General features: G+C 47.3%; 1 protein-coding gene and 1 long non-coding RNA gene across 9 annotated transcripts; one reads left to right on the top strand and one right to left on the bottom strand.

Moving 5' to 3' along the window:
- Positions 1 to 31413: 31413 nt before the first annotated feature.
- Positions 31414 to 107494, bottom strand: PTCH1 (patched 1). Of its 8 annotated transcripts, none has more exons than XM_025360340.1 (24): positions 98590 to 98978; positions 96812 to 97004; positions 76427 to 76616; positions 72863 to 72932; positions 72677 to 72768; positions 71129 to 71327; positions 70707 to 70828; positions 69741 to 69888; positions 68489 to 68620; positions 67979 to 68134; positions 67202 to 67300; positions 66483 to 66608; positions 58351 to 58469; positions 57305 to 57707; positions 55655 to 55964; positions 50393 to 50535; positions 48157 to 48340; positions 46572 to 46852; positions 44918 to 45055; positions 42138 to 42280; positions 38191 to 38290; positions 37427 to 37681; positions 35273 to 35822; positions 31414 to 34756 (listed from the first exon to the last, which is right to left on the bottom strand). In XM_025360340.1, exons 1-23 carry the CDS (start codon positions 98794 to 98796, stop codon positions 35274 to 35276), a joined length of 4359 nt encoding a protein of 1452 aa, XP_025216125.1. In that variant the 5' UTR covers positions 98797 to 98978; the 3' UTR covers positions 31414 to 34756; position 35273. The 8 variants fall into 8 exon arrangements, with proteins under 8 accessions (XP_025216125.1, XP_025216130.1, XP_025216131.1 ...); XM_025360345.1 differs by lacking the exon at positions 98590 to 98978 and adding an exon at positions 98364 to 98464; XM_025360346.1 differs by lacking the exon at positions 98590 to 98978 and adding an exon at positions 98381 to 98464.
- LOC112608439 lies at positions 52025 to 60462 on the top strand. The gene is made up of 5 exons (XR_003115994.1): positions 52025 to 52336; positions 55467 to 55759; positions 55871 to 55985; positions 57213 to 58523; positions 60433 to 60462. It is a non-coding gene; the product is annotated as an uncharacterized LOC112608439 (long non-coding RNA).
- Positions 107495 to 144179: the final 36685 nt, after the last annotated feature.

Below are 144179 nucleotides of genomic sequence, written 5' to 3'. Positions count from 1 at the left end.
ATATAGTTGCATTCTTCTTCTTATTATTATTATTTATTTTTTGAATACTTTTGACCTGAGGTTTGTTGAATCCGTGTATGTGGAACCCTTGGACGTGGAGGGCCAAATGTCATGACAAATTGTGGTACCTGTGGTGTGTGACTCCAGGGCCACTTCAATTAATAAACTACATTAGTAAACAGCTTTGGGTCTTTTCAAACTGCCCTAGGAACCTCCTTTGAGGGTTCAACTTTGTTACTGGAAAAGACAAATGTGGCCTAGTAGATAGAATTTAAAGTCCACATAATTTTTAAGCAATTTTTTTTCCTGGCATTCACATGTTCATGATTGTAAGTAATGTGTGCACCCTGACCTCTTCTGATTCATCCGTTTTAACTACTAACTTCACATGATGGTCAAGGAGCCCTCCCTCAGCAGCCCTTCAATAGAATTAGGTTACAAATTGTAGGATTAAATAACATATAGCGTTTACATTATCCTGCCTACATACATATTACTCCCAACTGAGCACTGTAGGGCACTGTGACCATGCCTCTGTCCTTACTGCCTCTGGCCCCTGTGTTCATGATTGCTTTTCTTTTCTTTTTCCTTAGTTTTCTTTCTCACACCGTTTAATAACCTCCTGGTACAACTTCCCACAAGGAACATCCTCCAGCTTCCTCATGAAGTCATCCATCTCGGCCACTATTTTCTTGCAGATGTCCCCACGGGAGCCCGCCACTCTCCTTCTCGGTCATTCTAGGACTTCTTTTGTGGCCACCCTTGGGACTGCCTTCCTTTCTCTGGGACTGCATTCTCTACTTCCTAGATCTTCTATCTTCTTAGGACAGGAATGGAAAGGGGGTAGGGCGAAGAACAGATACATACACACACACACACGTGTATATACACACACACACATATATATCACATATCCCATTTACTGAGGTTTCATTTACATACAGTGAAATGCACAGGTCTTAATTGTAGAGTTCCATGGGGTTTGACAAATGAATATCCTGAGGATGATACAGAGTACGTCCATCCCGTAGAAAGTTTCCCTGTACCCCTTCCCGGTGACTCCCGCCCCACACCCCCAAAGCAGCCATTGATCTGATCTCAATCACATACATTAGATTTGTCCTGCCAATTATAGAACTTCATAGAAATGGAATTACGTAGAGGATATGTTGGGGGAGGGTCTGGCATTTTTCACTCAGCACAACATTTTTTAACACCCACCCTTATTGCTGCATATAATTTGTTCCTTTTAGTGCCAGAGCAACTGTGTTTTATAAATGCCTGTCTTAGTCAGTGCAAGGTGATATAAAAGGAATACCATAGACTGGGTGGTCTAAACAGCGAACATCCGTTTCCTCATCATATCAGAAACTAGGGTCATCACATGAGAATTTTAGGGAGACACATAAGTTCAGTCCATAGCATTCTACCCCTGGCCCCCAAAATTCATGTCCTTCTCATATGCCAAATACATATGGTCCTCAACATATGACGGTTCAACTTACAATTTTTAAATTTTGAGATGGGTCTATCAGGAAATCAATGACCCCACTGTAAGTTGAAAAGCATCTTCTGATTTTTTGACTTTACCATGGGTTTATCAGGGTCCTGAATGCATTTTTACTTATGATCTTTTTTACTTACAGTGGGTTTATTGGGACATAACCCCGTTCTAAGTCAAGGAGCATCTGTACATTCATTCCATCCCCCAAAGTCTTAACTCATTCTGGCAACAACTCTAACGTCTAAAGTCCAAAGTCTTTTCTAAATACCATCTAAATTAGGTACGGTGAGACTCGAGATATGATTCATCCTGGGGCAGAATTCCTCTCCAGCTGCAAATCTGTGAAACCAAAGAAGCCGCATGCTTCCAAAATACATTGGTGGGACAGGCGTAGGTAGGCATTCCCATTCCAAAAGCAAGAAACAGAGAAGGAAGGGGTGACCCAGTCCCAAGCAAGGCCAAACTCCAAGGCAAACTCCATGAAATCTTAAGGCTTGGGAGTAGCCCTCCTTGGTTTGGTGCCTTCCGGAGCCACTAGGGTAAAGGTCCTACCCCAGCAGCTCTCCTGGCCAGAAGTTTCACTCCTAACTTCTCTGCCAGGCAAAGATCGTGCCCCCATGTCTTTGGCGGGAGGTTGTCTGGACTATTGAAACCAAGGCAGTGGTCCTCCAAATTGGAGGCAGAGGACCTCCAAATTGCCTCAGGGTCCTTCATCCCTTTTCCTAGAGGACAGCACAAATTCACGGCCTTCCTTCATTCCATCCCATGTTCTGTTTTTTTCTTCAGTCCCAGCTAGCAGTGTCTCTGCAGGCGTAATCCCATCTGTATTCTTGGCCTCTGTTGAAATGGCTGATTAAGTTCATGGTACACAGCCACACTCATCTCTTTATGAAAAGGTTGGTCCACCACACCCTTAGTGTTCTCTTCAGTACCCACTTTCTCATTTTTTGTGATATGAACAGACTGAGAATTTTCCAAATTTTTAAACTCTGGTTCCTTTTTGCTTAACAATTCCTTTTTCAATTCATTTCCCTCTTCTTGCATTTTACTACAAGCAACTGGGAAGAACCAAGTCACTTCTTCATCACTTTGCTTAGAAATCTCCTCAGCAAAATATCCAGTTAATCCCTTGCAAGTCCTACCTTCCACAAAACACTAGGACACAAACACAATTCAGTCAAGTTATTTGCCACTGTAAAATAAGGATAGCCGTTCCCCCGTCACCCAATAACACTCCTCATTTACGTCTGAGACTACATCAGAAAGGCTTTTACCTCCATATTTCTATCAACAGTCTGTTCATAATTACTTATGTATTCTTTAAGAGCCAGTTCATAATGATATAAGGCTAGATTCACAATAAAAATAAATTTAAATTTGTATGTACCTAATAGTATAACCTCAATATAATTGACACCTAAAATAAGAAATAGATAAACCCACAATCACAGGAGGAAATTTTAGAACACTTTGCTCAGTAGTTGAAAGAAAAACTGTTGATGTAGAAGTCTGAAAATCAACAATTCAAATTTCCATCTCAATAACTGGAAAAAGAAACAGCAAAATAAACATAAAGAGGATAGAAATAAAGTAATAAATATAGGAGCAGAAGTTAGTGAAATACAAAGTAAACATATAAAATGAGGACCAACAAGGTCAAAAGTTGGTTCTTTAAAGATATTAATAATTGACAAACTTCTAGTATGACTGATCAAGAAAAAGAGAGAAACCACAAATAACCCAAACTGGAAATTTTATAAAAAGGGAGACACCACTACAAATGCTATAGACATTTTAAAAGATCATAATATATTATTATGAACAACTTTATGCTAATACATTTGAAAGATTAGACAAAATGGAAAATTTTGTAGGAGAAAAAGTAATGTACCAATTTTGACTTAAGAAGAAATAAAAAAATCAGATTGTTCTAGAATAGCACTGGCCAAGAGAAATACAACCTGAGCCAAAGATGTAAGCCATTATGCATTTTTTTTTTTTTTTCAGATGGAGTCTCGCTCTGTCACCCAGTCTGGAGTACAGTGGCACCACCTCGGCTCACTGTAAGCTCCGCCTCCCAGGTTCACGCCATTCTCCTGCCTCAGCCTCCCGAGTAGCTCAGAGTACAGGTGCCTGCCACCACCCCCAGCTAATTTTTTGTATGTTTTAGTACAGACGGGGTTTCATTGTGTTAGCCAGGATGGTCTTGATCTCCTGACCTCGTGATCTGCCCACCTCGGCCTCCCAAAGTGCTGGGATTACAGGTGTGAGCCACTGTGCCTGGCGCCATTATGCAATTTTTAAATTTTCTAGTAGGTACACTTTAAAAAGTAAAAGGAAATTACTGTAATTAATTTTAATAACATATTTTACTTAACCCAGGACACTCAAAATATCATTTCAACATGTAATCAATATAAAAATTATCAGTAAATATTCTTTTTTGGTACTAAACTTTCAAAATCTGATGTGTATTTTCCATTTACAACATGTCTCAATTTGAACTAGCTGCACTCTGCACTTCCAGGGCTCAATAAACACATGTAGAGAGTATCCACCATATTGGATAGTGTAGATTTAGACCAAGGTTGGAGAAGCTGCCTTACCAGATATCAAGGTTTATTATTTTTAAAAAATTGTAATGTAAAAACAAGGTAGGTTTTATGCAGAGCTAGACAAAAACACCAATGGCTGTCTCATTAATAATCAGAAAATGCAACTTAACGCCACTCTGGATAACACTATATGCCCACTGGATTTCCAGAATTGGAAATTTCTGATAATGCCAACTGTTGGTAAGAATACAGAACAGTGTTTTATTTATTTGCCTGGGAGGCAAATGTTGGATGTTTAGTTTATTGTTAAAACAAACAAACAAACAGGTAAACTGTTCATTATTACAGAAACAATATTGTGACAGTGAAGAAAATTTCAAAATATAGACAAGCAAAGCAAAACAAACCAACAAAACAAATCATATTTCTGCTAGCCAGAGCTTGCCACTGTGAGGTGTGAGTATTTGCATGTATATGTGTATGGCTGTGGTGTGTGTGTGTATGTGTTTTGGGGAGAAAGAAAAATAGGTTTGCTTTTCGGAAGCCTCAAAGATGCAGAGTGAATAGTCAGAAATGTTGAAAATACTTAAACAGTCAAGAAAGCTGCAAGATTTCAAACTAAATGTTAACATGTATCAAGAAGCAATACCTGGAGTAGTGTGTGAAAACAATGGGAATCTAGATGCTAAGAGATCAGAATTTTTGTTGTTGTTGTTGAGACAGTCTCGCTCTGTCACCCAGGCTGGAGTGCAGTGGCTCCATCTCACCTCACTGCAAGCTCCGCCTCCTGGGTTCACGCCATTCTTCTGCTCAGCCTCCCGAGTAGCTGGGACTACAGGCGCCCACCACCACGGCTGGCTAATTTTTTGTATTTTTTTTTTAGTAGAGACAGGGTTTCACCGTGTTAGCCAGGATGGTCTCGATCTCCTGACCTCGTGATCCACCCGCCTCGGCCTCCTAAAGTGCTGGGATTACAGGCATGAGCCACCGAGCCCAGCCGAGATCAGAATTTTAAAGACTGCTACATAATGCTTATTAACTTCCATAAAGAAAATCCTTTCTTTCTGGTAGTTCCCAGGTTATTTTGTGTATATAATTTGTTTCTTTGAGAAAAATAGTATTTGGAAAATGCATAAAAATATAAAGAATATAAAAGCCACTCCAAGTCCCATAACCGTATCATTTTGGTATATTTGCTTTTATGTGTGTGTGTTTAAAATTGTGTGCTTAAAATAATTTTGGAAACAGTAGCACACATGCACTGAAAAAATATTGAAAAGTATAGAGAAACATTTTAAAAATAAAAGTCATCCATAATCTCAATGACCAGTGGAGCCACCCCAGCTTTAATCATGTTTCTTTATAAACTTTTTTTTGAGATGGAGTCTTGCTCTGTCGCCCAGGCTGGTTTTTTGTATTTTTTAGTGGAGACGGGGTTTCACCATGTTAACCAGGATGGTCTCGATCTCCTGACTTCGTGATCCGCCCGTCTTGGCCTCCCAAAGTGCTGGGATTACAGGCTTGAGCCACCGCGCCCGGCCCTCTTTATAAACTTTTGTATCACCCAAGCAAGGCCCCTTTGTAACTGTACATTGAAGATGAGCGGTAGTGAAGTGTTTCTCCCCTTCAGTGAAGCCAGGAGATCACACAGGGTCTCCCTCACCCAGCCAGCGAAGGAAGCGGGAGGCGCATAGCACGAGTCTGCAGTGGGATGTATAATTCAGGGGGATGTTGGTAAATGTATCACGGGTAAAGAAAAATTACAAGATCTACGGAGCCAAGCATGATGGATTGCTTCAAAGCCGGTTGCTTACCGAGAGCAGCCTGTATCATGCTGTGCATGACAATCGCTGTAAGAAAATCACATGTTGATAATCCAGAGGCTGTATTTACATGCACACACACATCTTCAATCCCTTGGATGAACATCTGATTTGTGTTACTCTCTTTCAGTTTCAGAATTTCCATCTGGAATGTTACCTCACCAAACCAAACCACCCTAGGTCTAGTGAGTTTGAAGTCTGATTTTTTTTTCCATTAACAGAAGGCAATGGAATAAAGTCTTTAAAAATACTGTAGTCTTTCTGAAGATGTATTTATCTCTTTCCATCAAAACAACATACTAAAGTTTACAATACATTCTTAAAAAGAAATGAAGAGATGAACTTCAAAACTCTATCAGTGTTTATGTACTCTATGGAAAGTGTTCCATTTTAAGTCAATTAGAAAGCAGAATTTTTTTTCCAGGTCTATGAAACCGTGGTTGTGCCTATGATGTGTTAAAACAGAGAAATGAAAATGGAAATGAAATCCAATGTAGGTGCTTTACCATAGCGATGGCAGTGGTACATAAAAATCACAAATTGCTTCAATGTCAGCAAAAAATTAAAGTTATAGACAAAATACATAGATGCAAACAATAAATTGGATTTTCAAATTTTCATTCAATTGCTTAAGTGATTACAGAATTAAAACAGAAATTGGAGGCAGAAAGGAACGGAGATTCCAGCTACCTCAGAGCAGGATCTGTGTCAGATTCATTTTCTCTCTCTCTTTTTTTTTTTTTTTTTTTTTGATGAAGTTTCGCTCTTGTTGCCCTGTCTAGAGGGCAATGGCACGATCTTGGCTCACCACAACCTCTGCCTCCCGGGTTCAAGCGATTCTCCTGCCTCAGCCTCCTGCGTAGCTGGGATTACAGGCATGTGCCACCACACCCGGCCAGATTCATTTTCTTATTACCGTATTCCTCAAAACAGTCCCTGGAGCTCCTGCTCAAAATGTTTGCTGACTGACTGAATGAATGACCTAGTGTATGAGCATGTGGAGTTGTAGCCTCTGTGTGCGTTGCTGAGTCAATGATTTTACTATGTTGGTTCTCAAAAAAAAAAAAAAAAAAAGGCTTTACAATATAAAATCAAAGTAAAATAAAATTAATAAATCAACAACTTTACTCATGGATCTCTGCTAGGCACTGTGGTAAGCAGAAAGATGAATAAGTCTTTAATAAGTGGGACACTTTGGGATGGGATGAAGTAACAATTGAAGATTAAATGCATTTGTGAATACTGAGGCCACAGGAACACAGAATAGCTTTCAATTGAGGACTTGTCCTATTCTATTGTGCACCAAAATTAAAAACAGCTTCAGAACGCTCTTATTTTGACACATGCCCCCCCTCTCCTTCTGTCACTGCCTTTGTTGGTATATGTTGAGGTCAGTCTGGCAGGAGCAGGTGGATGAAACTTGACCTGAAGTTTTGGTTGGATCGATTCACCAACCCCACTGACCCAGAGTCGTAGGGATGGCATTTACCACTCACCATATTAATCAATCTGACTGGATATTAAAACCATGCTTTACTCACCGGGACACACAGACTTAGACTAAGGGGCTGGATCTCACTGGAAGTGGTGTAGAGTGAAAAGCTCCCATCCTGGGTCAACATGAAACTGAAACAATCAATGAATTTGACAGTAAAAAGTAAAACTAGGAGAGTTTTGATGGCTGGGAGATACTGGTGGCTGCCTAAATCCAAATCTCTCTTCTACATCCACCCTCAAAATATAAAATCGCCAATGAGTGTCAATAAAACCACACATGGGCTGAACTGGGAGGACTGCTTGAGGCCAAGGGTTCAAGATTAGCATGGGCAACATATTGAGATCCCATTTCTAAAAAAAGAAAGAAAGAAAATTAGCTGGGTGTGGTGGCATGCACCTTTATTCCCAGCTACTTGGGAGGCTGAGGAAGAATTGCTTGAGCCCAGGAGTTCGAGGCTGTAGTGAGCTATGATTGCACCACTGTATTCCAGCCTGGGTGACAGAGTGAGACTCTGGCTCTTAAAAAAACAAAAACAAAAAGACCCCCAAAACTACACATGACTCATGCTGTTAGCATGATTAGTAGGCAGAGAATACCATGATCTTCATATTACTTGTAAATAGAGAAATAAATACCAAATCCCAGGACAGTTGCATCACCACTACAAGCCTGTGGATGCTGAGTACGGAGAAGGGGCTTTCAGAGGCCCATAAAAAATGAGACGGGGACGTGGAAGATACTGATGAAGCACAGGCAAATTCACCCCAGAAAAGCCCAACAGCAAGTGTCTAAGTACTGAACACACGTCTGGGACATAGTAGTGGAGAGCCACAGCTACAGGAGCGGGGCTTGCAGTGAACAGCACTGGAAACCATGGCCATGAAGAAGCAGTGCTGCTGGGAAAGAACCACAGAAGGGACACGCCCTTGAAGACGCTGCCAGGACAGAGAAGGAAGTGAGACGGGCGAATTAAAGAGAAATAAAATGTGCGGTAAACACAACGGCTCCCGAGGACTGATCATTATCATCTCTTCCCAGCTCTGTGTTCGGTGACACCCCATTGGTAGGTTAAAATCAGCTGTAGTGGGAGTACACGTGGCACAGCAAATGCAACCAATCAGGCCACTTTTTCTTGGAGATCTGGCTGTTAAACATTTACCATCTGACGACTGCATCAATCAGTCCCCTTTCTTTACCACCATCACCACCACAACTGCCAACAATATCTTCTATTAAATAAAGTGCACTTCAGTTAAACTATTTTAAGATGACACTCAACTAGGAACCCTCTCGACAAAACACCCAGAAACAGAAAAAAATCAAATTGACTTCCTATAAAGCAAATGTAAGAAGAAAACAGAAAGTGTTAATTGTAATGTTTGACTGATGAAAATGTTTTCTAAAAAAACCATTCATATCCTGGGCAACATAGTGAGACCCCCATCTCTACAAAAAATTTAAAAAATTAGCCAGGCATGGCCGGGCGCGGTGGCTCATACCTGTAATCCCAGCACTTTGGGAGGCCAAGGCGGGCGAATCACAAGGTCAGGAGATTGAGACCATCCTGGCTAACACGGTGAAACCCTGTCTCTACTAGAAATACAAAAAATTAGCCAGGCATGGTGGCGGGCACCTGTAGTCCCAATTACTAGAGGAGGCTGAGGCAGGAGAATGGCATGAACCCGGGAGGCGGAGCTTGCAGTCAGCTGAGATCAGGCCACTGCACTCCAGCCTGGGTGACGGAGCCAGACTCCGTCTCAAAAAAAAAAAAAAAATTAGCCAGGCATGGTGGTGCACACTTATGGTCCCAGTTACTTGGGAGGCTGAAGTAGGAGAATTGTGTGAGTCTGAGGGGTTGAGGCTGCAGTGAGCCATGTTTGTGCCACTACACTCCAGCCTGGGTGAGAGTAAGACCCTGCCTCAAAAAAAAAATTCAGAAAGTAGAATAAAACTTTACACAACTCTCCAAACTCAATTAAACATCTAAACCAAATACATTTAGATGGATTTTTTTAAATGTTAGAATCACAATTTTAAAAAAATCAAGAATAGAAATGGACATAAAACAGGAAGAAATACAATACAAACTGACTGATCTCAAAAAAGATATCAAAAGAAAAAGACAATTATTTCAGAACAAATTATAAGAACAAATTATAAGTCCCAATGGAAAATAGAATTCAACAAAAATTTAATAAGGGATACTGACGAAAAGTAGGCAAACGACCAAGAGATTTAAAATGAGGTGAAAAAGGTAAAAGGATCAGAGAGAAAGTGGTTGAAATGGAAGGCAGACAGAGAAGGTCCAACATATGAATAACTGTGCTCTCTAAAGAGGAAAGCAAAATATTGCAACAGCGCTAATATTCAAATTTATATTCCAAGAGAACTTTCTGGAAATAAAAAAAATTCATTCTGCATATAGAGAAAGCCTACTGTGTAAATGAGAAAATTGACAACAGACAATTAACCCTAAGACATATCCTGGTAAAATGATTAGACTTTAAAGACAAAAGAAAGAAGTCATCAGAGCCTCTAGGCAAAAAGATCCAGTTACTTACAGGAAAGAAAATCAGGCAGGGCATCAGGCTTCTCACAGCCACACAAAAGGTCAGGCAAGAGGGAAGCAGCATTTTCATGGACTCAAGGAAAGAAAGTGCCAGTCACAGATTTAATATCCATCCAAGCTAACCGTGGAACACTGTGCTAACGCCCTTCCTGAAGAATACACTGGAAAGTAGACTTCATCCAACTAAGTGATCATAGAGGAAACTTCAGCAAAATAACCAAGAGTGAGTACTTAATATGTTTAATTGCAGAGCCAGGAGTAAAACAAGGGAGAGAACATGGGTGGAAAATATATAATGATGATAGGTTCTGGCAGAGAGGAAGAATACCAGTAAAAGTGGGAGGAGCCAGGAACCGGAGAAGGGGGAAGGCTGAATAAGATCACTGCCAGTTGTAATATGTGGGAATCAGAAGACACCACTGACAGGTTAGATCATAAAAGATTAAAGGAAAAAAAGGAGTTAGGGAAACCATAACATAAAATATATGAATACAAAGGTAATAACCTAGAACAAAAATATTCTTAAATACCAAAAGAAACTTTAAAAATTAACATTAATGGCTGGGTGTGGTGGCTCATGCCTGTAATCCCAGCACTTTGGGAGGCCGAGGCAGCTGGATCACCTGAGGTCAGGAGTTCGAGACCAGCCTGGCCAACATACCGAAACCCCGTCTCTACTAAAAATTCAAAAAAAAAATTAGCCGGCTCTGGTGGTGTGTGCCTGTAGTCCCAGTTACTTGGGAGGCTGAGGCAGGAGAATCACTTGAACCCGGGAGGCAGAGGTTGCAGTGAGCTGAGATGGCACCAATACACTCCAGCCTGGGCAACAGAGCAAGACTCTGTCTCAAAAAAAATTAATATGAATGACATACTAAATAGAGAAAGAAGCACAATAAATAGTATAAAATATACACCAAACTATAACATGAAGTGATATGAGTCGAGATTAAACATGTCATATTAAATGTGCATAGACTTAATTGACCTATTATGATAAGATTCTCAAATTGGTTCATATAGGGTCAGGGGCGGTGGCTCATGCCTGTAATCCCAACACTTTGGGAGGCTGAGGTAGATGGATCACTTGAAGTCAGGAGTTTGAGACCAGCCTGGTCAACATGTTGAAACCCTGTCTCCACTAAAAATACAAAAATTAGCTGGGTGTGGTGGCACACGCCTGCAATCCTAGCTACTCAGGAGGCTGAGGCCCAAGAATCGCTTGAACCCGGGAGGCAAAATTTTCTGTGACGCCACTGCACTTCAGCCTGGGCAACAGAGCGAGACTCTGTCTCAACAAAACAAAACAATTGGCTCATACAGCAAAACCAAAGTCTATGTTGTGATCAAAAGACACACCTGAAACACAGTGATTCAAAACGAGTAAAAAATAAGGAACAAAAACAAAAATTTACCAGGCTAATAGAAAAAATAAGAATTCAGGGATTGTTATGATAATTTAAGACAAAGTAGGATTTAAGCCAAAAGCATTAAACAAGATGAAAGAGATTTAGTAAAGCTGAAACCATAGTTTGCAAAGGACTGGAACTTGTATTGGAGGAAAACGTGATAAAGAAAATTACTGGGGCAGTTGTCCAAAATTGGAACATGGACAGAAGTTTAAATAAAACGGTTATATCAAAATCAAATTTTCCAAATCAGAGAACAGCCTTGTCCTTAGAAAATGCAGAATTATTAAGAAATAAAGGTATATAATGTATGTGACTTCCTTGCAACTTGTTAAAAAAGTGGGAATCTGGGTAAAGAGCAAACAAGGGATCTGTGGACTGCGCTTGCAACTTTTTGGCAAGTACAAAATTACTTCAAATTAAAAGTAAAAAGAAAAAGCAAACTGTATGCATTGTGAAAACTCATCAAAGTTCCGCTTATTCATGCATTCTACTGTATGTGCGCTTTACCTTAAAAAATCCACGAGTGATAAACGAAGATGGAACTCTAGCTGTCTAACTAGGGTTAGATAACTAACATGCTGAAGTGTTTATGACTGAAGAATACTGATGTTGGCAACTTGAAATTCTTAAAAAGACGACGACTTGGTGGACAGGTAAAAGGGGGACAGAGAGGTGGTCATACGCCTGATAAAAGCAAATATAGCAAAATATTAATTACAGAAAGTAGGTGGTGGGTATATGGGTATTAATTGCATAATTCTTTCAACTTTTTCCGTTTGTTCAAAATAATAAGATGTTGGGGGGAAGAAGAGGTAAGTCAGTGGTTTGATGCTGTGCCGCGTTTATATTAATAAACAGCTGAGTGTCTGGCTAGATCTTCCACCTTCCAGCACTGTCTCTTTTTACTTGGCCTCGGTTAAACTTTAACAACCGGTCCTGTCCCAGGAAGAAGTTCTGGCAGCAGCAGGCCCACCCCTGCATCTCACCCTGGGGGCCTGAGGCTCTGCGGGTGAGCACATTTGTTACCCAGCAGAACTGGCCCTCACAAATCTAGCTCCATGTCCCCATTTCTCTAAACTGGGAGTACATTAGTCCAGGGCCCTCCACACTTTGACTTCTTCCTTGGAAACGCAGGCGGCCCTGCTTGCACACACCTGTCCCGTCCCCGAGGCGGCCCGCCGAGCCCCCACTGCCACGGGGAGGTCTGCTTCGGGTTTATGTTTTAGGGTAAGAAAAAGGCCATTAAACTTCTCTCCGATGGTTGAGTCCCTGCTTGTGGGGGAGGGGGAGACGGAGCCAAGGGGAAGACATTTGCTGGTAAGCAAAGCCCCACTTAAAAATTTTCCCTTTCTTTCTTTTTGTTTCTTCTTTTTTCCCCCTTGAAGCGGCTCTCCCCGGAGTCAAAGCATTTTACAAACACAAACCACTCCAGAGCTTTCAAGTCTGGGGAAAGCTCAGCAAAGTCAATTAACATGAAGGTTCTCACAAAAGTTAATTAACATGAAGGGACTCACAAAAGCTGTCTGCTGGCATCTGCTCGCCTGCCTGCCATGTGCAGCGGCCCCTTTGTGCCCGCGCACCCGGCCCGGCCCGGCCCGGCCCTGCCTGCGCGGCGGCTGCGGCTCTGGCTCTGGGCGGCCCCGGCTCCCGGCGGCCTCTCCCGCGGCGGGGCGGGGCGGGGCGCGGACACCTGGTTCCTGCGGGCTCCTGTCCTGGTTCCTGCCCCGGCTGCTGCCCCGGCTCCTGTCCCGGTTCCTGCCCCGGTTCCTGCCCCGGCTCCTGCCCCGGTTCCTGTCCCGGCCCCTGCCCCGGTTCCTGTCCCGGTTCCTGTCCCGGCTCCTGCCCGCTGTGGCCCGCGGCGAGAGGGCGCAGCCGGCACAAGGCACCGCGGGGAGAAGGACTAGACCCACCGAGAGGCGCCGGGTCAAAGGGCAGCCAGGAGCCAGACGAGGAGGGAAAGGAAGAAAGAACAATCAGGAAATCTCTTTAACGTGTGTCTCGGGCAGATGAAGGGTGTTTTTGACAGACTTACCTAAAAATACTGATACACGGCTCTGTGATACACGCGTGGTGGCTCAGCCTGTAATCCCAGCACTTTGGGAGGCCGAGGCGGACGGATCACTTGAGGTCAGGAGTTCGAGACCAGCCTGGCCAACATGGTGAAACCCCGTCTCTACTAAAAATACAAAAATCAGCCGGGCGTGGTGGCGCATGCCTGTAATCCCAGCTACCAGGGAAGCTGAGGCAGGAGAATCGCTTGAACCTGGAAGGCGGAGGTTACAGTGAGCCCAGATCGTACCATTGCACTTCAGCCTGGGTGACAGTGAAATTCCCTCTCAAAAAACAAATAAATAAACAGAAAATACTGATACATGCAAAGTATAAATCCCTCAAAACAGTCATATCAGAACTGGGGGTTATTGTGTTAAGTGAAAAAAGCCAGGCACAGGAAGACAAACATCACATGTTCTCACTCATTAGTGGAATCTAGAAATCAAATCAGTTGAACTCGTGGACGCAGAGAGTAGAAGGATGGTTACCAGAGGCTGGGAAGGCAAGCGCCGGGCTGGGGGGAGGTGCGGATGGTTAGTACAAAACGTAAGAAAGAATGAATAAGACTCACTATTTGACAGCACAATAGGGTGACTATAGTTAATAATAACTTAATTGTACATTTAAAAATTACTTAAAGAGTGTTAATTGGATTGTTTGCAACTCAAAGTATAAACGTTGAGGGGATGGATAGCCCATTCCTCATGGTGTACTTAGTTCACATTGCATGCCTGTATCAAAACACCCAATACACCCCATAAATCTATACACCTACTATGTAGCCACAACCAACAACAAATTTTAAAAGTAATTTAAAACAATTTTTAAAAATAATATAAGGAAATAATACAGTGAATAATATATGACATATTAAGTAATAATTATAATTATTCAATAATATAGTTAATATCAATAATCAATATTAAATTTCATCTGTACGACTACTATAATAATAAAATAAAAATGTACATTTTCTGGTTTTTTTTTTTGATACAGAGTCTTGCTGTGTCACCTAGGCTGGAGTACAGTCTCACCATCTCAGCTCACTGCCATCTCTGCCTCCCAGGTTCAGGCAATTCTCCTGCCTCAGCCTCCCAAGTAGCTGGGACTGCAGGTGCGTGCCACCACACCCAGCTAATTTTTGTATTTTTAGTAGAGACAGGGTTTCACTATGTTGGCCAGGCTGGTCTCAAAGACCTGACCTCAAGTGATCCACCTGTCTAGGCCTCCCAAAATGCTGGGATTATGGGCATGAGCCACCATGCCGGGCCTGCCTCTACTCTTATATAAAGATACATTTTTTTTTTTTTCAGAAACAGGATTATAATGTGCCTACTTTTTTGGGTAATCCACATTTTCATTGATAATAGGTCATGAACATTTTTCAGTATCAGTAGATATATGGTCTCTGCAGACCCACAAGGATTTTTCTAAACTTCCAGATAAATTGTCACAAATAAATATGTACACAGGTTTTGCTATGCCACCCTTAGATGTATACAGCTGAATACAAATGTGCAGTGTTTACACAATGAGCCACCTGAAGAAAGGCTATTTCCCTTAAACAAAGGTTTACCGTGCAAATGCTTCCCTGCAAAGGATTTGTACAATTGTGTTGGAAAAATCCATTTGTTTGGGTTTATAAATTTTGGAGTCCTGCACCATGTACCTGAAACTTGGCTATTAGGGACTGATGTGGTTTGGATCTGTGTCCCTGCCCAAATCTCATGTTGAATTGTAATCCCGCATGTTGGAGGAAGGGCCTGGGGGGAGGTGATTGGATCATGGGGGCAGATTTCTCCCTTGCCGTTTTCAAGATAGTGGGTTCTCACGAGATCTAGTTGTTTAAAGTATGTGGCACTTTCCCCTTTGCTTTCTTTCTTCTTCTCCAGCCATGTGAAGACGTGCCTCCCCTTCCGCCATGATCGTAAGTTTCCTGAGGCTCCCCAGCCATGCCTCCTGTTAAGGCTGTGGAACCATGAGTTAATTAAACCTCTTTCTTCATAAATTACCCGGTCTCAGGTAGTTCCTTACAGCAGTGTGAGAACTGACTAATACAGGGATATTTGTCCGGAATGTGAATTTGATTCCCTCGAGAGCCTTTAAACTGTTTATTTCCAGGGTCTTTCCGCTGTGAATGAGCATCACTGACTCGTGCAGGTCTTTCTGTCTGTCTTCATTCAGGAACTGTCCCTCCATGGCTGACACAGCTCCTTTGAGAACGTCGTGCTGCCGCACTCATGTGCCTGCCCAGAAGCTGCCCAGGTTTGTTCACTGGGGCTTATTTAGGAATTGTGGGGTGTGGGACTGATAGACTAGGACACAAAGAGAAGACCCGAGGAAGGCAGGGCTTTCACTACAGATACTTTCTATTATCATGGCCGTAGATTGTGTTTTGTTTTTTTCCAAGTGCCTCCTACCTTTCCAGGGGTCCCTGAGACCACTGGACTGAATTGCCCAGTAACTGCTTTGGTGACGTCCATAAACAGAAGCATTTTGACATGACTGGCTTGGGAAGAAAAGGGGATTGTACACACTGCAGCCTTCCCAATCCTGAGGCGATGCAGATGGGCTGGAGACACAACTGATCGTTTTCATTTCCTCCCGTATGGACTATTCCAGAATATTCTGCAGCTGATGACAAGAATGGAAACTGTGGATATAGTCAGTAAATGTCAACTTAGTAGAGACCAGAAATACTTGCAAGAAAGAGGCCTGCTATGATGTGAGTTGTGTCCCCACAGGTCACATGTTAAGCCTAATCACCAGTGTGATGGTATTGGGAGGCAAGACCTTTGGGAGGGCCTCATGAATGAGACTAGTGCCCTTATAAAAGAGGACCTGAAGAGCTGCCTTGCCCCATCCGCCTTACAAAGGTACATTGAGAGGGGGCCATCTGTGAGTCAGAAAGCAGGCCCTCACCAGACACTGAACCTGCCGGCACCTTGATCTGGACTTCTGAGCCTCCAGAACCGTGAGAAACGAATGTCTTTGTTTAGAAGCTACCCAGTTCGTGGTATTTTGTTATAGCAGTGCGAACAGACTGAGAGAAGCCCCCATTATGGCAAGGGAAGAAAGGCCATTCCAGATCATGGGATGAAGTGCACTCTGGGGGTCAAGAGCATGACCTGGGTTTGAATCCCGACTTTGCTCCTTCATGGCAGAAGGATCTTGAGTATATTACGGCAGTGGATTGGTACTCTATGTCCATTCAACTTGTATCTCAGAGACGAGAAACTGAAAACATTTCCCAGACTCCCTTGCAGCTAGGGGTTAGGACCTGGTGTTTAGGTCCTACCCATTTGGTACAGTCAGAGAAAGCGGAAAGCAGAAATGAGTACGAGGCTGTTTCCGTGTTGTTCCTGGTATTTCTCCTGGGAAGCATGGTTTTTGGTGGCTTGGTTCAGGAGCTGTCAAGGACTTTCCAGTTTGACTGGTGGCTCTTGGTGGTCTGCTTCTGTGGTATTGGCTTTGCTTCTGAAAGCTCATCCCACAGTTTTCCCTCCAGCCGTCTCAATAATTCTGTAAACCATTCATTACCTTGTAATAAATATTTTTTTAAACTAGGGAGAGTGAAATCTGTTCCCTGTAATGGAATCCTGACCAACAGGGTTCTTTAACCTCTCTGTGATATGTGGTGGTGACAGCTTCTGTTACGTTACCTGGGATAGGCTCAGCTACAGACCCCAACACTCTCTTTTGAGTATGTTTCTGGTTAGGGTGGGCTGCAAGAGATTTCCTTTTGGGAGAATTGGAGGATAGAAGGGAAGCAGTGGCCATTTTGTAGCATGCATGCACCTTCTCCCAGGTATTCCCTCAAACGCTAATGTGGGTGCTGCTGTGAAGGTATTTTACAGATGTGATTAAAGTCCTTGATCGATCCCCTTTAAGCTGATCAAAAAGGAGGTTATTATAGGTGAGCCTGACCTAATCAGTTTGAAGACCTTTAAAAGAAGGTATAGGCTTTCCTGTGTTTAGAGATTCTCTATGAATAAGAGGCTTCAGCTCATGCCTATGGGTCTCCAGCCTGCTCATGATCTCCCCTTTCTGACTGTCTGTCCTGAGGACAACCCAGACTTGCATAAGCAAATGTTTTTGGTAACAAATAAATCTATCTATCTATCTGTCTATCTATCATCTATCATCTATCTGCTGTCTATCAATCATCTATCAGTCTATCATCTATCAATCATCTATTATGTATCATCTATCAATCATCATCTATTGTCTATCAATCATCTATCATCTATCTATCATGTATCAGTCTATCATGTATCAATCATCTATTATCTGTCATCTATCAATCTTCTATCATCTGTTATCTATCTATCTATCTATCTATCTATCTATCTATCTATCTATCTATCATCTATATGTCTGTCTGTCTATTTCTCATGTCTTCTATTGGCTCTGCTTCTCTGGTTGAACCCTAACTGATACGCTCTCTGAGCCTCAGCTTCTTTGACTGCAAATTGGCACTTCATGTCTGGCACACAGGCCTGCTCTAAAGGTTACATAGAGAATAAATGTAAAGCACAGAGAATAAGTGTAAAGTCCTTGGCAAAGACGTCAGATCTATTTTGGACACCATCTCTGCTTTCATCCTCTCCTAGACTTTCATTCTTAGGGTGGCAGGTGACTACAGCCCTGCCAAAAAGGTCATCTCAGAACCCAGCACCTCCCACCACAGAAATATCAAAATGGCCCTGCCTGCCCACAGTGATCCTTCCTGCCTCTGAATTTCTAGGCTCTGCTTACCCCTTCCCGAAGCCTGCCCCTGATCTGCCTGGTAGTATTATTTAATCATCTGCGACACAGCATCATGCATCATCTGTTTTCTTCAAGTCCCAAGAAGACTTTGGCATATACTGGTTGAGTCCAACTCAAATTTTGGCATAAGGTGCATAATAAGCTTTGGAAGCAAAATGTGTGTGTTAATTGGGATAAAGGACCCCTCCTGCTCCTTCCTTCCTCACCCCAACCCCCAGAACAGGTGGCGGCGATGGGCGGGGGTAGAATGTGGGGTGGACTGAATCCATGGCCACTTCGAGAACCAAATGGAGAGTATCTCTGCACTGCTGAAGTGGAAGGTCGAGGGTAGGGTCATTCCCTAGGATGGTAAGTGCTTGGCTTTATTCTTACCCTGTGCCTTCAGACGCCAAACACTCCTATTCTCCCTGTGTGCTTCTCCTCTTTCAGAGCTGGGCGTTCCCAAGGGACTACCCTGGTTTGCCCCCCTGAGCTCACTTCCCCATGTGGGATGTGTGTGTGTGTGTCTCTTTGTGTGTGAGTTTAATGTCAGCATGGGCAAGAAATTCAGTCTAATCTACAAGGAACCCAAAAAATCACATTGGGATGCTATTTCATCCCTATTAGGATGGCTAGAATAAACATTCAGATGGCCAGGCACGGTGGCTCACGCCTGTAATCCCAGCACTTTGGGAGGCCGAGGTGGGCGGATCACAAGGTCAGGAGATAGAGACCATCCTGGCGAACCCAGTGAAACCCCGCCTCTACTAAAACTACAAAAGAAAAAAAAAATTAGCCGGGCATGGTGGCGGACACCTGTAGTCCCAGCTACTCGAGAGGCTGAGGCAGGAGAATGGCGTGAACCCAGGAAGCGGAGCTTGCAGTGAGCCAAGATCGTGCCACAGCACTCCAGCCTGGGCGACAGAGCAAGACTCCGTGTCAAAAAAAAAAAAAAAAAAAAAAAAATTCCATTAAAAAGAAAATTCAGGTAACCACACATGTTGGTGAGGAGGTGGGGAAATGGGAACACTCTTCCACTGCTAGTGGGAATATAAACTGGTGCAACCACTGCAGAAAAGAGTTTGGTGGCTCCTCAAAAAGCCAAACAGAGACCCAGCAACTCTACTCCTAGGTGTACACCTAAGAAAATGGAAAACAAGCGTTTGACAAAACCTGTGCACAAATGTTCACAGCAGCATTATTCCTAATAGTCAAAAGGCAGACATGATCCACACATTCATCACCTGATGAAAGACACACAAAATGTGGATAGTCATACAATGGAATATTATTTGGACATAAAAAGGAATGAAGTGTTGGTTTATGTTATCACATAGATGAAACTGGAAAAAACATTATGCTAAGTGAAAGAAGCCAGCCACGAGATTGCATACTGTAAGACTGTGTTCATAGGAAACATCCAGAGCAGGCAGAAAGTAGATTCATGTTGCCTAGGGTTGCACAGGTGGACAGGCACCTGTTGTGGCGGACAGTGGGGAAGTGAGTGCCGAAGGGTATGGAGTTGCTTTTGAAGGTGACAAAATTGTCCTAAGATTGACTATGGTGATGGTTCCACAACGCTGTGAATATAAAAACTACTGAATTATAATATACTTTACATGGGTGAATTGTATGGTACGTGAATGATATCCCAATAAAGCTGTTAAAAGAACAGGAATGAGGAGAGTGGGGACACAATTCTTCAGCAAACACACAAACTCCTTTTCAATGACTTTAAAAATACCTACCTTACACGCAGAGTGCAGATGCTTCCCTAAGTTAACTGCTAATTTAACTTCCTAATTTAACTCCTCATCAGCAGATGACCTCACCCCACTCACTGGCCATCACCTCCTTTGTTTCCTATGAAGAAACAATACAAGCTAAGAATGTAGAACAACGTTCCATGGTAAATACTGTTCGGCACACAGTCAAGAGTCTATAAGCGTTTACTATTTACATTGTTATCATCTGTGTCTGCTACCTCTTTAGCTACTCCTTTCCTCCCCTTCATAGGCTCCAAATTTCTTTTCTTTTCTTTTCTTTTCCTTTCCTTTCCTCTTTTCTTTTCTTTTCTTTTGCTCTTTCCTTCCTTTTTTTTTTTTTGACGGAGTCTTGCTCTGTCACCCAGGCTGGAGTGAGTGGGGCGATCTCGGCTCACTGCAAGCTCCGCCTCCCGGGTTTACGCCATTCTCCTGCCTCAGCCTCCCGAGTAGCTGGGACTACAGGCGTCCGCTACCACGTCCGGCTAATTTTTTGTATTTTCAGTAGAGACGGGGTTTCACTGTGTAAGCCAGGATGGTCTCGATCTCCTGACCTCGTGATCTGCCCGCCTCGGCCTCCCAAAGTGCTGGGATTACAGGTTGAGCCACCGCGCCAGCCCTACGGGCTCCAGAGTTTCTTCCCTCCGCTCCCTGAGCTCCGAGCTCCCCACTCTCTCTGTCTGCGCTCTCTTCGGGCCAGGGTTCATCAACCGTGGTTTCTATTCCCAAGATCGACACCTTCTCCAGCGTTTAAATGCCGCCAGCTCAGAACGAAATCTGTCCTCTCTCTGATGCCGTCTGCTCCTCCCACTTCCTCATTCCAGCTGCAGGGCTCAGTGTTCTCACGCTGCTCACCGCGCTGGGAACCTCCCTGTCCTGAGCGCCGCCACTCCGCCCACACCCTGACTCGGCACTGTGTCCCACTCCGCCCACACCCTGACTCAGCACTGTGTCCCCCGTCCGCCCACACCCTGACTCAGCACTGTGACCCACTCCGCCCACACCCTGACTCAGCACTGAGTCCCCCGTCCGCCCACACCCTGACTCAGCACTGTGTCCCCCGCTGCAGGGGTGCGCTGGCCGGTGGCTCAGCTGAGTCCTTCCTTGAGACTGTACGGAAGAGAGACCCACGACCTGGCCCAAGATCACGTCTCCTGGTGGCCGCCTGCATCCAATGACGGTCAGTGTGAGGGCATGAGGCTCTGACCTCCTTGCCCTAACTTGAGCCAACTCCAAAGGGCATCTCAGCTGCTCATAGGCTCAGCTGCATGGCAATTTGACTTCCCCCAGGGCGCAGTGCTGCTTCTTCACTCCCCCATAGGCGCTGACCCGGGACCACCCCCCGGTGCTCTCCCCGCACACAAGGCTCCCTCTCACAGCCTGCTTCTCATGGAATCCATCCTGCAACACTGTCAATTGCCCGTGACTTTCCCTCTCGTCTCTGAATCATAGTCCAAAGCCTGCCAACATCTTATGAATCTGTGACTCCTTTATCTGAAGTCCAGAGCCGTGACTGAGTTTGGGTCAATCAAGACAAAAAATCTCATTCCAATTGCCCTGAGCACAAAGGCCCGTTAGAAAGGAAAGTTTAGCGGAAATAGATTTAGCTTTAGGTACAGCTTGACCCAGGGTTCAAGTGATGTGATCAGAGTTGACTTCTCTCTCTTCCTTCATTGAATCTGTTTTCTGCTGTATTTGTTCCTTTCTCGGAAAAGGCCCCCATCCTGAATTCCCTTAAGAAAGCTAAAGATTTTTAGATTAAAGACCCATGGAAAAGCACATTCTGTGTTTCAGACAAAGCGTCACAACATGTAACACATTCTGATTGGTCCATGCTTTTATCCTTAAACCAATAAAGTTGGCCAAGAGAATGTGATACTCTTGTTGGACAGTCCGAGTCCCATGAACAACCCTGGACCCTGCGAGGAAGGCAGCACTGTCTGAACCAAACAGACTGACAGTGGGAAATGGGATGGTTCCTCTAGAAGGAAATTAGGTTATGGGGACCCGAATAGTGAATGGATGTTGGGAAACACGTTTATGATGAACAACAGGTTGCTTCTTTGTTTCCATTTTGCAACCAATAGAAAAGGTTCCTATGATGTTCCCACTTCAAGGTTCTCTTTCTGCACCTCTCATCCATCTGGCGGAGCTCTAAATCACAGGTACGATCACGTATCTGTTCAACAGTCTTCGAGAAGGTGTCACTGCTTTGCAATCAGATAATGGCCATTGTCTTCAGTTTAGCTTTCAACGTCACCTTCTTCCAGTGCACCTTACATGGAGCACTTATTAACTTTCAGAAGATTAAGAATCCCCTGGAAGGCTAATTGAAACCCAGATTTCTGGGCCTCCAACCCAGAAATTCCGACTTAGTGGGGCTGGGACGGGGCCGATGTGTTTGCATGCCTAGCAGTTTCTCACTTGGCACTGAAACTACCAGTCCTAGAACCACACTCAGAACCACAGCTCATGGGTGGCAACTGCTCCTGCAAAATGGGCTGTTTGTTTTTCAGATGCACCGCTACTTTATTTTATTTTATTTGAGACAAAAATCTCTCTCTGTCACTCAGGCTGGAGTGCAGTGGTACGATCTCGGCTCACTGCAATCTCCACCTCCCAGGTTCAAGCAATTCTCCTGTCTCAGCCTACCGAGTAGCAGGGATTACAGGTGCCCGCCACCACACCTGGCTAATTTTTGTATTTTTCGTAGAGACAGGGTTTCACCGTGTTGATCAGGCTGGTCTCAAACTCCTGACCTTAGGTGATCCACCTGCCTCGGTCTCCCAGAGTGCTGGGATTACAGGAGCAAGCCACTGCGCCCGGCCACCTCTAGTTTCTTATCCTCTGGGACTTAGCTCAAGCTCTTCCTTCCCTTTGATAATGCTCTTCCCACGATTTCTGTCTGCTGAAATCCTAGCTTTCAAGGCCAAATTCAAATGCCACATCTTCCAGGACATCTTTTCCATCCCTTTGAGCTCATTGTACCTAATATACTCCTTCTTAAAAATCATGCATCATAGACTGGGCATGGTGGCTCACTCCTGTAATCCCAACACTTTGGGAGGCTGAGGCAGGAGGATCACTTGAGCCCAGGAGTTTGACACCAGCCTGAGCAACATGGTGAGACCAGCATCTCTATAAAAAACAAATAAAATAAAATAATGCACCATATTATATATTATAACTTAGTTGTGCATTTACCTTACTTTATCTTACACATTTCTTCATAACATAACAAATTATAGCTTTTTTGTTTGTTTGTTTCAAAACAAAACAAGACAGGTTTATTATAGAAATATTCACATCAGCTGGGCATGGTAGATCATTCCTGTAGTCACTGCACTTTGGGAGGTCAGGGCAGGCAGATGACTTGAGGCCAGGAGTTCGAGACGAGCCTGGCCAACATAGCAAAACCCCATCTCTACTAAAAATACAAAAATTAGCCAGGTGTGGTGGCGGGCGCCTGTAATCCCTGCTACTTGGTAGGCTGAGACAGGAGAATTGCTTGAACCTGGGAGGTGGAGGTTGCAGTGAGCCAAGATCGTACCACTGCACTCCAGCCTGTGTGACAGAGTGAGACTCTATCTCAAAAATAAATATTCACATCAAAAAATAGAAGAAAATAAATACACACACAAAGACATCTTTGGGACAATTGGGGGAAATTTCAGTGTGAATTAGATATGACTTGATGTGAAGGAATTCTTGTTAATTCTGTTTGCTGTAATAATAGTGGGTAATTAGGTTTTTAAAAAGTTCTCAGTTTTGGGATATATACTGAAATAACTGCAGGTGAAGTGATGTGCTGTCTGGAATTTGCATTAAAATATTCCAGCAAATAGCCAAAAATTCAAGGGAGACAGATAAAACAGAATTATTGTTACTAATTGTCAGAACTGGGTGGTGGATACAGGGACTTTGTTATTCTATGCTGTTTGTGTGTTTACAATTTTTTCATAATAAAAAATAAAGCACACTAAAATAAGAATGCACATATGTGTCCTTATGTTTTATAGATGATGTATATTTCTAGAGATAGAAAGAGGTAGATTTTAAGGTTCTTTTTGTCAGGAACTGTCATATGCATGTTTTTATCCTGCACAGAACCTAGCGTGGTGCCTGGGTCTAGGGAGGGTGCTATGCTCTGAGCTAGCTTCAGCGTGAGCAAGCAGTGGAAGCAACCAGTAGCTCCAGAAACCGTTCCCATCGCGATCCTTTAGCAAACTCAGGAATCCATGGCTGCCTTTCACCCTTACCAGCACTGCAATCTCTGGGAAGTCATTTAACCTCATAGAATTTAGCTTTCTCATCTGTGAAACAGGAATAATACTGCAGACGCATTGTAGGTCTCATTAAAAAAAAAAAAAACAAATACTGTACTAAACCGAGAGTACTATGTTCCAGGCTCTGTTCTAGACTTTGGGAATAAGCAGTGGCTACAACAGTAAAAAATTCCTGTCTTCCAAGAGCGAACATTATTCTCGTAGTGTAAGAAAGAGAAACAAATACATTGGCAAAATATAAAGGATGTTAGATAATGGTAAGTGCTATGGAGAAAATTAAGTAGTAAAGGAAGAGGGGATATGTTGGGTGGGGGTGGGGATTGGATTTGCAACTTTTTTTATTTTTTATTTATTTATTTATTTTATTTATTTATTTATTTATTTATTTATTTATTTATTTTTTTTTTTTTTGAGACGGAGTCTTGCGCTGTGTCACCCAGGCTGGAGTGCAGTGGCGCGATCTCGGCTCACTGCAAGCTCCGCCTCCCAGGTTCACGCCATTCTCCTGCCTCAGCCTCCGAGTAGCTGGGACTACAGGCGCCCGCCACCACGCCCGGCTAGTTTTTTGTATTTTTAGTAGAGACGGGGTTTCACCATGTTAGCCAGGATGGTCTCGATCTCCTGACCTCGTGATCCACCCGCCTCGGCCTCCCAAAGTGCTGGGATTACAGGCTTGAGCCACCGCGCCCGGCCTATTTTTTATTTTTTTGAGAGGGAGTCTCGCTCTGTCGTCCAGGCTGGAGTGCAATGGTGCGATCTTTGGCTCACTGCAAGCTCCGCCTCCCGGGTTCACGCCATTCTCCTGCCTCAGCCTCCCAAGTAGCTGGGACTACAGGCGCCGCCACCATGCCCAGCTAATTTTTTTTTTCTTTTGTATTTTCAGTAGAGACAGGGTTTCACCGTGTTAGCCAGGATGGTCTCGATCTCCTGACCTCGTGATCCACCCGCCTCAGCCTCCCAAAGTGCTGGGATGATAGGCATGAGCCACCGCGCCCGGCCTGGATTTGCAACTTTAAACTGGGTGGTCAGGCAGGGTCCCAGTGAAGAGACAATATTTCTACAAAGACCTGAATTTCATAAGGGAATGAGCCACGTGTCTGCCTGGGAGACTGATATTACAGGTGCAGGAATGAATAAGTGCATGCCCTGAGGCAGAACAGTGCCTGGTGTGTTTGAGGAGTAGCAAGAAATAGCACCGGCGGTCTCTGCAGTGGCTAAAAGTGCCTGCTTGGTTTGGTGCGGAGATGTTACGCTCCAGGTCAGGGAGGGATGGCAACTCTTTCTTTAAAGGACTTGATAGTAAATGTTTTAGGCTTTACAGGCCATGTGGTTTCTGTTGCAACCACTTAACTGCCATTATAGCACAAAAGCAGGCCTAGACGAGACATAAATAAATAGGCAGAGCTGTGTTGCGCAAACGTTATTTACCAAAACAAGTTGGGTCCAGATTTGGCCTGCGGGCTGTAGTTTGTGGACCCTACTCTAAACACATCTATCATGCTCTGATTTTGAACAATGAAAGGAAAATAGTGGAAAACATCAGTACATAAAACAAAGACGCTGCATTTTAATGATCCCTCTTTCTATTTTCACTTTAGAACACCGCCTTTCTCATAAAAACCACCTGGGTGGTGTAGTGAGAAATGCCTGTCCTTGCCTCAGCTCTGCTGACTTCTTCTAACCCAAGTACGGCCCTTTCCTCTGTCCTTCTGAATTCACCTCCATAATTCCTTATTTCTTATCCTTGCCGCCCTGCCCCACGTCTTTCTCATCTTTCGTATTTCCTCCTGCATCTTCGCGCTCTTTCCTGCTCATTTCTAGTCTCTGCCAACATCTTATTTATTGGGTTCACCTAGTGAGAGAAGCTATAGCATGGCACATACTGAGCAGGAAGCGGTGGCTTTGGTTATTGGTATTACTGCTACCCAAGATGGGGTCCGACTATCAGTGTTTTTATCATGGATAGATTTCTAGTGGCATTGGTGCTGAGGGTGGGTGTCTTGGTGGAGTCAGGGAGAGAAGGCAAGTCTTCCCAGGGAGAGGGAGTGACAGGAGAGAGGAGGGAATTCAGAAGGGGTCAAAGGTGACAGGTCAGGACTGCCTATGCATGTGGATGTGTTTGGGCAAGGGTGTGCATGCATGATGTATGTTTTACAGCCCTCAGTGGATACTTTACAGCTCAAAGTGGATTCTCAGCAGCAGAAGAATAATTCATACATTCAGGCTTCCTTCCGTACTTACACTTTGAAAATCCCACCTTAATTGTGTCTGCCTTATGATTACAGGCCATTAGAGGCCATTAGTAAATGAACTATGCGATTTCAATCGTGAAATGCACAGTCTCTTGTGAAATACAAACCTAGTTTCACATATTAATTGCTTCTAATTAAGGAGGAACATTTTGGCCAATTAGCTTTTGGAATTTAAGTGGAATCAGAAGGATAATTCAGAAATTTGCTAATTGCTTCCTCCACTGCAGCTGTTTGCCTTTAGAGCAAACATATACTGTCTGCATGTGATGCTGCGTACACACACGGATGGCTGAGAGGCTCGGAAACTCCACTGCTAGAGTCGTTGTGTAGATAGCGGTCACCGTAATGTTGGAATTAGCAACATGAAACAAACAGAGAAGAAAACGAGGACACTGAGAGAGAAAAACATAGGACTGGACTCTAGAGGTCCAGGTTCTCAATCTGACCCAACGCCCGGGGCTGTTAGCTAACACTGGACGTGTCATATCACTTCTCCAGGCTTCCTGGATACAAGACGGCGAAGGTCTCTTACAGCTTATGATGAGTTTCCATGACTCATGACAAGCTTCCGTGATTCGTGGTAACCTACCATGCTGCCACGTAAGTGGAAACTGTGTGAGAAATGCAAAAGCATCTATTGACAGAAGGGCCGAGTATGCCCATGGACACCGCGTGGTCACAATGTGAGGATCGGGGCTGGCCGCTGCTCTTGCAGTCCATGGGTTTTTTTTGAAGGAGAAGATCTTTGTCTCTTGGCACCCTTCCATTTTATCGTTTTTCATACCTCTTCCCTAATTTCAATGGCCTTTTCCTGGTTTCGGTGGTACCTTGGTCTTTTCCCCAGTACTGGCCTCACTTTCTTTTTTTTTTTTGAGACGGAGTCTCGCTCTCTCGCCCAGGCTGGAGTGCAGTGGCGCGATCTCTGCTCACTGCAAGCTCTGCCGCCTCCCAGGTTCCCGCCATTCTCCTGCCTCAGCCTCCCTAGAAGCTGGGACTACAGGCGCCGCCACTATGCCTGGCTAATTTTTTTGTATTTTTATTTTTATTTTTTTATTTTTTTTTTTTTTGATACGGAGTCTCGTGCTGTGTCACCCAGGCTGGAGTGCAGTGGCGCGATCTCGGCTCACTGCAAGCTCCGCCTCCCAGGTTCAGGCCATTCTCCTGCCTCAGCCTCCGAGTAGCTGGGACTACAGGCGCCCGCCACCACGCCCGGCTAGTGTTTTGTATTTTTAGTAGAGACGGGGTTTCACCATGTTAGCCAGGATGGTCTCGATCTCCTGACCTCGTGATCCGCCCGCCTCGGCCTCCCAAAGTGCTGGGATTACAGGCTTGAGCCACCGCGCCCGGCCATTTTTTTGTATTTTTAGTAGAGACGGGGTTTCACCGTGTTTGCCAGGATGGTCTTGATCTCCTGACCTCGTGATCCGCCCGCCTCGGCCTCCCAAAGTGCTGGGATCACAGGCTTGAGCCACCACGACTGGCCTGGCCTCACTTTCTGATGTCTGACCCAGTCCTCACCAATGGATAGTTCTGCTCTTGCTCTTAAACCACAGCGGAGAGCCTGCTGGTGGTCTCCATTCCTGCCTTGTCTTGCTTTTCCTCTCCTCTTTCTGTAAAATAGGCTCTCAACACAAGTCCACCGACCACCGCTGCTGATGGAGGTCTGTAATTATCAAGAGGTTTCTCTGGCATCTTGACTTGGGCTTCATGCTGCACTCCTCATTATTACATAATAACTCACCAGTTAGAACTTGCTCATCAATCCTTCTCCCACTACAGGAATTTTTCCTTATAAAAATAAAACAGGTTATTATCTACCATCCCCCTTTCCATAGCAATACAAGCTGTTGTCCTTTCTATATCGTGAGGAGGTGTTATCATCACTGGTTCCTGCCTACTCTGTGGGAATTCCCTTTTGCGGGGGCAAAAGGAACAGGGCCCTTCCGGCGAGAGGCTGTAGAGAGAGTTTGCCCTGAGAGATGGTGCTGTTGGCTTAGGTGTTTCGTGTGCTTGCTTTTCTTCTGGGACTTTATTGTTTGCCTTGTTGGTAGCTTACATCACATTCCTATATCTTCGGCCGCAAGCCCTGTGGATGGGAAGCAGATGAATTAAGACAACACTCTCCAGGAAAGTGGGATGCACTGTGGACCCTCGAATAACGTGGGAATTAGAGGTGCTGATCCCCTAGCATTGAAAATTCATGTGTAACTTCTGACTCAAAGACCGAGGCTACTCCAAGATGGTAGCCTACTGCCAACCAGAAGCTTTACCCATAACACGGTGACTAACACACGCTTCGTATATTACGTGTATTACATACTTATTCTTAAAGTAGAGTAAGCGAGATAAAAGAAAACGTTATGAAGAAACTGATAAGGAAGAGATAAAACCTATTTACTATTCATTAGGTGGAAGTGGAGCATCACAAAGGTCTTCATCCTCCCTGTCTCCACGTTGAGTAGGTGGAGGAGGGGGAGGGGGATGAGGGAGAAGAGGAGGAGGAGGAGGAAAGTGAGAGAGGGAAGAAAAACAGAGGGAGGGGGAGGAGGGAAGGCGGAGGAGTCGGTCTTGCTGCCTCAGGGTAGGCAGAGTGGGAAGAAGATGCATGTGTAAGTGGATCCATGCACTGCAAACCCATGCCGCTCCAGGGTCACCTGTGAGACATGCTCGCGTGGCAGTGCTGGCACTGCGGCTGCGGCTGCGGCTGTCTCTGCAGGGTGGCACCGCTCGCAGGGGCCCGACTCATTCTCAGGGCAAACACCGTCTTCACAAAACTGGTTTTCTCTACAGCCTGTCACCTCGAGGGCCCTGTTCCTTCTGCCCCCCACCCCGAAAAGGGACCTCCCCGAGAGCGGGCAGGAATCCGTGATACACCCACCACCTCGCGGTGCTGATGTGCACGCTTTCTGTATGTGCTTCCCATACACACCAAGCTTGATTTGGGCCATCTCTATAATTCACCCTTCCTGAGGCCCACCGTGTTCCTAACAGGCCGGAATATCCCTTCCAGATCCTTCTGGTGGCAGTGGTTGGAATTTCCTGGCAGGGAACCTACGCAGAAAACGGTACCTGACATGCCCTCCTTCACGACAGTGCAAAGGATGAAACAGATTCATGTTCAAGGCGTGTTCTCATTATGCGCAGCCTTCGTTAAAAGTAATTAAAACTTGGCAAATATTCTTCTCAGATGATTAATAGACCATCTCCACTTCTCCTTTTGGGAGGCCGGCTACCAGTTACCAAAAATGAAACACCTGCCTTTACAGTGGGCTGCTGCCGAGACGTAGCAGGACACAGCTTTCACAACGCCGTGAAATACCTCTGTTGTGCCAAAAAAAATGGAGCGCTATGTTGACCCAAGTCCTGAATAAATATGGTGGATTTGGGGGCACAAGTCTGATTAAAAACTTCTCCCTAGGCCAACGTGGTTAAAAGTTAAAAAGTTAGCTAGTTAGCTAACTAAGAATATAAAACTGGATGGTAGCAAATGGCCATTTTGGTGGTATTAAACATGTCTTAGGGAAAGCCTGTCCCAGTTTGAATTCCAATTAATGCAATTACTATTTTCCATATTCAGATTCAGGGAGCACATATTCTCTGTAACTTAAATGAGCCAAATTATCTGTTATGTGTAGTACTGAGGGCGTTGTATTACCTGAACATTACCTGGTCAGAATTTGCTGTGCTACCTCAAATGCCTCCCAAGAGGGGCTCAGTAAACACGAACTATTCCCATAGCAGTGCCCATCATTTCTATGGGGAGCCCTTGTCATTTTCACGATGGGAACCCTGAGGCAGAGTTGGTGACTGAACTGGGGTTCAGAGTGGCGTCCTCAGGACGGGGCTGTCCGATTCTCACTCAGATGACTCTGGCCAGTCCCTGAGGTCCAGACCTTGTCACCAGCATCGCTGCTGCCACCCTTCGGAAGTTTTCAAGGGATACTTATGTCTTTAATTTACAGATGAGGACACACAGGCTCTGGGGTTTTAAGAGACTTGCCCAAGCCAGTCAAGTGGGTGACAGGGAGCCCTCTCCGTGGAAGGGCGGAAGCGGGTCTGGCCTGGCGTGGCTCCCCCTCCCCTCTAGGAAAGGGGCCTGCACTCTCCACCCAGGTCCTCCCTCACCATGGGGCGAGCACTAAGAAGGGAATTCCTCACTCTGGACTCTCAGACGTAAGAGCCACGCTTCTGGCCTGGGCTCACCCACAGAGGAGCATGTGTTTTGTGAAAGAACTGCACAGTGGAGTCGGTATCTCTGTGCTGTTTCCAGATCCAGCCCGCACTGGCCCAGGAGCCGAAGCCAAATGATAGAACCTGGCCACACTCGGCTGCAATTTTGGGGTCACCTCTGCTGGTGTATCACAACCCCCAGGACAGACGGTTAAAGCAGAGATTCCTGGACCTCACTCCGAGATTCTGATTTAGTAGGTCTGGGGCGATGTTGGATTCGGTTTTTCTAGCAAGCTTCCAAGGCAGGCGATTCATGGACCACACTTGACTAGTACTGGCCTATGTTACCTTGTCTAGAGATGGACTGGCAGGGGTCTTACAGCCAGATAGTAAATATCACAGTCTCCGCAGACCATAGTCTGTGTGGCAGCTACTGAACTCCGCTGTTGCGGCAGAAAAGCAGCCATCAACAGTATGTGCTGCAACAGGCACAGCTGTCTCCTCGTAAACCTGTGCAACAGGACATGGCCAGCTGGCTGTGGCTCGCTGACTGCTCTGCAACTCGCCCATGCGCACGGCAGTGGGGACCTTATTCAGCCCCACCACTCCTTGCTTACACAGCTGTAACGTGGACATGATATTCCTTGCCGTATTTTTCTCCATGCCTATGATGAAATCATTGCGTACCAGGAAACAGTTAACGACTGTTCTTTATCGGGTTCAATCAGTTCCCTATTATCTTTGACACTGGTTAGAAGTATGACACCTTCACTGATTAGGATCATCTTTGAATTTGGCTTTCTTTATGTTCCCTCATTATTAGGCATCACATAAGGGAAATAAGTATGCTAAGAGAGATGACAGAAGGACTAATTTTGATGGTTAACTTAGGAAGTTTCTTGGTATGAGAAAACAAAAATAGGGCTGGGTGTAAGAAATGAATTAATGGGTACAGTGTACACTGTCTGGATGATGGTCACACTAAAAGCTCAGCCCCCACTTTGTAATACATCCATGTAACAGAGCTATGCTTGTACCCACTATTTATACAAAACAAAAAGGAGAAAAACATAAAACTGCCTCCATCAGACACAGCAAAAAAGAGTGTCGCAAGGTCAGCAAGATGAAACAACAGTTTCTGATGGCTCCAACACTGCCTCTCCCAAGTATTTTAAGGAAAAAAAGCATTCTACAAACAAAGATATAACCAACAAGTTATATTATTTTTTATTCATGTTAGAATTTCTATCAGTGTTTGAACATTAATATTTAGAGAGTTTGTACATTTTCACCTTCCAAGGTTTGAAATGAGAAGCATGCTAGGTCACCAATGGTAACTAATAAACACTTGACAATTGCATGAATATCCATTCTGCTCTGACTCTCTTAACACTGGTAAACATTTTCTTTCCTTGCTGTAATTTACAATGAAAACTGTGCCCCACTCATGTCTCAGCAAAGTTCCAGACATTATGGATTCATCACATATAAATTCTTTAAAAATATACTTCTGTCAAAAGACTTGATGACTACTATGTACACTACAAAAATAAATCTTCATATAAATAAATTATATGGCATACTTTTATCTTTGTAATTGAAATGACACAAACTCATTTCCACCAAAATTGGCAATGAGACCCAGTTTGAATATTTATTTCCTTTAAACTCCTTACCCTAAAACCTACCATGAGTCCTTAATGTCAATGTTATATACTCTGAACTATTTAACATTAGTAAGCACTCTATACAAATAAAAATTCTGTCCAAAAGTAAAACATAGCTGTAATGTTTCCAATAGAAATAAAATCCCTGCATTTTTTTTGTTATAAACTGGCATGACAAATACTGTAGAGGAAAACATTCTTATGATACAAAATTATAAATATCAGCAAAGTTCTTTTAAAATTAAAACATCCAAATGAACAAACAGGACAGACAAAATAGAACTATTAAGAGAGAGAAATTCTAATTCCCTGCCAGCCCCCCAGTTCTCCCTCTGCCAATGTGACTATGGGAGGAAGTTCTACACCGTGCAGAAATCAGGGGCCGCACAGGCTCTGGCGCACCACGAGCTGGGCTCAGGAAGGGAGCGAGGGCACGCCAGGAGCCAGAGGGAAGTTGACTTCAGAATTTCGCATCGTCCCTCCTCCACGCAGGACACGTTTTCTGAGCAGAGCTGGGTGTGAGGTCAGCAGACCGTGTGGGTGACAGGCACCAAGACAGCAGCAGGGGGTGGCCAGGGTCCCCAGCAGAGTCACACACACACACAGCCAGCGGCCACAAGCGGCTCCCAATCTGCGTCTTAGAGTTTCGTGGTGCGTATCAGGGTCTGAGGTCACTACGCTGCGGGTATTTCTGGGGGCCCATTACCTCTCCGTTCAGATTTCCCATGTAATTTAAAAGGGAGTAACAGGAGCTGCCACTCGTGAGCGCCTCACAGTAGCTCAGGCTTCAGCCCTGCAGGGACCCCACCCTTTCCTCTGACTTCTCGTAACAAGGCGCTGGTGTGGACTTGGAGGGGGAGCCGACACTGGGTGCTTCCCTGACATGTGCTGGTCTCTGGCTACAAGGTGAGGGAGCCCGCACCTCAGAGCAAAAGAAGAGAACCAGTACACAAGCAACTTTAAAAATATGCCTGGCTGAGACCTGCCCCTGCCTACATCCTTCAGTGGGGTGTATCTACCCACCTGCTTTCCCATATCACACTGAAAGAGCACTAATGACGGGGAGCATGGAGACGATGTTCGGATTTATTTAGGAAGTGCGCACCCTAAACGCTGGTGCACGAAGAACCCCTCTGGAGCTCTTATCCTACAGAATGCCTGCCTCTGCACCACCACAAAGCATGCTCACCGCTTATTTTTAAAGAAGATGCAAACGGATCCAGAAGGCCTCAACCAGCTGCTCCATCTAAGAGAGGGAGTTTAAACTACAGGGACTCAAAACATCATTTCTGGGTGATTGTGGGCCAAGAATTAACCAAATAGGTTTTTCTACCTGTGACAGGGCCACATCCACTCTTGAATTTGGGGGTGTTGGGGGAGGGGTCGTGTGTATATTGGTTGCGAGAGGGGCACAATGCTGCACCTTTTTAGAGTGTACATACTCTCAGAGCCCAGCCAAAGCTCGGCACCAGGCATGTCACCCAATTCTCTAACACCCACGATGCTGAACTGATGTGCGCTCCACACCCTGAGGTTCCAGCATCCATCACAATGATCCGGGAGAAGGAGCTTATTCCCCTGAAGCACAAACTGGGGTCCTGGATGGCAGCCAACGATCGTAAGAGATGCCGTGGACACAAGGAGAATCTAGCTTTGGCCGGGCTGATTCGAAAGGATTGGGTGGATGTTTAGGGCCAGCCCTCACCAGCACAAAGTAATAAGAGATATCCTGACGCTTCCAGCCTGACTAGGTCAGAGCCTACTAAAGGTTACAGACAGTGCAGAGAAACAAGACAAAAAAAAAAAAATCACAGTACAGTACATGGTGAACTCACACACGTGTTCACACGCACAGCCAAACAAGAGGACCGCACACAACGACAGCTAGAGAAGCCACCAGGATTAACGTGCTTTCTTCATATCCGCTCATTAAACAAAAAAATTACCACGCATAGCGTGTTTGAAAGTTAACAGTAACATTTCATACTACCACAGGGTTGTGATATGCAAATTTAAAATATTTTAAACAGAAACCTTTACAAAATAATCCTATTACATAAGCAATATTTGCATAGAATTATACAAGTAAATTATACAATATTTAAGCAGCAGCAACATATGCTGGAATTTAAGACTAATGAAGCTTGGTTGTGGCACGGAGCCCAATGCTCGAATACGGACAGGCCCCGCTGTGGCCTCCGCACTCTGGGGCAGGCGTGGAGAAGCCCCAGGTCATAGCTTTACATCCTTCCTTCCTATATTACACATGTGTACACCTCTTAAATATTTATAGAAATATTTAACAAAATAATACAATCGGTTACAGTAACAGTGAACTGCTGTCCTGGCACAGGGCATCTTTTCCGTAGCTCCAAGCAGTTCTCTTCAAGCAGTTCCGGAAAGAGGTGGGGGTGGGGGGTTTCCAATCTTTGGCCTCTTTGCTTCAGATTTTAATCACCCTTTAAAAGGAAACAAAAAAGGAAGTTGAACAGAGTAAGAGGTGTGCGAGTCCATATTTATAAAGTACAAAAGCAGGCGGGAGTGATCTTGGTATTAGAAATCACGAGAGTGGGGTGTGGGCCTGAGGGGTCCCTGAGGGCTGCTCGTGACCTCTCCCTTCATCTGGGGGCTGGTTACACGGATGCGTTCCCATGTGACCAATTCGCTGTGGCATGCACCTCCATACAGACTGGCACAGGTAAAAGGTGGTGCTGTTGGTGCCATTGTGGCACCGCACCGACCCTCCGCAGGCCAGCAGCAGGGGAAGAGAGCTGGTGTGCAGCTGGGCCGGTCCCCCAAGGATGACAAAACTCCAACACATCAGCCTTGCTCTAGGGATAAAAGGTCACTGGGGTCCAGCGTGTGATGTGCCCGAGTGCCGCGGCCCCTCGGCGATGCCGAGAACCCCAGGAGAACCTTGCCCTCCTCTCCGCCTGGCTCTAGGTCCCTCGGCTGCCCTTGTCAGTGGCACACACCTCAGTTGGAGCTGCTTCCCCGGGGCCTCTCCTCGCACTCCACGTCCTGCAGCTCAATGACTTCCACCTTCGAATCCCTCCTCTCACACCGGACATGGAAAGGCACGTGGGGGTCCTCGAACAGGCCATGGTCAGTCTCGGGGTAGCCCTCGTAGCCTGGGCAGAGCCCCCCTCGGGGGTTCCGCCCAGGCCCGGGGGCAGGCGGTGGGTGCACAGCGACAGTCACGGAGGCAGAAGCCGTCACAGTGGTGATGGGCTGGCAGTAGCCGGGCACGGAGCTGCCCATGGCAGTGGACGCTGGGTTCCGAGGGTTGTGAGAACGGGCCCCGCGGGGGCCCCAGCGGTCCCTATTGCTAGGGCCAGAATGCCCTTCAGTAGAAATTTCAAAAGCGTCTCTGCGCGGTCTGTAGGGGGGTGGCCACAAGCCTTCTCTGGGGGCGTCCCTGCGGGGCTGCTGGCCTTGCCGTCCGGGAGGCAGGGACCCTGAGTCCAGGTGGGGCTGCTGTCGCGGGTTCGAGGGTGGGTGATGCCTGGATTCGGGATGGACCACCTGCAGAGGGCAAGGGTGGGTTAGAAGGTGGGGGAGGGTCTGCCCCAGGCTGGGCATGGTCTCCGCAGCTCCCACACCTCCCTCCTTGGGTTTCACCAAAGACTCAGTCAACCCGGGGGAGCCCATGGGGGCCTTCCACCCACAAAAGAAAAGCCCGTTCTTCTAATAACCTCCAGGACCTGGCAGAGGAGCGTGTTGTTTGAATCCTGTTTCCAGGCCTTCTCTGACACAGCTGGCTGGACACGTACTGCTGTTGCCCATAAATGTGGGCTGTGGTCAGGGCATCCAAGCTGCTGCCCCCCTACCCTGTCCAGTCCTGCAAGCCCTGAGCTGCTCTTCTCCCAAAGCTGCTAAGTGTGCGGCCCTGGCTGTCCTGAGTGCAGGACGCTGGCAGGACTGTCTCTGCCTACTCTGTCCAACACAGCAGCCGCTCCAGACGTGTGGCTGCTTCAGTTTTAATGAACTAAAATCCGAAATCCAGCTCCTCGGTAGCCCCGGCCACATTTCAAGCGCTCCCAGCCACGTGTGGCCGGTGGCTCCCGTCCTTGAGAGCAGAGGGCACTCTCGTCACCGCGGAGGGCTGTGGCGGGCAGCCCGCTTCATCTGATTGTGAAGAATCTGGTCTCTGCGTCTCTATACAAAGCACAGAGCAACACAGTGGCCACATCAATCAAAAGGACCGTGACCAACTTCAAAGTCGTTCAGCTTGTACCTATTTTTAGGCTCCCGCTGAACAAAACCAGATTCACACTGCAGCTCAGCGGGGTCGTCACGGGGGGTAGGAGGAGGACAATTCAGGTTATTTGGTTGGCCTTTCTCTCTTTCACGGAAGGGCTGCTCTGGCCTGGGACTGGAATACCCATTTCCTGGAGGGACAGCAGGGGGTCCTCAGTGGAGCAACATGAGCCTCAGAGCCTTCCTTGAGTTTTCGGGGCTGAGCCCATCCCAGGGAGCACAGGGCAGAGGGAAGGACCCAGGTCCCTGGCCCTCTGAGGAGGGGCCCCCAGGCTCTGGGTGACCTCCTGAATCACTGAAGGCCAAGAACTCAGGGGTGGTTCTCGGCCTCTCTGCTCTTTCCTGCCACCTGGAACATGAGCTTGGAGCTACAAAAGCTACGGTCAAGTATTTAGACAATAATAATGAACATTGTGTCAAGAGCAATGAAACCTAACAGAAATGAGAGAAGAAAAAAACCTTACTTCCGCGGGCAATAAAAATACTACTAGTTTTAGAAAATATCACTCAAATGACATGCACCTTAAGGGGGGGGGCGGGAAAGGCAAAGAATGTTTTATCTCTGGCCTTTGAAGCCCAAATGTCCTCACCCCGAACAGGACAGATGCTACTGCTTTGTGCAGTGACATTACTGGCCCTGCCCCTTTTTTATCCTTTATGAGATCAAACCACAGGAAGATGGCATTTTTATAGTTGAAAAGAGTTGAATGTTGGCCATCTCCTATGATCTGACCTAGCCTGTACTTTATCTCTGCATCCCATTTGCCTGCGTGATGTGCTGCGCAGAGCGGACAGGAGCCCCGCGGGACCACCGGGCCCACTACCTCGGTGGGAAGACCCCTCCCTCCCCGTTCCGCAGGGTCACTTACAGTGGAGTGGGCGAAGACGGGGTTTTCTGTGGCTTCCACGATCACTTGGTGGGCAGGGCCTCCCGCGCCCTGCTGGGCCTCATAGTGTCGAAGCTCCTCGCTGAGGCCTGACACTGTCGTCTGGGAACTATACTCGGAGTCGGAGGAATCAGACCCGCTGTGCATGTGGCCGGGGGGCATGGCGAACCGGACCACGCTGGGGGGTGGCTCAGGGGAGGGTGTGGGCAGGCGGTTCAAGCCGTTGGCTGGAGACACCTATTTAAGGGGATTCCATGTTACAAGTGTTCTTGTCCATTTACCTGCTGGCCACGCTCAGAGTTCAAAGCGTGGTGTTATTCAGGGGCCTCTGTCCTCTGCCCTGGGGCCCTGCGCACTGTGCGGTATTAGCCTCCCCCTTTCTACCACCTGGAGGATCCTCGGTCCCGCAGCTGGAGCAGAACTGTCCTCTGCTCCACACTGGAAAGGTGGGATGTGTACTTTTTACCCTTGTGAAGTCCGATTATGTATCTCAAGGGGAAAGTCTTCATTTACTGTACAAAGATCTGTAAGACCCAGGCTGCAACAGGTTGCTTGAGAGGAACCGAACCAAACCCGCCCTCCAGCCCTCAAAGCCGGCACACCGAGGAGGAAACTGACAGGCCCCAGATGTTTACTGAAGAACGACCAGCAAGTGGGGAGGCAGCTAAGTGTAGAAATGAAGAGCGGCACAGGAAACACAGCACTCAGCCGGCCTACACGTGGGACATCCCCGTGTCACTACTGACCTCAGGATATGGTCCAAAGAAAGACAAAAGCACGGGAAGCAAAACCAGCCCATTGAGAACGCCGAGGATGGTGAGGATCGCCAGCACAGCAAAGAAATACCTGGGAGATCGAGAGGAAACGGGAACAGGCGCTGTGACAGGGTGGATCGCGCCACCCTCCGTGTGCCCGACACGGCAGCATGGCAACGCCAGAAATGACCGAAACCCACCCGCTGAAGAGGCTGTTATCCAACCGCAGTTCGCATTCAACACAAGGTGAGCTTTTGTTTTTGTTTCTTTACCTTATGGCTTTGAGGACTACATTCCACAACCCAGAGTGTTAGTTCATGAAGGGAAGAAAAAAAAATCAGTTTGTTAATTTGCTGAACTCTGATGGCATGTAATGTTATTTATGAATGTGTTACACAAACACAAAAATATGGAATGCGACCTGAATGGCTGGGCAGACTGAAAGCACAAACACAATGCCGAGGGGCCCCGCTCGTGAAAACCCAGCAGAAGCAAACAAATGAAGTGAAGGGTGTAGAATTTAAACAATTTAGCCCAGGAGGAAAAGCAGCCCCTTCTGCAGGCTGCTAATCCACTGTGAAATGCTTCTGCATCTTACGGCAGAATCTCTAATTAAGTCTCTAGTGTATCAGGTAAGGCTTTCCCTGGGCTTTCATTAATCACAACTTTCTGCCTAGAATTCTGTGAGTTCCAGTTTTACCAAATAGCTCCAATTGCAACCTTTTTAGAACACAGGAACCAGCTTTCTGCAAAGAAAAGGCTGCCCAATCTGTGGGAGCCGGGGCATTGTGCTGGGCGAGGGCGCTCCACAATGGCGGGGCTGCTCTGCCGGCCAATCTTTTGTTGAACAATTTAGCATCTCTGAATACTCTTGTTTTGCGTCAGCCAATTCAAACATAAAGGCCGCAGCACCATGGCAGAGGAGAAGAGTGCACAAGTAGTTCTGCTTTCCCACCATTGAGGGCTAAGGTCTGGAATCCTTCATGAATACCAAGGTAAACCTGTCAGCCAGGGACAGCCTCTGGCGGACACTCTGCACGGCTGGAGGGCACGGACTCCACACAGGATGCGTTTCTGGAACTAATGATTTCTGGGGCAGCTCGGATGGAAGTGGGCTGGGGTGGGGGAGAGAATCAGGATGTTCTGGGAAGAGGGAAGGCAAGATATCTATCTGTTAATGGTCCTCTGGTTCATAAAATTAAACAGGCAACCAGTGCTGCCGTGTCTATATATGTTTTGACATCAGATGAAAGGAGAGAGAATCCCTGCAAAAATACAAATACCTCGCAGCTATTGTAAACACTCAAAACTTCTGAACTGCATTAGTAAAAGCCAAGCAGCCAGTGTCTTGGTCTAATGTAAACTGCTGGAACTTTCGGCTGGGGCACGTATCAGCAGCCACATTAAGACATTTGCATCCCATCCATCTAGCTGAAGCATAAACAGGCCAATTAGGTTTCTGACGGCTCAGCATATACAGTGTCTGCTCATGTATTTGACCTTGGTGAGGCCTTCATCAGGTTAATCCATCCCGTTCTAGAAAATGGGAAGCCCTTTTAAGTGCTTGAAAGAGGAACCCTGATATTTCTGGGCGGGAACAGCCCCGGTGACAGGAGAGTGCTGGGATCCTGGCTGCCGGGTTTCCAGCTGGGGGCTCTAATTCAGGCTCAGTTTCCTCATTCAGCGTCCCCCACAAGGCTGAGTGAGACTCTCCTGTAAACTCATGAGACCACAGCACACCTTGCATTTCCCCTGGTTTTGCCTGTGAACTCGTCTCTGCCCCCAAAAGACCTTAAGCTACACAGAGGGATATGGGGGGGTCCCCATTATTTGCTGTTGTGCAAATGGCACTTACGAGGTGCTTGTTATATTTGTGTTAAATGAGAAAGTAAATATGCAGAAGAAACTCTACTTGACATTGGGCTTTTATATCATAGCGATAATACGTCAGTGCCTGAAAAAGTGGATACTAAGAACAAAGGAAAAGCTAAAATCAAACTAAGAACTAAAATAAATAAAACGTAGACCAAAACATTTAACTCAGTTGGGCAACGATCTATTTGGTATTGGCAAACAGGAATTTAGGAACTGGCTTGCTGGCTTAGCAGTAGTTTGTGCTGAGAAGTCTAGCTCCATGGACACTGCAGGGAGGTAGCTGGAGATGCAGACCCAGCCCTCACCCTGCCTCCCGCCCCCTGACCCCCGAAATCAGCCCTGCACTTAGCCTCAGATGATTCCTCAGCACATCGGTGTGAGAAGCGCTGGTCTACAGCGATCCCACTTCACCATCACTCTACGCAAAAACTGCAACAAGCAAGCTTGGTACTCATTCTAGGAAGGCAGCCTCCACGATGCCAAACCGCCCAGTGGGCTTTGCCACAGGCCAACCCATGGACTCATCTTTCTCCCGTAATAAAACTTTGGCTAAAACTTCTAGTTGAAACCGTCTTCTTTTTACTCAAAGACGAGAAGCCTGTCTCTCTCTCTCTGACGCACACGCCACCTCGCAGCACTGAAGCCAAACAAACCCATCGCTTCTCACAGCTGGTTGTGCCCTGTCACGGTTCCAATCCTGGACTATCTTTTACTTATGGGGGATTCTGGCCTTAGCGCTCCATAAAGCAGCAGGGTTCCATCCGAGAGCAGCTCCCTCACAAAGCTATGGAGGCTGCTCAAAATAGCAAGTGGCTTCCTCCTCTGCAGTTCTCAAATTCTTTTCAGAAGGAAAACTCACTGTTCTTTTATATTTCACAAAGTCATATTCTTAATTAAATCAACTGGAAATGACTTGCCTTGAGATCCAAACTAGGCTTAGATTCCCAAGAGTTGACACCAAAGTCCAATGCTGAACGCTTCCTAATTGTGGGGACTTGAATATGAAATCTGGGCACATCATTTTCACTTCTTAGAAGAATAAAGTCAGGTGAAAAATTTAGGTATTGTTAAGCTTTCCTTTCTACAGTTTGAAGGAGAGGGAGCATCAGTCAAATCTGGCATCTCTTTCTACCGATGTTTCTAACCCGAGACACCAATAATGGGCCACCTATTGGGTGATCCTTTGGCTTCAAGCTGTGGAATTGTCCTTGCTGCCAGGCCCAAACCCTTTATCTTCTGTTTCCAAGATATTCCCCAAGACAGCTCTAGAAGAGAACCTGTCTTCATACCTCTGAGTATCTCTAAGTTAACAAATTCAAAAGAAAGCAGAGTCACAATGACGAGATGCTGCAATGTACCAGATACAGAAGGAAATAAGCAACCAAGATCGCCTGAGTTAATGATAATGATTTTTTTTTTTTTTTTTGAGACGGAGTCTCACTCTGTCGCCCAGGCTGGAGTGCAGTGGTGCGATCTTGGCTCATTGCAACCTCTGCCTCCCGGGTTCAAGTCGTTCTCTGCCTCAGCCTCCCGAGTAGCTGGGATTACAGGTGCGCGTCACCGCGCCCGGCTAATTTTTGTATTTTGAGTAGAGATGGGGTTTCACCATCTTGGCCAGGCTGATCTTGAACTCCTGACCTTGTGATCTACCTGCCTCGACCTCCCAAAGTGCTAGGATTACAGACATGAGCCACTGCACCCGGCCCAATAACAATGATTTTTTTTTTTTTTTTTTTGAGACGGAGTCTCGCTCTGTCGCCCAGGCTGGAGTGCAGTGGCCGGATCTCAGCTCACTGCAAGCTCCGCCTCCCGGGTTCACGCCATTCTCCTGCCTCAGCCTCCCGAGTAGCTGGGACTGCAGGCGCCCGCCACCGCGCCCGGCTAGTTTTTTGTATTTTTTTAGTAGAGACGGGGTTTCACCGTGTTAGCCAGGATGGTCTCGATCTCCTGACCTCGTGATCCGCCCGTCTCGGCCTCCCAAAGTGCTGGGATTACAGGCTTGAGCCACCGCGCCCGGCCAACAATGATTTTTAAAACATGTCTCCTTGCACACGCCTGCTTACCTGACAATGAAGTCGAACTCAGATCCCGCAAGCATCAGCACTCCCAGGAGAGTGGACACGGCGCCGTCCAGGACGGGCGCAAACATGTGCTCCAGGGCAAGCACAGCCCTGCGGTTCTTGTCACCGATGGCTGTCAGAAAGGCCTGTGCAAGGAGGATGTTCACAAGATCAGGTTCCTGGACTTCATATGGTAAGTGCTCAGCTCTGTTCTAAATGCTACAAGCTCTCAGAACTGCTCACACCTTGCTGTTTCAGCTGCTAGAACGTGTAATCAGAGTAGCTCAACTAGCTGCATCTAGACTTAAACTAAGATGACCTCTTCATGACACTGGGTCATATTTGGTGTTGACATAAATCTTGAACACAATAAAACCAAAACTATATAAAATGGACAGAAATGTCCCCTTCTTTTCACTGCTACTCACCCCTAAGTTTCCCCTGCTTAAATGATCTCACCCCACTCACAGGTGAGACCTCCAATTCCCACAGCAACAGGATCCTGGCTAATGCACTGGATGGCCAAGAGCTTAGCTCAGTGTCCCAAGTCATTGGGTGCTACACACACGTCCTCACGATTATGTAGAGGTGAGACCTTCTGTCGCTGTTTCAGGCTGTGTTTGTAGCACATCTAAGCACTATGAGAGTATTGCAAGAAATACACAGGACTGTACATTTGAATCAAGCCCTTTCGAATGCTGTGTGGACACACCCCTGTCTCTCCTGCAGTCCTAAAGCTCTTCCAGGCCAGGAATGCTGTTGATACTTAATGGGAACTTTGCAGAGTAGATTCTGGAAGATCAGACTGTTGGCCTGAACGTGTGACCCCTGCAGGGCGTGTTAAGCCTGGCACAAGTTCTCTCTCTGAGGTTCAGGCTGTTCCGCGTTACGCCGAGAGGAGAGCGCTGGGTGTCTTTGGCAGGATGCGTTTCTACGCCTTACCTACCCGCAGAAGGACTGAGACGGTCGTTCTCCCTAACAGATGAAAAAATACCAATATACAAAGGTGTGCTAAGAGTTTTCATACTTTTCTCTCAAGCAGGTTCTACTCTTTCAGAGCTGGTAAAGATGTTAGGGTCAATATGGCTGCCTTCGGCTCCTGGCAGAAGGCACCAGCGGGGTTTTTAGCCATGCTGCCTTACGTCGTATTTGGGCCTCGAGGCCATAAGGGCCACGTTGTGATGACCCCGTCACACGCTGCTTCTGTGTTATCGAGACAGCAAATGAACGGGAACCCACTGATTTCCCGAAGACATCCGTGGAAGAAGAGACTTCTTCACAGCCTTATTCCACCATTTTACAAACCTCAAAAGAGCAGTAACTGGCAACTCTAAATGCAGTTTCACACGGAGGATGAGAATACTGAAAATGGCTTGGACTCGAGGTCCTGGAGTTTAGAGACTATAGTGAGCATTTCCATGGTAAAAATCTGCTCTGGGGAACTGTTTGCCATGCTAGCTTCCAAAAAAGGTGGTTTCCATTTGCATCAGAATAAAATAACTTGTGGATTCTTAACTCACATGCAAATTTATCTCCCTTTTGAAGAACTGTATTAGAATTATGGGTTTTCTAAACTCTAGGCTGGCACTCTTCTTTTTTAAAAAATAGTCCCTCCTCCCAGCTCAAAGGAAGAAAATAATTTGAGCAGGCTCAAAATTTAGAGAATATTGTTTCTGTATTATTGGCTTTTTATGATACACTGTAAAAAAATGGGATAACTTCAACAAAGCGTTCCTTCCAAAACACAAAAGTTTACAATCTCTCAATTGTATCACAATAGCCCTGGAGAGACTGCAGAAGGCACAAGGCTGCGGCCTGTGTGGAGACATGCATGTGCCGTGTGCGGAGCCCAAAGGGAACCCACGCTGGAGACTGCAAAAGCAATGGCGGAAGTGACTCGGTCCAAGCCCAGCGCTGGCTTCCTAGCTAGGGTATTTCGTACCTCGGTATTTAATAGGTGAACACATTTATTTATTGAATGCCTACTGATAACCCCAAATTCTTAGGCTCTAATCTGCAGATGGAACATAATTTACACAGTTGTGAGGTTTTGGATAATTCTTTCATAAAAGTATACGACAGATTTATCTCTTGGGCTAAAGATTCCTTCTGAAGTTTAATTACCTCCAACAAAGCATTCACAGGGCAAGGCATAGAAAAAGAGAGGGGAAAAAATGTCTGTTGAAAGCAACACTGGTTCTCTTACTTTCTGCTGTCGTGAATGCAGAGGCTGGGAGGTCTGAGGAGCTGGGTGGGCTTAGGGAGAAGAGCCAGTTCCCCGGGGCTGAACAATGGAGCCTCCACTCCTAAGCCCGAGGGTACTTCCTTGGCTGCCAGCTCACCTCACCCTCAATGATGCCATCCCCAAGCCTGTGAGCATGGTCTCATTTTATCCCCACTGTTCCTGTTGTTTTTAAAACTGTGTATGCCCACCCACACACTCACTGCATCATCTGCCTTACGAACAAACGTCACAATGTCAGGAATCATGGGGGTATAACGACAGTCAACGTCAGGTAAGCACGGCCCTTCCAGGCCCACTCCCACACACCAACCCTGCACTGCCTACGGCTGACAGGGCCCACTGCCATGTACCTCCCGCACCCCTCTCCTCAGCCTCCCTCGAGGGAAAGGAATCCAGAAACCTCACAGACTCTCCTAGGGGGCCCCTGTGCCCGGAGGCCTCTTCGCTGCCATGCACAGGGAGAATGCCAAGGTTCCCACTTGGAAACAAACAGAGCCGTTGTTTTTCACAAAGTTTCTGCTTCAAACGTCTCCCATACCAAAGCAACATGAACGGTGAACTCCACTCCTATGCCAACAGACGCGATCAGGATGACCACGGGCACGGCGCTGAGCTTGATTCCGATGAGGCCCATCATGCCAAAGAGCTCGACCGTCATCAGTGCCAGGACCATCACCTGGAGTGGGGCACACAGTGGTCAGTGGGCGGGCAGGTCACCCTCCGGGGCTGCCCACAAGGGAGGCCGCCAGAGGGCTAAGGTGTCCTCGGTTCAGATCAAAACAATGAACGGACTGACTTGCTTTAACTCTGGACACCACCTTTACTGCCTAATTCATCTACCCGCTTTGAAGGGAGACAACAAAAAACATACAGAACGACTCCACCACAGCAATCCACGAGGAATTACACAAGCAGGGATGCACCACTCAGCTACGAATGTCACCTAGATTACAACAAGATCCATCTCTCCTTCTCTTGGGTCTCAGCCGTCAGAAACCATCCGTGAACCCATCATTAAGTATTTGGTTGCCTCACTCTCCGTTCTAAAGAAAGCGGATGGGACGGGGTGAATAAAAGTTCTTGCAGGTCAAAGTAGTGTTGCTTTTGTGGGCGAACCTGCAGGGTAAGTGAAGATGATCTGGGGCCAGGTAAGCGGGGAGGTCGTCGTCAGCTGACGCGTGTCAGGTTACAGGACCCCTGCACTTTGAAGAGCTGGGGACAGCTGGGGTGGACTGAGCCGATTGCCAAATCCAAGGAAAAGCTTCTTGCCTTTCATCTTCCTTGTAAAAATTTGTGGGGAAATGGAAATGAAATCTGTGAGTTAGATTTGGGGTTTCTTGGTCCAAAGGGGAGAAGATACAAATAAACAAGAAGTTACCCAGATGGAAGAGAAGGAGAAAAATGATCTTTCTTTTCTGGGGGTGGGCGGTGGGCAGCGGTGGAGGGAGGGGAAGGAATGATGAAAGATGGACAACATCAATTGCTAAGTGCCATGAAAACTCTCACAGACTAAACATTTACCTTTTAACGTACCTGCTGCTCAGACTCAGGGTGCAGACACAAAATCTGGCCTCTGTTTTTATAATTTTGGCATTTTAAAGGCTACACCACAGTTCACAGAATTTAAACACTGCCACGGTTTTATTGGACTTTACATGAAACTTACGTCAAATCTGAGAGTATTTTGAAGAAGGGATGCCAAAAAACAGGCTCGTAATATTAGTTTATCATTTTCCCCCGGGACTTAAAACACACAAAATCATTTTCTCCATATGTCACTGTCCTAACTTCTCTGATTGTCCCCCCATGTTAAATGTAGAAGAACCTGCTATGTTATTATTAGGCCTGGATGAGGTCACAGAATGACACTTTTCAATTAAAGAAAAAATGAGCTAGGCTTTGAGTGTTTTGATTTAATACATGCTCAGAGTTGTGATGGAAAGTGTGCTTTAAAAAGTCCCCTATCTTTCCACAAAAATCTTCAAGCTACAGGAGAGAGGACCTAAGAATGAGGCCATTAGAGGTTCCACCTTAACCATGGCCCTCACCACCTCCAGTAGAATAAACATATTACGGATGATGCAAGCTATACCCTCCTCCAGAGGCCCAGACATAAACCTAACTTCCCGGCTGCAGAAAGAGCTATGCTGAAAGGAATCTGACTTCCACAAAGCCCCTTATAATACACTCACAATGATCCCGGCCGTCCAGGGGTTCAGAAGGAAGACGGCGCACACGAGGAACGTGCAGGCCAGCACCACGCTGATGAACAGCAGCAGCCAGTGGCGGAGGTCGATGTACTGCTCCCAGAAGAGGAAGGGGTAGCCGTTGGGGTAACTGGACAGCCCCAGGCTCGTATAGTTGCTGCAGATGGTCCTTACTTTTTCAATCGCCTCCACAAAGTCTGAGGTGTCCCGCAAGCCGTTGAGGTAGAAAGGGAACTGGGCATACTCGATGGGCTCTGCTGCCGGGACTGGACAGAGAAGGGCACAGGTTAGGAGCAGCCCAGGGGAGAGGAGCATCCCAGTTTCAATGGAAAGAGAGAAGAACTTTGCATGAAAGCTTACTGACTGCTCTTCTACATGATACAAAGGACAAACAACGCTGATCACAGCCTCCAGGCCTTTACAATCTTCCCATTTGGTTTAAAAACGTTTAACTCTGTGACCTGCGTATTTTTTAACATTCAATTTTAAGCTTCCAGCAGTCATTCTTTCTGAGGGGTCTAAAAACTCCAGGCTCACATTCTGGGAACATTTTTTGTTCTCTTGACACACATGAAAATACCAAGTTCACGCAGTTTGATTCAATCACCTCCAAGAGCAAAATAACTCGAGAGTCCTGCTTTCCTGAGAAAAATGCTTAACTTATCCTTTTAGCGACTGAACAAACTTAAACCTTGTCTGCTTCTTTTCTAATGCAATGCTAAGTCTTCAGCAACAGGGGAAGAAATCCTTACACAACAAGCATTTAGTTACTGCCGTTGTGTGTTCCAGACCCTCTGGGGTCATTCAGTTGACTTGCTAAACATGATTTGCCCTATTATAATCTCAACTATAAATTTTCATTAAGACAAGCCTTGGCTGCCTGCCACAGGGCTCTGGGGTTTAGATCCCGGGAAGCACTACTCGCTGAGTCTCCAGCCATGTTTGCAAGGGGACCCGTCTTCTCTCTCACATCCTCCCCGGCCCGGTATCCAAAGCATACGCTACTAATATCTCCGCTAGAAACGCAAATGAAGTCCACACAGAACCACCTTTCAAACTCTGGGCTGAGAGGTGAAAGGAAGAGGACACTGTTGTATACAGACTTCTCCGCTCTGGTTTAAACAGCTTTGACAGAGTGCAGGTGCTTGGTGGCTTATAGGAATGACCCGATGTGCCAAAAATCCCTTCAACACCAGAGTTGACAAAGTGAAGATAAACATATAATCCTCAGCGATAAAACTCTGCAATAGTAAAATAACACTCAACCTGGAGGCGTCCCCGGTGTTCACAGGGAACAGCTGGCACGCGAGAGCAGTGCCTAATGAGCGTCTTAGCATTGAAGCTACGCACGGAGACGAGACGCTTACTTCCCAACGTGATAGAGTGTGGGGCTGTATCCCATTACACATCCTTGTCTGTCTCCCGGAGTTTTAAACGAGAAGAAATTGATTGTTCTGTTTACACTTTTGAACCCTGGGTAGTGTCAACGGACGAAGGCTGTGGCTGAGTTTGGAGAACCAGGGAAGGCACCTCTGAAAGCTCCCAGCGCCCCCGATCAAACACTACTTACCTCTCAGCCTTGTTTCAGGCATGTAGTCGGCCTTGTCGTGGACCCATTCCGGTCGGTGCGGCCGGATGTTGGCCTGGGAGGCAGCGTACGCGACAGGGTCATTGCTGACCCAAGCCGTCAGGTAGATGTAGAAAGCGCTGGGATTAATGATGCCATCTGCGTCCACCAGACGCTGTTTAGTCAACTACAAAAACGGGAAGAACAGAGGCCTTTGAGAATGGGGTTGGGGGTAAACACACTTCTGCCTTGAGAGCACAGAAGCCGAGCTTCGCACCAGCATCACAACAAAGGACAGAATGCCCACTGTTGAAAGTGTCGAAAATCCCATCAGAACACCTTTGATTTCTTTCAATGTGCACTTATCAGAGGATGCAATCATTGGTGTGTTTATAACAAACACAGTTCTGCAGATGGCCCAGGAATTGGCTGAACCAATTAAATCTGAACGCTAAAAGACCGTCTGCAGCCAAGGCAGAGAATGAACAATCTGGAGAAACATATTTATAGGAGGGGAAGGGGGAGAAACCTGGCAAGAATCCCCATGCACGCCTGTGTGCAGTTAACCTCTGTTGTTAACACTGAAGGAAATGCCACCCAGTAAATGGAGGAGAGCTATAAAAATAAAACAACATCTGTATAAATTTTGCTAACACTAGCCTCCTATGACCTGTGGATTCAAAAAATGCCCAGTGCCAGAAAGTGCAAGGGACGAGTGTACACCCTCGGCCTCGCGGGGCGATCTTGTTCCCGGAGGTCGCTGGACTCGGCAGGCCGCGTCGTCTGCGTGGCCAAATGTGCCCCCTCTGCAGGAGGGCTTGTGGGCTGAGGTGGGGAGCTCTGTGGGACTCGGTATGTGTATGTATATTTTATACACATAGAAAAGTTCTGTTTCCTGTTTATTTTAGATTCGGGCCTCGTTCCTCACTTTGGGTCTTTTTAAAACAAAATGAAAAACACCAGTGACAGCAGCTCCCAGAGAAGGAGTGAAGGAAAAAGGAGCAGGGAGAGAGTGAGAGAACTGGACTTCGGGAATCTGGATTCAATTAATCCACAGGATATGTAACAACTGTACGTCCTCAACACATCCCTGGAATCACACAGTGCAGCCCGTGGCCTCCGTGCATGAGGCACGCCTTTCTCCCTCCCAGGAGGCGGAGATGATATCTGGGGGCCCGGCCCAATCCCGTTTGTCCCACAGTGTCCCTGGTCCCTCGCCCAACCCCGCTGCCTGGGCACCTCCCTGGTGTCTCTGAGGCAGACTCCTCTGCCCGCATCCTTGGGAAACGTGACGGTCTGCTGCCTGCTGCTGTGAGCTCGGAGTTTCACACTCCCTAACAACTCTGAACAATGTACTTTGTAAATCTGTCACCTTGAACGCCAGCAAAAAAGGAGACGATAAACAGAGCTGCTGAGAAGATCATTAGTATGACGGTTTTCTGCCTGAAGGTGAAGCAAGCAAGCTACAAAGAGCCGAGGGAAGAGGCTCTGAGGAAGCTGAAGCAGCCCTAGCCCGGGCCCCGTGCAACAGGAAGAGTCCAGACACACTCCTGAACATACTTGCGGAACCAAAAGGGGTATGCTGGAAACCAAACGGCAGGAAGAAGATGCAGACACAGGTGGAGAATATGATTCCCAAACAGACACAGTTATTACCGCAGGAGTGAGCAGAATGGCGTGGCCACTCCGATTCCAAGGGTGCACGTTTCTGTTTGCTTCACTCATCACAGAGCGATCTGTCTACTCCTGGGGCCAGGGCCACCCAGAGATCTCAAATTTAACAAACCCTCCTATCCTGCTATCACCTCTCCAATCTCCTAACCCACCCACCTACCCCCAAATTCTGCTCATCCAAATGACCGCTACCCAAGAAACCCATCTTTCCAAGCTTGAATACCATGAAGGCCAACATGGTACCGAGTCCTGGAACTGAAAGGATCACACGCTGCTGCACTTCCAACACTGGAAAGAGCCTGCACTCTCTCGGCTGCACTTCATTCTGACCACTGCTCTGGCGGCAGGAACACGCCTGCCCCATTTGACAGATGAGGAAAGCGAGGCGCCCTGGCTGGCCTGAGGTCACACAATCCGCTGGTGGGAGGAGGTGAAGTCGAGTGACCCAGTGTTCCTTCTACCAGCTCCCGGTGCCTCAGGTCTCCAGAGAGCACAGGGTGGGGTCACACGCTGTGAAGCGGCCTCCGCCAGGGCACGCGCCCTCGGTGGGCAGCAGCTGCGGTACCTGGCTGATGTCGATGGGCTTATCGCGGCTGCCGGTTTGCACCAGGAGTTTGTAGGCAAGGACTCCATCGTCTGATCCGTTCTTGTAATTGTTCGGCATGATTTTCCCGGTTTCCCAGTCACTGTCAAATGCATCCTGAAGTCCTAGAAACGGCAAACGATTGTGACGCGTTATAACTCGCAGCCGGAGGGACCTGGTCCTGGTCGCAGCGGGGCGGGCGGAGGAGAGGGAGGCGGAGGAGAGGGAGGCGGAGGAGAGGGAGCAGGGCAGGGGCTCAGACGCCCGTCAGAAACACGCCCTCTGTTCCACATCCACTTTGACTGACAGCACTGGACTTTCATGAATGAACCGCAGCCACTGCTGAAAACGGGGAAGGAGATGATCTGTTTCTGTGAAACAAACACTCCTATTTTACCTTAAGGAAAACTGCTCTCCTCCCTCCGCCCCATGACAATTACAAAAGACGGCAGGAGCGCGGCGGAAAGACACCCACCAGGGTCATTCCCCGCTTCGTGCCACTCGGGGTGCTAAGTCACGGGTTCTTCAGCACACCCAGAAATTCCACGCGGAGGGGAAAAGCATACTCCAACTCCCAACTTCAAACAGCAGCTCAGCTGCTTCTGGAGCCCAGGGTGAGCGAACACGATTCTGTCAATTTGTTCCATCTGTTCGACTTGTGGAGCTAACACAAGCTGTGGGATCCGCTGCCAGGTTGTGTAAAGATCACAGCCAACACCTATTCACTCTCGACTGCTCTCTTCCTCTCTGCCACCCTTCCCCGGGAGAGGGGGTGGAGGAGAAGGAAGGGAAGGCGCTCGTGTGCGTGCAGGGAAATACCTCACAGGGTAAATTTGGATCCGATTGAGAACAGGAAGCCACAGGCCAATACAAGGAGGCTCTGTGAGAACAGATGACAAACCACAAGCCGGGGAGGGGAGGAAAGAGCTTTCTGGGCCTGGGGGATGGGCAAGCCCGCCAGTCCACCACACACAGCTGCGCTTGGCCTCGGTAATCAAAACCATCATTACAGACCTGACGGTTTGGCTGCAGCTGTAAAGAGATAAGCGTGTTGGAAGAGAAAACAGGGCCCCGGTGACCCGGCCTTAGGGTCTGAGCGCTGGCTGGTGCGCACGCTCTCTGGGACACCCCCACCCCCTCACCCACCCCTGCCCCTCCCAGCCACCTCCCAAGTAGATCTCCCAACCCCAGCAGCTCAGGAAACCACAGCTTTTGAACAAGCTGTACATGTATGGGTTGGACACGGCTAGTAAGAAGGGAGAAGGGTTTATTTCATTTCAGGACATGCCTTGGATGACTTCAAAGGCTTCAAAAAAAAATCTGGTTGCGTTAGTGCTCAGAATGGTTAAGCTCTTGGGGTCTGAAGTGAGGGGAGGGAGGGGGAGCACAGGCCCCCTTCCGTCTCTCTGAGAAGTGAAACCCTCCTTCTGACACGACTGGCTAGAGGAACAATTTGGGGATGACAGTAACGAAAGGAGGCCGTGTCGGGGTGAGCGTGGAGGGGAGACGGGACAGGAGACCACCGGGTGGGCCGCGTACCTCTCAGACACACAGTTTTCATAGGGAGGCATGCACACACACAGCACCGAGCAGATGTTATGTTATTACTGAAAGCCCTTTCTTCCTGTTTTTGAAAAAAAGTGAACCAGAGAAGAAAAATTACTGCTCCTCCTTTCCCCTCAAAAAGGGAGACCTCATCTGTTTTCCTCGCCGTAACAGTTTTCATGACGTCACGGCGCGTCCTGGGCTTTAAGCCCCTCTCCCTTAACCGGCTAATCCTGAAGACAGGCTCACGCTTGGTGAGTGTGGGGCAGCGCTGGGCATCACAGCAACCAAGGGACAGCCCCGTTACAGTTAGTCACTCCGGCTTCACACATGGAGGAACTGAGGCTTGGAGAGGGGAGCCTGGAGAAGGCCACGCAGCAGGTGAGCGTTGGACGGAGCTCAAACCCAGGCAGCAAGTCAGCAGAGGCAGACGGAGCCACTCACTGGCCTACAGTGCCGGGACACACCGTGGTACCCAAAGATGTGTCAAAGGCAGGAGTAAGACAAGCAGATTCAACTCCAGCATCAACAACATCTGGTGGCAAACAGGGTCCCCAAAATCTGAGAGCGGTTTTACGATATTCACACACAAAGACTTCTGGGACACCCGAGGGTGAAACAAAGGAAGAAAGAACCTATTTGGGGAAGTCAGCCTTGTTGGAAACTGGATTCAACTCAGAATCTACACTGCTGGTCCCTTAGGTGCCATTCACTCTACCAGGGGTTCAAAGACGAATACGAAAGAGTGATCGACTTTATGGAACAGTTAAGTTCTTTCCCCATTACTACAGTATTTTCTGATGAATCACCAAAAAGCTCAAGTAACAATGGGCTGGCCTAAGCACATGTACAAGGTACGACCCTGGACACAAAACAAGGGATAAGGTTGGGTTTCCACTGCCCCTTAGCCAGTGCTTCATATTCTAACGCACGCACACTCTAGAAAACTGTGACATTTTACTTATTTTACAGCAAATCTTAACATGTCAGCTAGAAGTTCTCCCCTTATGAATACCTTGTGCTAGTAATTATTTTCTAGTGTAAAGTTCTGGCCTAAAGGAGTAACCCCGATTGCCCATTTTCCTTCAGCTATGGAACCCCAGAAGTAAAATGTTAATCACAATTTTGTTTGCATAATCCAGTGTGAAATAAAAAGGAACACATTTGCACAAGATTTGAGGCATGATTTTGATCTGACTCCGCCTTGTTTGCATGTATGTTTTAAGATGTGACATGTGGGACAGTTTTGAAATTAACCATTATATAGTTTTAGGAGTAAAACAAATCAAAGATAAACTTTTGGAATGTTGATAAAGACCAATGAGATAACATGGTTTTAACGGGAATTCCATTAAAAACCAATGAGGCTCCCCCCATTTAAAAACCACACAAAAATGTTAGCAAGGAAAGCTGACTCAAGGCTAATTGTTTCCTTGGAGAAAATGTTCAGAGACCACATCAACCACTCAACAGGCCTGAAGAACGTGTAGGCAGCAAAGGGCTCCCGGGTATGGTCATTCTGTGTTGAGTGCTCTAGTGGACCCTGTAAGAGTCAGTCATGGAGTCCCAGGGCTGCCTGGGACCCTGACTGCTCAGCACCAATGGATCTCACTTGGTCTAGGTGTATGCCGTTCACATAGCAATCAAAACATGATTCCAATGCACCTTAAAAAAGAAATCTCAAGTCCAGCTGCTTTACATCTATAAAGGAAGAAATGTATAGAGATGATCTACAATGCTCTATAAAAAGGTTAACCCCCTGCACGGCCTTCAGACAATCCCCCTTTACCCCCTTCCCAATCCTTGCCTAGCATGCCACACTGAGCCTCCAGAGCAGTGGCCAAAGACACTGAAATACCCTCTACAGTAACCCTCCTCTGCTCAGAGACTGGCAGGGCACAGCAGATCTCTTTGTTATCTGTGGCAAGTTATTTGCATGTCTTTGGTCAATGCAGGGAAAATGAAAAGCAGGGACTCTCTCCACTGTCTCTCTTTTAACTCATTATCCCGAAAACCATTGCTTTCTAAACTAAATGTGAAAAATAAAGCTTGGAACAAATTCACGTTTGTCTCAGGAGGCTGTTAATAGATAATCATGGCATGTTCTCTTTACCTTCCTCCAAAAGGAAAGTCAAACTGAGTATACATGTAGGCAGAAAGTTCTGGTTAACACAAGTCAAGGCCAGAAGCTAGCTGTACGGAACCATCCTCCACCAACCTCAAGTTGTTGACCATTTCCTGCAAACTCTCAGGGAAACTGGCTGCCGAGTCTTTACATACAAGTGTATTGACTTCAGACCAAAAAAGGCACTTACATCTGTGTTTAAACAAGCCTAATTAAGTGGGAAATTAAGACAATCATTTGGATAATCTAAGCCAAAAAATGTTGGGGGCCATAATGATTTGGTACTCCAGTAAAAGCGTTTTTGCTTGAATTGGGTGGATAATTATCCTGATTCTCCACTTGGCTTTGCATGTGTCAACGCAGAATAAATGAACAGATGTTCTTGGAATCACTGCATACATTTCTATGCAGTTGGTCAGGAGAAAATTTAGACTTTTTTTCCCCTCCAGCTGATGAATATTTCCTAGAAACATTTCTAAGAGCAAAGAAACCAATAAAGGCACTTTATTATTTATTTATTTTTTGAGATGGAGTCTTGCTCTTGTCGCCCAGGCTGGAGTGCAGTGGTGCAATCTAGGCTCACTGCAACCTCCACCTCCCGGGTTCAAGTGATTCTCCTGCCTCAGTCTCCTGAGCAGCTGGGATTACAGGCACCCACCACCACGCCCAGCTAATTTTTGTATTTTTAGTAGAGATGGGGTTTCACCATGTTGACCGGGCTGGTCTCGAACTCCTGACCTCAGGTGATCTGCCCACCTTGGCATCCCAAAGTGCTGGGATTTACAGGTGTGAGCCACTGCACCCCACGAAGAAGGGCATTGTAAAGCAGAATTTGATTATTTATAAAATAGTGTGAAATGTGATTAAACATTTATAACTTTACTTCATGTACCAAATCACGAAATGGTCAAAATGAACCCAGCCGTAAAGTATGGAGCCTGGGTAACAGTGTGCAGGTTCGTCAGCTGTAACAAATGCAGCCCCTGCTGCGAAACGTTTATAGTGGGGGGCTGTGTATGGGTGAGGAAGGAGGACATGGGCCATCTCGGCACCTTCTGCTCCATTTTCCTGAAAACCTGAAACTGCTCTAAAAACAAAGTCAATTAGAAATAGACAAATAACTTCTTAAAGGACGGTCAAAATACGGAGTTTAAGACTATGTCCACTGCTTATCCAGCATCTCCTGGTACAGTAAGCTATAATTTGGCAATCAGTCTGGAAATCCCAGCCACACTTTGATTTCATGTGGTCACCAAACTAGCCACCATCTATCCAAGAGGAAAGCACCAGAAGCCTCGGCTCCACCTGTTACATGCTCCCCTTTTCCTAACGTGCATCTGTACCTTCCCACAGAAGCTCGTCTGAATTATCTGCATCATTTTACAGGGAAAACCCAGAGCTGGGAGGCTGCTGCAGAAACAGTCCAGGTAAGACTCTTGAGCAACTCTTACAAGTCCATGAAACACGTCAGTGTTACATTCTAATCTAACACTTTCATAATCAGGACAAAGGAACCTGTTGAAGCTGAACATGCAAAAGAGCGAAAGGACGAAAGCCATCCCACGGCGTCTTACCTTGAAGCCAGTCTCTGAAGTAGTGCAGCCACATTTTGGGAAGCTGTTTGTTTCCTTCCAACATGACGTACTTTACGTTACTGAAACTCCTGTGAAGGTCATAAAGTAAGTGCTGGATATTCGGGTAGTCTGCTTTCTGGGTGACTATATACATGTTGTAGAAAGAAAAGTATTTGAACTGTGCAGCAATAAAGTCATATTCTCTGGTTTCCCGAGGTACAATGTCCGTAAGGTCCAGCCCGTCTCTCACTCGGGTAGTCCCATAAAGGCTGACCCCCAGCAAGCCCAGAAAAAGGAAGATGACCACCACCTGGAACAGAAGAGGTACAAGGTCAGACAGATCCCAGGGAGCACCACTGACTCTGCCTGGACAAAGAGGAGCTGTCTAGTTAATACCTTGTTTGCACCACCACACTTGACCTGATTTAGCTTGTAGGGGTTGTTCTCCCATAGAAAAAGTGTAAAATCACAGTAATCGCGTTTTTGTTATTCATATATATATATATTTGTGTGTGTGTGTGTGTGTGAGAGATAGAGTCTTGTGTTGCCCAGGCTAGAGTGCAGTGGTGCCATCTCGGCTCACTGTAACCTCCACCTCCCAGGTTCAAGCAATTCTCGTGCCTCAGCCTCCTGAGTCGCTGAGATTACAGATGTGCACTACCACGCCTGGCTATTTTTTTTTTGTATTTTTAGTAGAGATGTGGATTCACCATGTTGGCCAGGCTGGTCTTGAACTCCTGACCTCAGGTGATCCACCTGTCTCGGCCTCCCAAAGTGCTGGGATTGCAGGCGTGAGCCACCACGCCCAGCCTTGTTTTGTTATTTATCTGAGTTGGGATCTCACTCTGTTTCCCAGGATGGAGTGCAGTGGCATGATCAGGGTTCACTGTTGCCTCCAACTCCTGGGCTCAAGTGATCCTCCTGTCTCAGCTGCCCAAGTAGCTAGGACTACAGGTACACAGCACCATGCCTTTTTTTTCCCTCTCTCTCTTTTGAGACAGGGTCTTACTCTCTCACCCAGGCTGGAATGAAGTGGTGCCATCACGGTTCACTGTAGCCTTGAATCCCCGGGCTCAGTGATCTTCCCACCTCAGCCTCCTAAGCAGCTGGGACTATAGGCACAGCACCATGCCCTGGCAATTTTCTGTAGAGATGGAGTTTCACCACGTTGCCTGGGCTGGTCTCGAACTCCTGGGTTCAAGCAATCCGCTGGCCTTGGCCTCCGAGAATGCTGGGATTAGGGGCGTGAGCCACACCTGTCCCTGGCTAATTTTTAAAATATTTTGTAGAGACAGGGTCGTCCTTTGTTGCCCAAGGCTGTTCTTGAACTCCCGGCTCAAGCAATCCTCCCACCTCAGCCTCCCAAAGCGCTGGGATAACAGGCATGAGCCACCGCACCTGGCAATAATCACATTTTTAAACAACCTCATTCATAAAAAGATTCGCTGCATGGTGGTTCACTCCCACGGAAGATAACCTCATTAAAATGGCCCTATGCTCTAAAAGCGTTGACTTTTGGAGGACTGAAATATATCATACTTATATGAATTTTTTTAAGGAAAAAGAAGAAAAGTAGAAGCAATCTGATGAACTCCAAAGGTTCTGTTATTTTTTTGAAGACAGGAAGAGTCTTAAGTTGTGGCGGATTACCTTGGCTTTTGGTTTCAAGAGGAAAGGAGCATAGTGCTTCTCAGCAAAAGATGAGAGCGTCCACTTGGTACAGGGGGGCTCGAGGCAGTGGAGGCTGGAGTCGGAGAACTGGGAGAGCAGGTCCCTTGTGGAGCTGGTGCTCTCCGGGCTCTGGCAGCTGAGGGTGTCCTGCGTCACGGTGACGGGCTGCACGGAGATCTCGGAGCGCGGCTCGGCGGTGGTGTAGTACACGTGTGTGTGGGGGTCGTACTCCGTGCGGAGCTGGACAGTGGACTGCATGGTAATCTGCGTTTCATGGGCAAAGCTGTGGCTGCTGTAGGGGGGTGGGGGGCTGTAGCGGGTATTGTCGCGCGTGTTGGTGTAGGCCTGAGGTTCAACCTGAATCACTCTGCTGACGCAGGGGCTGAAAGGAGGGAAGCACGATGCAATGTTATGCTGAAAGAGGGAAACGGTGCTTTCATTCTGCCATTTTCACTGCGTACGGGGAACCCATTTTACACAGCCCTGACTTGGGAAGAGAAACGTCACACTGCTGAGCTCCAGAAACATCGCCTGGCTGATAACATCATTGCCTGGTGAACTAGATAAAAGTCAGTCTGAGGAGGCCACATGGAGAACTGATCCTAAATTTGCCTTCCAAAAGCAAGTTCCATCATGACGAATCCTTCAAAGCATAATTCCAAACAAAATCAAACCACCACCAAAGAACTACACATCTTCTAGAGGGTGGTTTTCAATCTTGTTCTGCTCTAACGCGGAGATATGAAGCGCTCCCACAATTGGCAACATCAGTTCATGATGGGCAAAGGGGTCATCGGTACCAGCATCCCGAGGGCTGTGAGACTGTTCAGCGGGGGCAGGGGAGAAGGAAGCCCAGGGGACTCTGATGCCCCCCTAGGGAAGCAGCCTCTGTCCAATCTCTCCCCTGTATCCTCCACGCCAGCCCAAACCCTGTCACCCACATGCCTAAGTCCACAGGCTGAAAGAGTTGTCTCACTGCACAATTCTGCACCCAACCAAAAGGCCACAGCGGTCTGAAAACGTACCTTGTAAAACAGCAGAAAATATCCAGTCTCCTGTCCTCGCGTCGATATAAATCCATGCTGAGAATGGCAGGAAAGATGAGCAGAACCATGGCAAAATTGAACACCACTACTACTGCCGCCTGGGAACAGGGAAGAAATTCAGAGGTCACCAACACGCCTCCGCCCAGTCAGAGGTCACCAACACCCCTCCGCCCACTCAGAGGTCACCAACACGCCTCCGCCCACTCAGAGATCACCAAGACCCCTCCGCCCACTCAGAGGTCACCAACACGCCTCCGCCCACTCAGAGGTCACCAAGACCCCTCCGCCCACTCAGAGGTCACCAACACGCCTCCGCCCACTCAGAGGCCACCAACACCCCTCCGCCCACTCAGAGGTCACCAACACCCCTCCGCCCAGAGGTCACCAAGACCCCTCCGCCCACTCAGAGATCACCAACACGCCTCCGCCCACTCAGGGGCCACCAATACCCCGCCGCCCAATCAGAGGTCACCAACACGCCTCCGCCCAGTCAGAGGTCACCAACACCCCTCGCCCACTCAGAGGTCACCAACACGCCTCCGCCCAGTCAGAGGTCACCAACACCCCTCGCCCACTCAGAGGTCACCAACACCCCTCCGCCCACTCAGAGGTCACCAACACGCCTCCGCCCAGTCAGAGGTCACCAAGACCCCTCCGCCCACTCAGAGGTCACCAACACGCCTCCGCCCACTCAGGGGCCACCAACACGCCTCCGCCCAGTCAGAGGTCACCAAGACCCCTCCGCCCAGAGGTCACCAAGACCCCTCCGCCCACTCAGAGGTCACCAAGACCCCTCCGCCCAGTCAGAGATCACCAACACGCCTCCGCCCACTCAGGGGCCACCAACACGCCTCCGCCCACTCAGGGGCCACCAATACCCCGCCGCCCAATCAGAGGTCACCAACACGCCTCCACCCAATCAGAGGTCACCAACACCCCTCCGCCCACTCAGAGGTCACCAACACCCCGCCGCCCACTCAGAGGTCACCAACACCCCTCTGCCCACTCAGAGGTCACCAACACCCCTCCGCCCACTCAGAGGTCACCAACACCCCTCCGCCCAGAGGTCACCAACACGCCTCCGCCCACTCAGAGATCACCAACACGCCTCCGCCCACTCAGGGGCCACCAACACCCCTCCGCCCAGTCAGAGGTCACCAATACCCCGCCACCCAATCAGAGGTCACCAAGACCCCTCCGCCCAGAGGTCACCAACACCCCTCCGCCCAATCAGAGGTCACCAACACCCCGCCGCCCAATCAGAGGTCACCAACACGCCTCCACCCAGAGGTCACCAACACCCCGCCGCCCAATCAGAGGTCACCAACACGCCTCCACCCAATCAGAGGTCACCAACACCCCGCCGCCCAATCAGAGGTCACCAACACCCCGTCGCCCACTCAGAGGTCACCAACACCCCGCCGCCCACTCAGAGGTCACCAACACCCCTCCCCCTAGAGGTCACCAACACCCCTCCGCCCACTCAGAGGTCACCAACACCCCTCCGCCCACTCAGAGGTCACCAAGACCCCTCCGCCCACTCAGAGGTCACCAAGACCCCTCCGCCCACTCAGAGGTCACCAACACGCCTCCGCCCACTCAGAGATCACCAACACGCCTCCGCCCAGTCAGAGGTCACCAACACGCCTCCGCCCAGTCAGAGGTCACCAACACGCCTCCGCCCAGTCAGGGGTCACCAACACGCCTCCGCCCAGTCAGGGGTCACCAACACGCCTCCGCCCACTCAGGGGTCACCAACACGCCTCCGCCCAATCAGAGGTCACCAATACCCCGCCACCCAATCAGAGGTCACCAACACACCTCCACCCAATCAGAGGTCACCAACACCCTTCCGCCCAATCAGAGGTCACCAACACCCCTCTGCCCAATCAGAGGTCACCAACACCCCTCTGCCCAGAGGTCACCAATACCCCTCCGCCCAATCAGAGGTCACCAATACCCCTCTGCCCAATCAGAAGTCACCAATACCCCTCCGCCCAATCAGAGGTCACCAATACCCCTCCGCCCAATCAGAGGTCACCAATACGCCTCCGCCCAGAGGACCACTTCGAAAATAAAGATGCTTTTAAATAGTATTTTTCTTTCCCTTTCCTCTTGACGTGTTTGAAACTATGACAGATGTTAAGAGGTTCTTTTGCTACATCATTAAGAGCCGATGTGACAAGCATAGTCTTGACTATTTCTGGGCCTTTCTATCTCTAATAATTCCATGAACCGGTAAGGCACACCTGGGAACTAAACTACTAACGTGTTGCAGTAACCTAACCAAACCGAATCCACAAAGGCGGAACAGAGAGCACGCTCCAGACAGAATGTAAAACAAACAGAAGCATTTCCCTTGCAGAATGCTTCCAAGAGGTCACGCGACCCTGATTTTACAGTTAAACATTTTTATATAAAGTGGATCGAGTATATCAAAATGTCCCCCTTTAAAACAGGAAATACCATTTCGCACGTGTCCCCTGAGGTTTTCATAGGCAAATTCCAAACAGCCTCTGGAGTAGCCAGTGGGGTGTGAGAGCAAGAAACACAGAAGGCCAAGGAGAGTTAAGCAGAAAGAAATTCCTGTGTGTGATTATAGTAGGCAGAATAAGTAAGTATAGATTCAAAAGTCACTCTATAACCTAGAATAAACACAGGGCTAGATTCTGCAGTGTGTTGGCAAATCTCCTGCTGACCTAGTAAATATTACAAAATTGGGCTGTTAATAGAGGAAGCCAACAGAGGCCAGTGGAAAGTCGACCTAGCTTGGAAGGGCACGGCAGAGGGGGCACCACAGAGAAACCCACTGGCGGCACTGAGGAGCCAGGACATTGACAGACGTGGCTTTGAAAATAAAAAACGAGGCCAGGCACGGTGGCTCACGCCTGTTATCCCAGCACTTTGGGAGGCCGAGGCGGGTGGATCATGAGGTCAGGAGATCGAGACCATCCCCGCTAACATGGTGAAACCTCGTCTCTACTAAAAACACACATAAAAATTAGCTGAGCGTGGTGGCGGGCGCCTGTAGTCCCAGCTAGTCGGGGGGCTGAGGCAGGAGAATGAACCTGGGAGGTAGAGGTTGCAGTGAGCCAAGATTGCACCACTGCACTCCAGCCTGGGTGACAGAGCGAGACTCTGTCTCAAAATTAAAAAAAAAAAAAAAAAGAAAATAAAAAATGAGGCTTCTCAAAGAACTGCTTAGTTCACAAACCTCAAATTGATAAACGTCCTAGGGTGGGGAAAGAAAACCTGCTGTAACTGGCGCCTAACACAATCGAGGGAGAACTCCCACAAAGGGCTTTGGATGGGAATTGTGAGTTTATGCTCAACGTAAACCAGCAAGCCTGAGTTCTGGAGAGATGTCTTCTAATAATTAATTCCCTGTCAAGAGTCTTCTAAAAACGACCTAACCTCTTTCTTCTTGGTCTATCTTAAAAATCCTTCATCAATTGAAAAATATGAAGCATGTTAGCTTACCACTCTCATGTATGTAAGACCTGTCTGATAGGCCTACACAAATAAGCTCATCACCACTGTGACAGGAGAATTCACCTGAGAGAGAGATCTTTTAAAAAGAAAAATCCAGTACTGTGCTGGGTGCTGAAGACACAAAGATAAGAAAAATCCTACTCTCAATTCTCACAGAGCAAGACCTATACGCAAATGACAATCCCAAATGATGGATGGCCTCATAAAGGCAGGTGCCAGGCTGCAGAACAGCTCAGTGGGGTGTAGGGGTGATCAGTCAAGGCAGGCTTTCTGGGAGAGGCCTCAGCAGGGTTTAGAGGATGATAAAGAGGGCCGGGCACGGTGGCTCACGCCTGTAATCCCAGCACTTCGGGAGGTCAAGGCAGGAGGATCACTTGAGGTTGGAGTTTGAGACCAGCCTGACCAACATGGGGAAACCCCCATCTCTACTAAAAATACAAAGTTAGCCAGGCGTGATGGCGCGTGCCTAAAATCCCAGCTACTCGGGCAGCTGAGGCAGAAGAATCGCTTGAACCCAGGAGGTGGAGGTTGTGGTGAGCCGAGATCGCACCACTGCACTCCAGCCTGGGCAACAAGAGTGAGGCTCCACCTCAAAAAAATAAAAAATAAAAACAAAAAAAGAAAAAGAAAAGAAAAAGAGGTCAGTCAGGAGCAGGGGAATGGTAGGTGCTCCCTGTGAAGAAAACACAGACTGTGCAAGAGGACACACCTGGCTCAGGCACCTCAGTCCGGCTGGGGTTTGAGATTCACTTTGGGGAAGAGAAAGGAGAAGCTATGAAGATCAGGTCATTCATGCCTGATTCACAGCAAGCAGGGGGTGCTCGCTGCTGTTGACAGTATTACCTGATAACGTCCCCCAAGTGCAGTCAAGTCACCTGCCTGAGGTTATCCAGTAAATCAGACCAAAGCCCCCAGCCCAGCTGAGAACCAGGAGTTTTGTGAGATCTGGTCCCTTACTGAGAGGATGTCGGTGGACGGGGTTAGGATCCATGACCGTGAGACAGCAGGAGATGGCAAGAACAGGTAGGATGCTAACGGAGATCTTCCAGGAGCATGTAATCCTGAGGGCCGAATCCTTTCAGCTTTTACAATCAGTCATGTTTAGAATTGAGGAGCGGAATGTAGAGAAGAGACCCTGGGCATCCCGGTTTGGACAGGTGTTCATGAGGATGAGGAGAGCAGAGGTTTGTGACACACAGGGAGCCCCACGGGTGCAGGGATGGGCACCTGCCAGCCACACCCACCACCACAGAGGTTGGGCAGCTTCTCGGCTACCAGGCCTCATCGGTCAGAGAAGCCTGCTGCTGGGCACCTTGCTCTGTGTCCGTGACGGAAGTTAAGAGATGAGAGAAGAACGCCAAGCGGTGTCCCATCTAACTGACTTTCTCATAACCTACTACATGTATGGGGGAGTATTTTCTCAACGCCAGCTTCCCAGATGGACACCAAAATAGTGAAATAACCAGCAAGGGCTGCTCAGAAAGCGAAAAGGGTTGTCGCAAGGGCAAGAGAGTGAAGTAAACCAGAGAAGATGATGGGGGTGATATTGTAACTGTGAATCAATTCTAGTTATTGTGCTCATAGGAAATGGCCCATCCCCTCAAAGCAGCTAAGGCTGGGACATGTGCAGAGAAGGTTCCAGTCAAACCCTCCTAGACCAGATAGAACAACAAGGGTTCTGTTCTGCGAGTTTTCATTGAAGAATAAACACTACTGGGCTACCAGCAAGCCCTAGTTAATTACAAAGAATTACAGCTGGTGCCAGTGATTCCTGGTGTAGAGGTGGCATTTAGGCAGATAGATAAAGGCTGATGAGGTTTAAGACAGTTTCTTTGTGGAAAAAAATGTCTAATTATTCGGTCAGTCTACAAAATTGGAGTTTTATATGGAAAATTCTGAAGGTAATGCAGGTTTACTATTGGACAGAACCACCTTGAGTCACTCCCTTTTGAAGTTTAATTTGTGGCATCTTGCAAATATAAACACAACTGAATACCCAGAGTCAAACCTGATAGTGTTCACCAACAGAAAGAGAAGCTACATAATGGCTAAATTTGAGGGTCAATACATTTAAAACAGAACCAGGGAAAATCTTCTGATGGCCACTGCAAATACCACTGCAAGCTCGCTCTCTTCCTTGCATTTTCTTTCTTTTTGAGACGGAGTCTTGCTCTGTCACCCAGGCTGGAGTGCAATGGCACGATCTTGGCTCACTGCAACCTCCGCCTCCTGGATTCAAGCAATTCTCCTGCCTCAGCCTTCCAAGTAGCTGGGATTACAGGCATGCACCACCATGCCCAGCTAATTTTTTATTTTCAGTAGAGATGGGGTTTCTCCATGTTGGTCAGGGAGGTCTTGAACTCCGACGTCAGGTGATCCGCCTGCCTCAGCCTCCCAAAGTGCTGGGATTACAGGTATGAGTCACCGTGCCCAGCAATCTTTTTTTTTTTTTTGACAGAGAATGAACCAGTGTCACGGGGAGGCATTCTTTAATAAGATGAGGACTCTTGGAAACTATAGTTGCAATTTTCTACAGTGATACTGCGGTGGTTTGAAAGAGAAACACAAAAAACAATAGTACTCATTTTCGTCTCTGTAAGGTGCTTACCTTGGGAGAACTTAACGCACTGGATTTTCTACAAGGCTACTCCTCCTAAGGAAACCTCATGTAGCGTTTCAGACCACCATACCATAGGGTGTCGTTAAAGGACAGTCGGCCTCGATGAGCCATCAGTATGTACTGAGAGAGCAGAGGAGAGAATGAGAGAGAAAAGAAGAAAAGAAGGAGTGTGAGCAGGTACAGAAAGACAGTGAGCAAAAAGGCAAGCAGAAAAGAAGGGGAGAGGAGAGAGAATGGGGAGACAGGGTCCCATGACTGAAAGACTCTAGAACAGTTTCTCAATACCAGCACCTGCTGCACATGAAATGAGACTGGGGTACCACAGGGTGCTGAGCAGACACATGCCTGCGCACAAAGGCATTCTACAACTTCAGCTGCGCTGCGAGTCTGGCTCACCTTTCATGCCACTGAGCAATCAGAGAGTTTCCTTGTCCTGTGCTTTGGTTCGAGCGTCAGATCTGAACATTATTCATTGATTCACTATTTTTACTTCTATGTAGATTTATAATACAAATAAACTCTGTTTTCTTTTCTTTTTGTGTTTCTTTCAGGGCTGGCGGTTATGGCCATTGGCATAGAATCTTTTATCCAACTGTGCCTCACACTAAAGACTAAGGATGCCTCGATTCTCAAACCCAGTAGGATCAGTAGTTGCCCAGGCCTCTTGGTATCTAGCGAAATGACATTCAAATACGTGATTGATTGGTTCATCGTGTAAGACAAACGTAAAAGAGTAGGAAAGAGCTAAACATATTGACAAAACATAAACAGAAACCAGATGCATGACTGGTCAATTTTTCTTCCTGCTCGCATCTGCAAGAGCTCTTGGTGAGTAGCGTAAAGCTGTGTGAGTGCACTGGGCATCGTAACAGCAGGCTAAAAAGTGACACAGATGTCGTTTCCTTTAAAAACCTGGCCAGCTTGAGAATTATATATCATGTCTTCACAGAGAAGAAAGGGGAAACAATCGAGGTTTTAAAATTTGAAATTAATTCACAAAACCCCAATAACATCTTGGGACATCAAAACTCCAGGCCACTTTGGGCTCCAGAAGACCATGGCACAAACTGGTGACGTCTCTGCTCTATCAGCCGCAGTAACTCATTTTAGGATTCCTATGCGTTTCAAGTAGCTCAAGGGCAAGGTCAGTAATTTACTCCAGGCACAGGACTACAGCTCTATCCCCATCCCAGGGAACTGTCCGTGCTTCCAATTCACAGAAGCCGAGTCTCTGATTAGAAAATATCCTGACGGCCTCTGGAGGTGACAGCCTGGTCTGGAAGGAGAGGACAAGTCCTGAGGGGCCCACGTGCTCCGCATGGGAAGTGCGAGGGACTGAGAATCTGCTTGGGCAGCCTGAGAGGGGAGCAGGGGACCAAAAGGAAAGAGAAGAGGGGACAGGAGAGACTGTGGAGGCCAACTTAGGAAAGGGAGGTGGAAAGCGAGGGCCCGCCGAGGAGCACCCTGCAGGAAATTCTCCACGGCAGCCTGGCCAGTCCGTGGTCCTGCAGTGCCGTCTGACGTGCGACCTCAGCTTAATACTGTCTTGGGTTGGGGCTGCTTTGGCAAAAGCAAAAGAAAAGGTGGCCTGTTTGGGATGAGGTGGGCAGCGGGAGAGGGGGTAAGCACAGGTACTGGGAGTGGTGTTTGAAAGCAGGGCACGGCCCAGAAGCTGGCTGCAGCACTGGTGACCCCAGAGGGCAACACAGAGTAGCCCCAAAAGCCACGTATAAAGGACAGGGCCACTCTATAAGGCAACAGGCATCTGGGCTTCACAGTGATAGGAAAGAAAAACTCCAGAAGTGCTGAGTTTTTTGGAGGGAGTGTCAGGGTTATAAGCTTAAAGAAGCATCCACCCAGTTAAACAGAGCCTCAAACACAGGCATTTCTATTTCACTTCATAAGTAACTGAAGTGCCTTAGCAGAGACCGCAGACATGGGATGCTGGAAGTCAGTGCCCCGCTCAGGATCACCGTAGCCTTCATCACCAGAAGCTCACCTGGAGGGAGAACGCCCGCAGAGCGGGAATCGGGATTAACGCGGCCATGAAGAAGGCTGTGACGTTGCTGATGGACGTGAGGGCCACGCTGGCTCCTGTGCGCTTCAGGCACTCCCCGGTCCTGTCCTGGGAATAAGAAACCACAGCACTGAGAGCTGCACTGGACAGGGTCCCCTTGGAGCACAGACTGTGTGAGCAGATACGTGGCAGAGTAACACAACTGTAGCTTATCATGCTGGCATTAGGGGAAGAGAAAGAGCCACCTGCCTTGCCCCCTAACACCAGCATTATTCAGTACTATCTACAGAGTCATGAATTCCTCATGGTTATTACCATCCAGAGCAGAAAGCTGCAAGATAATGACTTAACGCTTAAGTATAATTTTAAAAGGGAGTGGAGCGAGGTGATGGCTAAGTGACGGACATCTCCAGAGAAGCAAAAGCAGCCTCTGGAGAGGTATGGCAGCTGGGGGTAAAGTGTCACACTAAAATAAACACCCATATTCCCAAAGGCACCCCAAATGCAGCTCTTGGGACGTCTCATAGCAAATACATGTCTGGAGGGTCTTCCAGCTGATTTCATTGCCTGGCAGCCAGTGGCACATCATCTGACATAGGACTGAAATCTTTCCTGGGCCAGACTGAGGAAAATTAAAGGACAAATAGAAATAGGGGAAGCTGCTATGTCCCCAAAGCTCTCGTCTTTTGCTTTCGCATTACCTCAAAAGGGATTCTTTTATTCTGTCCGGTTTCACTGAAGGCGTGGGCCAGAAGAAAAACGTCATCCACACCAACACCAAGAGCAAGAAATGGCAAAACCTACCACAAAAACAGAGGATGCTGGCATTAGACACGTGAGATCCAATTCAGAGGATTCTAAAGCTAGTTAGGACACTGCCACCAGCGCCTGACAGCTCCCAAAGCAGAGCTTCGTGACCTCATGGTGAAGAATTCACCCGACATCCCAAAGCCTAGCAGTTTAGCTCACAGAAGAGCTTGCACGTTTCTACTTTGAAGGTCTGTGTACTATCATTTTTTTAGGCTAGTACATGAGAAGGAATCTAACTCGTTTAAGCAACGATTCGCAGAGTGTGGTCCACGGACCAGCATCACTGGGAACTGCCCGGAAGTACATTCTCAGCCCCAGCCCCAGACTTACCGAGAAACCCCAGGGGTGGGGCCTGGCAATCTGAGCTTTCACAAGCCCTGCAAGCCATGCCAATGCCCATCAGAGTTGGAGAGCCACAACCCTGGTCAATGACATACATTCCTATCCGCGAAGTGTCTCTACTAACCAGTAAGCCCAACAGACTTCCCACCCACTGCCCTCAGGGCGGACAGCATCAAGAGACAGCATCTCCCTGAGGCCAGTAGCATCCTAGTGGAAAAGGCTGCAAGACCCTTCTGGTGAGAAGGACACACAGAAGGCTGGCTGGGCCGAGCCTGGGGGACCGGGGCGTTTGTCAACGGACAGCGGATGAATGGCTCCTTTAGTACCTGAGTTGTTGCAGCGTTAAAGGAAATTCCGATCAATGAGCACAGGCCCAGTCCTGCAGCCACTGACAGTGCAACCAGCAGGACGCCAGCCAGCCCCACGGCACCCTGGGACTTGGAGCAGTCCCAGCGCAGCATGGTTAGACAGGCATAGGCGAGCTGCAAGCAGAACAATGGGGCACAGAACAAAAGCCGAACATTAGAATGTGTCGGGATTCTAATGTTTCCCCCCACCCATCACCCCAAATCAAAAGGCAGAACTTACGAAATCCAACAACAACAAAACTTGACATCAAGGACGTCACATAAAATGATAGGAGTCAAAGGTAGGCCAACGGCAAATGGGAAAAACGCTTTACACGACCACTTTTAGACCACTGTGACGCCACGCTCTCTGTCCCGGATGCACGTGGATGTTAAGAGCAGTTAAGAAGCAGGAGCGGTCATGGAAAAGTAAAGACTAAAACAACCAAACCAAACTCCAGCCCCCCCGAGCATGGCAGTGAGCATTACCATGAGTAAGTAGCCGCTGGCCACGCGGATGACACTGACGTCAGAGAAGGATTTCAGGATGTCGTCCAGGGTCGTGGTGGTGAAGGAAAGCACCTTTTGAGTGGAGTTCTGTGCGACACTCTGATGAACCACCTGTGGTCACAACAGAAGGTGAAATGCCCAAATGCAATGAACGCTTCACAAGCCTCGACAGCACAGACCTCAGGTGACACAGCCCAGCCCTTCTTTTATTCTGATGCATTTTTTTTTTTTTTTTTTTTGAGACGGAGTCTCGCTCTGCCGTCCAGGCTGGAGTGCAGTGGCCGGATCTCAGCTCACTGCAAGCTCCGCCTCCCGGGTTCACGCCATTCTCCTGCCTCAGCCTCCCGAGTAGCTGGGACTACAGGCGCCTGCCACCTCGCCCGGCTAGTTTTCTGTATTTTTTAGTAGAGACGGGGTTTCACCGTGTCGGCCAGGATGGTCTCGATCTCCTGACCTCGTGATCCGCCCGTCTCGGCCTCCCAAAGTGCTGGGATTACAGGCTTGAGCCACCGCGCCCGGCTCTGATGCATTTTTTAAAAAGCTCTACGTGATTCCAGGGCAGGGAGGGAAGCTGAACTTGGGCTAACATTAAAGAACCCTGTTTTAGGACAAGGGCCATGGCTAATCAGCGGCAGTGGGTGCTGCTGAGGGCCGGTGTTGCTGGAGTACACGCCGAGTGCTGTACTCACTGCAGGGCTGAGACTGCTCATCTCTTCTCTGTAACTTCACAATCGACTTGCGGTCCCATCAGCTCCCCCCTAATCCAAAACAACCCATTCGTACGGCCCTCCTCCCCCTGTTCATTTGCTGGCCACTTTTAAAAGGTCACATGCAGCCTGGCAGAGGTCACTGCTTGGGAAACAAAGGCCAGCTCCTGTCACATGACCTGGCCAAGGGGCCTGCAGCTGTGAACAGATTCTATGCCTTGCTAATGTTTTCCAGACACCTTTGCTAACCAAGTGTTTTTTTAAACACTGTTAGGTGCTTTAGTTCTGCAGTTCACAGCCGGTTACTAAACATGTCTGAGGGCACCCCAATTAGAACTAGTCTCTTCGATATCATCCTAGGATTTTCAATATCAAAGAAGAGGAAAAAAGTTTCCATGCCATCAAGTTCCCGGAATTGCAACATTTTGAAAATAAAGTGAATGGAAAGAAATGTTTTAAATAATGGTGAAAACGAAGAACTGCGTAACCAGCGAGTCTGCAGGCCGATTCGAAGGTGGGTTTACCTCCACATACGTCCTCTGCCAGGCCTCCAGGATGGCTGCCGCCTTGTCCTCATTCCAGTTGATGTGTGAGACATACTCGTACCCCTTGAAGTGCTCGTACATTTGCTTGGGAGTCATTAACTGGAACATGGTCTGCAGGGCGTGGGCGCTGTGGCACAGTCCAAGGGAAGGCACGTCATCAGTATGCCCCGGAAGCCATTTCCACTGCCTCAAATCCCCAGCCAGCTCCCCCAACTCACTGGCTGCAATTCTCTTCCTTCTCCGTGAGCACATGTTTCCATTAAAATGGAACCAGGATGGTTATTTTATTTAATAGATTGATGTACCATATTAAAGGTGTAACCTTACAAACCTTCTACAGATAGACCCCAAAATTAAATTAATAGGCAATTTCCTTTCACAGTTTCCATTCCATGAAACAGGAAGGGGAGAGGAGCAGATAGCTTGAGCAGATACACCGGGCTCAGCGAAGCATACTCGCTGTGCAGAAATCCCAGACGACGGCGTTCCCAGGGGAGGAATCTTACACAAAACGCCAGACACCTGACTGACCAGAGTCCACAAGTGCACAAAGGATAATTCTTATTGAGCCGCTGGCTCTTCGTCTTTTCCTTTAACAGTCTGACACTGTGCAGCTTGCACCATGAACTCTCTCTGACCAGTGTCTCCCGGCCTACTTTACACCTGCCCCCCTTCTCTACATAATGGGCCGATCTCCTGAAATCCTACGGTCAGGAACTACGGTCTTGATGAAAACTACAAATCCATTCTTGAAAAATTCCCCACAAGGTGCTTTTTCAAGCTGTTGCAGTCTGCTAGTATTTCTTAATATTCTAGGACGCCACCCAGCTAGCAAGGATAACGGTTTAAGTATTAACACAAATACACTTGCTGATGTCAGGAGGGAAGTGGCTTTTGAAGAAAGGAAGATGAGAGGGCATAGATTGTCTTCGGGAGCTGGCTTACCTGACGAGTTTTCCAGTGCTGTTCTTGACTGTGCCACCCACAATCAACTCCTCCTGCCAGTGCATATACTTTCGGGATAAGCCATGACATCCACCATTCAAAACAAGGGCCATATCAAGAGGCTAAAATAAAAAGACAGCCACATAATTACGGGAATTAGTAGGCAGGTCACATGCCTTGTTAAAATCCAGTGCATTAAGGGCTTGTGTGTCTCAGAGAGAACATTAATAGCTGGGCTAATGAGAGGCGTATGGCAAATCTTACAGCAAAATTTAGCTCTATAAACAAACTTAGTTCCGTAGACAAAGACGATCGTGGAGAATGAAATGTTAAAAATGAAAATAATAAAGTGAACGATGAATGGACACAAAAAAGTGTTTTGCTCTCCACCCCTTCTGAGCACGCTCACTGCTGACACTCACTTTGGTTGAATTTTTGTTGGGGGCTGTGGCTGGGCAGTCTGGATCGGCCGGATTGAGGCAGGGGCGGTCCATGTAACCATGACCAACCTCAGCCTTATTCAGCATTTCCTCCCAGCTGTCCACTTGATAGTTTATTTTCTTTAACTCTTCTAGGAATTCCAAAGGGTCGAAGTTTGTCCATCGCAAAGGAGGTTTACCTCTGCGAAAGAAATCAGCAGACGAGACCATGAAAAGAGCCTTCTAAAGCCATCGTAAAGTCACAGGGCTGCACCCACTGCATCCGCCTTGTAGGAGGCTCCTGGCAATGCTGCAATTTTGGGACTCTGGCATCAAAACAAATGCTCCTTTCCAGCATATCTGCATGCAAACTTAGGTCAGGAAAATAATTCATGACTGAAGATGCTAAGCAGAGAGAGGACTCATAAATTAATGAGGGCATTGAACAATCTTTAACTGCTGATATTGTATATTTAATATCTACAGACAAAATTAGCCAAAAGACAGATCCAAAATTAATTTTGTTTTTAAAAGAGGGCGTCACAATGTCAAATTAGCACTTGGCAGCCTAATAAATGCTTTGTAAATGTCATCAATCAAAATATTTGATCTCTGCTACCTTTAACAATTCCATACTTATGAGCGCTCTCTGACAGCCTGGCAATGGAGTGGGCAAGCCCCCTGCGGCCTCTGCCATCACCACCATCACAGCCACTTCCCCCCACACTCACTTTTGAATTTGTGCTGTTGACAGACCAGAAAGGCTTTTGGCTGCCTGTTATGTGGTTCAAACCACACTGTAGCTGCTTAACCAGGCTGAAGTCATTATTCGGAATCTCCCAACCAGAAAACACAAAACCCCTTATTTCCCATCTAAAACTGTACACTGAAGGTCAGGGGATGGCCACTGCAAATTGCTTTTGCAGATACGTGCAAGCCAGGACAGAAACAATAACCCAAGCTCTCACTCTTGCATAATTAACTGAAAATGTCTATGCTGATTAACAATTATTATCTAAATGATGCGGTATATATAATATCCAACTGCTAAACGGTGAAGTGTTCCCTACCGTGGCCTTCAGAGATACTGGATTTTCCCCTTAAATGCCATTAGTGTGATCTGAAGAAAGGTTAGCATTTTACTTCACAGGAAGATCTCAGACTTAAAATATTTCGTTCTGATGTGTACCCACTAATAAAGTATCTCCTTAAGAAATAAGTGTCTAAATGCCTAGTCTTCAAAACTACAAACATTTTAAAGAGTTAAAAAATCACACGTACTCTGCAATAATTTGCATTTTATTTGCATATAAATAGGTTGGTAAAAGTGAATGAAATTTAATGACGCCTACAGAACTGTTTTTTGAAAAGAGAAAAAACATTCTGCTGAAATCCCCTCTCCCCCGACTATTCACTCAAAAAATGCACATGGAATTTCAATGTTTTTATTTCTTGTTCAAAACCGAAATGGAACAAGCAATGATAAGCAACATCAGAAACACTGAGTCCTAGAGAAGTCACAGACATCAGAAAGCGCGATCACACACTTACAGGAGGTACGCTGTCCCAGACTGTAATTTCGCCCCTTCCCAGAAGCAGTCCAAAGGTGTAATAATCAAACAAGGGTAAAGATACTCTATTATCTGTCGAAGTTAAAAAGAAGAGGCCACGCGTTAGGTTCAGGCATAACTACTGGGGTGTTCCTGAGAAATTTTTGCCAACAAGAAGAAAATGTACCTGATCCATGTAACCTGTTTCTGTGATAAGCTCTCCGGATTTGTAACACAAATGTTCCAACTTCCACTGCCTAATAAAACGAAAAGCAGAGACAAACATTTCTCACCGGAAGGTAAGAAAATGAGTGCAAATTCGGAATGACAGAACATATAAAAAGAACTGCAATTTCGATCACTTTTAAGCATCTGTCAAAACGAGCAGCGCTTTTGCCAAGTAGAGACCCAGCAAGCTTGCTTTAATGAATAGATAATACTCAATCGTAATTAACATGTAGGGTGTTTATGTAAATGAATGCTACCAAAGTACTTGAAAAGTCTTGTTTTCTTAAGTGTTCTCCCAATAATCTTGTTTACACCATTAATCTGCTTTTCTACATACATTAAACAACTTCAGGGCAGCCCAGCTGAATTATCACAAATTCAAAATAGGTGGGGATTAAATTAGGTTTGCAAAGTATTGACACATATTCAGGTGCGGAGGTGTTTTACTGGCAGATCATGTCCTGAATGGGTAGTGTTTAAAATGAACGCTTCTGCTCTTAACCATTAACATTATAAACAACAACATGTGCCAGGTGGGTCACATTCTAACTTCACAGTCTCTTCTATTCCTATCGTACAGAAACGTGAATAAATATACAGATCGAGAATTAATTTGGGGCTGGGTGCTGCAGCTCACGCCTGTAATCCCAGCGCTTTGAGAGGTGCAGGCAGGAGGACAGCATGAAGCCAGGAGTTTGAAACCAGCCTGGGCAACAAAGTGAGACCCTAGCTCTACTATAAATGAATGAATGAGTGAGTGAATAAATAAACTTAAAAAATTAGCTGGGCGCAGTGGTGCACGCCTGTCGTCCCAGCTCCAAACAGGAAATTACTTGAGCCTGGGAGGCTGAGGCAGTGAGCTGTGATCGTGCCACCACACTCCAGCCTGGGCAACAGAGAGTGACCCTGTCTTTACAAAAAAAATGAAAAACAAATTGCCAGGCGTGGTGCCACACGTATATAGTCCCAGCTACTTGGGAGGCAGAGGTGGGAGGATCACTTGAGCCCAGGAGTTCGAGGCTGCAGTAAGCTATGATTGCTCCACTGCACTCTAGCCTAGATGAGCAAGATCCCATCTCTCAAAAACAAACAAACAAACAAACAAAAATTAATCTGGAGTTTTATTGTCTCTAGAAAAGCGTTATATACACCCATATCTTTCCAAGTGTGTTAGGAAGATCAGTCTAACTGAAAAAAAAAGAAGAAGAAAAAGAAAAAAGAAAAGAAAATTTGAAAGCGGTGGGGATGGAAAAGTCCAAGGGAAGAAAAAAAAAAAAAAGTAAAAACCTCCCTCCCAACTGCTCTATTATTGGCCTCCTAAGGCAGGACTGTCTTCACCCCCGGAGCTTACTGCGTCCTCTTCCCTGTGCCTTCCTATCTGTCTCTCAGCGCCCTGTTGAAATGTCACCCCCGTTAAGCTTGTTGAAAATGACCCCTTTCTCCTGAACTCTAGAGCCCTGGCTGGCCAGATCTCCTGCGCAGCTGTCATGGGGACCGCCCACGTTTGCTCTGTCCATGTCTGTCTATACTCATGTCTTTCCTCTCTTTGAGAGCTGTGCCTAAGTTACCCATCTCTCCTCCATCCTCCACCCAGCCACCCATCCATGGACATATTTCTATTGTAATTCTACATAGCAGCAACATAGAATATCCAGCATGAGCTGGTTCTCAGTTTCTGTTACTTGATCAGCTCTCATCTACACTTGCTTGAGAAGGGCATCATTGTGCATTAGAAAAACTAACGGGCTTGAGGCCAGAAAAAGGCTTTGAAACCTGGCTCTCTCATTTCATAACTGCATGAACTTGGACAAATGCTCTAATTAGTCTAATTCCCAGTTTTCTCACCTAGAACGTGGGATGGGTTGAACGACACGTTCTTAAAGTTCATTCCAATGCATAAAATTACTCTCGACCCATCTCAGCTTAAGAGTGTAATTTAATTGCACAGACCCTCACGTCTTCTCCTGAAGCGTGTACGTGACAAACACTAAGAATGCACTGGCCATGCTTGCAGTGGCCCTAGGACACCCATTTCCTGGCTCCCCGCAGGGATGCCCGTTCACGTTCTGCAGAACTACACTGGGTAGCTGCTTCCCTACAATGCTTGTTACAGACCAGCAGGGCAAGTCTGCCTGGCAGAAACATGATTTTACATTTTCTAAGGCCCTTGCATTCATATATCTGATCTTGCTCTGGGGACCATGGAGGACACCAACACACACGACCATAAGCCCAGGTTACAGATAAGCAAACAAGAATGTGCCAAAGATATGGGTATGTGACTTGCCCCGGCTGTGCTTGTCCCTAGGATCCTGTCAAGCTGGAACGTAAGCAGAGGTTAGAGCAGGGACAAGTAAAAATCTTAATTTTATTCTTTTCTTTGGTTCTCCCTGGCTGCCGAATATGTCTACACTGCTCCTTCCTCACCTCTTCCGGGAAAAATAAAGGGTACTAGTGAAGGCCTCAGCGAAGAGGTGCTGAAAGCCTAGGGGAGGCAATGGGGTTGGGTGACGTCAACTCAGAGGTCCCCTGGAAATGGGGTTTAGTGATGCCAACCTCAATAGCAATCAACAAACTGAATGCCCACTCTGTTCTCAATGCTGGGGTGAAAACAGGTGAGAGGTGGCCCCTGCCCCGTAGTAACCGACAGTCTAAATACATGAGAAAAAGGACCGAGTTCTGAACTCTTCCTAATGCTTTTTACTCACAGCATTGTGAAATCAGCAATATGATGCTAAAAGATGACTTTTTCAAAAGGTGTCAGCGGGCCAGGCATGGTGGCTCACACTTGTAGTCCCAGCACTTTGGGAGGCTGAGGTGGGCGGATCACTTGAGGTCCGGAGTTCGAGACCAGCCTGGCCAACATGGTGAAACCCCGTCTCTACTGAAAATACAAAAATGAGCCAGGCGTGGTGGCAGGTGCCTCTAGTCCCAGCTACTTGGGAAGCTGAGGCATGAGGATTCCTTGGACCCAGGAAGCAGAGGTTGCAGTGAGCCAAGATTGCACGGCTGCACTCCAGCCTGGGCAACAGAGTGAGGCTCTGTCTCAAAAAAATATAAAAAGGTGTCAGCAACAATTCCCATGGTGGCTCAGCCCCCAACACGCTGTGTGACACAAAATAACCACGAGTACGAAGTCACAAGAAATAGCTCTTCCTTTTCGCATTGTTTGTAAGTTCACTAAGGGCAACTCAAAATATCACTGCTCCGAAAATCTCTTCAGCAATGAAACATCTTACAGCGTTGGTGTACAGACCCCAACGGGCTGAGGGTCATCCTCATTTGGGGACAGTGCCAAGATACTTACTGGCAATACATTATAAAGTAACGCACTTGCTGTGTTACCAAACTTGAGAAACAAATCAAGACGAAAAAAATCCTTTCATTGCAAAGCTATCTGAACTAATACTCCAGGTGCATTTCCAGGGCAACTCCATTTACTGAAATAACAGGACCTACACCAGTAGCCTTCTCCCACCGCCTTACCTGCTGCTCATCAGTGGGTGGGCGCGGTGGGCCTTACCTGTTGTACATGTATACGTGGACACGGCTGGCCTGGAGCGCGGAGTCCAGGTGCTGTAGGAGTGCTTCTGTGGTCAGGACGTTAGCACCTTCTTCCTTAGGGGTCTGTATCATGAGTTGAGGATTAAACATAGCCTCTTCTCCAATCTTCTGGCGAGTATAATTTAATTCACGACTTACTCGTCCTCCAACTGACAAACATGTACAGGTTTAATTAGAATAGCAAAATCACTGCAAACTCATGTTTTATCTGTTATCTGACTACCTGCCATAGGATACACAATAGATGAACTCTGGTCATGAGACTGGCTGATGGGTGAGCAGTAACATTCACTTTATTATTAATGGCATTGTTAACTTTACCAACAGTAAACATAAAAAATACTCACTAAGCCCATTAATGGCTGTCCCGCCTGTCACGGACGCAAACCTAATTGTAACTAATATACTATGTGCAGAAAGGGGGAGCAGAAGGGGGGAGCAGAAAGGAAAACTTGAGACACCTTTTCCTTGCAGACCAGACCAAATAACCCTGTTACAATTTCTTTCACTTGTATAAACAACGTGCCCTTGCAGCATATTTCAAGATAAATGGCTTCAATTTACACTCTTCTCCTAAGTAATCTGGCAAAGGTAACAAGGAAATGTTTCTCTTCGTGGAAAAAGAAACAAGGACAGGTGACAAGTGTGTGTTCCGCACAAAACTTGCCAGGAGAAGACAAAGTGGTTCAAGTCAGACGTCCATGGGGAAATTCCACTTGAGAGGAACAAAATGTATTAGCCACAGCCATCATGGGCAGTCCCTGGAACCTGGTTCCATCAGACTCCCCTGGTCAGCATCCAGAAAACACAGGTGCCAGGTTCTGAGTCAGCTGGGGGCAAGCAGCCTGTGTTCCGGAAGCGTCCTAGGTGATCCTGAACCTGCTGCCCAGGCCGAGAAGTCCTGCCTCAGGCAAGCTGGCCAGCACGGGGCATGCCCAAAGCCAGCGCAGGCACAGGTGACCAAAGAAAACCATCATCACTGTGACTGCCAACCGCCTTTTCTCTTCCTCTCCTTTTTACACCCTTAGGCCCAAGGTTATGTTCAATGAACGGTTCTGGGCCAAGCCAAGCTCCGAAAGCTGCACCTGGGCTGGGAGGTGTCTCAGGGAGATATTAACAGCTACAGACCCAGGAACCTAGAGCTCCGCCACCCCACACTCTAGGGCAAAGGAAGCGGGTCTGAATGGTCCCTAAAGTCACTGATAAGTTGCGTGTTGACTGAAAAGCAGGCCTGCAGCGACAGTTTAGAAAAAACTCAGAGATCACAGCTTTCCCACGAGGAGGCGTCCTTTTTCTTCCAGTTTAGTATTCAAGGACACAAACATTTGGTTTGGACAAGTAAATAAGGACTGGGAACAGCGGGTTGTTTAGTTCTCTTGGCATATTTTATAAACAAGGGGGCAGGCTAAAAAGCAAATAATGCCCTCATTAGGAAAACCAGTACAAATTCACCGCCTGGCAGGACCCTCTGTGCAGGTCCACGCGAATGCCAAGGCCAGGAGCCCCGTGAGGTGAGGTTTAACATACTGCGTGTGGGGTCGGGAAGGAGGGAGGAATGTATCCGTCGGTTAATAAAAAGGAATAAGACTTCTGTGTGCAGAAAACTTTGAAAAACGCCAGGGGGGACTGCCGAGGGCCTTGCAATCAATGTGAAGTTAAGGAAAAACCACGGGAAAACACTGGGCAACTACTGGCACAGAGAAGCATTTCCCTACTCGGCTGCCCTTTCCTGTAAGCCCTGGGAAAGCTGCCTGAAGGCAGGGCCTTGCTCACTCTAGCACAAAGCACAGTACTTAACACCACGCAGACTTCCAACCAATTAACTGAATTTGAGCCAGCCCACATCCCCTAGAAGTGCAGAAGTTATATGAGACTAAAAAGCCAGTTATGAGTCCAGAGGTCGCAGCTGCAGAGCTGCCCATCAAGGAGCTCAGCGCAGCCTTTGCTCACCCCTTCTTTTTTCCTGGTGTTATCACATCTCATGCCACAAACCTAGAAGTCATTTCCATTTTTACCTGCCTCCTCAAACATGAGCATGTGCGAGGTTTTTCATTCTGCTTACAAAGTAGCACCTTCTGCACATTTACTGAAGCTTAGAATATAAGGTGACTTAAACCCACGAAATTAAAAAACAACAGTGACAAAGCACAGCCCCCACCCTTAGATGGTGATTTGGGTGCCGTTCCAGTGAGCAGCAGTCCATGACAGCCAGCCTGGCTTCTGCAGGATTCTGCCCATCAGGCCTCAGCAGAGCAGCTGCCTGTTAACTGTACAACCCTCGAGGTGACCCGAGTGCAGTGTGCACAAAAATAGCAAAACCGAACACAAAGTCTGTGCTGCTAAGAACTTTTTACCATACTCTTCCAGACCAACCTCATAATGGAAACACAGGGTGTTTTGGAAATGGCACTTATTTTCTACAAGATATAAAATGTACCCGGGGAGTCTCCATCATGTCCCCTTTCTAGATGTTTTAAGATGTATATTGACATAAACATTTTAATAAAGGTATAGATTTGCCCTTTCTCTAGAATTGGAAAACTTTTCTCTCCTCCATCTCTTTGCTCTAGTGATGAACACAACTATTTTGCCAACATGATGTTTCAACCAAGACTATCGCTACAGGGTGGCCAAGCAACGAGAGTTGAGACTCTGACGTCTACAGTTTTCTCAACCACCTCTGCCATATGTACTGTTCAATTCAATTCATTTTTACATATTACATGGTCATATTTTATCTAATCTTTCATCTTACGTTTAACCAAATATGAATGTTTTGCAAAATGATTCAAAAACTTTAATGACGTTTGGTTGCCATGCATTTTATCTGACCAACAGCCGTAACGTGATTCATTCATCCAGCAAGCATTTGTGGGTGGGTACTCTGTCACAGGCCGTGGGGATGTGGTGGACAAAACCAGTCAGTGTGGTCTCTCCAAGAGGCGTGCTGGCCAGTGAAGGGAACAGGCAACAGCCAAGCAAAGCAGTAAGATACCTTCATAGCACAAGTGTGATGGAGAAAACGAAGATGGTGATGCCATGTTGGGTGGTGGGGAAGGGGAAAAGCTACTTCAAATGGGATAGCAGGGAAGACCTAAAGGGAAACAACATTTAGGTGACTTTGAAGAGCTGGAGGAACAGTGTCCTGGGTAGAGGAACCAGCAGCTGCAAACGCCCCAGGTTTGGCTTATTGCAGGGAGAGAAGGGAGGCAAGTGTGGTGGAGCTTGCTGAGACCGTCATTAAGTCTTATGTCATTTACCACGTGCACTGGTAGACTCAGCCCCTTCTTGGGTATAACTGTGTCATAAAGTACACGACACTCATATATCCTGACATCAGTATTCACCCAACACGCTCTGGAACGAGCTGCCAGAAACAGAAACGCTCCAGGATAGAGCAATTTTACAGACGCGCCTGACATTTGCTACCCTAGCAAACACCTATCCTAAATCACTGCTGAATGACAGCTGAAAGCTGTTCATTACCTTGCTGTCTACCTTGTCATCCCTAAGTGTGAAGCTTTGAGCCCAGGAAGCTCCACAGAACCCATTTTAGATGATTGAGATGAAGGTCATGGTCTTGGAGAAGTAGGTTTCTCCTTTCTTTTTCTTCTCTTTATTTAAAGACAAGGTCTTGCTCTGTCGCCCAGGCTGGAGTGCAGGGGCACAATCACAGCTCACTGCAGCCTCAACCTCCTGGGCTTAAGTGATCCTCCTTCCCCCAGCCCCCCAGATAACTGCAACTACAGGCACACACCACCATGCCCAGCTACTTTTTCCCTTTTTTGGGTAGATACAGGGGCCTTACTATGTTGCCCAAGCTGGTCTCAAACTCCTTGGCTCAAGTAATCCTCCTGCCTTCACCTCCCAAAGTGCTGGGATTTCAGGCATGACTCTTCCATTTTCAGGATCAAAGTCCTAACGTATTTTAAAAATAATCTAATGTTCATGAAATAGTGCAGAAGAAAATAACTATTAAATCCAGTATCTGTTATGTAGATGTAGGTATAGGGAACCAAGTTAATAGCCATTTTTGCTGTGTGGTGGGCTATGAATAACTTTGTTTTTTTGTTTGTTTGTTTTTTTGTGAGACGGAGTCTCGCTCTGTCACCCAGGCTGGAGTGCAGGGGCCCAATCTCAGCTCACCGCAAGCTCCGCCTCCCGGGTTCACGCCATTCTCCTGCCTTAGCCTCCCAAGTAGCTGGGACTACAGGCGCCCACCACCGCGCCCGGCTAATTTTTTGTATTTTTAGTTTCACCGTGTTAACCAGGATGGTCTCAATCTCCTGACCTTGTGATCTGCCCGTCTCGGCCTCCCAAAGTGCTGGGATTACAGGCGTGAGCCACTGTGCCTGGCTGGGCTATGGATAATATTTACCTCCTGTGCTTTTTTAAGTTTATTTCTGTTAATTTTTCTACAACGAAAGAGCATAATTAAAAACTTCTATGGTTGGACATGGTGGCTCATGCCTGTAATCCCTGCGCTTTGGGAGGCCAAAGTGGGAGGATCACTTAAGGCCAGGATTCGACACCAGTCTGGGCAACACAGATAAACGTATTTATCTCTACAAATAAAAAGTTAAAAAAACAGCTGTGGAGTAGTGGAGGCTGCCTTGAGTTCTAGCTACTTCAGAGGCTGAAGTGGGAGGATCGCCTGAGCCGGGAGTTGGGGGGTCCAGTGTGCTGTGACTGTGTCACTGCACTCCAGCCTGGGCAACGGCATGAGACCCCACCTCAAAACAAAACAAAAACCAGAAGAACAAAACCTTCTATGTGACACACACACACAAAAAAAAAGAAAAAAAAAAAAGAGAAAAATAGGTATGAGAGCTACTTGGTAGAGATATGAATTAAAAACAAACTCAATGCAAAAAAATAATGTGCATCTCTGTTCTCACTCATATGTGAGAGGTTAAAAAAAAAGGTTAATCTGATGGAGGTAGAGAGTACAATGAGGGTTATCAGAGGCTGGGAAGAATGAGGGGAAAGGAAGAGAGGTGGGTTAATGGGTACCAACATACAGTTAGGAATACATTCTAGTGTTCCATAGCAAAGTAGGGAGACTACAGTTAACAACAACAATATATTGTATATGTCAAAATAACTAGAAGAGAAGATTTAGAATGTTCTCAACACAAAAAAGTGATGAATGTGTTTGAGGTGATGGACACTCCAATTACCCTCATCTGATCATTAGACATCATATGCTTATACCAAAACATCACATGTACACCACAGATATATACAGTGTTAGGTATCAATACTAATAAACTACAAAAATAATCACATGCACCTTCATCATATTCTGAAGTCCTCCTATATTAACAATAAAATAATAACCCCTCTGAAGAAGACTCAAGAAAAATCATTATCTCAGGATCCTGAGACACAAAATAACGTTTTATACTTGGGTTCTGCTTTCCACTTGCAAAGCCCTTTGAACCCGTATTCTTTACGTCTTTGGAAATATTTTGATCATTGCTGCTCCTCCATCAAGCTGGGGCCAGCTGCACCAGGCAGGAGGTGAGCATGGGGACCAGAAGACCCCAGCACTGCCAGGCAGGAGGTGAGAATGGGGACCGGAAGACCCCAGCACTGCCAGGCAGGAGGTGAGAATGGGGACTGGAAGACCCCAGGCAGGAGGTGAGAATGGGGACCGGAAGACCCCAGCACTGCCACTATTGGCAGAGATATCTGGGACAAGTCCCTGACGCTGCTGAGGATAACAGGGATGACAACTGCTGTGACAAACTTCACAGGACTGTGTGAGCCTGAGCTGACGATGTGTGTGAAATTTCCCAGACCCTTACCCGAGAGCTGAGCAAGCGTCTGTTCACCCATGCACTTGTCACAGAGCATTGGTTCACTGCCCTAATGTTACAGGGGAGGGGGCACAGCTGCAGAGTTTGGGTGGCTTGCCCAGGGTTACCCACCGTATTAGTAAGAGGCAGAACTGACCCTTTAACCCAGAATCCAAGTGCCCTGCAAGCCTCATGACTTCTGAGCACCAGCTGAGAACCTGAGTACAGCAGGAGGAGGTAGTCTAGGAGCACCAAATTCCACAGAGCACACTAGACAGGTTGAGCATCCCTAATCTGAAAGTCTCAAAGGCTCCAAAACCTTCCTGAGTGCCGATAGGATGCTCCACGTGAAAATTCCACACCTGACCTCATGTAGTCAGTCACAGTCAAAACAGGCTCACAACCATGAAGACGACATTGTCACCACTGCACAAAAAGTAACTATAGCAGACCTGGTGAAAATGTGTGATGGGCTTATTGACAACTAACGCACTGTGCATTCACAACCAAACAGGAAATCATGTCAGTTCCTAAAATCAAAGAGACATGTCTAAGATGTCTGTTGTTAATGAGGCCTGTGATGCTGGAGGAAACATTCTGAAAAGCCATCCAGCAGATGCCTCCTCACCCCTACAGGACCCACTCCCTGAGCCTTCCACTGCTTCTGACGTTTCTTCTCGCCTAACAAAATAAAACTGGTGTACAGCAACCTCTTAGTGAAAACACAGCATTGCAGGTGGAGGCCGGAAGCTGTCGTTGTTTAGCCGCTGATGCAGGTATCTGGTGATGCTATTGGGCTGCCTGGGTATCCTGAACACATTATTTTTTCACTGCATTAATGGAATGTGATTTTTTTTTTTTTTACCGGTAAGTACGTATGTGTGAATTAGTTTAAGAAAATGATTGCTTATCGCTAGCATATAAATTCTAAGTCAGGAAGGATGGGAATGCCACACAACCAGATTGTCCACATGGGTGGCTGAGATCGTGACATCTTTGCTGTTAGACAGTTCAATGTACACCAACGTTGTTTCTGGAACACAATTATTTTAAATATCGTATAAAATTCCCTTCAGGCTAGATGCATAAAGCAGTTGAAACACAAACAAATTTCATGTTCAGACTTGGGTCCCATCCTCAAGCTATCTCATTATGTATATGTGTGAATATCACCCCCCCAAAAAATCCAAAATCCCAAACACTTCTGGTCCCAAACATTTTGTATAAGGGATACTCATCCTGTATTATGCTCACAGCTAAAATTTTAGAATGCATGAAACATGACAATAATCCGTATTTTTATTTAAAGTACAACCATGTTGCCCCAAAGATTTTTCTCACCCAGTGAGGAGATGCAGGTCTTTTCAACAGGGCTCCCGGGGCCGCAGTGGACAGGCCTCATTTTCCTTCTGGTCCCCAGAGGGGCCTGTCTTAGAGGGTGCAGATGAAAGCACACAGAGACCATGCAGCCCTAAGCCTCTTTACCTGCAAATTCTGCCATCTTATTCTCCAGAAATCCAAGGCTTAAGCCAATTCTTTGAAAGGCAAAAGAAGCATCACTTCTGCCAGTATTTTTGATCAAGCTCTGAGGACCCTCTCATCCCCAAATAGAGCCAGGCTTACCTTTCCAAAGTGAGGAAAGGCTAGCTAGCTCAGGTGGGATGCCAGCTGACCCAGAGGCCTATACTTCTAGGTCAATATGATTCCAATCCATTGTAGACAAGCGATGTTTCCCTCATCACGCTTCCCTGCTGTGCCCCTCTCTTCAGCGCAGCCTTCTGCACAGAGCTTAAGAAACGTCTGTGGCATTCACACAAAAACCTTTTAGCAAAAGCTTATTGTGATCCACATAAAGATGATCTGAGGGACCAACTAAAGTTATTTTCCACAAAACTCAAGTCCTGCCCATGCACCTCCGTATGGGAGGGACGCAGAGGGGCAGCAGGGCCATGGCACACCAAGTGTGCTGAATGAATAAATGAATGCGCGGTCTCAATACAGAGCCTTGGGAACAGGCAGTCATCTGTATAAGTTATTAATTCCCCCCAAAGCCTCAAAAAGTCAATCAGTCAAAACAAATGACCCTTTCAGCCTGAAAAGTACCCACTCAGAGTCCAATTAGGAAAATAGGGTCTGTGTATATGCAAGCGTTGCATTTGCATTTGATTAATCCCATGAATTATCTAACAGCCTCTAGAGAGATTTTCTTTTTCTTTTAGTTGCTCAGGTCCTCCTTTCAATGTTGCATTTAGTTACTGTGAGGCCGAAAAAGTACAAATCTCTAGGCGGGTGTAACTGCAAAATTATTACCACTGCCTCTTTTTTACAACCGAAAAAAAGAAGATCCAGTCATGTGGGCAATTGGCTGAAAACGCTCGGGTTGTGAATTTTAGTCCTCTCCCACCCCTCTCTTTTATTCAGGAGGAGCCACCCGCTGCCCAAATTTCTGGGCCGTTTTTCTCCTTGTGAGATTATGCCCCTGCGTGCTGCCATGGGAAAAACGCTACAGGCAGCCCAAAGAGAATGTGCCTTCGTGAAGTGAGCCCAGTGAGAGGACAGCCACCGAACCATAACGAAAACAGGACACCCGCACGGGCCCGCACGCGGCAGGCGGGGCGCAGGTAGTGCGCAGGCGCCGGGCCCGCACCGCGCATGTGCCGGAAGCAAGCGTCCCCGCCCCCACCAGCTGCTGGCAGTGCCATCTGTTATCAGCCTTGCCCAGGCTGCTGCCTCTGAATGGCTTTCCCTGACGCAGACCTGCTCGCCCTGTCAGATGCAATCAGGTCAGCCCGGCACTCTGCCCACGCTGGACCTGCTGCCTGTCGCGGCTCCCACCAGCTCCCACGGAGCCACGAGTTCCCAAGACAACACTGCATCTGCCAGGAGGCCCCTTCTTCTTTGGTTACTTGCCACACTGGCAAACGAGGGCTGTGCACCGCGCCACCTGAGACAGGCCCAAGAACGTCGCTGACTTCCTGCAGGGCACAGGCGGAAATGTCTTCCATCCGGAACGGCCTATACCTTCCAAGCTGGGAACTGTCCCAGGTTCTACCACAACCTCAGGTGCAACCAGGCTGCTCCAGCGCCACAGGCAGGCAGGGGCGCACCCAGGTCCCGGCGCTCTGCAGGAAGTGGGCGCGCCCAGAGGTGAGATGCAGAGCGCACGCGGGCTCAGAGGCCACGCTCCACCAGGCAGCAGAACCCAGGAACCAACACAGCGTGTTTTCATCAAGCTTGGCTGAAACCTCCTAAAGTCTTCATTAAAAAAACAGAAACAGAAAGCAACCCACCACCACCAACAAAACCCAAGTGCTTCCCCGGCAGGCTCTCCATCACAGCACTCCGGCACTGCATAACATTAACCCCAGCTCCCTTCTCCCAGCTTCTGTGGGGCTGACATCGCCTCTCAGCGCTCAACAGTCTTCTTGCCATTATCCAGCCTGCGCCTCTCTTCATTGGCCTCCCACTTGAGCCCGCATGGGGGAGAAGACAATGCGAGTCTCCACCTTCGCACGCAGGCTCCCTGGCCTCCGGGGAACACCACGCTGGCCTCATTTATCTCCTGCACTGTTCCTTCCCTCTGCATCTGTGCAGGGAGACTCACGTCACTGGGGGCCACTTTCATGATTTTGTTGCCATCAGGATTAGCTGGATTAGGGGCCGGTACATAAGGACCCCCTGGTGCCGTGAGGAAGTTTCATCACCGGGTCAGCGTGGTGTGAACTATATTCTGTCAACACCACCACTCCTTATAGCCACCAACCAAAAAAGGGGGGAGGATGGAGGTGGGGGCGTGGCAGAGCAAAATGCCTGGAGTGCAAAATGTATAAACTCATCACAGCAATACATTCCCACAAAATGTATCAACTCATCACAGCAATACATTCCCACATCATGCATTTCAGTGTGTGAGCCATTCAAGACTATTCTTCTTTCAAACAAGAAACCTATGTGATTCTCTCTTTTTTTTTTTTAATCTATGAAGAATTTGGTGGGTCTGACAGTGCAGGTAGGGAGAGTAAATATGGGTAGGCGAGTACGTATAACTACCCAGAGGAAGAACAAAAAGCCCACAAAAAGCCTCCTAGCCCTTTTCTAAAGCTAGTCAAACAGTTTGGGAAGAGTTGCACTGCTGAAACCTTATATTTTGTTCAAGGCTAACACCTCCAGAATGGTTAGTCCTCTTCTTCTGAAGGACCAAAGCTATCCCATCCAGCAAGGATATCCCCCCATCTAACGTGAAATAAGACAATGTGGGCAGGAGAGTGGTGGAGGGAATGGTGTGGGGGGTAAAAGGATGGAGAGAAAAACAAAACAGAACTTTTAACTCCTTTTAAAACTTCAATGACTGAATTTTTTTCCTCCCAGGGAATCATTTACCTACCTCCATCCTGGCCCCACTCATCTGGACCCTGCGTGAAGTAAACACACAATTTCTACAGAAAGTAATGGGATTTCTGCAAGTGTGTGCGAGTGTGTGTTTTATAGAGCAGTCCCTCTTGCACAGAACTGGGCTGTCCCATCAAAGCCGTATCTGTTATATTTCTGTCTTTCTCTTCTGTTTGGCGTATTCACCAACAAGAGAAAAGGAGGTAAGCTTTGGCGGCCCTGACCTGCAGCTGGAACACAATACTTTCGCACAGCCCTGCCGACCCCTGACATAAATTTTACACCGCAGCTGGCATTTACACACTCAGCATTACCATATGTATAGCTGCTCGGTGCTAATTATGCTAATCACCTGTCTAACTCGCTGCAGCGAAAAATGGCTGCATTTAGCAGTCCAGCGCCTCCCAATGCAGCTTACTGTGTGGCTGAAATGTACATTCAGACGGCCCTGAATGGCAAGATTTTTCCACGTTGCTGGCTACATTCAGGCCTCAGAAAAATTTATTCAAGTCAACTGGTTTCGGTCCGCAACAAAAAAGTTACGAGAAAAAAGTGAGTGTGTTCTTGCCCTAACATTCTGGATCTGCTTGCAAGCAAAATGATAAATCAATTGGTGTGGGAAACAAAAAGGGAGAGAGATTTCTTTTGGGAGCCATGTGAAACTGTAGCCTATTAAAAAAAAAAAAAGGAAAAAAAAAGGGTCATCCTATTCCCCAAATCTCTAGAAAGAGCAGTTAATAGATATTTAGCCCTAATCCCAATTCTCTCAAATTGCAAGCTTTGTTTGCAATTAAGCAAGGTATTAAACATGTGCAATTTTTTTTTTCTGGATCATGTGTAGACCAAAATGATGCTATCGTATTTATCATTTTTTATTTATTACAACAACGTGTAAATCTCATGAGGAAAATAAAGAAAGAAGAAAGAAAGAATTTCTTAGGCAGCTAGGAAAAATTCTTTTGTTATTTTCTCTTAGAAAGCCTCTATTTAAAAAGAGGCTGTGTGATGTTTGAGTCTATTTTGTGAAGGTTGCTGGTTTCCCACTAAAGGAGCAGAGGAAATCAGGGAGTGGGGGTGGGAATGTGGAAGAATTCACAAAAGAAAAAAAAAAACAGTGGTGGGAGGAGAAAGAGGGAGTCAAGAAGCCTACATTTTCCTTCATCTCAAAATTCCTGTATTTATCATCACCATTTCTTAGAGCTGTTTCCTCAGATTACTCTGTAGAATAAATTTCTTAATCAGGAGAATATTGGTGCAGGTATTTCAACAATTCCCCAAATTCAGACTGAAATCCTATTTCTTCCTAACTCACAAAACATGTGCATATTAATTTTTAAAAACCCTTAACGTGGTCACTCTCAGGGCTGCTTCGTATTAGGCTATCTGGATGGACAGGTACTATCTGGGCACTCCGATTTCTTGTCATTGCTGGCAGCATCGTACGACACGTTTTACCGCAAGGTGGCCCAAAGTGCCAGTGACTTTCTCACCTCCAAACAATCATCATTAGCAGACTCCTTACTTCAGAAATGCAGAAAGCAGGAGAAAACTGGAAGGCCATTTACTCCAGAATATACTGTGGGCTACACCCCTCCGGGCTGCACAACACCAGACTGGCTTTGCGACCCGTCAGCTTTCCATGCTTGGAAGGTGCTCTCACCCCGGGGGCTTCCTCCCACAGACGAGGTCACCCCGAGGCTCGGGTCCTCGGCCTCGCTTCCACTCACCTTTCCATTTAACCACCAGCAAATGAAAAACAGGATGCTCGTGCAACTTAAAGATGCTGCTGTGACAAGAGCACTCTTGTCTCTCCCCACCCTCCATTCTGTCCCACATTTTATACACTTCTCTGACCCAATGAAGCAACACTATCCAAGCCACATCTTGATTTGTTTGGCATCCCAATTCAAGTTGCTATTCTTTGCCATTCCAATGTGTTTATCTGGGTGTTGTAGTTTCAAATCTTGACTGTGCAGCCAAAAACACAAATGACACAACCACTACTGTGCTCACTGCAAAGCGCAGGGTTTACCCCCAGCCCCCATCCTCTCAATATCGCACTCTTCTTAAATAGGAGATGGACCACCCTGCCTCGTGGCACGGAGCGGTGTTTACATTGCAATACTTGACTGTGTAATACATCTGGCATTTTTGGGCAGGATTCCTGAGCTAGGGGCCAGAAGCCCTTAAGCAATGATTTAAGGGGAAAAAAAAGCCATGCACATTGACTTAACAAAGCCCATTTCCAGTTCCTTTTGCTTACTTTTGTACATGTTTCATTAATAACTGAAAACTATCTTGGTTGCTAAATTGGGTAAGTCTACTGCTTCTTTTCATTTATCCTAACAATAATAAATAAAGCTTGCACTGTGGTATGGGGACCTGCTTCTCACTAGCCTTGCTTTCATAGCAGTGGCATTACAGGACCCACATGCAGAGCGGACTATTTGGGCCAACTCACACCTGGGTTTCTGGATTAGAAATAAGGTCCTGCCCCCACATTATAAATCTCTCCAACAACAAACTTGCCATTCATTAGCAGGTATCTGACTGCCCACCAACAATAGTTTCCCTAACACATGTCAGCTGTTTCTCCAGCCACGCTCTAAACCCCAAATGAAACAGTCATATTCCTTCCTGGAGGGACTAAGGATGGGGCGCATCTTCCTGTACACCAGACTCCTAAAATCCCCCACCACAGCCCAGCAGGTTCTCAATGGCAGTATTCTGCTTACGGAAGGCATCAGACATTGCAGTGTAAAGGAAAAAAAGCGCCCTAAATCCAATTTAAGAGAAAAAAAATCCAGTAAGTATTATCATAAGCACCCAAATTCAAAGATTAGAAGAGAAAGTAACAGAAGTGTTTATATTTTGATGACCCTGATTATATCTGTGTATTCAAGGAATGTTCCCACCGAGAGAATCCCGCAGAGCTTCCTCCTCCTGCAGGCAGAAGTGCCCTCACCAGCAAAGCCCTCGCTCTCTGGATGTCAACCAAGACCTCTTGTGAGGGTGGACCATAAAATCCGGATAAGGAATTCCATCGTCTTCGATCTAGCCAAGCTCCTTGTGCCCACTGGCTTTGGCGGGAGTTCTAAGCAAGCAAAACCTGAAGTGGGGCACCTGGGAGGGAAAGCCATGGTTTGTGCTCCACTCACCGTCTCAGAAATGCTACGGAACCCGGTTCTTCCACTGTCCATGCGCCACGGTAAGCACAGGGGACCAAGACTTATTTCCCGCTCTCTCTGGCGGTGTGGTATGGGTTGAAGAAACGTGTCAATGGATTTTAAAGTTGCCTCAGCAGTCCATTAAAAAAAGTCATGATTCTTCAACAGGGTAATCACATCTTCTGCCAAGAGCCCATCAAAGAGTGTGGTCTTGGAACCAACCCTAACCAAAATAAGAATGCCAAGGATGCAAATGGCAGCTCTGTATCTAGTATCTCCTGCAGCTGGCTTGAAATAATAAATGTTCTCATTCCCTCCTCTTAGTTTGTGATTAGCCAGACTTACAACCATTTCAGAGTTCACACTAGTAACTGCAGAGATCCACTTGGAAGGAAATGACGTGGGCAGCTTAGAGTGGGTGGCCAGGAGGGAAGGGCAGGAGGGGGAGGAGGCAGCAGAGGTTCTGGGAGCCAGTGAGGGGCACAGGAAACATTAATAGTATCATAATAGGACAACACAGCTATGGTTATTATGTGGGGGTGTCTGACGTAGCTGGAATTCCCTCAACTTTTTCTCCCCCTAAATAGTGTCAAAAGAGTGCCAGAAGTTAAAATACTACCTTTATGCAAAGTGACTTCTATTAAATCTGGTCCCCTTTACAGGTATTTTATAATATTTCCATATTTGTTTTAAAAGCCAAAAAACCTTTTACAGTGAAACACAACCCCGAGTAGACCTGAACACTCATCGGGGCTAAATCTGGGCAGATGGCTAGCATGGTGAGGCGGGAGGCGGCCACCAGAGCCCAACTGTGACTCTCCCCTACCCCAATACAAGCAGGAGAGCAGGGCAGACGAGTTCCAGCTTGCCCCGAGTGGACAGAGCCTGGGGTCACAGGCAGGTCAGCTTTGAAGGAGAAACCCAAATGAAACATAAACATGGCATTGTGGAAACCAGACAAATCTCCCGTGGCTTGTCCAGCCAGCATTAATCTCGGCATCAGCTGTGGCGCATAATCTAAACACACGGATCAGGCTGTTCATACATCTGGAAGCTGTCATCTTCTGGAACCTCCTGGCGGCATCTGATGTATCTGAAACACCCCATTACCCAACCTGTCCCCTCAACGTGCTGAAGGGTCAAGAATGGCAGATAGCAAAGAGATGGGGAGGATTCGCAGGGTCAACTGCCCTGTGGAGAAGACACCTGAGGGCTATTTGTTCTTTTTTAAACAATCATTGGTAACTTCGCATTTCCAATTGTTTTTCTCCAAATATGAAAGAGACCCCACAACTTCTTCCACCTAAATGTGCATACGCACTAGTGGAAACTAATAAATACCTATCTAAACATATTCTTCCTTTCAAACCATGTATGGCGTGGGAGGGTCCAGGGAGCAGAAAGGAGCTGCATTTTTCTTCCTGTCCCTTGTGAAATGCCCCCAAAATGGCAGCCCCAGAGAAAAGAAACCAGGTGCTCACTGCGGAAGGGCAATGACAACAGAGTCCATTCTGCCCTTCTGGCTGGGACGCCTTGGTCCCTTGCTGTCCCTTGGTTCTGCTCCATAAGGGCTCCTGGGGGGACATGGGGGAGTGGTTTGTGACAGAAGCAGCTGGAGGAGAATGACACCACCAAAGAGTTCACGCACTAGCCAGGCTTCGGAAGGAGCTGTTATTTCAACATGCACAAGGGCAGTGGTGTCTTCTGTTAAAGCTTTCCAGAAGGTCACTCATGCTAAAAACCTTCAGGCTATTGGGGTCGAGGTGGAACCAGTCTTTCTGCAAATTTAGATATCCCCCACCAAAAGGTACCCAAATAGAAAGCATTTCTTTCTTCCACGGCCTCTTTCCTCTTTCGACCCGTCATGGTGTTTTTCTCTGATGTTTAATGTCATTCTAAGAAAAACAGTTATCTGGGTCAGTAAATACAGGAATGGGATGGGGGAGTTATCTTAAAGAAGAGACTAATACTCTTGCATCTCTGCAATGCATTGTAGCCACAACTGCATCATAATAAACGTCTTCCATCTGCACAGCATGGGTCTTTCAGTCAAAATCTTTTTAGCATCTAAACTAGTGGGTCTCAACTGAGATGATTTGGTACACCCTCTCCCCCAGTGACATCTGGCAATGACTGGAAACACTGGTGGTCACAACTGGGAGGGTGCTACTGGCATCTAGTGGGTAGAGGCCAGGATGCTGTTAAACATCTTATAGTGCACAGAACAGCCCCCGACAACAGAGGATGATCCAGCCCCAACGTCAATAGTCCTGAGGCTGAGGGACCTTGCTCCAAATTGAAGGAGTGGTGAAACTCAGTTATCTCCTACAACTGACTGCCTGAGTTCAAGAACACTGAAAGAGTTAACACTAGCAAGGTACAAACTTGAAAGCACTTACACATATGATGCAATATTTAAAAAAACAATTTCTTCTATTTTCCTTAAAAAAAAAAAAAAAAGTCAAAATCACAACCTGCCTCCTTTCCCCCTTGACGCTGGCCTGCAGCAATGTTAACATCCAAACACCAAGGCAATATGGATTCATTTCAAGGCTGTTGCCCTCTGCAGAAAAGGAGGCCAGGAGCTGGGCAAGCTTTTAGAAAAAACAAAAAGCTCAGAGAGATAAATGAATGTTCTATCGCTGGAGACGCTTGACAAGAAACTTATGTCTGAGGGAGGGCTGGAGTGAGGGAGTCGATATGAAAAGAAATAGATACTGAGGGAGATGGGCTAAAACTGCTCAACAAAAAGGAAATACCAACAAAGAAACAGGCAAGATTAAAAATAATACCAGCCTGTGCCCAGAAGGGTGAGATCCAGGTGAAGCACTCATGGCTCCAGGGAAAACACTAGAGGCCAACATGTGAGCACACTCATGAGACAGGGATGGCTAGCAGGAAGCGCTGACAGCCCCCAGCCCAAGCAGGGAGACTTTTGTGAAATGGCCCTGAGGGACCAGCCCAGCTTCCAGGCTCCCACCCAATCTCAACCACCCCACAAAGGGAGGCAATGGCTGCCCTCCAGGAAACCACATTCCTGTTCTCTGAGCCTTTGCCCATGCTGTTCCTTCTGCCTGGAAAGCCCCCTACCCTCTCCCCTCCAGCCCCTGTGCCTGGCTCAGGCCTCCACCCTTGAGGCCATCCTGGAAGATGTCCCCGATTTTCCTGCCATTTTGGCACTGCTGTCCTTCATGTTAACCACCCACACACCAGTCCATGTGCCTGCTGAATGTTTGGATGGAGTTCCCCTGAGGGCAGAGACTGTGGCTTTTCACCAACATCTCTCTGGAGAGCTTTCTGCAATGGCGGGTGCAGAACCGATGGTGGCACTGAGAACATGTGCAGAATGAACGCTTCTGTTTTTATACAATGACAATTAGGTTCTCCCCCACCTTGCTGCCATGGTCGTGTGTTTCTGCAATAGCTGATGTCCACTGCATCAGTCAACATATTCTCTATCAAACCTCACTACTCCACAATATATGTGAAACTGATTTGACAATTTTCATCTGCAAACACTATAACCCTAAAACTCAAGCTGATATCTTAACATGTAATTGACAGTTTCTTAAAAGGCAAGCATTATATGGACATTTTAACAACAGAATACAATCATTCTTATCACCAATGCCTACACACGCACACACGCACGCACGCACACGGACTCTTCCTCATCTAGCATATATTAGTCTGCACATTGTGGCTGATGTAGTCTAACTTTTTATAAAGCCACATTTCCCCAGCATGTTAAACAAAACATGCAAGTCAATTTGAAGATACAGCCTTTCGAGTGGATCCCTTTAATTTGCTGGCTGTATTAAAAAGACAACATTAACATGACTTTGGCAGATAGCAGGATATGCAGAATAAGACAATGTGCACACACACGCTCCTGTGATTGTAAATCGCAGGAGAAAGAGGTTCTTCCAAACTATCCCTCAGCATCCCTCTCCCCTTAAAATCTCATACTTTACTCTCTTCTGTTGTTTTCTAACTAGGGCAATATGCTACCTCTATCCATTTCGTTTTTTTGTGTAGCAAGCACTCTGTTCTTGCCCAGTTCATATAAAAATTCATGTCTAGAACTTTCAGAACAACGTACCTCTTAACAAAGCACCATCTAACAGATTTCTTTACTGATCGCCATGAGGAATTTATCTATGAGACAGATGCACAAAATGAACTTAAATTTGGAGCTGCTACTCAATTCAATTCATGGACGTCTACTGAGGTCTAGGACAGCAGATTTCTCACTTCTGAATGCAAATGCTCACACTACTTACTGCTGACATGAACACTCAGCTCACTGTGTCACAAACAAGATCTCTACACAGTTACTTCTGCTTTCAAATGAAATTAAATCTATATGGCTAGTGCATATAGTCACCTATCTAGTTGGTTTTATCTGCATTTACGAAACTCGCTGCTTCTTTAGGGGGAGAGAGAATCTAGCACAGAATGAATGAATGAATGAATGAATGAATGAATGGGAGATCAAGGACAGGGTAACAGGAGAACAAGTGACTTATGTCATCAGTAGGCAAAATAGACCTGGAGACACACAGCAACCCATAGTTTCCCATCTGTAAAATGGGACAATCCTCATCATAAAGACATTACATCCACTATCATGTTATGAAAACAAAATAAAGTAATAATAGACAGCTATTTTATTGAGTTGCAAGGCATGTGATAATATATAACAAATGCCTGGTACATGGCAGTTGCTCAACAAGCGACAGTATTAGTACTGAGTAAATAACATTTGGCCCAAGAACCAGTGAGCCATGCTGGAACTGCCAAAAGTAAGCAAAGTGAGCGTGCCCCTCAGAAGTGTCCTCCAGTCCACTGAAAAAGAAAACCTCTACTCCCTCGCACTACACAACTGGCAGCTCCCATAAAACTGCTAGGAAGCACACTGCATCTCCTTCCAGGACTTGAAATGGGTCGTGTTATGCAGAAAGCAAGTTATTTCCAGAAATATGCAATGTTAAGAAAATAAATCACATTCTCTCTCCTTCGACGTGTTCAAGGTCCACTGAAAACTTGCTAAGAACACAAAATCGCGTTTTCTCATCCTCATCAGATGGCAACAAATACAGGTTGGATCAAGTGGTGGATGAGCCGGCCCTCCCTGTTCTCAGGCCCTCTTCTGTCCCAGAATCTATGGCAGTGCCCCTACAGTCTAGCCAATCACATCACTTCCAAACTCCTCAGCTGGGGCCCCTGCTGGTGTGTCATGCCCCCGCCTAAAATGCCCTCCTTCCCCCACAGTCTCCAATTCTCTCCCCCCACCCCCGCGTCTGCCTCACCACTTCCATGGAAGCTCCTCTACCACCCTCTTGTAACTTTCACAGCCCATTTCAAACTGCGAACCCAAATGTAGTCCAAATGCATCGAATTCTAATAGTTTTAAATTGTGCAGTGTCGCACACACTTGAGTCTCTTACGGTGCTTAACACAGTGCTAGGGACATCATAGGTGCTCAGGAAACTTGTTGCTAGGAGCATAATAGCTGCTCGATAAAACCCTTCTTTTATCTACCAGCGATACTGAATCGCTGAACTGAGGTAAATTACTCCATGGATTCAATCCAAAGAACGCTTTTGTATTAATTACCAAACTACTTAAGGCAGGAATGTTTTGTCTTAATTATGTAGACTATTATTTTAATTGTCACTTCTCAATTAAATACTCCAACTCCACCACAGGCTTGCAAAACTCCGCAAGCTGAATCTTCACAAACAAGGAGAGATTAAGGAAATATTCTCCAGGGTTCGTCTCCAACAGCATCCTGAAAGGGATCACTGAAGCGATTAGGCGCATAAGTCCGCAGCTTCCACAGGCTGTCCGGAGGAATGCTCCAGGCATTTTGGTTTGAAGTATCTACATAGTCACCTCAACTCTCCCCTACCACCCTCTTGTAAGGTAAGGGATGCCCCAAGTGGTGTTTAGGGTTAAAATGATTCCAAATAGCAGGATTTGGAATTTGCCAAAAAGATAAGTAAGAAACAACCAGCGGGGGAAAAAATTGAAACCTGTGTCACCAAAATAATGTAAAAATGTTTGCCTTCGAAAAAATACACATCGATTTTAAATCTGCAACTGCTTTGCTAAGAAAGGTCCCAAGAACTCTAAAACTGAGGACCGTGGATAAAAGACTGGCAGAACCCCTCCAAAAGGTCCCTTCAACCCCGCGTTCTGAAAACATTTCTTTCCTTTGCCTGCAAAATGCAGCCTTCTCCCAGAATAATTCCATGTAAAAAGCCCCCACCCGCGAGGAAACATTAATCTACTTTGCAAACATGCGTTCCAGTCTGTGCCTTACTATTTTTTTTTCCACTTCTTCCACCCCCACCCCGCTTTTTTTGTACCTTGAGACAAATGTTTTTTTCCCTCAGAGTTGAAAGCTGTCCAAAAGCAGGACCACACACGCCGCCGCCTCCGCAGGGCCGCGCTGCGCCCGCCCCCGGCCCTCCCCAGCGCGCCGGCCGCGGCCGCCGGGGGCGCGCACACTCCAGCCAGCCGGAGGGGTGGCCTCTGGCTCCCCCGACTCCTTTCTCTTTGGACGCGGTGGGTGGGGGTGGGGAGGAGAAGCAAGCCGGGCCGGGGAGCCCGGCCGGGAGAGGCCAGCCCCGGGGCGCGTCTCGGGGCGCGGCCCAGGCGGGCGGCGGCGGCGGCGGCGGGCCCGGGAGCCCCCGGCGCGCGGAGTGGTCCGTCCCGGAGGGGCCCCGCGCCCCCGGCCCGCCCCCGCCGCTCTCTCCCACCACACCTCGGCCGGCGCAGCGCCCCGAGTAGATTACAGCGCGGCCTTTGTCGGGCGGGCCTGGCTCCCGGCCAGGCGCCCAAACAATAAACAATCCCCCGGGTGCGGGCAGGGGGTTTCGCCGGTCGCAGCCGGGCTCTAGGTGTGCGCTGGCGAATATCTCTATCAACCGCGAGGAGGGACCGGGCCGGGGGCGCGGGCGCCGCGGCGGGCGCTCTTACCTTCCACCCACAGCTCCTCCACGTTGGTCTCGAGGTTCGCTGCCTTTAATCCCACCGCGAAGGCCCCAAATATGAGGAGGCCCACAACCAAGAACTTGCCGCAGTTTTTTTGAATGTAACAACCCAGTTTAAATAAGAGTCTCTGAAACTTCGCTCTCAGCCACAGCGGCGCTTTCCGGCCAGTAGCCTTCCCCTGGGGACGAAGCAGAAGGGAGGAGTGAGCGCCGGGGAGTCGCGGCCCGCGCGCCCACGCCCGCTCGCGCGCACCCGCCCGGTGAGCCCCCAGCAGCCGTGGGGGCGCGGGTGGCCGCGGCACACGGACTCGCCCTCGAGGCTGCAGCCCTGGCGGACCTGAGCGTCATGGGGGGGGGGAGCGGGCTCGGTCATAAATCAAATCCGGGCCGCAGCGTGGGAGCTGCACCTCGGGGACATCAGGGCGCCCCCACCCGCGGGATCCCTGAGTACGACTTGGGGCACTGGGGCTGCAATACAGGAGAAGAGGAAGGCGAGGTAGAGAGGAGAGAAACCACTAGACACAGGCAATATTCACCCCAGACCTGAGAAGGGAGGGGGCTGCGTACTCCCAGCGATGGAACCCAAGGTTCAGGAGCCAGCAAACCAGTCCTGCTCCGTCCATCACCCTCGGGGACGGGCGCTAGGGGCTGAGCGCGCTTGGGAACAACATATTGCGGGTTCCCCCAACTGGACCCCCGCCTAGAGTGGTAGTAAGTGGGGATCCACGTGGTGAGCGCGGCCGCCGGAGTTCACTCCCGACGCTTTTCCATAGCGTTGGAAGAGGCTGTGTGAGCTGAATTAGGAAGTGGGGCAGCCATCTGCAACTTACGACAATATTTGTGATCGGAAGAGGGCGGCCACATGGATCTTTCCCTCCTCTCCCTTCCTTTCTGGTTAAACGTAAAAAACAGCCGAGTGCACAGGGAAGGGCCCAGGCCGGCGCAGGCTGCTCCCCGGCGCGGCGTTTCCCCGGCGCTGGCCGCGGCCCCGGCGGGCCCCCGTCTGGGTGCTCGCCTTCCCCGGATTCCACACATTTCAGCGAGCCTCGTAAACACAATGAACCCGGCCGCTCCGCAGACTCGCACCGCGAATTTAAGGTGGCAATTTGTTTACAACTTTCCCTCCCCCTACCAGGCCCTGAGGAGAGGCGGCTCAAAACCTGGAAAACACGGGGAATGACTTTTTCCGAGAATAATTTTTTAAGGGAGCAGAGATTTCATGCTCAACAAAAGCAAAACCGGCTGCCAAAAAAGGAAACCACCTTTATTTCGGCTCCCTCCCCCCTTCCTCTCTCCGCCTCTCTCCACTCCGCCTCCCCCTCCAAGATGTTAAGAAATGTGGCAGCATTACAGGGGTTTAGGCTGCAAATAGGAGCAGGGGCTCAGGAGGAGGGAGTTCCAGGGCAGGGGGCACGGGGCAGGGCAGTACCACGGCCGCCTTTGAGGTGGTCCGCCGTGGACGGCTTTCCAGTGCTCCGGAAAAGGCACGCCGGGGAGGGCGTGTGTACACACACACACACACACACACAAGCACACACCTCCACCCCCTGCGGACCTGAGACAGCCCTTTCCTCCCAGGACCAGAGGGAGGGTTTGAATTTTTCAATCCCCACTTGTCTGCTGCTTTTCCTGGAGAGGTGTGAGTGTGTGTGTGTGAGAGAGAGAGTGTTTGTGTGTGTGTGCGTGCGTGTGTGGCGGGGGCGATCCCAAAGAGTTAGAGGAGGGAAGAGAAAGTGGGAGGAGAGGAGGGAGTCTGAAATGCACCTTGGAAATCTGCTCCAGAGCGAAGGCGGCGTCGCAGTAGCTGGGCCGGTGCAGATAGTCCCGGTCCGGCGCGGCACCACGGCGCAGCCCCCCCGTCCGTCTGCGCCTCCCACCTCCAGCCGGCCGGCCCGGGGCACCGATGCAGCCGCTGCCGCCGCCGCCGCCGCCGCGGTCCTGGGGCTCGGCGACGTTACCAGCCGAGGCCATGTTGCCGCCGCCGCCGCCGCCGCCGCGGGGACGGAGGCTTCCCGGGCGGCCCGGCGCGCTGCTGCCGCTGCTGCGGGCTCCTGGCGCGCCTGGGCGCTCGGCTCGCGAGGACGCTGCTGGCCGCAGGCTGCTCGGGCTCGGGCTCCGGTTGACAGACCAGCCGCTGCTGCTGCTCACACGGCGGGCGCTGCTGCCGCTGCGGCCGCGGCCGCTGCCGGGGAGTCAGACCCTGCGCCTTCCATTGCCACATTGCGCGGGGGTCCCGAGGTCTCTGCGGCCGCCGCTGCCCACATCCAGTTCGCGGGAGGGCGAGAGCCGGCGCGCCGAGCGAGCCTGTCCTTCGGGCGCTTCCGCGGCACTCCTTGCGGTCCCCAACACCCCCTACCCGCCCCCCGCCCCGCGCCGCGACCCCTTCACTGCAGAAAGAGCCAGCGAATCCCCGTCGCTCCCGCCGGCCGCGCTGGCTCCCTCGGCGCCTCCCGGGTCGCCCGAGCGGCCGCGGAGGGCAAGCGCAGAGCCGCCGCCGCCGCGGGGTCCGAGGGTGCCCGGCGGGTCTCAGCGCTGCCGGGCCGGGGCAGCCGCCGCTGCCGCTGCTCCCGCGGTGGCTGCTGCTGGCGGTGGCGGATCCAGGAGCTGCTGCTCGGGCTGCTCGGGCTCTGGCTGCTGGGTTCGCGGTGGCTGCTTGGTCCCGGACTCTGCTTTCTTGTGCTCCTCGGCAACCCGCTGGACCATTCTGTCCCCGTGCAGCGCGCCTCTCTCGCTCCCGGGACCTGGGGACTCCGCTCTGTGTGTGTGCAGCGGGCAGCGGCCGCAGCAGCTCCTTGATTCAATAGATGAGATGGAAGAAGAAAAAAAAGAACTCTCTCCATTTGGAGAAAGAAGAGGAGGAGGGGAGGGGGTGGAGGGGGAGAGAGCGAGCGAAAGAGAAAAAGGCTGGAGCTCCCGCCCCCGGGGCTGTCAGATGGCTTGGGTTTCTGCGACGCGATTGGCTCGCGGAGGGCAGAAATTACTCAGCAAACATGACTATTATTAGCTGCTTAGCAACAGCTCACCAAAGTAGAGAGACCACCCAGGTAGGCAACCCAGTGTGTGCATCCCCGGCTTCGGGGCAGCCTCTGAGAGCGCCAACCTTCTCGCATGCAATACTTCCATTAAGGAATGCTCCCCCTCCTTTCTCTCTTATTCCTTTTCTTTTCAACAGTGTCTTCTTTTTTGTGGGATGCCCTTTGCGCGCACACACGCGCGCGCACGCACACACACGAACATTTGCCTCGCGGTAGACACGGGGGGAAATGTAATATTTTTTTAAGCGCTTAAACAATTTCTGAAATTCCTCAAAGAAAAGCCTTTCAGAGGCACCTTGGCCTCAAGCTGCAGCAAATACTGGGAGGTCCGGCTCGCATTCCCAGGCCTGCACCAATAATGACAGCGTGCTGGATAGTGCGCCAGTGTGTGCCAGATTTTTTTTTCCTCCTCTCTTTTCTTTTATAACTAAAGGGAAGACTTAGGCTCTTGCAGGGAACAACGCCTCGCATTAAGATAAACAGAATGGAAAGTTAAAGAGGAAAGCAAAGACGTTGGGAAAAGCCACCCTTTCTTCAAATCCGTCTGCCCTCCCCCCCGCCGCTTTCTCCCCCAACTTAAAAAAAAAAAAAACCGACAGTACAGTCTTGGTTTGAAGGAGTCAGTGTTCTATAAACGTGGAATCCAGACACCGAAGCAGTCTTGTAGAGGCAGAGGCGTTTTTATTTGAATCTCGAATGTGACATAAGTAAAAGAGAAACAACAGAATCCTTTTTTACAACTCAGAGAAACGTTAATTGCTTCCTTGAGAGAGTAAAGTTTTCCTGATTATTTTGGGTTCATTTGTACCCCCCTTTTTATTAACCAGATGTTTATACAGTAAGTTTTTTACAAAACCCGGTATGCATGTTATATTTAATAATAGTATGACGTTGGAGATTATAAATGCCCCGATGTTGGATTCATTCAAAACAAACTGTGCGCGGATCGCGAGGGTTTGTCCCGACACCGCGTCCAGTGTCACCAAGACATCCCGGGGATTCGCTTCCCGCGGAGGAGGAAAACACGCGACCCTTTGAGGTGGATCCTGGAGTCAGACACGTCTTCACAACTAGGCTTTTTATTTTTAAAAAATTCTGTTTTCGGAAAGTGGAATGTGTTTTTCTTACGTTTGCAAGTCACTACGTTCCTCCCTGCGGTAGGAGGCCCCGCAAACCCTTCATTTGCTTCACTTTCTTTTTAAAAAAAAAAACGGGGTTGAACTGCAGAAGGACCCGCAGTAGCAAGAAGCCTAGTGAAGTCGTGAAATGGGGCGGTGTGGCTTTAAGATGCACACGGTGTGTGTTCATTGAAAAAAAAAGAAGAAAGAAAGGAAAGGAAAGGAAAGAAAGAAACCCAGATGGAGGGAAAGGGGGAGGAGCAGGGAGAAGGCGGAGCTCCGCTGGCCACGTGACCCCGCGCCGGGAGGCCTTGTGTGCGCGCGCACGTGTGCCCGGGTGCGCGCGCGCGCGCCCGGCTGCGGGACTCCCCGCGCCGGCGCGGCCGGGGCAGAGCAGGTAGGGAGGCGGGTGCGCCGGGCGGGCTCCGGGCCTCCAGCGCGGCCTCCCGGGAGCCTAGGCGAGGCGCGCGCCCAGCCGCCGCGGACGGACGTGCCGGACGCGCCGTAGTACATTCCTGAAGGCGGACCGGCCCCCTTACGCTGCCCAATGCCCGCGCCGCCTCCCCGCGGCCGGCCAATGGTCGCGCTCTCGAGTCCCTGCCCATTCGGCGGCCCCGCGCTGGCGGCCCGGGCGCGCTGGGGGCTGCGGCGGGGCGCGCCGGCCACCGGGGCGGTCCATGCGGCTCCCGCAGGGGGCCCGTCCGCCGGCTCTCCCCGCCCCCTTCCTTCCTCCCCGGCGGTTTCCCCTCCCCGCTTCCTTCCCTCGGCCTGCGCCTTCTCCTTCCTCCCTCGCCCCGCTCCCTCCCCCACCAGCCCGGCCACCTTCCCTCCAGCCTCTCCTCGGCTTCAGGGGGAGGCCCTGCCCCCGACCCCCTAACCCGCAAACCGAGTGCGGTACCGGGGGCAGGGCGGGACGTCCCGAGGAAGAGAGGGAGACGGGGTGGAGGTGTCTGGGGGCGTTCGCGGGATCCGGAGGGGGACCTGAGCACCGGGCCAGCGCGGAAATTCAAAACTCAGACCGCTTAAGGAGCACGTGATTTTGTGAGTGGCTCAGGGAAGGGCTGCGGAAACTCGGAAGGCAGGCGGGCAGCGTGCGACGAAAGTGACACTGCGTTGATAAAGAGCGCAGACGGCTCCACACATTTCCAGTTTCATCTTTGAGTACGATCCTGATGTTTATTAGGTTTGATAAATAGCACAAAACAGGAAAAGAGGTTTACTAGTCTAGCTTTTCTTACTGAACGGTTATGCAGACACTTCAAGTCGAACCACTGTGTGCTTGCTTCTGGAAATTGCTTTTTAAAAACTGGGGGAGGGGGGTAGTACCCCTAGTTTTGCATGTCAGCCTTTTTATATTTCAAGCTTGCTGGAGGGCAAGGAATCATGTAGCCATAGACTAGTTGCTATGTTTGTCTTTTCAAACTTTTCCACCACGTTTTGGCCCAAAACTATTAGTGTTTCGTCTCAATCTTTTACTAGAGGGATTTCGGTATAGCTGCTTGGATGAAGGAATTCTGGAAGGAAATGGTAAGCAGTGTGCCGGTAATGGATCCGCCTCACTCTCCGCACGCGGCTGCATGTCCTCTGGTTCCCGCGGCTGCCACATGCCCGTCATTTCAGTGGCAAAGCCTCTTCCACTCAGGCCCATATCCCTTAGTTTGACTTAATTCCTAAACGTTTTGAACATTGATCCCCGGAGCTTTCAGTGCCCCGAGCCCACTCGCCCGCTGTTTGATGGGTTAACTTTTCAGCATCTCAGACAATGGTCCCGGCCTGTAAATTCTCCCCGTGGGTTCCAGGACGCACTCCGGAGCCTGGGCTCTAACGAGCGCTATCTTAATCTCCCCACCCCCCACCCGCCGCTTCCCCTGTGGTCTGCTTTTTTCATACTCAGAGATGAATTACTTTGAGGATCTAATTGGCCTTGTTTCTGTAACGTTTTAAGAAAGGGAAGAGGAGCCAGTGTAAAAGCCTGCTCGACTTGGGTGGTCAGGGCTGAGGCTGCCCCCAATTTGCCTCATTGCTGATGCATGCGAGTGCGACATTCCCAGCGATAATGTTGTTCCTAATCAATCTGCCCTTATTTACATTTGTAAGCATTGTTGGCTTTAATATGCATGCCCTGTGCAGGGGACTGCTGTGCCACACCGGGTTTGTTAACTTCAACTAACCACAAGGATTCCACAGACCTGAGATGAGGCTGACTGGAGCAGCCAGACCTGCTAAGGTGTCCTCCGGGAAGACAGTCCCTTTAAATGGCCCTTCTGCCTCGTGGCACCCCTTGTGACAGTTACCAAATAAGTGAGAACTTAGGGCCTTATCAGCCAGCAGGATTTGCCAGCCTCTGTGAAGCAAGAGCTGAGTGTTCCATTTCCCCTTTCCAGGTAAAGTTCATCTCAATGCATAAATTGTCATTTTGGTCTCCCAGTCATGATCCAAGACTTTTCATTGCAGTGTGTAGTTTTCAAAGCAGATGCTTTAAGCTCTCTGGATTCCCTCACATCTCCCCACTTCTCTGTTCCAATACTACAAATATCCATGGCCACGCCACACACATTTCAAAAGTGACATCAGATTATCCAAATGATGACAATGAAATAAAACATCTGCCCTTTGTGTTGGGATGTTCCAATGGTAAGCAATTGTGGGAGGCAGACTTGGTGGAGTTATGAAAAACCACAGTGAGATTTTAACTTTTCACTGGTTTCTCAGATCAAACCAAATGAGTCTTTAAAATTCAATGTAATTTGGCTAACTTTTGCAGAGTATAAATGTATTCCAGTAATTTCACCCTGGGGCCATTTATAATTTTGCCTACTGAGTTTAATACTCTCTTCCAGAAATACAAGGAATTGCAAACATGATTTTAAGTCCTTCAGTATTCTTGTTGAGAGGGTGGGATGGACAGAGGCATTGGGGATTTGATGCAATATTCTTTTACTGCATAGGGAGCCCAGGATACAGGATGTGAGTGATGGTTAAGGCAGGGCTTCAGAAGTTCCAAGCAGGTACCTTGAATAAGAGTTGAGTCGACTCAATTCAAGCCAATGTACCACTATCCACCACATTTTCTTGGCTCCCTAAGAATGCTGTATTATTTTCTCATTGGCAGCTTTTGTATATTCTTAAAAGGTGATGGTAGAAAATGAGTCTAAAAGGTTTCAGGGAAGTCGGGGGCGGGGTGGGGGGACATTCAGCAGCTACAAAATGTGAAACTACTGGGCTTGACTCCCCTCCCCTACTCCCTTCCACCTTCTGTTTCCTCCCCTTATTTACCCCCCTCCCCAGGCTGGAGGAAAGGGAACAGCTCTAGCCAACTTGTCAAAATAATGCTGCTAATTACCCCTGATCTCCTTTAATGGGAAGCTGCTCCTAACTCCACAAAGGAGTAAATGAGGGGTCTACAGCACAAACCCGGGAGCACTGGCATTTTTTGAGCTTACAGTGAGCTAGGGGTGGGGAACGCGGCAGAGGGGAGTGTCCTGAGAAGGTCCCAGAAATCTCCACATTGATTACTCCAGGTTTAAATGCTAGCTTGAAAGGGGAATTAGACTTTATGTATTGCCAAAAGCTATTGGTATTCTCTTGCTAAGCATGTCACCAACTGCTGAGAGAATGTTCAGAGCCTACTATGAACTTGAAAGAAAACAGAGCGTTGACCCCTGCATTGATCCCCCTTTCTCCAAATATATTCTTACCCACATTGCTTTCCTCTAATGGATAGAGATGTATTCCTGAAACACCCAGACTTTGAACATGTTTTGCATCCTTCCCTCGCCTCGCCTCTATCTCCCTGTCTAATATATCTCTATCAAGCTTTGCGTTTGCTAGGAGGCACACCATTCATTTCAGTGATCTCTGCCATTGGGTCCTGCATGAAAAAGAAGCTGAGCAACATGATCCCTTTGACCCACTGCTGGAGCAACAAATTTATTAGAAATATAGGCATGAGAAATGAAAGGGAAGTAAAACAATTCCAGCTTATTGTGTGTCCTTCTTTCATACTGCTAATCCGGTTTACACATCACGCCTACACGTCTCAATAGGGCATTATACACTGTGGCAGAGGCTGGAGAAAATAAAAGGTGTGTGTGTGTGAGAGAGAGAGAGAAAGAGAGAGAGAGAGGAATGAAGATAAAAACAGGAGACATATTTTAATCCACATTGATTAACCTCATCAGTTTATCTATCTGTAGAAAGTTGAATTTGTAAAACAGCCTTTTTCTTTTCACAAAATAATTCCAAATGGGTCTACGTTTTGTTCAAATAGCTTGTCAGATTATGACTACTTTATAACCAGAAATTAGATACACCTCTCACAGTGAGTTTGAAATGAAGCTAATACCCCAAATTGAGAATGGCGGGGCCTATTCATGTCTACCTTGATTCAGCATTTTAATTGAAACAGATCATGGACTTAAAGGCATTTTATAGCCTTGTGGAAGGAAGCTGGGTGACAACTGGAACACACACAAACTCACAATCGAAGGCCCCTTGTTTTACAACTTGGGCACTCCATGCACCTGAGGCAACAATTTATCCTGAGTACCACCCAGAAATTTTAAGTTGCAATAACAAAGGATGACACCATAAAGCATTGTCTGTCTTTGTGGAGGAGATTAATTGCATGCTGAACTACTGTCGCCAATAAACACAGAAATAAATAAAAACCTAAAAGAAATGAACACACACAGAATGCTGAAAAAGGACTATTGTGGTAGTTCAAGACCTCAGTGATCCAATTATCAAATATTTAGAGCCACCCATTGTGGCCTTTTATTATGTATGTCTAGTTCTTTTGTATTTCTCCTCCCCAGGGAGGAAGAAAGGAGAAAAAGGGAGGAAGACGGTCTTCTCTCCCAGGTGCAGCAAAACAGGTCTGTGGGTGTCTTCCACAGCCACCCACCCATATGGTTCTTCTTAGGTGACGGAAACAGACCAGTTTCCATGAGTGTGTGCTCATCCACACACTAGCATCATTTTAAACATGAACCCAGTAAATACGTGGAGACACAGCGCATGTCACCCAGAGGCACAGTCTCTGGGGGTCTTGGGGTTCAGCGCTGGGCCCAGGTCTGTAAGGTGCGAATCGGTCCTGCCCGCCCCCGGGCTCCCCTGAGGCCGCACTCTGCACTCTCAGCACTGGGCTGGTCGCCCACCTCTGTAAGGGTGGCAGGCACCCGAGCGCCGGAATCGGTGGGCACAAGAGTCACACACATCACCTCTCCTACCCACCGCCCCTTCCCGAACTCCAAAAGCCCCTCTGGCCCTTTTCCCGCAGCGTGGGAGGGGAGGTGGGTAAGGTGCGTCTCTTCTAGCCCGGGTGTCCCGCTCCCCTAGGCGTGCGTGCCGGCTCCAGAGCGTGTCTGCGGGGCGCGAGCGTGCGCCCTTCCCTGCGGCTGCTCCCGCGAGCGGGCGGCAGCGGCTTCCGCGCGCGCGCCTCGAGCCCCCTCCCCTCGGCGCTGTCACTCTCCGCACGAGCCCTTCCATCACCAGCTCTGCCTCCGCTGGCGAGTCAGTAGCCACCACCAGGCTGATGAGCGGAAGCCAAGGTGGCGACCCTTTCAGGCGTGAAAATGGGGGCCCCGGCGACCCCCTCCGTGAGACTTCCCCTCGGAGCCGTTCCTCGGCCGGGGCCCGCCGCGGCCAGCCCCCCCTCCCCGCCCCGCGGGGCTGGCCTCGGGGGCGGGGGCCCGGGCGTGCGAGCGAGCGTGGAGGCGCGGGACCCGCGCTCCCGCGCCCAGGCAGCGCAGCCCACCCGGCCCCACGGCCCCAGCGCGCGGCCCGCCCCTCCCGCCCGGCGCTCGGGGCTCGCTCCTCCGTCCGCCGCGCGGGGCGTCCCGCGTCCCCGTGTCCCCGCGCCGCCCGGGGCGCACGGCGCGCGAGGGCGAGGGCGAGGTGGCGTCGGCGGCCGCCGCGCTGGCTGCACTCACCATAGCCGGCCGTCAACCCCTGCTCGGAGCGCGGGTGCCGATGGCGCGGACGCTGGGTTTGGGTTTCACATCAATTCCTTTTTTTCCTGGCCCCCCTTTCCTCGTCCTCCGCTCCTCCGTCTTCTCCCCGTCTTCCCTCTTCTCCCCCTTGCCTTGTCGCTGCGGGTCTCTTTGTCTCCCCTGTCGTCTTTTTCTTCTCCTCCGTTTTCTTCTTCTTCTCCTCCTCCTCCGTCTTTACAAAAGGAACGGAAAGTGTAAAAACCCCGGCGCGCTGGGCCGCCGGAGGCTTTCGGCGGAGTGCAGCGCGGACTCACAATTACAAGCCTGTTTCTATTAAGCAGTTCCATGGCCCTCGGCGTGGGTGGTCTGCCGCGCCATAGGCAGGACCTGTCAGGGTCACGTGACGGATCCGAAAACTTTACCCCTTTACAATAAACTCAAGGAAAGCAAAGTAAACTCGAGGAACGTGCTATCAGCACAGCCCTCCTGGGTAAACAGGCGCTCCCCTCCCCGCCTTCCTGGGAGGCGCCCGGCCCGGCGAGCTCCCGCGAGCCTAGCCGCCCCCTCCCCGCCCCCCGCGGCCCTGTCTGCGGGGGGCCGCCGGGCGGGGGGTCTCCGCGCGCTCCCGCGGCTTCTCCACCTTGTGCTCGGCTCCCCCGCCCCCGCACACATTATTTGCTAACGTTTGGCCGTCTTGCCAGAACGCCGGTGGGGGGAGGTGTGGGGAAGCAAGGAAGCTCCTTTTAGCATCCCCGGCGCTCCGGGAAGTGGGGGCGCCCAGAGGGCTGCGGAAGAACACCACCTTTCATGCCTGCATTCTCAAGGCTTTCCTGCTCCCATTCCCACGGAAGCGCGGAAAAGCTGGGAGCCTTCTAGATGACAGGCCCACAGGCCGCCAGGGAGGCGGAGAGCAGGAGGGCTGGACAGATCACAGCGCCTGCCCGGGGAAATTTCAGCACGAGCTGTGTGCGCATTCGTGTCGGTCCCTGGAAAGCCGCTTCTTCTGAAAGAGACCAAGGTGGCGTCCCTTGGAAACCAAGATGGGTAGCTGCTCCGAAGAATCACGGATTGACATTTGCTCCCTTTCCCTTCCGATTCCTGTGGTTTCTGGGCTATGCCACCCGAATGCTCCCACCCACTATGCCTTCCTGTGCCAGGCGGCCTTGGGTGACTGGCCTAGACTTAGGAGCTGGTGGGTCTCGCGGAGAACCCTGCTCTCACCCAAGACTGAAACGTCCTATTCGGGAGCGCCCCCGCTACAATGTCTGACATTTTATCTGCTCAACCCCGCCGCTGGTAGACGGTATTTCACACACCGCCTCTTTAAATGGGCCACATTATGAATCAAGATGAATTACAGATACAAGGGCAGGGTGGAGGGAGTGAGAACGTTTACTGCAACTCAGAAGAGCTTAAAACTAGCTGGTCTTGAAATAAAGCCAGACTCTTCTCACTTCATTCTGGGCTGACAGTGTGATTAGGTGTGTGTGTGGCGGGGGCGGGGGGGGGGGGCGGTTAAAGAGGTGCCCCGTGTGTTATTAAATAATCATCATCTTCCTAGGGGTTTCAGGATCTCCTCCCACTACGATGACATAGCCATTCTTGAGCAGAGTCATTTGAGTTTCCAGAATGTATGTGTTTGAGACACATTAAGTAATTAAGCGTTCTAATGGGGGCAGCCCTGTGAATTTGGCTGGTCCAGAAGGTCATTTCATGCCAGTGACTTCAGTCAAAAATGGACTCAAATGCATATTGGCTGACCATGGATTCTAAGAGTCACGATAGTTGTAACAACAACAACAAAATAAAACCCAACATTTCCCTTCAAAACACTTCTCCCTGTCTTTTGTGTCATATCAAAGGGCTCTGTTTCTCTACCAATGTGGGTGGAGTTACGAACAGGAAGGGATACATAATCTCCAAATAGAGGGGTCTAGAATATGAAGGAGAAAGGGAGATAAGAAAAAAGAGAAACAGCTGATAAAGGGCATTTAAATGGCCCACAATGTAGAGTTGTAGGAAAATTCCAGCAGAACTTGAGGAGTTTGCTTTTCCTAGTTAAAATGAAGACCCTCACAGAAGCACGCCTAGCTGCGTGCTCCTGTTGAGTGGTGGCCAAGGCTGATACTCAAGAGTGGACATTAGTTTTGTGTGGCCTGGGACTTAGGCAGCTTTCAGAGTGAAGGGGGAGTGGGGAGCTTCTTTAGCAACTCAAAATTACAAACACAAAATTAAGTACAGGGCCTTGGAAGTGGCCTGGGCAGGGAGAAGCCCTAAAGCTACCTGGGCTTCCAGCAAATCGCCTCTTTTGAGTGTGCAGACGGGTGGACGTCGGAGCTACCCAGTCTTTGTGGTCCTGCTGGTCTACGCTGTCCCTTAGTTAGGACTGAATGTGTTCATATGAGTCATATCTTATCCAAGGCTTTACAGTTGGGAGCAAAGACAAGTTTGTTTTGCACGAGAGTGTAGGTGCCTAGAGTTGGGCAGGAGTGGCATAATGAGGCAGGGAGCAGAAAATCTGGTGTGAAAACGTACAAGTTCAGGAAGGAGGGAAGCCCCTGGAAATGTTCTCTCCTGTAGAAAGTAAAAAATTCGGCCGGGCACGGTGGCTCAAGCCTGTAATCCCAGCACTTTGGGAGGCCGAGACGGGCGGATCACGAGGTCAGGAGATCGAGACCATCCTGGCTAACACGGTGAAACCCCGTCTCTACTAAAAATACAAGAAAATTAGCCGGGCGAGGTGGTGGGCGCCTGTAGTCCCAGCTACTTGGGAGGCTGAGGCAGGAGAATGGCGTGAACCCGGGGGGGCGGAGCTTGCAGTGAGCCGAGATCGCGCCACTGCACTCCAGCCTGGGGCACAGAGCAAGACTCCGTCTAAAAAAAAAAAAAAAAAGAAAGTAAAAAATTCCTTTTAAAATTCTTTTAAAAACTAACTTCCATGAAGCCTCCTTGCTTTGTGCTAATAACTCTTTGTTAAGCCTTATCGTATGTAGCTGTTAAACATGCTCACAGGCACGTACTACATTCTATGTCCTTGTACCTTAACCAAGATATTTATGCTGGACATGCTCACAGGCACGTAGGTTCCAGCTCGCAGCCTATGCCCCTTCCCTATTTGGCACAAGCAACTTCCTCTTTTCCTTTGTCTTTCCATTACTTTTACCTATTTAGAAAAGTTTTAAACTGTTAGCCAGTCAGGTTTTAGTTTCGATTGTGAGGTCTGGCTCCAGCCATCGGAGACAGGACACAGTCGCAGGGACAAACTGTGTAAGGGATAAAAATTGCTTCCCTCCTTTGTTCAGGTGTGCTCTGCACATTGTTTCATCTGTGATGAGCACCCTTTCTGCAGAAAGTAAAAATGGCCTTGCTGAGATAATTAAATTTATGTTCGAGTGCTGTTTGTTTGCAGCAACAGGGAACAAGCATTCTGTTTCTAAATAAACATTTTACATATAACATCTCCCAAAAGCAACCTGTCTTTCTTTTCCTTCCTTTGAAATCAATCTTTGCAGATTATGTCAGTGCTGTGGCTCTCTTCTCTCCACTCTCAGACGCTAGAAGCATTAAATCAAGTCAATGATACGGGTTCTGGTTGGGAGTCAGGGACCCAGCACCCTTCTGTGTTACCTTCTGGTGGTTCTCTGAGACTCCCACCAGGGTGGGCCCTCTCTCATCAAACAGCTGCCTCCACACTTCTAAAGTTGCTTATGTCTCCCCACTTCCCAAAAACCAGCTCCAGTGCTGCCCAATCTAAGCCAATTGGCATGGAGGTGTTAGTGGCACCCAAGGCTACCAGACAACATAGCTCAGCTCCAAGTGTTCCCAGTCTGATAAGCCAATTGGCATCAAGGTGTTAATAGCTGATGAAGCTACTAGACAATGCTTTTGCTGATTAACTTGAACTTTTAGAGCCATACACGGAAGAATAATTCCAAAGTTGAAGATTTCAGGGCTGGGCCAGATGGAGATTTAGGGGGCACTGGAAGATGGGACAATAGGACTTTTGAAACAGGCCTGAAACCGACCTGAAACAGACCACAATTAGTATGCATAGGCAAGGTTGTCTTTCTGAATATTGTTGCTACTGGAGATACGGTGTTATTCTTTTTTTTTTTTTTTTTTTGAGAGGGAGTCTTTCTATTTCACCAGGCTGGAGTGTAGTGGCACAATCTCGGCTCACTGCAACCTCCATCTCCTGTTCAAGCAGTTCTCAGTCTCTTGAGTAACTGGGATTACAGGCACACGCTGCCACACCCAGCTAATTTTTGTATTTTTAGTAGAGATGAGGTTTCACCATGTTGGCCAGGATGGTCTTGATCTCCTGACCCTGTGATTCGCCTACCTCAGCCTCCCAAAGTGCTGAGATTACAGGCCTGAGCCACCGTGCCCAGCCCAGTGTTACCCCTGTACCATCAACATACACACTCATACACACACTTGCACATGCATACGTGTGTTCTCACATTCTTCATTTTAAGCTCCCCTCTTCTCTGGCTCCCAATAAAAATGGGTGGCTAAGCACTTCCATTCATCTCCTCCCTCATGGTAACCTCCAGCAACTGGAAGGCTTTCAAATGAGTAATTGAGGGTTCAGAAGAGACACTCGCCCACATTTAAGGAGCTCTCCACCTCAAGATGAATGCCACTTTTGCGCATGGTCAGTGGCCATACCACACCAGCCACACCTTAGGTGTGGTCAGTCTTTGATTCTGGATCAGACAGATCCTCACAAGCTTTCGTAAAAGTGCTCTTGCTCGATGTGGGGATTTCAATCCTAAAATGACTGCCTCCCTCACTCCTACCCTGGCCTCTTCCCTGTGGGCGGATATTCACAAGCCAAATCAGCTCTCAGAATTAGGGCTTTGGGGACTGGAGAGGTAAGAAATATTTAAAGGTGTTTGTTACAACATAGAATTAGACTCAATGAACAATTGAAGATAACTTGAGTTGAAACAAAGGAATTGTTTTTTTTTTTTTTTTTTTGAGACGGAGTCTCACTCTGTCGCCCAGGCTGGAGTGCAGTGGCCGGATCTCAGCTCACTGCAAGCTCCGCCTCCCGGGTTCACGCCATTCTCCTGCCTCAGCCTCCCGAGAAGCTGGGACTACAGGCGCCCGCCACCTCGCCCGGCTAGTTTTTTGTATTTTTTTTAGTAGAGACGGGGTTTCACCGTGTTAGCCAGGATGGTCTCGATCTCCTGACCTCGTGATCCGCCCGTCTCGGCCTCCCAAAGTGCTGGGATTACAGGCTTGAGCCACCGCGCCCGGCGGAATTGTTTAAATACAAAAAACAAGAAGAAGGAAAACAGGATTGCAAAACAGAAAAGGCAACGATGTGTTATGAATAGAAACACCAGAACATACAGCTTGGAAACAGAGGAGGTGGAGTGGAACCTGGAATATTATGGAATACAGGCTTTGTCAGACCCCATTACTGAGGAGTAGGAAGGCAGTTGGAGGTGTTTGAAAAATCAGATGATAATTTCAGGAGAACAAGAAACAGATAGAGAGATACCTGTGGAACTCTCGCCTCAAAAAACAACACTCACTCAAGTTGCTCTTCCTGCAACAGTGGTACACATACAGACTGACTCCTATCCATCCAGTGATGACCTTCCCAAATACAGAAGACCCGCCTTGTAAATGAAGAACATGCCGAGAAAATGAAACGCCAAGGGGCCTGGTCAACTGTGGGAGGCAGGTGTGGCCAGGGTGGCCGGTGGTGAGGGCGATGGCTCCGTGCCAGGAGACATATCCCACTGCGATCAAGCAGGTTCCCAAAATTGTCATGAGGTTCTACCTGGACCTAAGAGGCCTGAATAAAGAGAGTAAATGTCGTGAATATGAATGACAGCCTCTATCTGATGAAAGTCGCTGCTTACACATTCTGCATTGTCACAACTTGACATTCATCACTTGTTTCTATTAAGATTGGTGGGAGAAAGTGCAGAACTGAAGCTCATTTACTTATGTTACGTGATTGAAAATTTGGACAGGCGAGCCAAAGTTTATATCCACTCTATTTGTGAAAGAAGTTGTGTAAAGCAGACTCGTAAAAAGGGAGCAAGTTTGAGCCATGTGGGAGAAGCCGAGTCTCCGAGAGTCCTTTCATTAGGCTGTGCCCTGCAGGACAACCAGCCAGCCATCTGTGGGATCGGTTGGTGGCTCTGAAGACCCTCCTCACATACATCCAGACAGTGCCATTCCTTGTGTTTGTGAGGTGGAAAGGATGTGTTACCAGCTGTTGACTGAGGCTGGTTTCTTGTAGTGTGGGAGGTGGGAACTTGGGTCTGGGCTGGCCCTGCCCTGCCATCCATATCCCAGGCTCAGTGCCTTCTTCTCTACCTGTGTGAGTTTGATGGGGCTGCCATAGCAAAGTCCCACAGACTAGGATGCTTACACAGAGATCCTGAATTTTCTTCACAGTTCTGGAGGCTGGAAGTACAAGAACAAGGTGTCATCAGGGTTGGGTTCTCCTGAAGCCTCCCTCCTTGTGCCCTTGCTTGATCTTCTGTGGGTGTCTGTGTTGAAATTTCTTTCTTTCTTTCCTTTTTTCTTTTTTGAGTCAGGGTCTCACTCGGTCGCCCAGGCTGGAATACAATGGCACAATCATAGCTCACTGAAGCCTTGAAGTCCTGGGCTCAAGTGATCCTCCTGCCTCAGCCTTGTGAGTAGCTGTGACTACAGGTGTGTGACACCACACCTGGCTAATTTTTAAAATTTTTCATATAGATGAGGTCTGGCCATAGTGCCCAGGCTGATCTCAAACTTCTGGCCTTAAGCGATCCTCTTACCTTGGCCTCCCAAAGTTCTGGGATTACTGGCATCAGACCCCACACTCAGCCCTCAAATGTGCTCTTCTTACAAGGACACTGGTCATATTGGATTAGGACCCACCCTAATGACCTCATGTTAGCTTAATTACCTCTTTAAAGACCCAGTCTCCAAATACTAGCGGTTAAGACTTCAACAGAAGGATTTTGAGGGGACACAGTTCAGCCCACAACAGCAACCAAAGGTCGAAGTGATCTGGCTTGCATCTGAAAGGCAAGTTCATTTCTCGGTTCTGTGTTTGGAGGGGAACTCAGGGCAGACTGAAGCTAGGTCCTTCCTGGCATCCAGTGCTGAAAGGACCTGACCCACCCCCTCTCAGAGACCTGTCTACACCTCCACAAAACAGACACTGGCTGACACATTTTCTAAGAATGTTGGTGGTCTAAGAAAATGGCTTTAAGCACCCAGCAGAACATTTTCCCCCCCACAAAGAATGAGCACTGCTAGGCTAATTACAAATCTGTCTTCTTTATTTATTGCAGCAAGTTCCCTAAGGCAGTCGTTTCCAAGGCTGCTGTTCATCAGAATCACCTGGGGAGTTTAAAAACAAAAACAAAGAAACAAAGAAACAAAAATAGATTCTTTGACCTCGTCCTAGAACTATAGAATCAGCTTCTCAGCCCTGGGGAATCAGTATTTTTAAAAATAATCCCCCTAAAGCAAGTGATATGGTTTGGCTGGGTCCCCATCCAAACCTCATCTTGAATTGTAGCTCCCATAATTCCCATGACCCAGTGGGAGATAACTGAATCATCGGGCTGGGTCTTTCCCATGCTGTTCTCATGATAGTGAATAAATCTCACCAGATCTGATGGGTTTTATAAAGGCGAGTTTCCCTGCACATGCTCTTGCCTGCCACCATGTATGATGTGACTTTGCTTCTCATTCTCCTTCTGCCATGATTGTGAGGCCTCCCCAGCCATGTGAAACTGTGAGTCCATTAAACCTCTTTCCTTTATAAATTACCCAGTCTCAGGTATGTCTTTATCAGCAGAGTGAGAACAGACTACTACAGCAAGTACGGTAAAATGCTAATGGTATGATCTAGGAGTGGGTATATGGTGTTCACTGAAAAATTCTTCCAACTTCACTGTATGTTTGAAATTTTTCTTTTTCCCTTCCTTCCTTCCTTCCTTCCTTCCCTCCCTCCTTCCTTTCTCCTTCCTTCCTTCCTTCCCTCCCTCCCTCCCTCCCTCCCTCTCTCTCTCTCTTTCCCTTTCTTTCTTTCTTTCTTTCTTTCTTTCTTTCTTTCTTTCTTTCTTTTTTTCTTTCTCTCTCTCTCTCTCTCTCTCTTTCTTTCTTTCCTTTGAGATGGGGTCTCGCTCTGTTGCCCAGGCTGGAGTGCAGTGGCATGATCTCAGCTCACTGCAACCTCCGCCTCCTGGGTTCAAGCGATTCTCCTGCCTCAGCGTCCTGAGTAGCTGGGATTATAGGTGCACACCACCAAGCCTGGCTAATTTTTGTATTTTTAGTAGAGATGGGGTTTCAACATATTGGTCAGGCTGGTCTCGAACTCCTGACCTTGTGATCCACCTGCGTTGGCTTCCCAAAGTGCTGTAATTACAGGCGTGAGTCACAGCACCCAGCCTGAAATTTTTCATAATAAAATGCCAAAAAGAAAATAAACGGATACCTGAATTATTCTGCTGTGCAACTGGATTTGAGGACCTAAGGGACACTTGGTTATTTGGTGAATATCTTCTTGATGCTGTCCTCTGTTACAGCATTTATCACATTACATTACTGCTGTTCATTCACCAGATACAAGGTTTGTGAGCTTCTAAATGCATCGTCCTCTGACAGGTGATGGGAATTTGTGAACAAAAAAGCTATTTTCTCTTAAAGTGCTGTGAAATACCATTTTATCCCCATCAGATTGTCAAAATTGAAAAGTCTGACTGCAGCAAAGATGATCAAGATTGTGAAACAATGGAAACGTTTGCGCATGACTCGTTTGAGCATAGGTTGGTTTGATCACTTCTGGAAAACAACTTGGGATTCTCTAGAAAGGTTGAATCCCCTCCTAGGGGTCTCTCCAGGAGAAATTGTTCTCCGTGGGGCTCAGGAGACGCACACCAGATGGCCACAGCACCACTGCTTTTAGAAGCATAAAACTGGATATGTTTTATCCACAATGTGCATCAACGTAGAAAAGATCAACAGTAGAGAATTTCTGCAATGCAATTCTACAAAGAAGTGAGAAGCAACAAGCCACAGCCACCTTACAGCAACACAGATGAACCGCATAAACATAATCTCGGGTGAAATACCCAGGTCAGAAGCAAGTCTCATAAGAACGCATTCATGGCCAGGCGCAGCGACTCACGCCTGTAATCCCAGCACTTTGGGAGGCTGACATGGGTGGATCACGAGGTCAAGAGATGGAGACCATCCTGGCCAACGTGGTAAAACCCCATCTGTACTAAAAATACAAAAATTAGCTGGTGTGGTGGCACGTGCCTGTAGTCCCAGCTACTAGGGAGGCTGAGGCAGGAGAATCGCTTGAACCAGGGAGGCAGAGGTTGCAGTGAGCCAAGATCAGCCACTTCAGTCCAGCCTGGGCGACAGAGTGATACTCCGTCTCAAAACAAACAAACAAACAAATAAACAACAACAACAACAACAACAAAAATGAGACAAGAGCATTCCTCCGGGACAGGGGGCGAGAGCAGGGAGTTTCCAGAGCACAGTCCCTGCCTTGGCCCCAGGCCCTGGCCTCGGGGGTTACTGAATTCGCGCTTACTCCATATCAACTCACCACCCTTAGTATAGTCTAGAAACCCACGCAGTCTCCTCCCAGGAAATGAGGAAAGCCCATTCCTATAGAGATTTAAGCCATACAAAGCTTACTGTTAGAAAATGTGCAAATGCAATGCTACTTTATGAGCCCCAACGTGGGTTTTTAAAAATCTGCATATATAGGCCAATGCAGGTGGATCAGCTGAGGTCAGGAGTTCGAGACCGGCCAGGCCAACACGGCGAAACGCTGTCTCTACTAAAAATACAAATATTACTTGGGCGTGATGGTGGGCGCCTGTAATCCCAACTACTCAGGAGACTGAGGCAGGAGAATCGCTTGAACCCAGGAGGTAGAGGTTGCAGTGAGCCGAGATGGTGACATTGCACTCCAGCCTGGGCAACAGAGTGAGACTCCATCTGAAAAAAAAAAAAAAAAATCTGCATATATAAGTCAACCCTTTAGTGGGGTCATTTTACAATGACATTGCAGTGGTGCCTTGTGTATAAGGAGATGTTATTTATCTACTACAAATGCTAGAAGGAGTTATAAATGTATATGGTAGTGAAAATCCATACAATAGTGACCTTAACACTCTTGTCAGTTTGCACATTGATAGGAAGTTTTATGATGAAGTCACGTAAAGTGACAGACTGCTTCAGAAATATTCAGTTACGGATCGCACTGGCCAGGAGGAAGCAAAGGAGGAGGTGGCTCACATATTGTGGCTCATTATTTGCTTATACAGGTGAACACTTCTGTTTAAACTGTGATTTGAAACAGCCACCCACCCACCCTCATGGATCGGCCCATTCATTTCTATGACCCTTTCTGACCATGCAGACATGCACGCCTTCCCAGCCCCACTTATGCAGACATACAATTCTATTTGGCTCCACTAATCACTTCTTCTCAACACCCTCTCTTCTAGAGTTTCTAGTGCTTTCCAACTTTTTATGTCACGGTACACATAGAATGATAATATTGCTATGCACACTGGAATAAACTGGAAGAGGTTTGAAGCACCTATCTGTGGGGGGATTTAGTGGGCAATTTATATCTTTTTAGATTATAAAGTTTTTAAAGATGCAATGCATTTGAAAAAATATTAAATATGAAATTCATATAAAACTTCCAAGTAAAAGCTTTTCAAGTCTTTGATTGAGAACCGTACACTTCCTTCCATGAATATCAATCTTTTAATGCCTAAAACGGCAGCATGCAGTGTCTGAGTACGACTTTAATAACGAATGGATTTCTAGTTTTCCATGTACATTTGTTTCCCACGACTTCCATAATAAAGAACCAGTCACTAGTGGCTTAAAACAAATATATTCTCTCACAGTTCTGGAGGCAAGAAATCTGAAATCAAGGTGTTGCCAGAGTTGGTTTCTTCTGAGGGCTCTGAGGGGGCATCTATTCTGGGCTGCTCTGCTAACTTCTGGTGACCGCTGGGGATGCTTGGTGTTCCTCGGCTTGTAGATGTTCTCCAGTCTCACCTCTATCTTCACATGGAGCTCTCCCTGTGTGTCCCCGCCTCTTCATATTAGGGCATCAATCTTCCTGGATTAGAAACCCACCTACTCCAGTGTGACCTCACCTTAACTGATTACATCTGTCACAACCCTATTTTCAAATAAAGTGCAGAGGGTTAGGACTTCAACATTTCTTTTTTGGCGGACGCAAGTCAACACATAACACCACGGAACTTTTTCAAAGCAAGCGTTTCAAAATAACAGTGAGGTTCTCATTTGCAGGATATTCATACATAATTAGAGCCACCCTGAGCCAGCTGGGACACCATTAAAATAGTGCACCAGTTGCAAAAAAGAGAGACACATTCAATATTTGTGAAGACAGAGATTTGGGATTGCTGCAGGCTCTTCTCTGCCTCCCAGCCCCCAACAGCAACAAGCCACTCAGAGCACCTGAAACATGGCCTTCCCAGCTGCCTCATGGAGGCAGGGCATGCCCATGGCTTCCATGTCATGGACCAGCAAGTGTGGGAACCCAAGGAACTCTCAGGCCCCACGCCTGTGAACTTCAGTGGTCCGACCTGCACTCATGGAGTTCTGGGGAAAGCTGCCCTGTGGCTGGAGATGCTGCCCCAGGGGCTTCAACCACCTCACTGGCAGGACTGCCTTGACATTCATCGATGGAGTGCTCGCATCCTGCAGCTCCTGGTGGCAGACTTCTCTTGGCCTCTGTTGCCCTACTTCTCCACTGTTCCTTCCAATCTCTCCACTGGTTCCTGTTCTTCCACCTACTCCTTCAAGTTGGGTGTTCCTGGGGTCCCAGCGTGGACTCATTTTCTTTTGCTGACTTTTCTTTACTCTCGAGGCTGGAGGGTAAACCCATTGTTACCCATGTCTCCTCCCAGCTGTCTACCCTGACCTTCAGATCTACAGGGGACCTGACGTGTCCCTGCCCTGCCTCCTCCAGCTGAATTCGGGATCACGGCCTCATGCCCCACACCTGCTCTTCTGACTCAGTTAACGGGTCTTCCCATCACAAGATATGCAGCCAGCAATTCTGCAGCACCGTTGACGGCTCCCGCTCTCTTTATCCAAAGGAGTTTGTCAGGGACCATGCCCACATTCTCAGGGGCGGCTTGCAAGGCCCCTGGTGAGTTTGTTTGTTGTGTTCCTCTCCAGCGTATCTCCACACCCTGCCACTCTTCCTTAGTGAAGAAACAGAATGACGTGCAGTTTTCTGACTTTCTCACTCTCCCACACCCGTTCATTGTCCTTCCCTTCACCTACTTCCTGCATCTTCTACTTTACATGCAGCCTTTCAGATGCACGCAGCTCAAATGCCACTTCATCAGTGCACGGGGGGGCTGGGGGATGACATCAACTCTACATGAGAGGGTCAGAGGGAACTTCACAAATGAGGCTTTCTCTTATACATTTAAATCTCTCATGTATTGGTAGTCATTTTGGTGTTAAAGTCTAGAGAAGTGGCCAGGCGCAGTGGCTCACGCCTGTAATCCCAGCACTTTGGGAGGCCGAGGCAGGCGGATCACCTAAGGTCTGGAGTTTGAGACCAGCCAGTGAAACCCCGTCTCGGCTAAAAATACAAAAATTAGTTGGGCGTGGTGGCAGGCACTTGTAATCCCAGCTACTTGGGAAGCTGAAGCAGGAGAATCACTTGAGCCTGGGAAGCGGAGGTTGCAGTGAGCCAAGATCGCGCCACTGCACTCCAGCCTGGGCAATAGAGGGAGACGCTGTCTCAAAAAAAAAAAAAAGTCTAGGGAAGTGGTTCTCAGAATGTGGTCCCTGGAGCAGCAGCAGCAGCCTCACTTGGAAACTTGTTAGAAATGCAAATTCTCAGCACCCACCCCCGCCAAGATCTATTGAGTCAGAATCTCTGGGAGTGGGGCCCAGCAATCTGTGTGAGTTCTCCAGGTGACTCTGGTGCCTGCTCCAATCTGAGAACCACTAGTCTAGATCTGGCATGAGGAGAAAGGGGAGATGGAATTGCATTGTGAATGCAGCCACCGTAGCTAGTGGATGGGGCTTCCCTTGGCCAAGCCCTTGTCTCTCCCAGCTGCAGTCACTCACCTGACTCACACACAGCCTGAGACAGGTTCTTTTCCCACCAGGAAGACCATCAGATGCCCTCCGAATGGGATTGAAACTGGTTTTAGTATCAGGAAGTTGGCACTGATGGCCCAGACCTTGCATTTGTTTTTCTCGTCTCACTGCTAGGTCTTTTCTCCTTTTAAATGAGTGATCTTTTGATCCACTGCCTTGCCTGACTTCTCATTCAACAGCCAATTAGCCAGCATCATGCAGCTACCTCCCCAAAATTCAAAATTCCATGTCACCAAAACTGGCTGTATTTCCTCACCCCAAACTATTCACACGTATTCAGTTCTCCTTCATTCTATTTATTTTCCTCTAAGGACCTAGAGACAGATTCTCTAGACAGCCTGAATTCATGCTTATCCTCCAGCTTACTTTTAGAGCTTTGTCTGGTTATTCCTAACCATAAGGAAAGTCAAATAGTTGAGTCAATGGAATAGAGAACACAGAAATAGTTCCTAGTAAATATAGGAACATAATATCTGACAAGGGAGATAATTTAATTCAGTGGGGATTAAGTTCATTCAGACTTTCATTTACTTGAGCTACTTTATAACTACAAGTCATAGAAAATGGATAGTAACACAAATGATTCTTGTCTATAGAAATGCAAAAATATTCTAGTGAAACAAAACTGATTATTGTGGTGTATAGTGACCAGTTTTGCCAGTTTTTGCATCTATTTGTAAATTCATTTCAACACTTCCTTATCAGATCGTCAGTATGATACTTCAATTCACCTCTCACTCTGTTGTAACATCTTACTAGTTCCCTCGTTAATTACAAGTTCAATAAAATCTTTGACAGATGTTTATTTTATATCTTTATAAGAGTCATAAATACCTTTAAAATTTTTATCTTTTAACAAAACAAAAATTAAAAATGAAATATGAAATAATGTATCAGCAGCATCCAAAGTATTTATTAAAATTATTACAGTATTTTCACAATATTTTTGTGAGTATGGAACTTGGAAATAAGTGAATTTAGAGCTAAAGAAATGTCAATATACCAAGTCAACTTTTTATCAAACATGATTAAATTGAACTCTTGCTGGGAAAATATTGCTCTTTGGTCTAAAACCTACAATGATCTATGTATTATAAAAGCAGTTAGGCTGAGTGTGGTGCCTCACACCTGTAATCTCAGATTTTGGGAGGCCAAGGCAAGGGATCACTTGAGCCCAGGAGTTTAGGACCACCTGGGCAACATAGGGAGACCCCCATCTCTATCCAAAAAAAAAAAAAAAAAATAGTAGCTGGGCATGGTGGTGCGTGCCTGTAGTCCCAGCTACTTGGGAGGCTGAGTTGGGAGAATCACCTGAGCCCAGGAAGTTGAGGCTGCTGTGAGCTGAGATCACACCACTGCACTCCAGCCTGGAAGAGAGAGCAAACTCTGTCTCAACAACAATTTTTAAAAAATTAGTTAAGAGCTACATAATTTGGGAGAAAAGAGAAAACCAAGTTGGAAAATTTAAAACAAAGAGTATACAAACTCAAAATCTTAAGGAAAATTTACATGTAATCTGGCAATTAGAAAGCTGAGTTCCTACTCAGTGAACATAATGAATGAGAATGACGGAGAGAATTCAAGCTATAATTCTACCCTTTCCTATTAGATTGAAAACATGTAATTAGACTCTTCTCTGAACATCAGCGTTTGTTGATGCCATCTGCATCAGTTAGGATTGCTTCTGGCAGTATTGACAGAACTCTGACCGCAGTAGCTAAAGCAAGTAAGGGTTTCTTTTTCTCATGTCCCAAGAAGCCTGGAGATAGGTGGCCCTGGGAAGGTGCAGGGGCTCTGATGTCACAGGCACAGTCCCCTCTGTAACTTTCCACTCTGTCACCCTTAGCATGTGGCTGTCTCACGCTTCAAAGATGACAGCACCCCAGCATCGCACGCACGCTCTGGGCAGGAAGAATTGCAAAACGCACTTGCTCGCTTTCAGTTTGATCCTTTTATAAGAAGCCGCTCACAGTGGCTTCCCATTCACAGTAACTGGCCTTCAGCTTACACCTGATTGGCTAGAATTGTTCACAAAGCCACACTTACCTCCAAGGGAGCCTGGAAAATTGAGTATTTAGTTGGATACATCACTATTTCTAATAAATTCTTGGCTCTGAAGCATGAAAGAAGAGGTACAGTCGTGATATGGGGTATAGGATGTTTATTTGAGTCAGGTAAAATAATAGTAATAGTGGTAGTAATAGTAATAGTGATAGTGATAGTAATAGTGATAGTAATAGTAATAGTAATAGTGATAGTAATAGTAATAGTGATAGTAATAGTGATAGTAATAGTAATAGTAATAGTAACAGTGATAGTAATAGTAATGGAAAGCACTAAAGCATGGTTGCTTTCTTGGATGAATAGCTGTCCAGAGACAATGCCATAGAAAGAGCTCTGAAAACTCTGAATCCAATCTTTGGCCTGCCACTGACCAGCTGTGTGACCAGGAGTAGCATCTCTCGGCTTTTATTCCCTCATTTATTAAATGGAAGAGTTGGATTAGCTCTAAAACTTTATCTTAATTACCAGTAACTTGGGGTAGGATTTTGGCTGTATCAATCTCTGTAGAGTGCCACAATAATGCTTTAATAAAATTATCAAAGTCAGAGTCAGAGGAATACATCTGGTAAAACTCTATGTGAACAAATGAGCTAAGAGTCATAGACAGCTTTGTTAGAGTTCCAAAAATTACACAGATTATAAAGAATGAGGGAGATAGCATAGAATCAGGCCCATTTTCTGAAAAATTAAGACATTGATGAAATACTGTTGATAAGGACCTGTGGTAAGCAGAAATAAGGGTCCCCCAAAGATGTGCACATCCTCACCTGGGAAGGGACTTTGCCAAGGTAGTGAATAGCTAGGAACCCTGAGATGGAGAGATCATCCTGGATTTATCCTGGTGGGCCGAATGGACTCAGAAGGGTCCTTAACAGTGAAGGGAGGCAGAAAAGGAGCTCAGGGTGATGAGATGTGAAAGGGACTTGACCAATTGCTGCTGGCTTTGAAGATGAAGGAGGAGGTCACCAGCCAAGGAGTGCAGGCAGCCTCTAGACACCGAAGGAGGCAAAGAAATGGATTCTCCACGGAGTCTACAGGGAGGAATGCAGCCTGCTGACGCCTTGATTTTAGTTCAGTGAGCTGTGTATTGGACTCGGAACTCCAGAACTCTAAGATAATACATTCATGTTGCTGTAAGTCGCAAGTCTGTGGTCACTGTGACAGCAGTATAGGAGATTCAGGCAGATACTCTCTCTCCCTTCCTTACCCCCCTTCCCTCTGTTGCCTGAGACCACACACCAAAGCTTAGAAAGAAAACTTATTTTAAACCTGTTTAAACATAAGACCTGCCACTGTAAAACTACTAGAAGAAAACATAGGGGAAATACTTCAGGACATTAGACAAAAAATTTATGGCTAAAACCTCAAAAGCACAGTCAACGAAAGCAAAAACAGACAAATGGGACTATGTTAAAGTAAAAAGCTTCTGCACAACAAAGGAAACAATCAACAGAGTAAAGAAACAACCTAGAACGGGAGAAAATATTTGCACACTGCTCATCTGACAAACGACTAGCATCCAGAACTTACAAGGAACTCAAATGACTCAACAGCGAAAGACAAATAATCTGATTAAAAAGTGAGCAATAGACCCGAATAGACATTTCTCAAAAGAATACATACAAATGACCCACAGGTATATGAAAAATGCTCGGTATCACCCATCATCAGGGAAATGCACAATGAGGTTATCATCTTGCCTCAATTAGAATGACTTATCAAAAAGACAAAAAACAGCAAATGCTGATGGGGATGTGGAGAAATGGGAACTCTTAAACACTGTTAGTGGAAATTTAAATTAGTACAGCCCTTATGGAAAACAGTATGAAAGTTTCTCAAAAAACTAAAAATAGAACTTCCATATGATCCAGCAACCCTACTCCTGGGTATTTATCCAAAGGAAAGGACATCAGTTTATTAAAGGGATACCTGCACCCCCATGTTTATTGCAGCACTATTCACAATAGTTAAGATATGGAATCAACCTAAGTGTCCATCCAGAGATAAATGGATAAAGAAAATGTGGTTCACATACATGATGGAGTAGTATTCGGTCATAAAAGAGAATGAGAGATCCCATCATTTGCAGCAACATGGATGGAACTGGAGGTCATCATGAGTGAAATAAGCCAGGATTAGAAAGACAAATATGCATGTTCTCACTCATATGTGGGAGCTAAAAAAGTGGTTTGCATGGAGGTAGAGTGGTAGCTACTGGAAGCTTGGAATCAGGAGCAGTGGGGGATGTTGGTTAATGGATGCAAACATACAATTAGATAGAAGGACTAAGACGTAGTGTTCAATAGCGCCGCAGGGTGACTACGGTTACCGACACGGTATTGTATATTTCCAAATAGCTAGAAGAGAAGAAATGTTCCCAATAAAAAGAAATGATCATTGTTTGAGGTGATAGATATCGTAATTACCCTGACTTGATCATTACACATGGTATGCGTGTATCAAAATACCACATGTACTCCATAAATATGTACACTTCTTATTTATCAATTAAAAAAGAAAAAAATGCTATTAATAGTCCCTAGTCTGGTGGAACTGTTTGCATCCTCTAGGAAAGACATGACAAGTAGTTGACATGCCATTTTATGGCTGATTTTGATAAGCTGAGAGCCGCTGCTGTTGAAGAGGATTGATTGAGAGCGGTGTGATTGAGCACTGGTGTCCATGCCGGGTGCGGTGATGGCACACACAGCTGCTGCTTCTGTTCAAGGCTCACCGTTCATGATCATTCACAGTCCTTTCCATCGCTTTGTTGTTTTCCACAGAGTCCCTGTAATGTCTCCGAAAAGCACAAGCAAAGCTCTACCTGATCTGACTCAAGGCCTAGGAATGTAGGAGCTGTCCCAAGGGTATCTGCTGGAGCACTCAGTGGCTGTCAGTGGGACACTCTGTCATGGCACTCAAAGGATGAGGCCTGCAGGAGTGCCGTGGGTGCTGTGCAAGTGTCCAGCTGCCCAGATCTTTCTCTCTGGGCCTGAGGACTCTTTGCCTTCCCAGCAGCCCAAGTCACACTGCCTTGCAGTGCCCAGGAATCAATGACCTCTTCCTGCCCAGCAGCTCTCAGTGGAGTCTAATTGTAGCAGGCGGTGGACCTTCAGAAGTTGGCGCATAAATGCCCCCACTAGACCCCCCAGCCTGGGTTGGCATAATTCCAGGGCTTACGTCCTGTGCAGTTGTCCAGAGTCTCCAAGCAGGATTAAGCCTCAGCCTCCCGTCAATGTCCAGAGGTATTACTCATGCACGACACATTCCGAATTCTATATTCTTCTGCTCCTGCTTTCTAGAGGCTGTACATTTCCAAATATTTAGTCCTTAAAAGGAAGAAATACACATCCACAGCAAAAAGTCAAAGAATGCAAAAGGTACAGAAAGACGAGTGAGTGTCCTCATTCTATCCTTGACTTCAAATCCTCCACTAGGTGAAGGATCTCTACAAAGAAAATTTAAAAACATCATTCAAAGGAATCAGAGATGACACAAACAAATGGAAAAACAATCCATGCTCCTGGACAGGAAGAATTAATATAATTAAAATGGCAATACTGCCCAAAGCAATTTACAGATTCAATGTTATTCCTGTCAAATTACCAATGACATTCTTCACAGAACTAGAAACAACTATTTTAAAATTCATATGGAACTAAAAAAGACCCCATATAGCCAAGGCAATCCTAAGCAAAAAGAACAAATCTGGAGGCATCATGTTACCTGATTTCAAACTGTACTGCAGGGCTATAGTAACCAAAACAGCATGATACAGGTACAAAAATAGACACATAGACTGGTGGAGCAGAATACAGAGTCCAGAGATAAGACCACACACCTCTAACCTCTAATCTTTGACAAAGCTAACAAAAGCAAACAATCAGAAAGAATTCTCTATTCAATAAACGGTGCCGGTATAGCTGGCTAGCCATACGCAGAAGATGGAAACTGACCCCTTTCTTACACCATTTACAAAAATCAACTCAAGATGGACTAAAGACTTAAATGTAAAACCTAAAACTATAAAAACCCTGGAACACAACCTAGGCAATACCATCCTGGACACAGGAACTGGCAAATGTAGCATGAAGAAGATGCCAAAGCAATTGCAACGAAAGCAAAACTTGACAAATGAGAACTAAATAAATTAAAGAGTTTTGTACAGCAAAACAACTATCAACAGAGTAAACAGACAACCTACAGAATGGGAGAAAATATTTTCAAACTATGCGTCTGACAAAGGCCTAATATCCAGTATTTATAAGGAAATTAAACAAATGTGTAAGAAAAAAACAAACCACCCCATTAAAAAGTGGGCAAAGGACATGAACACTTTTCAAAAGAAGGCATACACAGAGCCAACAAGCATATGAAAAGAAGCTCAATATCACTGATTATTAGAGAAATGTAAATAAAAACCATGGTGAGAGATTATCTCACACCAGTCAGAATGGCTATTATTGAAAAGTCAAAAAATAACAGATGCTGGGAAGTTATGGAGAAAAGGGAACACATGCACTGCTGGTGGGAGTGTAACTTAGTTCAGCCATTGTGGAAAGCAGTGTGGTGATTCCTCAAAGCGCTAAAAACAGAACTACCATTCGACCCAGCAATCCCATTACTGGGTATAACCCAAAGGAACAGAAACATATATACTACATAGTATAAACATATACTATATTCCTTTGGGTATATAGCCAGTAATGGGATGTTTATACTATAAAGTCACATGCAGGCATATGTTTATGCAGCACTATTCACAATAGCAAAGACATAGAATCAATCTAAATGCCCATCAGTGGTAGACTGGATAAGGAAAACATGGTACATATACACCATGGATTACTAGGAAGCCATAAAGTAGAATGAGATCATGTCCTTTGCAGGAACATGGATGGAGCTATGCAGGAAAACTAAATACCGCATGTTCTCATTTATAAGTGGGAGCTAAATGATGACAACACATGGACACAAAGAGGGGAACAACAATCACTGGGACCTACTTGAAGGTGGAGAGTAGGAGGAGGGAGAAGATTAGAAAAAATAACTATTGGGGCCAGGCACAGTGGCTCACGCTTGTAATCCCAGCACTCTGGGAGGCTGAGGCAGGTGGATCACTTGAGGTCAGGAGTTTGAGACCAGCCTGCCCAACATGGTGAAACCCCATCTCTACTAAAAATACAAAAAAATTAGCTGGGCGTCATGGCACACGCCTGTAATCCCAGCTACTCGGGAGGCTGAGGCATGAGAATCGCTTGAACCCGGGAGGTGGAGGTTGCAGTGAGCCAAGATTGCACCACTGCACTCCAGCCTGGGCAACAGAGTGAGACCCTGTCTCAAAACAAAACAAAACAAAAACAAACAAACAAACAAAACTATTGGGTTCTGGACTTAGTACCAGGGTAAAAAAATAATCTGTACAACAAACACCCATGACACAACTTTACCTGTATAACAAACCTGCACATGTGCCCCTGAACCTAAAATAAAAGTTAAAAACAGAAAAGAAATCCTTCATGACCTTCTCCAGAGGCAGCCATCACTCTGGGATTTTATTTATCTCTTAAGATTATTTTGTATATAATTAGACGTGTATGTGTATATGTCCCTTTCTTTATACAAAGGTGGCTTGGAAAACTAGTAATCTATCTTCTGTTTTAAACTGTTTTTAAATAAGCCTTTCCATATCACTATATGTTATTTTTAATTTTTTGCATGATCCTTAACTGCTGAGATTGAAGATAGGAAATACCTTTATTTTATTTTATTTTTATGTTTTTGAGATGGAGTCTCACTCTGTCACCCAGGCTAGGGTGCAGTGGTGCAATCCTGGCTCACCACAACCTCTGCCTCCTTGGTTCAAGCGATTCTTCTGCCTCAGCCTCCCGAGTAGCTGGGATTATGGGCGCGCACCACCAGGCCCAGCTAATTTTTGTATTTTTAATAGAGATGGGGTTTCACCATGTTGGCAAGGCTGGTCTCAAACTCCTGACCTCAAGTAATCCACCCACCTCGGCCTCCCAAAGTGCTGGGATTACAGGTGTGAGCCACTGCACCCAGCCAGAAATACCTTTTTTTTGAGGTCTAAGATAAACCACTCTTTATCCTCCATCCCCTGCTTAAAAAAAAAAAAAAAAAAAAAAATCAACTTTTTAATTTCTGAGTGTTGTTTAGCACAGCCTAGTGTTATGGTCACCAATGTGTGCTGGTTGGAGCAAGTAATGTCATTTGGTAGGCTCAACGCTTACGCAAGATTGTCCTGTTGATGGCAGTGGCAGTACTTCAGTTTTTCCTCAGGGCACAAACCCTTCACACACATTGGTTTACTCTGCCCAAGTCTTCACCGGTCAGGAGTTATTATGTCATAGAAATTCCAGCTAGGCCTCTCCCAGTGAGAACTGCTCCTTGCTTTATCAATGCAAAGGTTTTAGTAGAGAAAGAGCATCCTTTAAAAATGAGCACCAACCACAGATATTTGAGTTGCTCTTCAGAAAAGCCCATCTCCAAGCATTTCTCCACTTTCAGCCAGAGAAAAGGAGGCGATCGGTTGTTTAAATGGGCGGGGGCAACGCAGAACGTCAGAAGTCCCCATTGCTGGGTTTATAAGCCCATCATTCCCAGGGTCCCTCTTTTTGGTGGTTTCCTTTTGGTGGTACTTTAAATGTGCTTTCATTCTACCATCAATTGACGCTTTTATAATGTCTATGCTAAAGGCACAAGAAACCCTGTAGAAAAGCTGATGTCAGGAGACTCTATCTGCTGGAATACGGAAGACCCTAACATTTCACACTCTAATTTGAGTTCCAAATTGTTCTAGATGCCAGTCTGCAGCAATATTCCTTTGAATTGATTGTTTCAGAGAGTGGAGTATGTTCACTTTTTTTTTTCTTTTTTTTTTTTGAGACCGAGTCTCGCTCTGTTGCCCAGGCTGGAGTGCAGTGGTGTGATCTCGCCTCACTGCAAGCTCTGCCTCCCAGGTTCATGCCATTCTCCTGCCTCAGCCTCCTGAGTAGCTGGGCCTGCAGGCACCGCCACCACGTCTGGCTAATTTTTTTTTTTTTTTTAGTAGAGACGGAGTTTCAATGTGTTAGCCAGGATGGTCTTGATCTCCTAACCTCATGATCTGCCCGCCTTGGCTTCCCAAAGTGCTGGGATTACAGGCGTGAGCCACCACACCTGGCCTTTTTTTTTTTTTTTTTTGCCTCAAGAGAATGTGAACCATGATGAACAACTTGTATGACAGAGAGAATTAATCAGTGTCAGGTCGAAACTGGAGGATTAGTGTCCGCCGACCTCCTGGATTCTTCTCCTAAATATTTGATCCTGACTGGGCGCGGTGGTTCAGCCTGTAATCCCAGCACTTTGGGAGGCCAAGGTGGGCACGTCACGAGGTCAGGAGTTCGAGACCAGCCTGACCAACATGGTGAAACCCCATCTCTACTAAACATACAAAGATTAGCTGGGCATGGTGGCTGTAACTGTAGTCCCAGCTACTCAGGAGGCTGAAGCAGGAGAATCGCTTGAACCCGGGAGGTGGAGGTTGCAGTGAGCCGAGATTGCGCCATTGCACACCAGCCTGGGCGACAGAGCAAGACACCATCTCCCCTCAAAAAAAAATTGATCCTGCATTTGGTATGATTATCTCTTGAATATCATTTTATAGTTGTCTAGTTTTAAAAAAGGATTGCAGGGCGAATGAGTTTTATTTTTTCTTAGCAGTGGGCTTTCCATGGAAACAAAGAGCCCTATGGAGATTCTTTGCATAATTTAGAAGAAAAAATGAGGACCCTGAAAAGTTAGCACTTAACTTTTAAAGAGTTCAGCTTTTCTCAAGACAAAATTAAAAATGCTGTGACTTATATGCATGAATGTATAACAGGTCATTACTGTACTTTCTCAGATGGATGGGAATTTGGTTGGTCCAACTGCATTCTGAATGCACAGCAGGTTCCATAAAATAAAGCCTTTTATTAACTGCAACGGTCTATTAAAGGGAGGTTATTTCAGGGAGGTGGATTTTTTTTTTTCTCCATTGGAGGAAAAGTCTCTAAAAATAATTTCATGGTCTAAATTCATGCTCTAACTGGTCCAGTTTTGTCTTTGTGACCAGGGTCTGCAGGGCAGCAAGCTTTTATGATGTGCTTCATTGTACAGTTACCAACTATTTCAGGAAATTCCTTCCCGACTTCAGATAACAGTTACTTTGTGCCCCAAAGCACTGGGATGACCCCCTTATAATTGCATTCAAGCTCGGGTGGTTCAGGCTCTGCCTTTACTCTTACACCATGGAGATTCATTAAACCTACTTTCTCACTGCGTCCTGGCCACATGGAATGTTCATTTGGAAGTTTCAGTCAAAGGCCCATAGAGCTCTGCTACCCTGCACAAAGTTGTCCTGTATTTGGTCAACTGACTGTTGAATAATTGGCACTGCTCTCATGCCAACGTGAAAGAATCAGGAAAGGCAGAATGCAGTGCCCGACGGGAGGGACATGTTGATCTTGCGTCAACGCCACTGTGTATGGAACGGGGGTCTGTATGTATTTGTGGAAGGGCAGGGATAGTCCTGCCGGTACAGGGTAGTGGTTCAGAACTGAGACTGCAGCCAAATATATTCTGCTGTGCACTGGTGCACAGCCTTGGAAAAACTAGCTACCTTTGCTTTTTAGTGGTAAATTCCTAATAACTACACCTACCTCAGAGGGTTGTTATGAGTTGGAAAATGAAATAAGACACGTAAGGGCCTATGCACAGAGCAAGCACTAAATAAGTGGGAATTAATTTTGAACGATTTGTCACTATGCAGATGCTATGGGTGCCCATATGTTACCCCTTCCTACTACTTCAGAAATCACAGCCCCGACTTCCAGCTGTGGCATCTGCCCTTCTTTGCCCAAGGGCTTTCTGTGGCTCTCACACAACAGGTTGGAAGAGCCAGGAAATTAACAACTCTGGAGGCCACCTTCAAACAAGAATCCACTGATGTATAAATACCCCAGCTCCCCTGCCACTTGACTGGAATAACTGACTCGGGTTTTACATTGGCTCCATGAGCTCCCCAGTGCAACCGAGCTCCAGTTTTCCACAGGGGCGGCTTTTGTGATAATGCAGCTTTAGCAACTGTTTTCCCTTCCGCTTCTCTCTTCTCCACTTCCCTGCTGCATTTTTCCACTCGCCACTTCTGAAGAAGCTACTCGCACTGAAGTCCTTCCTCAGGGCCACTTCTGGGGAAACCCACATTAAGACAATCACCTGGAACGTGAGGAAGAATTTCCATCATGAATGTTGAACTCAGTCATGGCCATTTACATGAATCCTGTTCCCAAAACTTCTACAAGGAAGCTTCTTGCAAGCAAGATATGAGGCCTTGTCATCAACTGAGTCATAAAGGGTTTTTACTTAATGAGTACAGTGTATCCAACACCAACTGTCCAGGAGCTGCTGCAACAAACACATTAAACATCTTTCCCATACCTTGGTTTCTTTTGCAGCAATGATTTCTGATGTTCTATTTGCCATATTTTTTTCACCTTTCAACAGAGGATTCTGTTGTCCTGTCTTAGAACATTGTGCAAAAACAACAACATTCTCTCTTTAAACGTAAATCTTTTTCTTTGAGGCAAAAAAAGGAACAAGAATATCTATAAACATGGGAGATTCAATCTCTGGGATTTTTGTTTTTTTTTTTTAAACATGGTCTTACTCTCTTGCCTAGGCTGAAGTGCAGTGCCATGATCATGGCTCACTGTAGCCTTGACCCCCCCAGGCTCCGGTGATCCTCCCACCTCTCAGCCTCCCGAGTAGCTGGGACCACAGGTTCACCACCACGCCTGGCTAATTTTTGTATTTTTTGTAGAGACAGGATTTCATCATGTTTCCCAGGCTGGTCTCAAACTCCTGGGCTCAAGTGATCTGCCCACCTTGGCTTCCCAAGTGCTGGGATTACAGTCGTGGGCCGCCCCACCTGCCTGTGGATATTGTTTTAAACTGAATGCCTCCTAGTTACTTTTTTTTTGTTTTTGTTTTTGAGACAGGGCCTTATTCTGTTGCCCAGGCTAGAATGCAGTGGCGTAATCATAGCTTACTGCAGCCTCAAACTCCTGGGTTCACGTGATCCTCCTGCCTCAGCCTCCTGAGTAGCTGGGAGTACAGGTGCCCACCACCATCCCAGCTAATTTTTTAACTTTTTTTTTTTATAGACAGGGACTCACTATGTTGCCCAAGCTTGTCTCATACCCCTGTCCTCAAGTGATCCTCCTGCCTCAGCCTTCCAAAGTGCTGCAATTACAGACGTGAGCTGTCACATCTGCTCTCCTATTTATTTTTGAAAAAAGGAAAGATTTGGTGAAAGTTTTGAGGCTGGCAATTATTTGTTCGAGGAACACTTGTTGCTACTGGATAGAAAGCATGTGGACCTATCCCTTGGCAATAAAAAGATCAATAAGACCTCTTCTCTCTATATGATTGAGGAAATAGCTGTGTGAAACACTAAATACAGTTGTGAATTATTTAAAATATATTTACAAAGCTTGTCTTGCCTTTTTGATATTCTGTAGTATTTACTCTGCAATATCCTGATTAAATTTCCATAATATATGGATTACTTACAGTAATGTTGTAAAACATTTCTATTTTCTTTTTATTTAAAAAGAGTTTAGGCCGGGCGTGGTGGCTCACGCCTGTAATCTCAACACTTTGGGAGGCTGAGGTGGGCAGATCATTTGAGGTCAGGAGCTCCAGACCAGCCTGGCCAACACTGTGAAACCCCATTTCTACTAAAAATATAAAAATTAGCTGGGCGTGGTGGCGGCCGCCTGTAGTACCAGCTACTTGGGAGACTGAGGCAGGAGAATGGCGTGAACCCGGGAGGCAGAGCTTGCAGTGAGCCGAGATCGCGCCACTGCACTCCAGCCTGGGTGACAGAGCGAGACTCTGTCTCAAAAAAAAAAAAAATAGTAAATACAGTAAAAAATAAATAAAAAGGGCCGGGCGCAGTGGCTCAAGCCTGTAATCCCAGCACTTTGGGAGGCCGAGACGGGTGGATCACGAGGTCAGGAGATCGAGACTATCCTGGCTAACATGGTGAAACCTTGTCTCTACTAAAAAATACAAAAAAAAAAAAACTAGCCGGATGAGGTGGCGGGTGCCTGTAGTCCCAGCTACTCGGGAGGCTGAGGCAGGAGAATGGCGTGAACCCGGGAGGCGGAGCTTGCAGTGAGCTGAGATCCGGCCACTGCACTCCAGCCTGGGTGACAGAGCGAGACTCCGTCTCAAAAAAAAAAAAAAAAAAAAAAAAAAAAAAATAAATAAATAAAAAGAGTTCATATTATGTGTTATGGTAAAGGGTAGAATATAACAGCATTTCATTTGCCATTTCTAGTTGATTTCTTCTTTGTAATGGAGGTACATCTAAGGAAAGAGACTCACTGAAATTTTTACGTGGATATTGCTCAAGTTTTTTTTTTTTTTTTGAGAGGGAGTCTCACTGTCACCAAGGCTAGAGTGCAGTGACGCAGTCTCAGCTTACTACAACCTCCATCTCCTGGATTCAAGTGATTATCCTGCCTCAGCCTCCCAAGTAGCTGGGATTATAGGTGCCTGCCACCATGCCGGGCTAATTTTTGTATTTTAATAGAGATAGGGTTTCACCATGTTGCCCAGGCTGGTCTAGAACTCCTAACCTCAAGTGATCCGCCCACCGTGGCCTCCCAAAGTGCTGGGATTACAGGCGTGAGCCACCGCGCCAGCTGCTCTAGATTTTTTGGTTCAACTTGGAAAGTTAAATCAGATGAATCTGCAATAGCCAAACACTTTGTCAAGGAGCATGTGCAGGCACATTCTGTTTGAGCTTGTGTAATAACTGAGAGATAGGAGCAAAAAACAAAAAACATGCAGTACTTCCGTTTGGGGAGATATTTTTTGGTTAATAATTCCAAAGCCTTTGGAAATGGACATGATAGAAAGGCATGCCCACACATATTCACCCATCACTCCAACAATTAGTTACTGAATACCTATTATACACGTGCCTGGCACAGAGCTGGGTGGTGGGGATATCACAGTGGGGCTGGGGTTCGGTGGAAAGCAAACAGGTATTGTCTGATTACACAAAAGAATGTATGATTATACAGTGAAGAATAGGTGTAATTATAAAGTGAGATCATGTGCTCTGAGAGATAGCAGTGGAATTTCATGGAATCACCTACGGGTGGAATGGAACCGAGGCTGAGGAAGGGGTGTTTCAGCTGAGATGTGAGGATAAGTGGAGTTATTTAAGACAAATGGGTTGGGCTGGGTTTGGGAGGCTGATAAGAAAATGGTTCCAGGTGGAGGGAACAGCAGGTGCACACAACATGCCTGAGGCTCCGAAGAGCTGCTGGGCGCAGAGAGGGCAGGGGAGAGCCAGCCGGATGAGGCCGGAGAGAGAGGCAGAGGCCACGCCTATGAACGCCGTACAGCCATGTACACAGATAGGTTTTTCTCCTATGAGTCTCAGGGAGCCAACGAAGGCTCTCCACGGGTGGGAAATGTGATCATGTTTGTGCTTTGAAAAAAACCGAATAACTCAGACCAGCATCTGGCATCTGGAGGAGCAGAGACGGTAAGGGTTGGGATGGATAGTGAGTCGGCCATTGCAGACGTCCAGGGAGAGGTGGCAGTTCCTTGGACCAGTGTGGGGTGATGGGGAGAGAAAGTGACTACATTCAAGAGGCTCGCAGGACGTAAAGTTGACAGGACTGAGGGTGTTATGACTGTGAAAAGTGAGGAAAGGAAGATGCCTGGGATGAATCCTGGGTTTCCGACTCCTGACTCTGCATGGAGGATGGTGTCATTCACCAAGAGCTGGGGGAAGATCAGGTTTGATTTTCAGCAGGATTATTTTGAAGTGCCTTTGAGTTATATCCAAATGGAGATGTTGAGTAGGCACGAGAATATGGGTCTGGAAACCAAGATGTGCCCTTTTATTATTATATAACTTATGCTTTTCAATTTCTTAAAAATTAGATGAAATATGCAGGGTTTCTGTTTGCATGTGGTTGGGTGGATTTCTCATTTATTCATGATGTTCACTTTAGCACATAAAAATCAGTTGAAAATAGGCTGTGCACAGTGGCTTATGCCTGTAATCTCAGGACTTTGGGAGGCCGAAGCGGGCGGATTATCTGAGGTCAAGAGTTCGAGACCAGTCTGGCCAACGTGGTGAAACCCTGTCTCTCCCAAAAATACAAAAATTAGCTGAGCGTGGTGGTGGGTACCTGTAATCCCAGCTACTCGGGAGGCTGAGGCAGGAGAATTGCTTGAACCCGGGAGGTGGAGATGGCAGTGAGCCGAGATTGTGCCACAGCACTCCAGCCTGGGTGACAAGAGTGAAACTCAAAAAAGATTCACAAGAGTGAATCGCAAAAAAAAAAAAAAAAAAAAATCAGTTGAAAATACACAAAATAGACCTTTCCACTATAGGAAATTAAGAAAATTTTCTTATTACCCTAGAGACAACTGCATAAATGTATTGAACTTGTGATATGAAATCAGTTGGGAATTATTTTGTAACTTCTATTAAACTTGAACTATAGAGAGTTGGTGTCTGGTGCTGCTGGTGGTAGATGCCCATGTTATTATTTCTGTGTGACTGTGTTAACCTCTTTCTCATCCTACACAGCTACTTGGACAGTTTCTTTCACTCCTGTGAGTTCAACAGATATTTACGGTGTGCACTGTTCTAAGTGCTGGATGTGGAGTAGTGCATAAAACAGGTACAAACAAGGCCGGGCGCGGTGGCTCACGCCTGTAATTTAACTAAGTTAACTTAGTTAAGATAATCAGACTTAACTAAGTCTGACCAATTTAGTTAAAAAAGGTTTCTTCCATGAAACCTTTCCTCATCCTCCCCTCCTTCTGCAGGGGTAAGCAGGTGGTTTCCAAAGCATCGTCCTTTTTACACGCTGCCTTTGACTGTCCTCCTTAACTTTGGAATTGCCAGTCTTCCTTACACTATGAAAGAAGGAACTAGGCTGGGGGCAGTGGCTCACGCCTATAATCCCAACGTTCTGGGAGGCCAAGTCAGAAGGGTTGCTTGAACCCAGGAGTTTGAGACCAGCCCTGGCAACACAGTGAGAACCTAACTTCACACACACACAAAAAAAGCTGGGCATGGTGGCATGTGCCTGTAGTCCCAGCTACTTGGGAGGCTGAGGTGGGAGGATCTCCCAGGAGGTCAAGGCTGCAGTGGGCTGTGATCGAGCTACTGCACTCCAGCCTGGGCAACAGAGCCAGACCCTCTCTCTCTCACTCTATTAAAAAAAAAAAAAAAACCAAAAAAAAAAAAAACAGTAGGAACTGTGACTTAGTTGTGTGTATCCTCAGTGCCAATACCTGGCACAAAGAAGGCAACCATTAATACATGTTAGGCTGTGTGCTGAATGTGTTCTATTTGGAAATACTTTTCTGTTGGGGACATTTCAAGAACATAGTGCATAATTTTTATTTTCCTTTATATATGGCTTTCTGTGGAGAGAGGCTGTTATCTGCAGGAAAAAAGTATGATGTGTGAGATGTGAGAGTTGCTACGAAAATGCTTCGGTATCTGTAAGTCAATTCAATATGCTGGAAAACTCTTTAAAGGAAATCATCTTTTACAAATGTCTCAAATGTAATCACAGAAAAAATATCCTAAGCAAGGTGGTCACTGATGATTTTAAATTCTGAAGACTTGGACTCACGGACGGGCTAACATTGTGCTGAATGGGGTGTCTCTGTCTCCACAGTGATACGTACACAACGGATTCTATCACCTAGTTCTTTCCTGTCTTCCCTTATTTTCCCACAACAAAGGATGGAAAATAGTCACAACTCAGAACATATGTATATTTGGAATAGTTCATTCTTTCTGTTTTTTTTTTTTTTCTACTTTGAAAAAATGCACTTTGATCTTCATTGAACCACATGCAGGTCCTTTGAATGCAGCACCTAATGGAGAAGATAAATAAGGCCCGGCTGCTGTAACTGAAGCTGTGTGTCCTGAAAGCCTCTGGTCTTCCTGGCCGTCCATCAGCCTGCCCACGTGTGTGAGGGTCTCCACTGTGAATGCCCGTGTTTTGTGGAAGTGCCTTAGAGGTTTTGTTTTCATATCTAAACACTCACTTCTCAGTGTTCTTGCCAACTGCTGTAGGATTCTTCCATCACTTAGTGAGGGCGGTTTTTTTGGGTTTGTTTCTTTTTCAGCTTTTTCTGCTAAAGCTCTTAAACAGTTAAGGAAGACCTCCCACAGACCAGAAAGGATGATTTTTGTCTCTTGATTGCTTTAGTTAAAAATTCCCCCAATTTCCCGTTGATTTGGGTAAACACTGGAGGTGTAGTGGATGCTACAGCATGGGGCCCAGGTCCCTACTTGAGGCCGGCACTGCTGCTCCTGGCTGCCAGGAGTGTTGGCTGATGGGAGCTCAGTGGAGACCCTCCTGGAGAGCCGCCTGACAGAGGCACGCCTTCTCCAGGACCCACTGGGAGTGGGAATTTGGGGCTGTTCTGATGGGCCATCTTCACTCCGGGACTCCCTGCGGTCTCCCTTCTCCCTCTGCCTCATTTCCTTGGGTACTGCTGCTGTGAGCACTCCCCAGACGCCCTCACCCACGTGCTCAAACACCCAGCGGCTTTCCAGGAAATCCAACTGAGACATAGGAATTTGACGGTGAATAAATCCAGGGGAAAGACCGGTGTGTTAGTCAGGGCTCTTCAGAGGAACAGAACCAACAGGACCAATAGTATGGATATGTATGAAATCCCACAATGATGGAGGCTGAGAAGTTTCACAGTGTGCAGTTGGCAAGCTGGAGACCCTGGGGGGCTGGTGTGTAGTTCCAGGTGGGGTCTGAAGGCCCGAAAACCAGGACAGCCAATGGTGTAAGTTCCAGTCTGATCCCTAGTCAGAGTGCAGGAGAAATCAGTGTTCGGGCAGAGTCAGGCAGAGACAGCAAATTTCCCCTTACTCTGCCTTTTGTTTCAACCAGGTCTCCAACACATGGGATAAAGTTAGCTCATGTAGGGAGGGCAGTTTGCTTTACTCAGTTTATTGATACAAATGTTGTTTCATCCAGAAACAGCCTCACAGATACACCCAGAATAATGTCTAATCAAATACCTGAGCACCTGCTGGAGTAGTCAAATTGACCCGTAACTCTAACCATTACAACTGGTCTTCTCAATAAATAGTACCAGAACACGTGGACGTCTGAAGAACTTGAACGTGCTGTTACACCATCCATAAAGATAAAACACAAACGAATCACAGTCCTCAACATAATGGCTAGGAGTCTAAAACTCATCAAAGAAAATAGAAGTTTTTGACTTTGAGTGAGAAGATATTTTCTTAAAAATGACACCAAAAGCATAAGCAAGAAAAGAAAAAAGAGTAAAATTGGATTTCATTAAAATTAAAACATTTGTTCATCAGAGGGTATCGCCAGTAAAGGGAGAAAGGCAACCCACAGAGCAGGAGAAGATACTTGCAAATCATATTTGTGACAAGGGATTTCAAGCTAAAGTATCTAGAAAACACAACTTGGTAATAAAAAGACAACCTACTGAAAAAGGATTTCAATAGGCATTTCTTCAGAGAAGAGAGACAAATGGCCAATGAGCACATGTAAAGATGGTCAACATTATTAGTCCTCAGGGAAATGCACATCAAACTTCAGTGCGATCCCACTTCACACCCACTAAGCTGGCTGTCGTCCAAAGACAGATATAACGAGTGTTGGTGAGCACGCGGAGAACAGGAACCCTCACACAGTCATTGCTGGTGGGATCTGAGTGGTGCAGACAATTTGGAAAGCAGCTTCACAGTTACTCAAAATGCTAGAAACAGAGTTACTAGCAATTTCACTTTTAGGTATAAACCTAAGGGAAATAAAAAACATATGACCACACACATGCACACACACAAACCAAAAACGTTGTCCCTGAACGCTCACAGCAGCATTATTCATAATAGCCCAAAAGTGGAAAGCCCCCAAGTGCTCATCAGCTGATCGATGGATAAACAAGCTGTGGTGTGTCCATGGAAAGGAATGTTATTCAGCCATGCAAAGGAATGGAGTCCTGCCACAGGTGACAGCATAGATGAGCCTTGGAAACATTTTGCTAGCTAAGAGAAGCTAGACAGCAAAGGCCACATATTGTATAATTCTGCTTACACTCATGTGGTGCATAATGACCGGTCAACGATGGACTCTGCATATAGATAATGGTCTCATAAGATTATAATGGAACGGCTGGGTGTGGTGGCTCATGCCTGTAATCCAGCATTTTGGGAGGCTGAGGCAAGTGGATTGCTTGAGGTCAGGAGCTCGAAACCAGCATGGACAACATGGTGAAACCCTGTCTCTACTAAAAGTACAAAAATTAGCTGGGCATGGTGGCGGGCACCTGTAGTGCCAGCCACTTCGGAGGCTGAGGCAGGAGAATCACTTGAACCTGGGAGGTGGAGGTTGAAGTGAGCTGAGTTTGTGCCACTGTACTCCAGCCTGGGTGACAGAGCCAGACTTAGTTTCAAAAAAATTCCTATTGCTTGGTGATGTCAGAGCCATGATAATGTCATAGCACAACACAGTACTCGCAAGTTTGTGGTGATCCTGAGATAAGCTAGCCTAGTGTGCTGGTAGTCATATAAAAGTCTAGCACATACAATTATGTATAGTATATAATACTTGCTAATGATAAGAAATGACTATGTTACGGTTTATGTATGTAATACACTACACCTTTTTATTGTTATTTTAGAGTATACTTATTATAAAAATTTAACTGTAAGACAGTCTCAGGCAGGTCCTTCTGAAGAAGGTGTTCCTATCACAGGAGATGAGAGTTCCGTGTGTGTTACTGCCCCTGAAGACTTTCCAGTGGGACAAAGTGTGGTGGTGGAAGATGCTGACATTGAGGATCCTGACCCTGTGTAGGCACAGGCTAATGTCTGTGTTTGTGTCTTACTTTTTAACAAAAATATTTAAAAACTAAAAAAAAAAAAAAAAAAATTGAAGGCGGAAAAAGGCTTGTACAATAAGGATATAAGGAAAGAATATTTTTGTGTAGCTGTACAATGTGTTTGTGTTTTAAGCTGACCATTATTAGGAGTCCAAAAGTTGACAAAAATTGAGCAGGTTATAAAGTAAAAAGGTTACAGTAAGTTAAGGTTAATTTATTATTTCAGAAAGAAAAACTTCTTCTGTAAAGAGTGTAGCCTAAGTGTACAGTGTTCATGAAGTCTACCTTCATGCCTTAGGCCTTCCTGTTCACTCTCCACCCACTCACTGGCTCACCCAAAGCGACTTCCAGTGCTGTAAGCTTTATTCATGGTAAGTGTCCTACACAGGTGGACTATCTTTTTTATCTTTTATACCATTTTCTTATCATACCTTTTCTATATTTAGATAAGTTTAGATACACAAATACTTACCATTGTGTTACAATTTCTTACAGTGTTGAGTAGAGCTGCATGCTGTACAGGTTTGTAGCCTGGGAGGAACATACGGCTGTCTGTTCTGTCATACGGCGTAGGTGTGCGGTAGGTTGTCCCATTTAGGCTTGTGTGAGGACACTCTTTGATGTGTACACATGAAGAAAATTGCCTAATGACACTTTTCTCCGAATGTGTGTCTGTCGTTAGGCAACAGATGACTGATGTGAAATATCAGAATGGGCCACGCCATACAGAGATGGTCTAGGGATGGAGTAGGAGACAGGTAAGCAGGAATCAGGAAGACTGCTATAGCATGGGGTTTCTTCCCCACTTCCCACCACCTTTGTCAATAAAGACAGGGTCTTGCTCTGTTGCCCAGGCTGGAGTCTAGTGGCATGACCATGGCTCACTGCAGCTTCTAACTCCTGGCATCCTCCCACCTCAACCTCCCAGGTGTGTGACACCACACCCAGCTAATCAAAATCAAAAAATTTTTCTAGAGGCAGGATCTCACTATGTTGCCCAGGCTCACGGAGAGTTTCTTTTGGGGACATTGAAAATGTTCTAAAATTAGATTGTGGTGATGTAATTCAGTGTATCTTTGAATGAGTTTAAGTGTCGTGTCAAGTACAATTGTCTCATTCAGCTTAGATTTTTGGAATGTTTGAAGACAAACTTTGCCTTGGAGATCATCTGGTAGCTTTCTGAGCAGACGACTGTGGATTGAGGGGAGCCATCCACTCTGCTGAAAGCTTGAGAAGATGAAGACTGAAATCGGTACCGGCAATGGAAGAGCATTGGAGATTGTTCACAAGCAAAAATGCTTTCTGCTGGGAATTGTCTCCAGCTCCTTCACCTCTTGGTGTAGGTACAGAGAGCAGAGGCAAGAAGAGCCTTGAAGAGGCAGCCACACATTGTGGTGAGCAGCACATAGCCTCTTGCTAGGATAGGAATATGCTATCTATGCTTTGGTTCCCAATCTCCTTGCCAATAAAACCTTTGTCTCTGGTCCTCTTAACTGTAACAGCATGCTGGACTAACAGGTTCAGGGAGTAGTCTGCTGTGACGAATACTTGTTGTGCACCTACTGTGTGCCAGGGTGTAATCTAGGTGCTATGGATTTGTGATCTGGTTTGATGATTTTATTTTAATGAGTACATGAAATTTTGATACACTTATCTTTCTACACATAGACATAGTGAAGTGATGACTACAGTTAAGCAAATTACCATCTTATCATCTCATAGAATTACCTTAGATAAATACATTTTAGATTCAATGTTGACTCATCCAGAAACACATGTTTTGAGCATCCAGTTATTTTCATGAATTGTGCTAGGTTCCAACTGCTGATGAAAACTCATCAATACAATTTCAAACACAGAGAAATCATGTTTTAATAAATTGTGGAGTCAAATAAACGTGGGTGAGTGCACCTTTTACTAGCTGTGTGACCGTGGGCAATATTATTTAGAAAGGCAGTTTTCTCAACTGTAGACAGCGTAGAGGGAGTGGGGAAACTCCCTCTGTGTCATTAAATGTTGTAAAAATTGATTGCGGTAACCCATCTCATCTCATTGAACACCCAGCTCAATGCCAGGAATACATACCTTCTGATTTCCAGCTCACTCCCATGGATATAGATAATGATTTCTGTGGAAAGCCATCCTAGTAGCCTTGTAAACTGACTTCCTCATTGGAAGGTGAGGGCTCTGGAAGCGTTCGTGTCTTCCCCGAGGTTGTATAACTAGGCAACGGTGATGTCAGCCCTGAAAGCCAGGCATCCCCAATCTCAGTTCAATGCTGATCTACCACATCATGGTAACTTGCGAGATTAGTGTGTCTTCTGTGTCTGTAATGTGCATTCCCTCAAAGTGTTTAGCACGATCTTTAAACCTGGAGCATTCACTGTAGGTGCTCAGAATATTTTTAAAAATGCCTTCCCAGGCCGGGCGTGGTGGCTCAAGCCTGTAATCCCAGCACTTTGGGAAGCCGAGGCGGGTGGATCACTAGGGCAAGAGATAGAGACCATCCTGGCCAACATGGTGAAACTCTGTCTCTACTAATAACACAAAGATTAGCCGGACGTGGTGGCGCGTGCCTGTAGTCCCAGCTACTCAGGAGGCTGAGGCAGGAGAATCACTTGAACCCAGGAGGCGGAGGTTGCAGGGAGCCGAGATGGCGCCACTGCACTCCAGCCTGGTGATGACAGAGTGAAATTCTGTCTCCAAAAAAAAAAAAAAAAAAAAAAAAAAGCCTTCCCAACCTTAGGCCAATTTAGTCTCAGGAAATCCCTGCCTTTACCACTTCTCTATCCCAAGAATCGTTCATTTATTCTTTGTTTTCTGTCTTCAGTCAGTTCTCCCTCCCTGACAGATGATTTATCTAATTTTCAAAGTAACTCGGTTGTAGTGAAGGGTTGGGGGTTAGAATGTTTACTCAAGGGGGCAGGGCCCCTTCCCAATAGAAGACCTCCTCAGCCAAACTGGAGGGTCACCAGGAGCAGGGAGGCCGTCTCACCTCCTGCAGGCACGGGGCACCCTGGAGGCTGTGCTCTGCCCAAGCCACCCTCCACGGAGCCCCCTCAAGGCTGCTCTTGGCCAAGGGCTCTGGTTCCACAGCTGCCACACTCTGCCCATTCCCCGCCCACTAGCACACCAGCGCAAGCTCCTGGCAATGAGCACTGCAGAGGCTTCCTGCTTGACGGGGGGTGGGGGAAAGAAAAGGATAGAATAGAGGATGAAACATGCAGGTAATTTAGTATCTCAAGATATCACACAGCCACCCAGACAGAACAGTTTCAGGTATGTAATCAAACCCGAGGCCTAGGGATGGGTAACTATCGCAACACAAGAAGCCCTGTTGAATTGTGTCTTTCTTTCAAAAAACTAGAAGAGAGTGAGTTTCTCTCACTGCTGCAGAGTTCAGGCCCCGGAGAAGAGTGTTGGGCGCAGAGGGATCAAACAGAGCACCAGGGCACCCAGCTGTGGACAGAGTGGGGGGTCCTTAGCATAACTGTGGCGACATTTGGGGAAGGCCCTGAAAGCATGAAAATCTCCTGGCAGATGAACATCGAACGTATCCACGGCTCTGCGGAGGACCCAGGACACGTTGCTTCAATTGTTAACACCTTGTCAGAATGTGAACGACTTGTCAGAATGTCGCGGGCACAGCAGGCCGGGCACAGCAGGCCGGGCCGGGTGGAACCCGAGGACCAGCAGGCCCGGCCAGTGCGGAGCCGGGAGGGTGGCATCGGGGCGAGGAAGCCTGGGCTGTCCTGTGACCTCAGGCCGGCCCTCCCCGCAGATGGCAATGTCCTTGTCCCACATGAGCGGCCGAGCCGGAGGGACCCGGCCCCTGACTCCTGCCCGCAGCCCCCTTCCAGCTGCCAGGGCTTCTCTGCCTTCGCTGCACATTAGAACCCCCGGGGCCTTTGAAAACCTGCGAATGCCCTGGCACCGACCCAACCCCGTGCAGCCAGCGTCTCTGCGGGAGGGGCCTGAGTGCGAGCGCACATGGTTTAACGTTCCCAGGTGACCTCGTGCGCAGCCAGTGCTGCAGACTCCGGGGCCGCCCCAGCCGCCGC

The sequence above is a fragment of the Theropithecus gelada genome, chromosome 15 (genome assembly GCF_003255815.1).
Source record: "Theropithecus gelada isolate Dixy chromosome 15, Tgel_1.0, whole genome shotgun sequence".
Taxonomy (NCBI): Eukaryota; Metazoa; Chordata; class Mammalia; order Primates; family Cercopithecidae; genus Theropithecus; species Theropithecus gelada.
This window is presented reverse-complemented; position numbering and strand designations above follow the sequence as displayed.

What these genes read in the sequence shown, in the direction of transcription:
- PTCH1 (XM_025360340.1), bottom strand. Translation starts at nt 98,796, where the DNA reads ATGGCCTCGGCTGGTAACGTCGCCGAGCCCCAGGACCGCGGCGGCGGC. An exon ending in GCCTGAAACAAGGCTGAGAG is followed by an intron (nt 46,853 to 48,156) that starts GTAAGTAGTGTT and finishes TTCTCTGTCCAG; the next exon opens with TCCCGGCAGCAGAGCCCATC. An exon ending in CCTGGACGGCCGGGATCATT is followed by an intron (nt 45,056 to 46,571) that starts GTGAGTGTATTA and finishes GCCCCACTCCAG; the next exon opens with GTGATGGTCCTGGCACTGAT.